Source organism: Schistocerca nitens, chromosome 2 (assembly GCF_023898315.1).
Source record: "Schistocerca nitens isolate TAMUIC-IGC-003100 chromosome 2, iqSchNite1.1, whole genome shotgun sequence".
Classification (NCBI taxonomy): domain Eukaryota; kingdom Metazoa; phylum Arthropoda; class Insecta; order Orthoptera; family Acrididae; genus Schistocerca; species Schistocerca nitens.
The window spans coordinates 924,071,070-924,215,248 of NC_064615.1; positions in this window are offsets into that span (position 1 = coordinate 924,071,070).

The following is a 144,179-nucleotide window of genomic DNA, read 5'->3' on the forward strand; positions in this document are numbered from 1 at the left end:
CCAGAAAGCTAAATCAGTCACGACTTCAGACATTCCTCAATTACATCCCATTGTACCTGTTAAATTGAGACATATGGCCGCAGTAGACATTTTTGGTCCGATTCCCAGAACTAATAGAGGTTTTTGCTACATCCTTGTCGCTGTTGAACTCACTTCAAAATTTGTTACCTTCACTCCGTTACGCAAAGTTACTGCTAAAACTGTTTCGAAAGCATTTGTAAAACATTTTCTATTTCATGTAGGGCATGTGTTGAAAGTAATTTCCGACAATGGACCACAGTTTCGATCTGCTATATGGACACGTATGTTACGAGCTAGAAACATTTCTCCGATCTATATATATCCAGGTACCATGCTTCTTCGAACCCTTGTGAACGATTAATGAAAGAAATTGGTAAGCTGTGTAGAATATACTGCCATAAAAAACATATTGATTGGGACACACACATACTCTCATTCCAGGATGTAATTAATTCCATACCAAATGAATCCACTATGCTATCTCCGTCTGTTATACTGAAAAATGTTGAACCACCTAACAAAATTAAAGAATTAGTAACCTTTCCTACATCTCGTCGACTACGACACCATAAAATAATTGACATTGCGCTGAACAACATCAAACGTGCCGCAGAGCGCCGGAGAAGACAGCAAAAACAGGTTTGTACACGCCGTGACTTTCACATTGGACAGAAGATATTGGTACGTACACACTATTTATCCAATAGAGGAAAAAGTAGGTGTAGTAAATTTGAACTTCTATACGCAGGTCCATATGGGATACGCAGCATTCCTAACCCCAATGTAGTACACGTCGAAACTTTGAGAACCAGAAAAACCAAAGGGAACCACCACATGTCGAACATCAAACCTTTTATTGAATGAACATACTTTATCATTTATCACACTGTAATGCCATTTCCTAATTTTTTATGACCACTTATGCAATTATATTCACATGAACACTTACTGATGATTGTCGTATTTTTTTCTTGGCAAGTGCCCGGCAAGGTAAGGTTAGCAGGTCGCTCTTCTTGTCGTTACACATCAGACCGTGCATATTTTCCATTTTTTATGTATGTATGATTGTTTTCCTGTTTCGTTTGTATGCACTATGAAATAGTTAAGATATAACAAACACCAGTTGACTTTGACATTTTTGCCTTATGATATCTCAACGTATTGACTATTTTACATTTTTTTTTTTTTTGCTGCTACATTGTGATACACTGTGTACATTTTTGCTTCTGAACACTGTCGATGTTTTTGACATATTACGTTTTCTGTCATGCTATGCTGTATGCTCAGTTATGTCACTATAAACCAGTTTTTATATAATGGGTAAATGAATTAAATGCAAGACATTAATCTTTGTTCATCATTTTCAGAAAGAAATAACGCGTAAAAGATATAAATTAAACAGAAATGGGAATTTCACCTTCGGAATGAACGAAAGAGGATGCAGTACATCGTGACGAAGAGTAAATGGAACAGAATTAACAAGCAGTAACAAGAATATACTATACACATCGCAGAATAGCAGTCTTAACTATTTTTTTCTTTCTGAATACGAGGCGATTAATGCAGGCTGTCAGACAGGGCTGCACATCTTAGTTTTAGTGATGAAATATGCTAGAAATAAGGAATAGTTGTATAATGAATAATGAAGTGACTTTTTTGCAGATGATAAAGAATGGTGATGAGTAATGATGACGAATATGATACTATGGATAATGAGGATTTTCTTTACAGGTGATGACAATAATGGAGTTATGGTAATATGAATAATGATGAAGAATATGCTACTATGGATAATGAAGTTTTTTCTTTGCAGATGAATATAATGATGAAGTTTATATATGTACTGTTAGTTAAGAGATGCTATGTAGTTACTTAAGTATTTGTTGCAGTTCGTTTTGACAGTATGTCTTATATCGCATGGTATGATGACTGAAGGTTTTGGAAAGGACAGCTAGAGAACATATATATTTTTTATACACATTTCACTACCTGTTAATTCGAAGTTCACTACTTTTCAGCATAATATGCGTTTCTTCTTTCAGTTTAATAATCCATTTTGTATATTTTGCAGGAGAAATAATTCATGAAATTAATGCTATAAGCAGTTGTTCATTAAACCTATGTCATTTATGAATGTGATCACATATACTCTACTTGTTTCATAACCTCGCTACAGCTGACTCATGACGAATGACGTTACACATCTTCATTTGCAGCAATAACTCAAAAGCAAATATTGTATCCCCCAGTAATTAATTATCGATCCCAGCGCAATGCATTGCTAGCAGAAAAAAAAAATGCTTTGTAACTGGCCAATGAATGCCACTGATTACTGTAATAAGATGACATATGATGCCCATGATTACTATAATTAGATTAATTATGTATAAATGCTATACCAATAATTAACTCATTTTGAATGATCACTTCTGAATAATGGATAAAAAATGCTTTGTAACTGGCCAATGAATGCCACTGATTACTGTAATAAGATGACCTATGATTCCAATGATTACTATAATTAAGTGAATTATGTTAATACTATGCCATTCATTAGCTCCTGTTTTGAATGATGACTTCTGATGGTTTGTAACTGGGCAAGGAGTGCTAATGTTCTCTGTAAACAGATGATTTATGAACATTATTCTGTAATACTACATACGAGGGCTATTCCGAAAGTAAGGTCCGATCGGTCACGAAATGGAAACGACTATGAAAATCCGATAAAGCTTTGCACTGATGTGTTGGGTAGTGTCTCTAGTATAACCCCAGTTAGCATCACGTCGCTCTTCTCATTTCTGAGCTCGCAGTGAGTGCGTAAAGATGTCTAGAAAATAGTGTCTGCCGCCAAGTACGGGGGCCTGGTGAGAAATTTCCCCTGAAGCTATGCAGCTAACATTACATAACTGTCGTGCTGTTTCGTCTTCAAGACAATTCTGCAGGGGCAATGAAGATGCTCCTGCATCGTTTTCAAATGGAAATGTGAGAGTACCCACAATACAGCCCGTAATTGTCTCCCTCTGAGTTTCAGCTCTGGTCACATGAACCGCTGGTTATGAAGACAACATTTCGGCACAAGACAACGAGCCGTAGGCCAGCGTAGAGAATTGGCGGAGAGCACTGGCGGCTGCCTTCTATAGCGAGGGTATGGGAAAGTTGGTACAACGCTACGATACAGGTCTAAGTCGGGTCGGCGACTATGGAGATAAGTAGCTGCAAGGTGTATCTAACTGTTGCAAATAAAACATTTTTGATTTTTACCGTGGTTTCCATTTCGCGATCTATCGGACCTTACTTTCGGAATAGCCCTCGTACATGGTACAGAAATGTTCAGTAACTGGGCGATGAGTGCCACCAATTACTCAAATCAGTTGTTAGACTAGTGTAATTCTCAATGAAAACTACTATGTGACTTAATGTCCTTCACCTTCTGACCTAATTACCAGAAATTACTGCAATATCCGTTTGTCCTGTCTATCCTCATGATCATGGAGCACTATATTTGGTTTTTGCACTAATTCTACGTTGATGTACTTTACAAGACCATGGTGTTGAAACGACATGCTGTCCACCACCTTGAGCGATGGAGATGTTATTATGGTCCCACTGTTTGGTGTACCTAATGTACTATCAAAATGATAACATGGAATATTACTACTACATTTCAGTGTCTTGGCTACACTGATTAATACTTCAAGGAAAAGAACTTCAGATTGTCTCACTTGGTGTTGTGCTTCTATAGAAAGATATGGACTTTCAGTGCAACTGCGTGCAACCTAAAGTACTACAACCATGACGCAATCCTTTCCTTTCCTATCCTAGTTCTTGCAAAATAGTAAAAAAAGTATATATAGTGCATGTGCACTTTCGTCATTTTGTTAACATGATTTGTATTCATTGCATATACATTTTGTGATTTGCTGATATGTTCTGAACTACAGTGCGGGTGCACTTTTCTCATTTTTGTCATTTGTTAATATGATTTGTACTCATTGCCTATACATTTTGTGATTTGCTGATATGTTCTGTACTACAGTGCGTGTGCACTCTCGTCATTTTGTTAACATGATTTGTATTCATTGCATATACATTTTTGTGATTTGGTGATATGTTCTGAACTACAGTGCGTGTGCACTTTTGTCATTTATCAATATGATTTGTACTCATTATGTTTATTTGTTGTAAAAATGTTAGAGAGTTTTACAGTGGGTGTGCACTTTATGATTTATACTCACTGCCTATACATTTGTGATTTCCCAGATATGTTCTGTTCGATTCCCGGCGGGGTCAGGGATTTTATCTGCCTCGTGATGGCTGGGTGTTGTGTGCTGTCCTTAGGTTAGTTAGGTTTAAGTAGTTCTAAGTTCTAGGGGACTGATGACCATAGATGTTAAGTCCCATAGTGCTCAGAGCCATATGTTCTGTACTACAGTGCGTGTGCACTTTCGTCATTTTGTTAACATGATTTGTATTCATTGCATATACATTTTTGTGATTTGCTGATATGTTCTGAACTACAGTGCGAGTGCACTTTTGTCATTTGTACTCATTATGTTTATTTGTTGTAAAAATGCTAAAGAGTGTTACAGTGCGTGTGCACGCTTGCCATTTGTTTTATACTCATTGTGTATACATTTTGTCATTGTCTGATATGTTCCGTACTCAGTGCATGTGCACTATATTCTATTTCATGTTCTGCACCTACCTATATGTATATATTCTGTGACTGTAAAGTTAGTTAATTAAGAAAAATTTGTTGCTCATGGCAAGTCCAATTGACTCACCATCGCTGCCAAATTTTTGCCCCCCCAGTGGGGGGCTATGTAAGACGTATGCTTTGCCAGCGATGGGCGAGGCATGACAGAATCTCTGACCAGAGAGTAGTTTATAGTTAGTTGTTGCTTCTCGCTAGTCTGTGCTTGAGTGCGCGAGTCGACAGTAGTAGTCTTTAGTAGCGAGTCGGTAGTAGTCTGGTGTAGTCGGCGTGAGTCGGCGGCAGTCGGCATGCGTCGGCTGTGTGCTCTGCTCGCGACTCTGGTCAGGACTCTGGAGGATGAGTATTGTTGTAGAAGGTAAAGAAGCAGCCTTGCGCATATTTAATAATGTATGTTAATTGTAATTTAATTTGTTCAAGAAATGACACAATAATAATTTTTATAATATAAAGCAACTCTTTTAAAGAAAAGCATTCATTTCAATTTAAAGAATTTCCACTGCATTATCATTGCTTCAAAGAATCAAAAAAAAAAAAAAATATACGCCATAATTGCACGAAGCTGTGTCGGAAAATTACTAATTAAGAGCAGATATAATTGCAGTTTTATTGAGGTAAGAATTTTTGCTTTTGTTATTCAGAATACAGGGCCGAAGGTCAGCGCTGCTGTCCTTATAAATTTATCAGGTTACTAAACTTTTTTATTATTTTTTGTGTTTAGGAATTTTTCTGTTTCGAACTTGACATTAAATGAGAAAAGAATTTTGTGGGAATATTAAATGTGAATGCATTTTTGCACACAGACTATAAATCGGAGCCAGTTTTCTTCAGAGGTTACAATATCAGAAAATTCATTTAATTATTATTCTTTGGGAGGTTACAATATATATAATGATCTGGTGTGCAAATCGTAATCTTCGTGATGTTGCTCATGGTTGATGCTTATGAAGTGAATCATGCTGCTGTTGATGTTGTTATATGTAGGGAAATCGAAACGTTAGAAGGTCATCATGCAGCAGATGAAGAGCTGCGAATAATCTACAAATGGTCAACTGGCTCACTGTTGACCATCAACATAAACAGATGTACCATATTTCACTCACTAAAGTCGTCAACAACACAAACAATAGTTCGAGCCATGCCTCGGAAACATTTTAAACCATATCGACCACATTATTTAGACCGACACATGACTGACATCCGTCGAAAGAATCCTAAGGAAATGATTCACCCATGAAATAGGTAGATTAAAAGACAGTCGATCAGTCGATTCATTAGTTTTGATCATCAGTGGGACTTCCACCGGGTAGGATTGCTAGAGTAGATGCAGCGGGAGAGAGATACTTTTCGTCGAGGGTTGATTTAGTAACTATGGGATTTTCTTTCATTCATTGCAGTCGACATTTGTGCCTGCAACTGTGTCATTCATGATTTTAATGATAGAAAACTGCGTTATTTACATTTTCTCAGGTACTGAAAGACGCGTTTCGAGAACTGATTCTCATTATCAAGTGCAGATATTTATATCGGTATTTTATTTAATGTATGCATCTGTGTTACTCTGAGTCTCTTTCCCTGTAGTTGTTTTTGCCTATTCCTCCGCCTTCGGCAAAAAACTATACATACGCAAATCGTTACTCGCACTGTTAGTTTGTTAATCAGTGTGATTGATAGTTGGCGTGGTGTTCTATTTATGCATTGTGAAGGAGGCACATACCTTAAAATTACAAAAAAAGTAAACAGAGAAGGAAAGGTGACAAAAAAAGGTTGAGAACATATTACTTCCTACCTTACCCACCTCGTGAAATGTCTGTGTCGGAGAAACTATAGACATTCAAGATCTGACGGAAGTTTACCAGCAGTCGATATTCCAGCACATCGGCAAAACACAATGGCAAACCACCTCGAGGGAAGTTTGAACAAAAATCCGGAGATCGAACAAAGTCTCGTATATTTATTCGAGTATGGGACGACTCACATCTTCGTGTATATTCCTTTATATTGAAGACCCTTACAGCTGTTGTTATTCATGGCACATTGGAACGCATACTGCAGCGCCCTCATTTAAGATAGTTTAAACAACGATGGGACAAAGCACAATTTAAATTCTTTTAAAAGGCAACTAACCTTAACCACAAAATCAAAGTACCACACACGCATATGTACGTGAGTTTAGCAAATCGGACTGGTTCACTAAAGCTATTACGCACCCATTATCATCTTAGAAATATGTCCGTGTACGTGCTTCCTGAAGCCACACATGCAACCGAAAATGGTTGAGGGAAAATAAATTGTTCGTTCAGTGATAGTGTAACTAGGTAAAGTTATTTCATCATTATGTTTCTGGGCTGCACGGGCTGGCCAAGAAATCATGGACAAACTAGTAACAAGGACCTCCCACTTTAAGCTGAAGTTTGTACACAGAGCTTAATTTTGCACTTTCAAATGCAGCTTTTACTTGTCTGCAATGTAATGCAGTGATTAAGAACTACTGTAGTAACAAAAAACATTTGAGTTCAAATACAACACTGAAACAGTTTCAAAAACGTCTACTAGATAGTTGTTACGTGTTCGAAAAAAGCACTTCACTGATTTTCATTGTAATTTTTCCGCTGTTTTAGGAGTTTTGTGGTATTATAGGGATCACTATGCCCAACTGGATTCCCTAGACTTCTAAAATCTTTCCAGTCGATGTGGATCCTTCACATTTCTAACGACTCGTGGCAAATACTGTACGAGGGACGTTATGAATCAGAAAAGAATTGTGAGAGCACCAAGAAAACAAAATATCTTTTTTAAATAACAACATCCTATACACAATAAATAATCTGACCTCACCACAGGAAACCAAATGTAACGTAACAAGTAACAGTGTATGGCACTCTGGCCACAAAAATTATGACACTAACAAATCCTTATATTGGAAAATACTCAACTTCTGTAGGATGGATACTAAGTAACAACGTCAGTAACTACTTGCTCTCTAACAAACACCAAGACAACTACTATCATCACTGCCTAGCTACCTTTACTCATGTCTCAATGATCAGTAATCCAGTTATACATATGATATATCAGTCACTTAGGACAACATAGCAACTTTGAATTCACTTAAACGAATCACTATATGTTAACAATAAGGTCAGATCACAATTTAAAATTTCTGTTAATAGAAACAGTTGCAACTCTCATTCAGTCATTATTATCAAATGTCCAAGTTATTGTTTATTGACATATCATTCATTATCAGGTGCCCCTCCAGGACTCCCGGGTTAGATTCCCGGCCAGGTTGGGGATATTCTCTGCCCCACGACTGGGTGTTTGTTCTGTTCTCATCATTTCATCATCATCCTCACATTCATCATCATCATCAATCGCTAGAGTAGCTAGACTGGACTGTGAAAAAAGTTGGACTGTGTACAAATTGTGACTGTACGGGCACTGATGACGGCGCAGTTGAGCGCCCCACAAAGCAAACATCATTATCATGATCATCATTGACCTCTAGCAGTCCACAAATAATCCACCGCAGACAAATTTCTGCAGGCATCATGAACTGCATGTGTCAGCAATTGGCGCAGCTTCAGGCATTTGTACATAACACTGTGCCTTAATTTGAACCCAAGGTCGTCATGAAATGAACATTATCTCAAAAAGCACTCTGATTGCCCTCCTTGCAATTTCTGTAGCAAATTCTCCCCTTCGCTGGAGTGTTGTCTGCCTATCTGAAGAAGACAGCGGGAGCACCCACTTCCTCAGACTGGTGTCCACATGTCAGCCGTTCTCACAGGGTGTCCCCCGCACACCTCACCAGTCCCCTGAGGCCCCTTCCATTTAACTCCTCATAGACCAGACTTGTTCATATCTCTCCAGGAACTGACTGCTCCCGCAGTGACTCTTTGGACCAGGCACACCAACGCCCTACAAGTGTGGCTCGTGGTCAGACAACGCGCTTGTGCTGGTCCACAATTTGTACGTGCCATCTCAAGTAGAAGTTGCTACTTTCTCACTGTACTGCAGGCAGATGACCATCGTCGATGCCCTCTCCTGGCAGTGCGACAGTGGCGCTACTGGAAGACAAGTGCCCTACAGCAACAATACCCACGAGGCATCAGTCCCATCTACCCAAGAGCACTACCGCTGGAGCTCAGGAAAATATCCAAGGCATTCGACTCAGCACCATCTGCCATCCTGAAAATCTTGCCTCCTCCCCTGCCAACAGAAAGGAAACAATTTTAATCTGTAAGACAAAAAGAAAAGATACGTAAGTGGTGCAACCATGCAACACGTAAAGAGCAACAATTTTTGATCATTATGTGGTCTGATCTGAGATATTTGTGTCCTGTGTTCTTTGCTGGTTGATAGAAGTTTAATTAACATCGACACAAGGGTAAACAATTGTTCAATATCGAAAAGCTCTTCAAAAATCGGCTCACCCATCAACTTGGCCTTCACCCTATTTGGCTATCTGAAGTTCCAGATACATACATGATCTTCTGTTTCATACTGATTCAGGCCCCTCCTTTGTCATCTACTGTATTCACTAGAGGTTTCTCTTCTGTACCTTGATCTACATATTACAGTGAGGCATGTTCTACGTTCTGTTACCTTAGCACACCGCCTTTAGATCCCACTTCGATCTATATATCCACGTTTGGGGATTTGGTGCAAAGATTTCAGTCCACCTATCTTCATAAGCTTCTTGAAGCCTATCGTCTTTAGTATGTGTTTGTAGATACTGGTTCAACCAACGAGAAGCACTGTTAAGGAACGCCAACTGAATACTCACCAAACAATGCGCACATCATTCAAGCTTAGAGACAGCCTCTGCAAGTTTGTAAGAAACCTGTCAGGCATTTAGGATTCTCATAACTTGTGTAAAAGGCTTAAAGTTCAGTTAATTAGGAATTATTTCCTCTCAAACCAGTTGTAAATTCCTGTATATCCGCTTTTTCTGCTGAAGATTGTTAATATTGTGAAGATGTTTACAGTTTTTCTACACACCCGTAGCATGCAGTATTCGTTCCATAAGCAAGTAAGAAAGAAGCTATTTCTTTGGAGTCTTGCACTTCAAAAGTCCCAGATTTCAAAACTGATGTTTCTTGTAATAAGCCACAGCGAGATATAAAAAATCAGGTGAATGATTACATTAGCAATTTGAATGATGCAAAAAATAGAGTTGAATTTCTAGAATCCGTTGCACAAGAATGGGATGATCTACCACAAATATCCTACAATAATTGTAGATCCATGAACTGATTAGAATACGGAAAAAAATATTCAACCATTTTTACAAAGCGAGGCATTACTTATAATCCTGAAGAGTGGTGCTTGTTCCTTGATTCATCGTCATACAGTTTGAAACGTGAAATTCTCTGTATTGGTAATGACAGCCTTTCAGTTCAAACTGTGTTTGATTTTCATATAGAACAGTCATTATGTAAATATGGAATTACCCGTGGTCTAGGGGCAGCCGGCACTGTAACTCAGTGTGTTCGGTCAGAGGGTTACGTGCTCTCTGTAATAAAAAAACTGAGTTACTCGATTAACAACGAACTTCAATGGATGTTTTACGACGTCCGCCCTGAGCAGATGCAACGATCAAAAGCGAACAAAATGAGATAAAAAAAAGGGGGGGTAGCGTCTTTGATTCATAATCAAAACGTCTTCGGTCCCGGGTTCGATCCCCGCCACTGCCTAAATTTTGATAAATAATCAGCATTGGCGGCCGAAGACTTCCGGCTTATGAAGTCAGCCTCATTCTGCCAACGGCCTTGTCAAAGAGGGCGGAGGAGCGGATAGAGGTTCAGGGCACTCTCTTGTCCTAGGGGTGGCAAATTGCCCCTAAAGGCGGAAGAATCAGCATTGATCAACGACATGAGGATGCAGAAGGCAATGGAAACCACTGCATTAAAAACACGTAACGTATATCCACAGGACATGTGGCCTGTAATTGCACAAGTGTCATGATGATCTCTCCATTGGCAAAAGATTCGGATCCCCGGGAGGGGACTGCCAAGGGGGAGGTTACCATGAGAAAAAGATTTAATAATCAACGAAAGGATAACGTTCTACGAGTCGGGGCGTGGATTGTCAGAAGCTTGAACGTGGTAGGGAAACTAGAAAATCTGAAAAGGGAAATGCAAAGGCTCAATCTAGATATAATAGGGGTCAGTGAAGTGAAGTGGAAGGAAGACAAGGATTTCTGGTCAGATGAGTATCGTGTAATATCAGCAGCAGCAGAAAATGTTATAACAGATGTAGGATTCGTTATGAATAGGAAGGTAGGGCAGAGGGTGTGTTACTGTGAACAGTTCAGTGACCGGGTTGTTCTAATCAGAATCGACAGCAGACCAACACCGAAAACGATAGTTCAGGTATACATGCCGACGTCGCAAGCTGAAGATGAACAGATAGAGAAGGTGTATGAGGATATTGAAAGGGTAATGCAGTATGTAAATGGGGACGAAAATCTAATAGTCATGGGCGACTGGAATGCAGTTGTAGGGGAAGGAGTAGAAGAAAAGGTTACAGGAGAATATGGGCTTGGGACAAGGAATGAAAGAGGAGAAAGACTAATTGAGTTCTGTAACAAGTTTCAGCTGGTAATAGCGAATACCCTGTTGAAGAATCACAAGAGGAGGAGGTATACTTGGAGAAGGCCGGGAGATTCGGGAAGATTTCAATTAGGTTACATCATGGTCAGACAGAGATTCCGAAATCAGATACTGGACTGTAAGGCGTACCCAGGAGCAGATATAGACTCAGATCACAATATAGTAGTGATGAAGAGTAGGCCGAAGTTCAAGACATTAGTCAGGAACAATCAATACGCAAAGGAGTGGGATACGGAAGTACTAAGGAATGACGAGATACGTTTGAAGTTCTCTAACGCTGTAGATACGGCAATAAGGAATAGCGCAGTAGGCAGTACAGTTGAAGAGGAATGGACATCTCTAAAAAGGGCCATCACAGAAGTTGGGAAGGAAAACATAGGTACAAAGAAGGTAGCTGCGAAGAAACTATGGGTAACAGAAGAAATACTTCAGTTGATTGATGAAAGGAGGAAGTACAAACACGTTTCGGGAAAATCAGGAATACAGAAATACAAGTCGCTGAGGAATGAAATAAATACGAAGTGCAGGGAAGCTAAGACGAAATGGCTGCAGGAAAAATGTGAAGACATCGAAAAGGATATGATTGTCGCAAGGACAGACTCAGCATACAGGAAAGTCAAAACAACCTTTGGTGACATTAAAAGCAACGGTGGTAAGATTATGAATGCAACGGGAATTCCACTGTTAAATGCAGAGGAGAGAGCAGATAGGTGGAAAGAATACATTGAAAGCCTCTATGAGGGTGAAGATTTGTCTGATGTAATAGAAGAAGAAACAGGAGTCGATTTAGAAGAGATAGGGGATCCAGTATTAGAATCGGAATTTAAAAGAGCTTTGGGGGACTTACGGTCAAATAAGGCAGAAGGGATAGATAACATTCCATCAGAATTTCTAAAATCATTGGGGGAAGTGGCAAAAAAACGACTATTCACGTTGATGTGTAGAATATATGAGTCTGGCGACATACCATCTGACTTTCGGAAAAGTATAATCCACACAATTCCGAAGACGGCAAGAGCTGACAAGTGCGAGAATTATCGCACAATCAGCTTAACAGCTGATGCATCGAGGCTGCTTGCAAGAATAATATACAGAAGAATGGAAAAGAAAATTGAGAATGCGCTAGGTGAAGATCAGTTTGGCTTTAGAAAAAGTAAAGGGACGAGAGAGGCAATTCTGACGTTACGGCTAATAATGGAAGCAAGGCTAAAGAAAAATCAAGACACTTTCATAGGATTTGTCGACCTGGAAAAAGCGTTCGACAATATAAAATGGTGCAAGCTGTTCGAGATTCTGAAAAAAGTAGGCGTAAGCTATAGGGAGATACGGGTCATATACAATATGTACAACAACCAAGAGGGAACAATAAGAGTGGACGATCAAGAACGAAGTGCTTGTATTAAGAAGGGCGTAAGACAAGGCTGTAGCCTTTCGCCCCTACTCTTCAATCTGTACATCGAATAAGCAATGATGAAAATAAAAGAAAGGTTCAAGAGTGGAATTAAAATACAAGGTGAAAGGATATCAATGATATGATTCGCTGATGACATTGCTATCCTGAGTGAAAGTGAAGAAGAATTATGATCTGCTGAACGGAATGAACAGTCTAATGAGTACACAGTATGGTTTGAGAGTAAATCGGAGAAAGACGAAGGTAATGAGAAGTAGTAGAAATGACAACAGCGAGAAACTTAACATCAGGATTGACGGTCAGGAAGTCAATGAAGTTAAGGAATTCTGCTACCTAGGCAGTAAAATAACCAATGACGGACGGAGCAAGGAGGACATCAAAAGCAGACTCGCTATGGCAAAAAAGGCATTTCTGTCCAAGAGAAGTCTACTAATATCAAATACCGGCCTTAATTTGAGGAAGAAATTTCTGAGGATGTACGTCTGGAGTACAGCATTGTATGGTAGTGAAACATGGACTTTGGGAAAACCGGAACAGAAGAGAATTGAAGCATTTGAAATGTGGTGCTATAGACGAATGTTGAAAATTAGGTGGACTGATAAGGTAAGGAATGGGGAGGTTCTATGCAGAATCGGAGAGGAAAGGAATATATGGAAAACACTGATAAGGAGAAGGGACAGGATGATAGGACATCTGCTAAGACATGAGGGAATGACTTCCATGGTACTGGAGGGAGCTGTAGAGGGCAAAAACTGTAGAGGAAGACAGAGATTGGAATACGTCAAGCAACTAATTGAGGACGTAGGTTGCAAGTGCTACTCTGAGATGAAGAGGTTAGCACAGGAAATGAATTCGTGGCGGGCCGCATCAAACCAGTCAGTAGACTGGTGACAAAAAAAAAAAAAAAAAAAAAAAAAAAAAAAATGTAAATATGAAATCTTTATTTTAAGTCATCAAGTATACTGAAAGTCGGTTTTAGATTTGAAGTGACTATGAGGCTAATCCACTTTTACTAGGCATGAAATTAGGAATAAGGTTACACTAAATACGGAATTGTTCGCAACTACCACCAAGAGGACCCCTGCGCGAGAATTGTAAGACGTCTAGAAAATAGACACCTATTTCTTGGTGCACATATCCAAGTTTCAGATTCATATTACAAGTGTTCAATATGGCCACTGCTTGTGACGTGGCAAGCGTCAATACGATAGACTGTTACTATACACGTTCAAATACATCGTGGTCGATGTCAGCGATCACAATGATTATCCTTTTTGCAACTCTTCCACATTAACTGGCAGTGAATGCAGGAGCACACGATCATTGACGTAACCACATCAGAAGCAAACACTTGAGGGTACTTCAAGTGAGTGTGAGCGCTACTGCAGAAGAGGAGTGAGGTTATGGCAACTGTGTCCAGTCCAACGCTGAAGCGGTTCGGCACCGAGGTAATCACGATCGTTCGAAGAAACAGTGTGGTGAAGCACCGTGTTGTTGGAAAATGAAGTCTCCACTGTCTTGCTGTAATTGTGAAATAAGTCAGTGCTGCAGCATTCCCAGGTTCACACAACTAACCACAGTTTTTCTCTGGAAAGAAAGACAGTCCACAAGCTTTTGAAGGGAACAGAGGGTGAAACACTCCAGCATTAGATTTTAAATAAATCACGAATTTATTCTTAACAGCATGTGGGTGTTATTTGACCCAAACATGTACGTTACGACGATTTAGTTTTCCCGACGCATGATGCGTGGCTTCGGCACTGGAAACCAACTTCTGCGAAAAAAAAACATCTCCCAGCAGTAGCCACTGTAGGTGATTCCAAAAGAAAAACGAAACTCGTTGTCTCGAGTAATTAGCAAACGCAACCACTGCAGCTAGTATGGCTATGCAAACAGACATTCGCTTAACACGCGCCAGACAGCAGATTGTTGCATATGCAGGTATCCACAATGGGCTCCTGGCGGAAAGTTTCCACTCAGACTCCACCTTCTCCGGTGACGGACCCAGCCAGTCTGTTTTCTTCAAACCACGTAAGCAGCCAGTCTCACCCAATGATTGTTTTGTGTGTTAGAGTTTTTACCGTAGAAAATTGTCACTCAATCTCCACAAATGACTCACATTTAACGAATGCAGGGAGAAAAACGCACACATGTCCCAATTATACGCCACATTCTGCCATGCCTGGGCCATAGTGGTGCACTTTGCAACTACAGGGTAGCACGTACTACAAATCTAACCATGGAGGGGTGCTCTATCCACTGATATGTCATTTTTCTGCATGTTTTGTAATTTTTCGCAGTCGTCTTCTGAAACCTGAGAGGTACTTATGAATAATGCCGTACTGTTGCTTCATTTTCGGATGCGACAGTACTGCTTGTGCATTTCACTCTGCTGACTGGGGTGAGAAGACTGTCTTACAAAGCTGTTAATTGCACCCTTACACAAGAAGTTAGGTCATATGAAAATTGTTGCAAAGAAAAAGAATTAGTTAGGCGAGTGCTATAACCACTTGAGGAAACATTCACACGATTCAAAAGTCAAAAAAGGTATTTTCCTCGGGTTAACGAATACAGAACTTTTCTGAGACAAGCAAAGTGACGAAATGGTACATGAGTAGGAACGATTAGGAAAGGTGTGTTTCTGTTTCTTTGGAAATACGAGAGTACAAAATCGTAAGACCTTGGGTGTGAACTGCTGCCACGTTATGAAAAGCTTGGCTTTAATATACCTTGAAAGTTCACTTCCTTCATGATCAACACTTCTTCCTAGAAATTTGCGAAGCAGTTATTAATGAACATGGACAGCGATTTCCTCAAAATATTGCAGTCATGCAGAAGAGGTATGCGGAAAATGGTCAAATGCTGTTTTGGAGAATACTATTGGACTGTTACAAGGGATGCTTCAGATGTATCTTATAAGCGACATGCCAAGAAGAATCGAAAGGCCGATTTATATTGTGATAAAGAATTCCTTATGTCAGGTCAGCACACTGACAGGTACTCATAGTACTGAATACTATGTAATCTAGCGGTACCTACTGCTATTTTCTTTATTCTTTATAAATTTATGGGTTGTATGTGTGCGCTTAATAATTTCTGTAAGAAACTGTGAAATACGTAGAAAATTATTCAGTTTATTTTGATTTAATTTAGCCATTTTGTGAGTTCACCGAATGTTATGAGCTCAAGTGATTTAATATCATTCGATTGATTTTTCAGTTCACGAAATCGCCAGGTTGAGCTACGAGTCACGAAAGAGTTATAACTATGAAGAGTTATTTTATTTATTCTTTTCTGCCCTCTTTTGTTTCGAATTCTGACTGAGGAAGGACGGAAGATTTACCCCAGAGAAATTCAGCGCCGTTCAACGAACCAAAATTGTGGAACTTTATTTTGAAAACAGCTATAAACCCTACGTGATATTTGGCCTAACATTTCTAAATGTTTCTAGGGTATGTTGTTACTTATATAAATATACGTGTAGACCATAAATATACATGTCCATGGAACTAAATAGGAAAAGTAAATCTGAAGTTGGAATCAAATATTTCTTTTAATTCCTCTAACTAATATTGGGAGCACGTCATTTTTAATAAAAACGGGCTTCTTTTTGTATATAAAAGATGAACACAAGTCCTTGAGTCGCAGTGATAGTGAAATCAAAGGGTATTAATCATACTCTTTGCTTTCACTATCATTGCGACTCAAGAACATGTGTTCATTTTTTATACAACAAAGTAAACCTGTTATTATTGAATATGACGTCCTCCCACCATTGTTTATTGATCTTTTTACAAGATGATGATTTTACATCTGGCGTTTCGTGGGGCGCGAACATTTTTCTTAGTTTATGGCCAATTTTGAGCCTCATATCCTCCAGCTTACGTTAATGTCATACAGTCAATCAGTTGCAATTGGCATAAAAGGCCGAAACCTGAGTCATAATTAAATAAACAACAATACAGTCAAATGGCGGTATGTTCATTTAAAAATTATTATATGACTGTTGCTGAGCAACATAAGAAACTATTCACAACAATAAGCTATGGCTCTGCATAAATTTCACAATTTCGTCAAACAGTCAAGGAAACACCGTTATATCCTACCATCCCAAATCTCCTATTGTGTTTCAACAAATTTACAATACTAGTTCTCGTACAGTACGTACGGATATGTAAACATTTATACTGATTTGGAAGTGGGGGCAACAACCAAGACAAAAATTTTGTCCTGCAGAAGATGTTGCTCGACAGCACCCAGTATAATATTTTAGTTAATAATAAGAGGCGTTAATAATTTACTAAGTAGGTTGCAATGAGAAATTAAATCCCTGTTCACAAAGTTGAATAACAGTTTAAAAATTAACAGGGTTTAATTAATCTGAAAACAAGACAATATTCATAGGAAACAATCAAGACAACTAATCAATAATTAAATGCCGAACCAATGAAATGTATCGTAATAAAATGACTAATTTTCATCGCCAGAATAAATTTCAGCGGAGTAACACGTCTTGGAGAGAGTACCGTCAATCGTCACGAGATCGCGGGAGGAGCGAAAGCTCAATAACTACGCATAATCATGATTGCAATCTTATATTTATTACTTGGCGTTGTTACGCGTGACCTCCACCCTAGAAGATATTTCAGGCTATGACTAACAGTTATTTTATTTGTTACAATCCATTGTGTATTAAAAACTGCAAAATAGGTCGTAGTGGTACTACCAACAAAAGCCACTAGATCGCAGGCCGATCGCAAGATCGAACAAAACATGAGATTGGACCAAACTGTGATGAAAGCTGTTCGAACAGTTCGAGTCGTAATCAAAGAAGGCCGTATCTATTCCCTTTGGTTTCCGAGAAGTCGCGATTCCCTGAAGTCGACGGAACTATCGATAGCTAATAGGGCGGGCTGCTGAGCGGCTTAGCTAACGAGATCGCCCACGAGAGGCGCTGCGTGTCACGCACCGTGACGCGGCCGACTGCTGCCGCCCTGCCATGGCCGCTGCCGCGTCCTTTGTGGCGTGTCCGCTAATGCCCGCACTCCGCGGCTTTCCTGCGGGCCGGCCTTCGACTAGGCGAAACAAAGGGGCCCGCACTCTGCCTCCAGAAAGCATCTTTGTTTTCTGACGTCTCCCATCACAAAGGGTGCATTAGAGGCTCTTAAAAATTTAAAATACATTGAAAGCACGAGCGCCGAATGTAAAGCTGATTCCCCCCAAAATGTGAAATTTCGTTAGGCGACAGCAGCGTTCTCCAGTAAAAGCTCCAGCCGCACACACAGGGAGCTGCTGCTTCCTTCTCAGCAGGCGCCGCTCGTGAATAAGTTGTGGCGAGTCGCCACGTTTGTGGCGTTAAAAGCAAATTACAGGGAACAGCGTTATAAGGACATTTTTCCTGTTTATACGGCTGTATTACACGAGCACTTAGTTGTTTAAACAAAACGGAAGCTACGTCCTTAAGAACTTCCAGCAGACGGCTGTGTGTAGGTGTTAAATAAATGCACCCGCTTCTAGCGTTTAAGAGCGTTTCTACGTCCAACTAGATTCTAGACGATTCAGAAATCCGTTATAAAGTCCATTGTTCTGCTAAATATCTTGATTTCGGATTAAGAAGGCGTCATTTAGATTATTATCGGATCACATCTGAACGCAAGTTACATCCGATTTCATGTTTTTACATTCATCTAACGTACTAATATGTTGTAGTTCCGCTTCTCATACTGGTATATGTTCTAGACTACTCATAGAACTCGGAATTATAATTCACAATATTAGTACGTGAAGATAAAAACTGAAGTATCGATTTTTAATACTAATTACACCACGAGGCCAATGAAACTTACGTAATAGGAAAGGTACTTCACCACAGATGTGCATAAAGAAAAAAATCGTGTGTGCAGAGCTATTAAGAGTTGTACAAGGAAGAAGGTGCTTTCACATTTATAACTATGATGATCCCTTCTCTAGGGCACATTAAAGTCTTCAATACGTGAACATCGAAAATTGAAGTGCTACCAACTTCTGCCCTGCGTACCGATCAGATGCTATGGTAGAAACGACACCCGAAATTGTAATTGTAAAACCGCATTCTAGGGACGTTCATGTACACAATGTTCATTTGCAGTAACACACACATAGGGGCAGCTACAATGTGACAACTGCCAGGTCGATGTTGTCAACGTTGAAAATCAAAACATTGTAGTAACGATGTCTATCAATAGCTTTGTATATTTGCGTTGATATTTCGCTTACTTTTCCGTAAGAGAAACGTACGTTACCAGAAAATTTGAAGTAAGTTCCTAATTATTTTCTTCATTTTCAATAATTACATCTGACTTCCCTTATTATATGGAAACTACATTTGTTTGAAGCTATGCTTAGAAGGAGATCCCTAAAGTGTGTGACTGTAAGACAAAGAGCTAGAGAGAGAATATTTGCATAGATGAAATAATAGGAATAATGTAGGCACTAATAAGGATATTCTGTTGTTGTTTTGAAAGGTACATTTAAATGTTCACTGAACTTAGTTACAGTTAATTAGCAATGAGGCTTGATGAATTTACAGTGCAGGTTTTTGTAGTGCAAAGCAATTCACATCTGAGGTTACTCTACGTGATGCAACAGCATTCCTATTGTGTGTCATATGGGAAAAGTTAATTTTCTGCTGTTGATACAGCGATGCAGTGTATCAAAGACAGACTTGAAATTAAAGAAAAAATAAAAAATTATTTGAATAATACTTGGAGCAGCAATGCAATAGTTTCTGTGGTCAGTACCGAGGATAAAATAACAGACACAGTTTTACGTGGAATACATATCACTTTGAGATACTCTTTTTATCATACATCAGGTTCAACGACTTCTACGGATGGTCGTTCACCGTGTTATGGGCAGTTATACTCTTATGACACTAACACTGCTTCCTCTTCGCCCATCCTTCTTTTTTCCTCATAGCGTTGAGAAAAATCTGCAAGTGGTCAGGTAATAAATTAGAGTCTACAGTCGCAATGGACAATGATTCCTTGGGGAATTAAAGTTAGTTAGAACTAATAATCTTCATACGGATAAATTACAGTTAGTTAAAGAAGGAAATTTTACTTTTGATATTTTATAAACACAACTGGTCGAATTTCGACTACAGGTGACATTAATTATTATTATTATGATAATTATCTTTTTCAAGATATCACCAATTTTAACTATATAGAAATCATGTCAGTTTGTAGCTCATTTCCTTTCTAGGTTAATAATAGTTATCTGTTTTACATACTTCTACCATGTTTCCAGTTCATCCTCTTTCCGTCCTTGCCCATTGAAACACATAAAATTCTATGTCAAATTTCTTCATGTACAGTACCTTTTCGGTCAAATGTTTGAGTATAACAACGACATAACTCCGTATAAACTACCCAGTGGGCATTTGTCCGTAATTTCATTGTCAAACGAAGAGTGAAGAATGGAAAAATTGGATATCAAATTAAGCAGTGTGAGGTGTAGTTTTCCAAAAGTATTTAATTGGTTGAAACTAATACGGGTAATCAAGTAATCCTTTGAAGAAAAGTTATGCTATAGGCTCTTGTCTGAATTTTCAAAGCCAAACTAAGAGTGGGAAATAAACCACTGAAGTATTAGACAAGTCAGAGGGAGGTGCTTTTCTGGAAAAAAAAATACATACGAGTTATTAAGAAAAACTTCATTAGTGATTTGATAGAAAACTGAAACATTTCACGAACAGCTGCTGCCACCTACGTAAATGACGCGTGGAAAAGTTCATCTCTTTAAAGCCTAGCCATTTTGCAAAACATTTTTTTGAAGCAAAAAAACGGTCAAATATTTTGTGAAATCATCTGTCTGTAAGTAACAAATAAAATAGATAAGAGTAACATTTAACGCAACTGTGAAAGATGCCGGAAATCTAAAGCAAATGAGATTGAGAGTTTGAAGTTAAACAGTTAACTCATAATCTTAGAAAGTCTACGCCAAATTTTTTGTTCTTTATTATATTTTGTCTTGAAGTTACCTATTTTAGGACAGATATCTTTATTACTTGAAACCACTGATTCCCTCTTTTCTTACTTTTCAAAGCGTATTTCACAACTGTTGGTGTGTCTGCTGCTACTTATTCTCACTACAGGATCAAAGCACGTAACTTACTTTTCTGTTATATTAGCTGCTGTGTATCAGTTTTTATCATTCTTACTGTTTTCACTTTCCTTGTGTGTAAAGTTGTTTTTCATTCTTGGTCAACTCTTGTTCGTCATATGTCTTTCCTTCTTCCTTTCCACCTACTGCTGTTGAGTGCATTGGTCCCAAGACATGGATGTTTCACTGTTTAACTGTGTGGACCGAGTTCATTTTTGTACGGCATTTTCGCTGTTACCACTATACATTTCCTGCATTCCTTGTCTATTACAGCGATTTCCGCAATGTCATAGTATTTAAATTTATCACTTTCGTCAACTTTTCCACATATTAAATGAGGTCCATACAGTGATCAATAACTGGTTGGCCTTGGAAAATAATGCTGCCATAACCACTAAAAATAATTTTTCACTTTAGTTTGATATCACAGTACAGCCATTTTCTACGAGATTCTGTTAACAAACTCATTACTTTCTTCAAAGGACACAAAAAAGGCATTTATGCGTTTTTTTGTTCTCTCCTGCGTTAAAAACAGAACTAAGAGCAAGTTTTCAGAAGTTTGGAACGTAGGAGGCAGATACTGACAGAAGTAAAACTCTGAGGACCGGTTGTGAGCCACACCTATATTTTCCACCGGTAAGAGACCTGGTTGTGAGTTCAAGTCCCGGACCAGCAAGTAAGCTTTTAGTTAAAGGGACTTAAAAATATGTATAAAATGCATATTTGAATCACCAGCTATTTTTATTTTACACCAAAACATATACGTGATTCGGTCTTAAGCCATCTTCACGGATGTAGTTTGAAATTATTTGAGCCGCCATATTGCATATGCCGCCATCATCCGTGAAGATCGAACCCGGTAGATTTTTTGATGTAAATTAAAAACAGCTGATGATTCAAATATATATTCTGTACATTACGTATGGCTGTTGACAGTATCTTTCCAAAAATGTGTAAAAATTAGTTTATAGCATCAATAAAATGCCTTTGCTACTAATCTCCGGATAAGGTTAATGCCAGTACAAACATAGGCTCCTTGAAGACAATACGCTAACATGAGAACACTAATCACGACGCGCCATGTTAGAACACTGGACTCGCATTCTGGAGGATGGTGGGTTGAATACCTGCCTAGACGTCCAGAGTTTGGTTTTTTATTTGATTTTCCTTCATCGCTGAAGGCGAATTCTGAGATGGTTCCTTTGAAGGGGCACGGCCGACTGCCTGTCTCTTCCTTACACAACCCGAGCTTATGTTCCGTCTCTGACATCGTCATCGACGGGACCTAAAACTCTAATCATCTGGAAGAGGGCAGTCCTCTTTCGACTGAAGAATCCGTACTTGTCTCACGTTACAACTCCTGTTCTGCATTTTTTCAGAAGCGAAACCTCTCGGAGAGTTCAAATGTCTCTGAGCACTATGGGACTTAACTTCTGAGGTCATCAGTCCCCTAGAACTTAGAACTACTTAAACCTAACTAACCTAAGAACATCACACACATCCATGACCGAGGCAGGATTCGAACCTGCGACCGTATCGGTCGCGCGGTTCCAGACTGTAGCGCCTATAACCACTCGGCCACTCCGGCTGGCTACTCGGAGAGTCTCGGATTACAGAATTTCAGGTGTAAACCTGCAAAATTAGGTGTTTAGGTCAAGCCTTGGCCTGGCACATGAACTTCAGCTCGTGGCAGATATTCAAAACATCATATTCCACACAAAAGATAAGGAAATTTACATTAATGTAAATGGGTATTCTCACCCACTGGAGACATGTACATGTGATTTGCCGGTGGCGTAGGAGTAAGAGAAAATCAGTTCTAAACTACGAAGAGCTAACCAGAGTTCCAAGCCGTCGAGCTAATGAGGTTTATTGAGATTCACTATCTAAGCTCGGTATACCTCTGAACCCGCTGGTAATTAACCTAAAAGCAGTTGAGGACTTCCACGGCATGTTCGCACCGTGACCGCAGTCAGATTTCAGCATCGAAGAGGATTCCTTTGCTAAGTTAACACTGAACATTACTGAAAGAATTAGTGACCACGGTCATGGTGGACGTCGTGCATGGTAATTAGGGTTTGTGAGAATTTGTAAGTATGGAGAACATGCTTGAAAGACGACAGGTTAGAGATATCGTGATTCGACAAAGGTGTTAGTAGGGCGTAACGAAAACATTCTCATAGATTGAAGAATGCGTGCCTGATGAGGAGGTTGGTAGGGATAGCTACTTCAAAACCATAAATTACGTAGAGGACTCAGGCCCCAATTATGGTGTCATAAATTCGTGTGTGCGCTTATTTGTGCCGTAAAACTGAAATAAATTTAAGGCATTGCAGCGTGTGTGTTGCCTGTGCGCTTATAGTATTGGACGTGGAATGACTGGGCGAGTGGAGGACTGAACATCGTTCTCTACAGTCTACAAGTCTGAACAGCATTTATTAACAACAGAAGCCAAGTTTAAAACAAGCGCAGACAAGCAGTAAGGCAGTAATTTAAGATTACAGAAACAGTCAGTTAAACTTCAAATTGAGTACTGAGTACTTAAATACCAAGGAGCTAATTGCTTGTTTATGATTGATCAGTTAAATTTTAAATTTTAAACTGAACAGAGGTCACCTTGAAATCGACTGTGAAATGCTAAATGGGAAAATTGAACCTCAGTTACGAGGCTTATTACTAAAATAAGGTACTATCGGTAGCGAAATCAAAACCACAGTGAAAATTCGATGAAACTTTACATAGGTGTGTTTAATAGTGTGTCTATCATGGCCGTTTGCAAGCTTATTTGTCCGTCGCTTACACAGAAGATTGCAAACCTTCTTTCCTTCCAGTTTGGGCAAGCTGCGCAGTGACTAGGGTAAATGTTAAGCTTACTGGGACAGGTTAAATGCTAGCTACAACGAAGTCGATAATTCGATTGTAATACTGGCATTTAATTTTGATATTTGCCATAATTGACAAAAATTACTAAAATGTGAAGTTTTTTGACCATCCACACGTTTCTGAGAATGGCACATTAACTAATTTGCAATTACGCTCCGCAATTACCAGCAGCTACGCAAATGAATACTCGGCACCTTGCAAGGATAACTACAAGATCAAGGACACTAGGTAAGTTGTTGGAAGTGGTTAAGCCTTGGTAAAAATCTCACTTCTGAGCACACAAAGAGCTCTAAGCGCAGAACTCTCCATGGAACACACTTTGGTGCAATGGTTCGATACAGACCTTTTATCTCCCACGCCGAACCTCGTCTTGTAAACCTAAATAAATGGCCAATCCTACACCTATAGTGAAGAGAATCACTCAAACTGGCCCTATGTTGAAGATACTGATAATTCGGATGGCTCTGCCGTCTCTGAATCACAGCACTCCCAGTCTGACGTAATTTGAATTGAAAATTGCTTGTCAAACTTCCATCCCACAGGACAGCACCAATCCTATCAAATGCCAACTGTATTTTGAGAAAACCCGCAACTCGAATACGAGAAAAATCCTTCTCTGCGCTATTCTGCACAGAGGAACAATTCGCGTCTTAGATCTCGCGGGATGCGTCCTAACTCGCCGACGTCCAAGTCGGAAGTCCGCTCCCTTCGAAGACGATAGCCAAGACGCCGTCTCCAGGTCCGTACAGCACTTCTCCATAATTCTCCCGTCTTCCACGCGTACGAAAACGCGGCGAAAGAATACTCAGTTTCGGCCAATGTCGAACGCTCTAACATCGCCGAAATTCCTCCAACGCCATTTTTGAGATTCTACCCAATGAACGTGTCGGTCATACCGCCCGTTGTCAAACGAAATCCCCTTCTTCACCACGTGTTGGCCAGCAGAGGTCGCTCCGGAGGCCGGCCTACCCCCAAATGCACCGTATTGTCCCGCGTTTCCGGTGTGCCGGTCACGGCGGCCCGGCTATCTACGACCAGCTGCAGACTTTGTATTCTACAATTCTCAGCTTCGACACTTTCCACCAACTCTTTAAGTTAGTAACTTAATCATGTAGACATACCGGGAATACTACCAGAGAGTCAGTAAAGTCATGACTTGATGCCCTTGCCAGACCCCTTATTATTAATACTAATGTTGAAAAGCTAACGTGTAAGTGCCCAAATCCTGGCACCTTACGCGTTGATTGCGTTGTAACACCGTAATTAATTCTGTAAATATTTCTTACTCATTAATTCTGTTTAATGTCAAGTACGTATTTTTTTTACTATGTTATGTCTTGGACCTATTGCAATGAAGGAAAAGTTGTGTAAAATGTTTTCTCTTTAGTATTTAAATTCTTTCTATTAATATAAGGAAAATGTTACATAAATACGTGGCTTTTGTGTTGACATGTTAATGTATTTAAATATTAAGATTTTTTAAAAGATGTTTGTTTAAAACTATGTACTAGCTGGTTAATACCTAGGGACTTGCATTGTATAAAACGAAAAGCAACAGTACTTCCCATTTGCAACGGAGATGAGGTGGCCCGCACCAAAAAGTAATTGGCCCAGGGTAAAAGGTGAATGTGGTGCTCAGTCTGGGCGCCAAGTGAGAGAGCGCAGTCAGTCGTCAGCTAGCTACTGGACAGTCTGCTCTCAGCAGCAAGTGAGTGAACAGCGTAAGTGCCGAGGGTGACATCTAGTACCTGGATTAATATGGAAAGGCCTCGGATGTGTGTATGGCTCTAAAATGGTGCTCTGTTATTGGAAAAGGCTCTAAAGTTGGTAATTTCGTCGTTAAAAAGAAAGTAATTGAGCAAATTATATCCAGAGGAAAGACCAGTAGCCGTTATGTACTCGCCCCCGGTATTGGGCAATCACTTCGGCAGTTATAAGAGGTCAGAATTTTGTCAAAGTATGAACCAGTACATTGAAGTGTTGTTTAATTTGCAATAATCAGCCAAATTGTGTGAAACTTGTATCCGATCCTTGATTTGGTTCCTCTCATGATACCTCTTAGGATCCACTCCACATAAATACTGACATCCGAGTATCCTGTGTGTTAAAATCTGTTGATTATTCGCACAATTCTGAATGCAACAAGAGGTATAGAAATACGTCATGTTTCATTGAAATCAAGGGAGGTACATAATATTGCATTTAAGAGCCTCCACAATGTTTGATTTGTTTCTTAATTCAAAGTATTTGTGCTTCAAAGATTAACTGCATTTAAGTCTGTCAGTAGAAATTACTGGTTGTGCTAATAACAAAAGGAAGCACGTTATTTTGAGGTTAGTTAGAGTAAAATTCATTTGAAGTCATACTTAATAACCTGTATGAAAAATCACTGGCTTTGACTGGTTTAAAAGTCCTGCAAGGTGTGTGAGTAAAAGAGTAATACCAAAATTTACACCCTACAAATTGTCTCGGAAAATGTGTTTAGTTTGCTTTATGGTAATGAACAGTTTAAGAGTCCCAAATTTAGAGTTCCTTAAAATGAATAAACCTACTTCAATAATGAATATATTAATTGCAGTTGAAGTAAATTTTGAGTTTTTTGTGCCTTGTGTAGTAAAAATTGGAAAGACAGTCTTCGCCTATAAAAGATAAAGTTACAGTCATCGCATTTATTCATAAAAATAGAGTTAAGAATCCTGTTGCCAGTGACTTTTAACTATATTTGTACCATATGAAAAGTAACTAAAGTTACAGTCATCGCATTTATTCATAAAAATAGAGATAAGAATCCTGTTGCCAGTGACTTTTAACTATATTTGTACCATATGAAAAGTAACTATCGAAACAGGATAATGTCCATGTCCATTTTTGGTTTAGTAGTGTATTTCACAACATTTTACATTGAGATAATTTACGTACGAGAAAGTATTACTGTTGAGAAGAGATAAAGTGTCCATTGTTCCTGTGAGAGCTTGCACATACTATTTATGGCTGCTAGTATTCACTGTATCAAAAAATGGTTCAAATGGCTCTGAGCACTATGGGACTTAACATCTGAGGTCATCAGTCCTTTAGAACTTAGAACTACTTAAACCTAACTAACCTAAGGACATCACACACATCCATGCCCGAGGCAGGATTCGAACCTGCGACCGTAGCGGTCGCACGGTTCCGGATTGAAGTGCCTAGAACCACTCGTCCACAGTGGGCGGCCACTGTATCACGTATCTTACTATAGTAGCGTTTCATTGCACTTCACTGGGAAAGAAGCAATTGTAGCTTTCTTTTACCAAAATTCAATACAGATTCTTTAAAAGTAATGTTTCATATTACTATGCCTAATTAGAATGGCAACCGTATTTTATTTCGTTTAAGTAAACGTGGTTACTTAAAACATTTTCCAGATTTCAATCTTTACCTTTCTGGTTTCTACTGTTACATTAAATTCAGGTTCGATAATCCAAATCCATTTGGTAACTCACGGTCAATTTTACTTAAATCCTCCCAGAGGGTAACATTTACTGCATCGTAACACCATATTTGGTAATACACATTGTATTCTGATATAAAATGCAATGGAGTATAATGTTATATTTGGCTCCCTTGTGACAGGACAAAAATCTTATCGTCACTAGGTAAACTACATAAAGATATAACAAACGTTGCAGTAAGTGTTAGCGTCACGTCTGTCTTTTCAGTTCTGAACTCACAGAGCGCACTTAAAGATGCCTAAAAACCAGTGTCTCCCGCCAAGTGTGAATGCCCATGAGACATTTCGTCAGATTTGATGCAGCTCACACAACATAACTGTCATACACTTCCTTCTTCATGACAGTTCTCAGCCACACTCTTATCTCATATCGACTTTCAAACAGAAATTCATGCAGTCAATTTCAGTAGAGCAGAAAATACTTAAAATAACCTGAATTAGAGTATAAACATCAAAAACACATTAATAAATCATAACAGATTTCGCAGAATCAAGTAATAAAACCTCGGATCCACTCTGGAGCCGCGAAGCGTAAACAGGATTGGCCCTGACGCCACTGGCGAGCGGCACGCCTCACAATAGTCTGGCCGAGACACACAAATTAATTGCTTCTAAAGTACACAAGGTACACGTTTGAAAACGAAGAGCAGATACATACAATTATACAGCCGCAATACGCCGACTTCAGTGTCCCGGAGTCCAAGCGAACAATGTATTGTTTTCCCTCGACAGTTCAGACAGAAAAGCTAGTGTGTGTACTAAACCACAAAGACCACACTTGAATCAACACTCCTAGTCTCAAGTAAGAATTCAGAAACCGTGAGAGTACCCAAAACAAACGACAGAAAGTGCAGTTACTGGTAGATGACGAACAGAACGCTTCTTATATACCAAGCAAACAAAAGCTTATTTAACAGTAGTAAACAATTCCTTCATGAGCGCTACGGAGAAAACAGTTAAATTTCAGCGCTAGGTGCTACGACATTGAATAAGAAACATTCAAAAAAGCAGAAAAACGTTAATACACATATACATAAGGGGGAAAACAGTAAATGAATAACCAATACAGAGACTAGAAGGATTTTCCCCACGGGAGACTGGGCTCAGGCAAACATGACGAAAGGTTCCAGTTGCAAATAATAATGGCTTGCCGTCATAAAATCTCACTTCCCAAATACCATACGCTAGCTAACTCGCACTTAGACAAACAGAGCGGCGGAGACGCACAAGGAGGATTGTGTGACATGAAAACCAGGCTAGGAAGTACGTCACATGAGAAGTGAATTCTAGCGTAACGTTTGAGAAGCTGCCCACGCAGTCTCTTAAAGGAAGGCTATCGCGAAGGCTGCTGCCAGCTGCAAGTTGTTGACCGCTATCGTCCCTGGAGCTGGAAAGCAACGGCAAAATGCGCTCTTTGGCCTGCAACGGCCCACCAGCTATCACCTATCGTCTTCCGGCTCCCTACGCTCGCACTGTTCTGGTCCTCTAACACTTCACTTTCCAATTTCCACCAAGACACGCTCCGCGTGTCCGACGTCCCAGCAGAGTGACAAAAAATGGACTCCCCAGGATGGCCCACACGACACAGGCTACATATCAGAAACCGGAGCCACTCAACCACTTACTTGCCACGCCACTTCCTTGCTGCTCACCGGTTCAACTCCAAAGAGAGCGAGAGCACGAGTTCGGCTGCCAGACACTCAGCAGCTCACCTGCGACCCTCTGCCCAAAGGTCAGCCCACGGAAAAGCTGTACGTGACCTGTCGACTCGCGCCACGGCCCAAGGATATCTGAGTGTTCACCAGCAGCCGGTCTGTCCTGGAACTAGCTGTTTCAGTTACGTATCTGTAAAGAAAACTACCCTCCCTCCCCCCTCGCAAAGCGGACTCCTGCTCTCCTAGGTCCCCGTTCTACTGCATTCTAGTGAAACTAAGTGTAAATAGTAGTTTACGCTTCTACCACTCTGTGAGGGTGCACAGGTCATTGGTTGATTGGTTGATTCGGGGGAGGGAACGAAACAGCGAGGTCATCGGTCCCATCAGTTTACGGAAGGATGGGGAAGGAAGTCGGCCGCGGCCTTTCATAGGAACCATCTCAGCATTAACCTGAAGCCGTTTAGGGAAATCACGGAAAACCAAAATATGGATGGCCGGAAACGGATTTGAACCATCGTCCTCCCGAATGTGATGCACAACTCGTTCGCTTCATTTGTTACTTATCAGTTCGCCATTACATTTGCAATGAGATAATTAATTTAGAGGTCCGCTTCAGTAGTACATCTGAAGTTGATCTCTCTAAATTAATTATCAAGCCTATCAGTTGTGGGTGCGCTACGTACCAAGTCGTTTGCAATGTAATATGTTTCTCGCCTTCATATTTGTAGGAAAGTGATTCAACGTATATGCGCTCTTGAACAGTATGGCTTAAGGTTGATCTTTATGAGAAAATCATTCGATTTAGATATTGCGATAAAAACTTACCTCGTTAAAAGAATGTCGGCTGTAGTTGCGTAAACTGAACACCCTTCAATTGCCTAAACCGGACGCTTACTTTTTGACATGTAAACTCTGCTCGCATCACTGTACATTCTTATTCTCTTCGGTAAATGTTATCAAAAGTCTTTCAATAATAGTCCTTCTTATAAAGATAACTTTTGACAGTCATTCATCTGAATTTAAAGTTTTTACTAATTTCTCCTATCCATAGTCATTACGATTATCGAAAAGGAAATCAGTTGTTTTTCATACATAACACTGCACTAGGCCGTGCCAGAAAAATTTCTTACAGGAGCAGATATATACGCATTATCCGGCGACATCATTGAGGTAAGAATGTTCAGTTTATTCAGAATGATTTTTTAGGGACATGACACAGCGCTACTGACGTCCAGATTTACCAGTTTAGATTCACAGTCAGTTAGGTTTCAGAGTGCGACTTGCAAAGGCGATGTTTCTAATTACCGTAGTACCGTCTTCTTCAATTTCCTGAAGAATGTGTACCCCTAGAACAGTGTTAGAACTGTCGGTGGCAATGGAAAAATTTCTGGTAGGATCTGGGCGTGATGAAAGTGGTGCGTTCAACAAGGTTCACAAACTCAGACTGTGCTTGGCTATCCCAGGACCAAATAGCGTTTTCACCCGTCAACTGGCATAATCTAGGGGTGTATAAAGCAGAGTAATGAATAAATTTACGGAAAAAGTTAATTTATCCCAGAAAGCTGCGTAGTCGTTTCTTGGTCGTTGGAACAGTAATGTCACGTAAAGCTTGAAGTTTTTCCAGGTCAGACACAATGATTTCTGCTGAAATTACATGTCCAAGAAATTTTATGGAAGTTTTGCCAAAGTGCAATTTGCTAATATTAACTCGTGCACGAAAAGTTTGCAACTGTTTTTCAAGAGTCAAATTATGTTCAGACCAAATAGCTTCTGCGCTAAGGATGTCGTCTACATACGTTGTGATTCTGTCTTTAACTTCTGTCGGAAGTATAGTATTCAAACCGCGAATAAATGCTCTGAAGAAATTGTTAGACCGAACGGTAATTTGCAAAATCGATAACAACCACCAAAACAGAGAAATGCTGTGCACTTTCTGCAGTTCGGATGAAGCTGAATTTGCCAAAATCCCGATTTTAAATCTAATGTGGAATAAATAGCAACACCACGAAATTTCTGTAGAAGTTCTTTTAGTGTCTGCGGGCGATCTGTTTCATTAATAAGAATGTCGTTGACATGACACGAATCAAGTACGAGGCGAAGTGAGCCGTCCCTTTTCTTATCAATATGGACTAACTGCCGGTTCAATAATACCTTGATCAAGCATAGCTTGCAATTCTTCCTTGACTTGTTCTCTGTGGATATGTGGAATGAGTTAATGTTTCGCTTTAAATGTGTCACGCTGTTTAACTTCAAATGCATACATAAAACCGGACATAGTACCAGGGATGTTGCCAAAAACTTGAGCCTCCTATAAAAGAATATTGCGTAGTTGAGTACGTTCGTCATCTGTATTTGCACTGCTCGGTTTTACTTTCTCAGAAATCATATACATAACGTCATAGTCGGCTTCGTTTGGTGTATTGTAGATGTGAACAAACGTATATGTGAACAATGTGGAATGACAGTCTGTGTTATGCGATGTAGAAATTACCTCTGTCCGATTAATTGACTATTCTCCTGCTGATAAAGCCTGCTGAAATTCTAATGCCAGTTGTAATTTTTCATCCTTTAACATTACATTGGAACTTCGAAAGTCAATAATTGCGTCGTGTTGTACCAAAAAATTCGTACCTAAAATAATGTTGTTGTCAATAAGGGAACAATCCAAAAATTTTTGTAGAACGTATGACCTGCAATACAAAATGATACGTGTGTCTGTAGTTTTACATCTAGTCCTTTACCAGATACTGCTCCTTTTACTTTAGTTTTGCCTAATGGTAACGTAGGATAGGTGTCCCCTTTGTTACATTCGTTGAGAGTTTCTTCATTTCTAACTGATATAGGTGACCCAAAATCGATTACTGCTGAAAATGTGGATGACCCAATCATTGCTTCAATAACAGGGTGGGATATGGTTTTTTGAATAACTGGTTTTTCATGTAAAAGTGTGTCTCGGATGTCGTCAAAAGTAATAACATTTTCGTGAACGAGATTCTGTGTATCAAAAGTATTGCTTACGTTGCTGGAAGATGCAATCTGTGCTGTATCTAGTCAAAATCTTTCTGACGTGCTGTTATTTGCAGGAGGATGCTGTGGCGTTTCAATTATCTGTACTATTCTGTTACTTCGTCCTGGCGTATTAGGTTGGGGATGATATCGACAGTCTGGTTCACTCATGATAATCTATGGTTGTGGATGATTCTGCTGCTGGCAAAACCTGCTGCTATTAAATTTGCGCTGAAAACTGTGCTCTTTACTTTTACGTTTGCCATGATAGTCAATACTATACGGCTCGTTGCGATAGGAGTTGAAATGAATTATCTTCTGTTCGTAGTGATTTCCTTGTTGCTGTACGTTACTATTTGGCGGAGCTGACGCTAAACGCGTAGGCGGCGAAACATTAAAGCTTGGTTGACCTTGCACATGATATTTTTGTTTAGGAATGCTAACCGGCTGGTTTTGTTGTGGTGGGGAAAAGCCTCTATTGATGCCAAAATGTGGTTGCTGTTGTTGGTAATTTTGACGATACTGATAATTAAAATTTTGTCAGGTATTAAAGTTCTGGCGGGTGTCATTCCTGGAGCGTCTATCACATCTACATCTACATCTACATCCATATTCCGCAAGCCACCTGACGGTGTGTGGCGGAGGGTACTTTGAGTACCTCTATCGGTTCTCCCTTCTATTCCAGTCTCGTATTGTTCCTGGAAAGAAAGTTTGTCTGTACGCCTTTGTGTGGTCTCTAATCTCTCTGAGTTTATCCTCATGGTCTCTTCGCGAGATATATGTGGGAGGGAGCAATATACTGCTTCACTCCTCGGTGAAGGAAACTTCAACAAAAGCCCGTACCGAGCTACTGAGCGTCTCTCCTGCAGATTCTTCCACTGGAGTTTATCTATCATCTCCATAACGCTTTCGCGATTACTAAATGATCCTGTAACGAAGCGCGCTGCCCTCCGTTGGATCTTCTCTATCTCTGCTATCAACCTTACCTGGTACGGATCCCACTCCTGGGTTCGATTCCCGGCGGGGTCAGGGATTTTCTCTGCCTCGTGATGGCTGGGTGCTGTGTGCTGTCCTTAGGTTGGTTAGGTTTAAGTAGTTCTAAGTTCTAGGGGACTGATGACCATAGATGTTAAGTCCCATAGTGCTCAGAGCCATTTGAACCATTTTTGAACGGATCCCACACCGGTGAGCAGTATTCAAGCAGTGGGCGAACAAGTGTCCTCTAACCTACTACCTTTGTTTTCGGACTGCATTTCCTTAGGATTCTTCCAATGAATCTCAGTCTGGTATCTGCTTTACCGACGATTAATTTTATATGGTCGTTCCATTTTAGATCACTCCTAATGCCTACTCCCAGATAATTTATGGAATTAACTGCTTCCAGTTGCTGACCTGCTATATTGTAGTTAAATGATAAAGGATCTTTCTTTCTGTGTATTTGCACCACATTACACTTGTCTACATTGAGATTCAATTGCCATTACCTGCAACATGCTTCTATTTCGCTGCAGATCCTCCTGCATTGCAGTACAATTTTCCATTGTTACAACATCTCGTTATACTACATCATCATCCGCAAAGAGCCTCAGTGAACTTCCGATGTTATCCACAATGTCATTTATATATATTGTGAATAGCAACGGTCCTACGACACTCCCCTGCGGCACACCTGAAATCACTCTTCCTTAGGAACACATCTCTCCATTGAGAATGACATTCTGCGTTCTGTTATCTAGGAACTCTTCAATCCAATCACACAATTGGTCTGATAGTCCATATGCTCCTACTCTGTTCATTAAACGACTGTGGGGAACTGTATCGAACGCCTTGCGGAAGTCAAGAAACACGGCACATACCTGGGAACTCGTGTCTATGGCCCTCTGAGTCTCGTGGACGAATAGCGCGAGCTGGGTTTCACACGATCGTCTTTTTCGAAACCCATGCTGATTCCTGCAGAGTAGATGTCTAGTCTCCAGGAAAGTCATTATACTCGAACATAATACGTGTTCCAAAATTCTACAACTGATCGACGTTAGAGATATAGGTCTATAGTTCTGCACATCTGTTCGACGTCCCTTCTTGAAAACGGGGATGACCTGTGCCCTTTTCCCATCCTTTGGAACGCTACACTCTTCTAGAGACCTACTGTACACCGCTACAAGAAAGGGGGGAGGCAAGTTCCTTCGCATACTCTGTGTGAAATCGAACTGGTATCCCATTAGGTCCTCCGGCCTTTCCTCTTTTGAGCGATTTTTATTGTTTTTCTATCCCTCTGTCATCTATTTCGCTATCTACCATTTTGTCATCTGTGCTACAATCTAGAGAAGGGACTACAGTGCAGTCTTCCTCTGTGAAACAGCTTTGGAGAAAGACATTTAGTATTTCGGCCTTTAGTCTGTCATCCTCTATTTCAGTACCATTTTGGTCACAGAGTGTCTGGACATTTTGTTTTGATCCACCTACCGCTTTGACATAAGACCAAAATTTCTTAGGATTTTCTGCCAAGTCAGTATATAGAACTTTACTTTCGAATTCATTGAACGCCTCTCGCATAGCCCTCCTCACACTACATTTCGCTTCGCGAAATTTTTGTTTGTCTGCAAGGCTTTGGCTACGTTTATATTTGTGGTGAAGTTCCCTTTGCTTCCGTAGCAGTTTTCAAACTCGGTTGTTGTACCACGGTGGCTCTTTTCCATCTCTTACGATCTTGCTTGGCACATACTCATCTAATGTCTTAGCCATTAAGATAGCGTGGCTGATCGTAATTACTGTATGCTTGTTGGCCTTGGTTATGCTGTGAAAAATTTTTGTTTATGAAGGAATAATCTGATTGCTGAAATTCCAAAAGCTGTAGCAGATCTCTAAATGCCGAAATATTTTCTTTCTGCTGTCCTGTTAAAAGTGACACTCTTAACGATCGTGGTGATTTTGAAATACATAATTGAATTAGTGCTGACTCACTGTATGGCTCACATAAATATTGGTTTTGCTGTACCATGTGTTCAAAAAACTGCATAACAGTGGAAAATTTTGAGTTCTCATAATTCGGTAAGCTAATTAACTGATCCTTGATTCTGTGCTGTATCGTCTTCGAGCAATACGCTGACAGAAAAGCATTCTGAAATTCTTCTACAGAGTAATATTGTCACGCGATCGGTCTCATACGAGTTGCCGTTTCACCTTCCAAAAACCTGCAAATAAATTCAAGTTTGTGTGTTACGGGCCAAGCTGGTGGAAAAACAAAACTATATTGTTGTATATCCAATCCAAGGGGTGAATCTGTGTTCTATCATTTTTAAATACCTTAAATTTCCTAACGGATAGAAAGTGCCTGTAATCGAAATTATCGTCTCTGAATGTCCGAGCAGGTTCAGGATTGTATGAGAATATGTTTGCCTGTGTCTGTTCGGAATCTAAGCCACGTACTCTCTGTAAATTACCTAAGCTATACTGACTGTGTGAGTGTGACAAATGTTCAAAATGTGGCGTATGCTGTGACGTGTTAGAGGCTGAAACATTTTTCATTTCTGTCACTTATTGTTGTAAAGATGACAATTTTCAGCGTAATGTATTTTTGGACGTACCTATCTCACTTACTGTCTGCTATATATTTTGGAATTCGGGTGTTTGATTGAACGAAACTGGGGACGTATTGTCTAATTTGGTGTCATTGTTGCTTTCGATAACGTCAATATGACTGGCCAATTAATCATATTTTCTAATCAGTGCTTTTACCTCATCGTCATGTTTAGTGTCACAGGCATCAGTTTGTTTTTGCATTTTACGTGTGATTTTGCTTAATTTCTTAACCTCTGCTTTAATGACATAGGGATCCTGTATTAATTCCAATTGTTCAAGTCTGCTGGTCACAGTCTGGAAGTCTACTGTGTATTTATTTTCCAAAGTCTGAATATTAGTGTCTGTTTTTGTTTTTCGATCTGAGATTTCACCATGCAATTCAGTGTTCAACTATTTGATAGTACTGATTTCGTCTGATACTGTAGCAATGTTGATGTCTACGTATGTTTTTGCTTTCGTAAACAACTTACGCTTGTCTTCCTGTCTCTGTGTGGTAATTGTTTCCATGACTTGCTTCTTTACTTTGTTCTTTTCCTGTATGAATTGACGGTAAGGCGTTTCACTGTTTTCTAGGTGGTGACTAAAATGTTTGTCAATTTGGCTGTCATGTTGTTCCAATTTCTTGTCGACTTTCGCATCCAGAGGGCGTGAAAGTTCTGCTGACATTAATTTAAACTCGTTGCTTAACTGTGTTGCGTTTTCTGGACATTGTTTAGCAACTGCACTGATTTCATCTCTGAGTAATTTTGTTGTGGCTACATGTGTATTACGTATTTCTTGTGCAACGGATCTAATTTCTCCACTGCTATTCCTAGCACAAGCCTTAATTTCGTCACGTAACTGTTCATTGGTATCTTGACATTGCACAGCAACGGCTGTAATCTGTTCACTAAGTTGTTTGTAGTTGTTGCCGTGTTTGTCATTAAGTTGTAGCAATAATGCCACAACTTGATCCACGAAAAATTAGCGTTTCAATTCTCTGTGTTGTGTGATGGTGTATTTGCATTTGTCACGTTTTTTGTAACCATTTGGTCATTGTCTGATGCATGAAAAGGTTTGCTAAGTGGATGTGCACTGTTGGTCACTAAATCGGAATCAAAAAAATCTGACGTATTTTGAGAACATTGTTCATCTTTGTTTGAGACATTTGTCTGTTCACTGTGTAAATTTTGCAAATCAGGTGTGTCAAACTGGGCAGCGTTCATTGTTGCGGAACATGCCGCACCATCAATTGTCAATAAATTACTGTGGACTTAATTGAATTTGTTTGCTCATCATTTAGATTAGAATCATTACTGGTGGTTGACACGCACTGATTATCTGTAATTGGAGGACTATCATTATGACACTGTCACTAGTATTATCAGTCAAATTATTCAAGTCACCTTATTCACTCATTATCCATCGCGATGTACTGTTAGCAGTTTTTCACGGCATTTTCACAAGTAAAAGTTAGGCACAAAATCAAATGAAGACAAAGAAGAAATGGAAAAAATACAATAACAACAAAGAGCAATAAATTCCTTAGTCATGGAACCCTTACAATCTCTAAATTAATTATCAAGCCTCTAAGTTGTGTATGCCCAACGTACTAAATCATTTGCAGCGTGGTATGTTTTTTGACTACATATTTGCAGGAAAGTTATTCAACGTTATGCGCTCTTGAACAGTATGGTTTAAGGCTGATCTTTATGAGTAAACCATTCCTTTTAGATATTTCGATAAAAAATTATCTCGTTAAAAGAATGTGGGCTGTAGTTGCGTCTTGGATTTGTGTTGCAGATTCGAAGAGGATGGACGGGTGATCAAAGAAAGTGGTCCTTCTAAAATGACTAAAGCTACTGACGCAGTTCGTAAAAAGAAGATGCGTTGGAAAAAGACCAGTAAATAATTTAATGTTCCAAGAACAACACTTAAGAGATTGTCCAACATAAAGTTAGGCAGACCTGAGAAAGGAGTACAAACATAGAGAAGCATACCTGGGTAAAGACCTTGAAGCTGTGGTGGTTTAGTATTGTCGTGCTATCAAAGTTTCTGTCTTTGGGTGTACTCGTAATGACTTGTGAAGAATTGCTGCACAATTAGCAGAGACAAGTGACACTCAACACCGTTAAAAAGGCGAAATTTCAGGAAGAAAAGTCGGTTAGTTGTTTTCTTGAACGCTACAAAACCAAACATCAGGAAACAAACCCTATAGGAACATCCTGTAATAGGATTCTTCGGTTCAGCGATGAAAATTTAGAGAAATTCTATAACATTTTCAAAGATGTCACTTCATGCCTGCTTTGTAACTACTTTGAGTTTCGTCCGATTTCATACCATTTTCTACTCTTGATTAGTGCTGCATTGATCATTTTTAGAAAAGGTCGGAATTTGGTAATTATTTTTCAGACTAGCAAAGTATAAGGCTTTTAAAAATAACATTTTTCCATAATAGATTTAACTATATTTTGTAAGTTGTAAATGGTGCAGGAAATATTATATGCTTTTAAAACATAATTATTTATTGGTTTCTATATTTTCTTAAAAAATCACTTGTCCCTACAAATAGGTTTAATAAACTGTATATTTCTGCAGATACAATAAACAAGAATGTACACTATGTGATCAAAAGTATCCGGACACCTGGCTGAAAATGACTTACAAGTTCGTGACGCTCTCCATCGGTAATGCTGGAATTCAATATAGTGTTGACCCAACCTTAGCCTTGATGACAGCTTCCACTCTCGCAGGCATACGTTCATCGTTTTTTGAGGAATGACAGCCTATTCTTCACCGAATACTGCACTGAGAAAAGGAATCGATGTTGTCGGTGAGGCCTGGCACGAAGTCGGCGTTCCAAAACATTACAAAGGTGTTCTATAGGATTCAGGTTAGTACACAGTGCACGCCAGTCCACTACAGGATTGTTATCGTGGTGTAACCACTCCACGACAGGCCGTGCATTATTAACAGGTGCTCGATCGTGTTGAAAGATGCACTCGCCATACCCGAATTGCTCTTCAACAGTGGGAAGCAAGAAGGTGCTTAAAACATCAACGTAGGCTGTGATAGTACCACGCAAAAGAACAAGGGGTGCAAGCCCCCTCCATGAAAACACGACCACACCATAACACCACCGCCTCCGAATTTTACTGTTGGCACTACACACGTTGGCAGATGACGTTCACCGGGCATTCGCCATACCCACACCCTGCTATCGGATCGCCACATTGTGTACCGTGATACATCACTACACACAACATTTTTCCGCTGTTCAATCGTCCAATGTTTACTCTCCTTACAGCAAGCGAGGCATCGTTTGGCATTTATCAGCATGATGTGTGGCTTATGAGCAGCAGCTCACCTACCGCCTAGCTGTCATAGTACTTGCAGTGGATCCTGATGCAGTTTGGAATTCCTGTGTGACGGTCTGGATAGATGTCTGCCTGTTAAACATTATGCTCCACTTCAACAGTCGGAGGTCTCTGTCAGCCAGCAGGCGAGGTCGGCCTGTACGCTTTTGTACTGTACGTGCCCCTTCACGTTTCTACTTCATCATGACATCGGAAACAATGGACCCAGGGATGTTTAGGAGTGTGGAAATCTCGTGTACAGACGCATGACACAAGTGACACCTAGTCACCTGACCAAACGCGAAGTCCGTGAGTTCAATGGAGCGCCCCATTCTGCCCTCTCACGATGTCTAATAACGACTGAGGTCGCTGATATGGAGTACCTGGCAGTAGGTGGCAGCATAATGCATCTAATATGAAAAAGGTATCTACCATGATCCCATAGTGTAGGTTAGGCGTAAATATAAATACTTCATCTCATCACTGTAAAGAGAAATGGTTCTAATGTTCTTTCCATTCTTTCCAATAAATATTCGAACAGCGTATTGTTCATAGCTTATTTGCTGTGCTTGGTTCTCTGGCTGCGAAGAAACTAGAGGACTGTCAATCGAAGAGAAGACGTACAGAATAAGACACATAATTAATTCCCCTCAATTACTTTCCATTATAGTCGCGACTTTCCTATCTTCATGTGAATTAGAGAAACTCAAAAGAAGTTTTCCCTACATGTTGTAGCATTATCAAAGTACTGTTCCGACACGGAAATTAATAATTCCCTCAGTATAGTAATTTCAATCCTGCAACACTTGTAGGATACGCTAACTTCATAAAAGCGGGATTCCGTATGTGAAAATTTGTATGTGTAGGTGACGGAACTGATTATGTGTTATTTAGAGTGATTTTCTATTAACGCTTACCTTAAATTAATACCTTTACTGCTTTTGCGTACTTTCCAGAGGTATTTATAACTTGCAGAAATAAATTTTTCTTGAGTATTGAACTAAAACGATAAAATTTTAGTCTTCGCTCTAAAGTCTGTTTTGAGCTCCGTATTACATTGGTGGGAATTTTTTTAATGAATGACGTGAACATCCAACACAGGTTGTTATAGGAGTCCCTACTGGTCAACACGAATTAAAGTAAAACCCAGCATTTCTCAAAATCTAGAAGTATTGCCAAAAATGAAAGCATATTTAAGAGATAGACAAGAATATCCTAGAACCGACCACGAATCATTCGGAACCCTTTGTCTGACACTTACCCACTAAGACGTATCATGAGCAACATGACTTGTATCCAATAAATAAATTTCAGTTTATTCGGAATCTCCGTTCTTAAAACTCTTTTTTATTTACCGAAGTACTTCAGGTCAGTTTTACTCCTCTGTTATTCACACAGTCCGTTTCTTAAATAGAAATAGTTCTGCCAGATCCTTTTGTATTACATATTCTTCCATTTTAAAACATTATCTACATTCAGGTAGTAGTAGATGCAGAAGGTAGTATTTATATTTATTCCGTATGGATTCACTCCCAATTCTACATATTTTCACATCTTCTGCATGTAAATATGGTTAATTGTGCACGTTTTCACGTCTGATTATAGGTAATGGGTACATCCCGAAATCTGAACTTAAATAAATATTCTTTCAGTTATGTGGAATTTGCGAAAACAATGTCATTCAAAACCCACCTAGCACTCGAACAGCGATAAAATGATACAAAGCAATTGGGGAGATTACACTGGAACTCGTCGCACGGCTTACGACCTATAAACTTTACAAACGCCGCGGGTAACGACTAATTACTCCCAGAAAAGGTCAAGTCAAAGGCGCCTGTAGGTAAGCAAATATAAATTACTGGTTTCACACACATTCTCGAAATAAATCTATTTCTCGCAATTTAAGGATTACGATTACGCATTAATTTTAATCATTACATTGTTTTGCCTAAATTTATCGGTGTTGTATGGAAGTAGTTGAGGTCTGCGACTGTAATGTAAGTTTATGAATTAATGTTTACTGTTTCAGTCACTTTTACTAATATTTACTATCAAGACGCGATTCAACAGCATGCAGCCATCATAAGGTGTATTACAGGTTCATTTTCCTATGAAGTCTGATGAGGACTTAATGGAAAGATTGATTGATTTCAGTGTATACTTCAAGTGATTCATATCTTTAAATCATTTCATAAATGTCTTCGTTTACATATTTTCTCGAAATTTACTTGACTGGTACGCAGAGTACAGTAATAAATATATCAATAACGCTTAGTACTTACGTTAACGTCTGACTGTCAAATTCGTAATTGATGACGAAAATTTTAGTACTGCGCTCCTTATGTATGTCATACTAATAAATTTGCAGTAATAATGTAAGAAAAAATCTGTGTAATTCTTTAAACATACAACTCACTTTTGGTATATACAAAAACAAATGAAACTTTGATTACAATGCTACATTTCGGTACATAACCTCAATCGCACCCCCAGAAAAAAGCCCATCGTATTTCAGATTAATGCAATGTTCATCTAACTGTGATGGACCTCATTATGACAGCATGCCGTCGAAATTCTTCGTGCTAATAAATATTAGTAACAAGAGACTGGATCAGTAAAAATTATTTCATAAACACTCAGTCTTTTACGTTTTTATGAGACTCGATATGTTCCAATTCTATACCTTCTCTTTTAGTCACTAGACGCTATTAGAAGCATAGCATTACTTAATGAGTCATCTCCAATCAAATACTGCTACCTGATATCCAATGAGTACTAGAAGAAAGTTAAGAAATAATAAATTTGTTTGTGTGTCTAGATAAACTCGTCGAATTTTTAAAGGGAGATACGCTACTTTAATCCACATCTACAAAAAGATGTTAGTTACCACTTTCGAGACTGTGACCACTATCAGTTACAAATAGTTACTGTATACTAAGCTGAGCGAAAAATATTGAAAATTAATATTACTGCTAGTAAACCACTCAAGATGTGGACTTCGCTGGCGCTGCTAAGTTGTTTGCATTCACTGTCAAGAAACTATCAAAGAAATTTTCATGTTTAGCTAAGTTTTGAGGGAATGTTGACGACTCCTCACATCTCACTGCTGTATGGAGACCTGTGGCGAAGTACTGAAACAGGAATCATTTGCACTAAACATACCAATTTTACATGTTAGTTTCATTTGTAATATCATGACAGAATCTTCTTATTTGTAAATGTGGATTTTCCAGAGGCAGTAGCCTGAAGGCGAACATTTTATCCAGCGCCTGAATTCAAATGCCTGCACTGTTTCCTATACATGAATCATTGCTTTTTCATTGAAAGCTACTGAAAAGAATGCGTGACTTCTAACCATACAAAGTAACACGCATGTGAGAACTTGTGTTTGAAACAAATGATTTCTGATTCGGGTGTGTGCAACAGGCAACAAAATACGGGAATTTGGTGACCAGGAGTACGAATGTACACAGATCGTTCGAAATTGAGAGGAATTACTAGCATTGAGTAAACAGAAATATGAAACATTAGTACACCAGAAGCGCAAAATCTTAGCAGTATCACAGAGCATAAAACTCTGCAGGAACAGTAGTTTTATTTAGATTCTGTTATTTTCTTTTCATTATGTCAACAGCAAATCCTGTAATGCAGCATATACGTAGCGCCAAGTTGTTATATAAAGAAAGGTCGTCATCATCGCTGAAGTTTGTATCAACACCGTAGTTCCACGATGCTACTACATGGAAGAATCCTGGAGATACTAAAAGGTATCAGATAGATTATATAATGGTAAGACAGAGATTTAGGAACCAGGTTTTAAATTGTAAGACATTTCCAGGGGCAGATGTGGACTCTGACCACAATCTATTGGTTATGACCTGTAGATTAAAACTGAAGAACTGCAAATAGGTGGGAATTTAAGGAGATGGGACCTGGATAAACTGAAAGAACCAGAGGTTGTACAGAGTTTCAGGGAGAGCATAAGGGAACAATTGACAGGAATTGGGGAAAGAACTACAGTAGAAGAAGAATGGGTAGCTCTGAGGGATAAAGTAGCGAAAGCATCAGAGGATCAAGTAGGTAAAAAGACGAGGGCTAATAGAAATCCTTGGGTAACAGAAGAAATATTGAATTTAATTGATGAAAGGAGAAAATATAAAAATGCAGTAAATGAAGCAGGCAAAAAGGAATACAAACGTCTCAAAAATGAGATCGACAGGAAGTGCAAAATGGCTAACCAGGGATGGCTAGAGGACAAATGTAAGGATGTAGAGGCTTGTCTCACTAGGCGTAAGATAGATACTGCCTACAGGAAAATTAAAGAGACCTTTGGAGATAAGAGAACGACTTGTATGAATATCAAGAGCTCAGATGGAAACCCAGTTCTAAGCAAAGAAGGGAAAGCAGTAAGGTGGAAGGAGTATATAGAGGGTCTATACAAGGGCGATGTACTTGAGGACAATATTATGGAAATGGAAGAGGATGTAGATGAAGATGAAATGGGAGATACGATACTGCGTGAAGAGTTTGACAGAGCACTGAAAGACCTGAGTCGAAACAAGGCCCCCGGAGTAGACAACATTCCATTGGAACTACTGACGGCCTTGGGAGAGCCAGTCCTGACAAAACTCTACCGTCTGGTGAGCAAGATGTATGAAACAGGCGAAGTACCCTCAGACTACAAGAAGAATATAATAATCCCAATCCCAAAGAAAGCAGGTGTTGACAGATGTGAAAATTACCGAACTATCAGTTTAATAAGTCACAGCTGCAAAATACTAACACGAATTCTTTACAGACGAATGGAAAAACTAGTAGAAGCCAACCTCGGGGAAGTTCAGTTTGGATTCCGTAGTAACCTGGAACACGTGAGGCAATACTGACCTTACGACTTATCTTAGAAGAAAGATTAAGGAAAGGCAAACCTACGTTTCTAGCATTTGTAGACTTAGAGAAAGCTTTTGACAATGTTGACTGGAATACTCTCTTTCAAATACTAAAGGTGGCAGGGGTAAAATACAGGGAGCGAAAGGCTATTTACAATTTGTACAGAAACCAGATGGCAGTTATAAGAGTCGAGGGGCATGAAAGGGAAGCAGTGGTTGGGAAGGGAGTAAGACAGGGTTGTAGCCTCTCCCCGATGTTGTTCAATCTGTATATTGAGCAAGCAGTAAAGGAAACAAAAGAAAAATTCGGAGTAGGTATTAAAATCCATGGAGAAGAAATAAAAAATTGAGGTTCGCCGATGACATTGTAATTCTGTCAGAGACAGCAAAGGACTTGGAAGAGCAGTTGAATGGAATGGAGAGTGTCTTGAAAGGAGGATATAAGATGAACATCAACAACAGCACAACGAGGATAATGGAATGTAGTCTAATTAAGTCGGGTGATGCTGAGGGAATTAGATTAGGAAATGAGACACTTAAAGTAGTAAAGGAGTTTTGCTATTTGGGGAGCAAAATAACTGATGATGGTCGAAGTAGAGAGGATATAAAATGTAGACTGGCAATGGCAAGGAAAGCGTTTCTGAAGAGGAGAACTTTGTTAACATCGAGTATAGATTTAAGTGTCAGGAAGTCATTTCTGAAAGTATTTGTATGGAGTGTAGCCATGTATGGAAGTGAAACATGGACGATAACCAGTTTGGACAAGAAGAGAATAGAAGCTTTTGAACTGTGGTGCTACAGAAGAATGCTGAAGATTAGATGGGTAGATCATATAACTAATGAGGAAGTATTGAATAGGATTGGGGATAAGAGAAGTTTGTGGCACAACTTGACCAGAAGACGGGATCGGTTGGTAGGACATGTTCTGAGGCATCAAGGGATCACCAGTTTGGTATTGGAGGGCAGCGTGGAGGGTAAAAATCGTAGAGGGAGACCAAGAGATGAATACACTATGCAGATTCAGAGGGATGTAGGTTGCAGTAGGTACTGGGAGATGAAGAAGCTTGCACAGGATAGAGTAGCATGGAGAGCTGCATCAAACCAGTCTCAGGACTGAAGACCACAACAACAACACTCCAGGCGGGTATAAAATGAATATGCGCAATGGAAAATACGAACTCTAAAATCAAGATTTGGCCCTGTCTGACTGCCCCCTGAAGCATATCTTAGGATCTCTTAATTGAGATATTATTTCCTCCTTCTTACTCTTTAACATATAAATTACCACATAAACATAAATGAATGGTTAATGGAACTAGTAACTACACAATGATAAATGTAGATTCTGCTTTTAAATTTGTTGTAGAGTAAAAACACTTTTATATATTATAAATGTTTATAGATCAATGTCCAATGGACACAAAGAGATACAAATTAATTTCCTAACTAATATGAGTGATCAAATTCCCCAAATCTGCCCCCTTCTATGGCTACGCGATCTAACATAAGTAACGCGAGATGACTGACATCATCTACGTGCCAAACCCTAGAAGATAGTACTTTCAAAGATGATCCACAGTTGTGTGCAACCTCAGTAGAAATACGACTTACGCGATCATGGCTGTTTAGCTGTATAGCCCTAATACGCCGAAGCAATTAGCAACATCACCGTGTGTACTGCGTCCGGTGCGTCGGAAAGATGATTCTCGTACACGTCTGCGACGATGGAAGAACTCCAGCCAAAAAATAAGAAGTCTTTCAGACACTAGGACGGCATTAGACGGTCCTCCCCTCTCTGTGTTCTACTGACAAGAAAGTGAACACCCAGCCACATGGGCTGAATTCAGATACGTCTCTACATGAGTATAGACAGAAGAAGTGCTCTCAATCCCACTGAAAGTGAGTACTCAGCGACGACTCCCTACCTGGAGGTGAAGTCCAGAATCGTACAAGTTCGCAACAGTACAGTGTCTAGCCGTCTAACTATAAAATCTCCTGAGAGGAAAGACAGCAAGCCCGTCTGTACCAACAAAGCTGATACTGAGCGACCGTCACACACGAACGCTCAAAACGGAAGACCACATTTTCTGCACCACTGGCTTCCCAGAAAAGCTCGGCTCCCCTCCCTCGTAACAGCAGAAAGCGAATCACAATCTCGAAACCATATTCTCCCTCTCTACAGATTCTTCCGGACGCCGACCACCCATACTTTAGTCGTTTATCGTCCAGCGCATAAAGTTTGCGAGGAAATACCTATCGCCGTTATTTAGGAATTCATACAATGGTACGCTCTCAGAGTAAAAATCCCTGGAAATAAATCATCCTGCGTGATTTCCTAGGTAACAATTCCTTGTTTCTCCCTGTAGCGTCCAGGATTTTCAGAATTTCTGGTTATCCTTCCAGCCTAGCTACAATACCGGCCAGCCGCCGCTCAGTTGTGATTCAGTGCTCAGGTTCCCTGACCGTTCGCCTTGGCTACTTCCTGTGTTAAGCAGGACCAACACACCTGTGCGGGCTTTTCCACCCAGGGCTTGAGTTACGCCTGCTGTTCCACTACCAATGATTTTCCAACCTCTACTAGAATAGGCAGTCATTCGTTTAGCCATTTTGATAATAAAGGCACTCCATCACCTTTCATACAATAAGCATTAACAACTATTTACAGGGTCTACATGACAATGTCAGTCTTCTTCAAATATTCATATCTATGACGTACAACCTATCAAATGATACGTAATTCCAGTTGTAAATGACAGCAAAGCATGTAGATGAGTGCTTGTAAGGTGCGAAAATATAGCCACCTTACAATACCCCCCCCCCCCCCCCTCCCAATGAACTACACTCCTGGAAATGGAAAAAAGAACACATTGACACCGGTGTGTCAGACCCACCATACTTGCTCCGGACACTGCGAGAGGGCTGTACACGCAATGATGACACGCACGGCACAGCGGACACACCAGGAACCGCGGTGTTGGCCGTCAAATGGCGCTAGCTGCGCAGCATTTGTGCACCGCCGCCGTCAGTGTCAGCCAGTTTGCCGTGGCATACGGAGCTCCATCGCAGTCTTTAACACTGGTAGCATGCCGCGACAGCGTGGACGTGAACCGTATGTGCAGTTGACGGACTTTGAGCGAGGGCGTATGGTGGGCATGCTGGAGGCCGGGTGGACGTACCGCCGAATTGCTCAACACGTGGGGCGTGAGGTCTCCACAGTACATCGATGATGTCGCCAGTGGTCGGCGGAAGGTGCACCTGCCCGTCGACCTGGGACCAGACCGCAGCGACGCACGGATGCACGCCAAGACCGTAGGATCCTACGCAGTGCCGTAGGGGACCGCACCGCCACTTCCCAGCAAATTAGGGACACTGTTGCTCCTGGGGTATCGGCGAGGACCATTCGCAACCGTCTCCATGAAGCTGGGCTACGGTCCCGCACACCGTTAGGCCGTCTTCCGCTCACGCCCCAACATCGTGCAGCCCGCCTCCAGTGGTGTCGCGACAGGCGTGAATGGAGGGACGAATGGAGACGTGTCGTCTTCAGCGATGAGAGTCGCTTCTGCCTTGGTGCCAATGATGGTCGTATGCGTGTTTGGCGCCGTGCAGGTGAGCGCCACAATCAGGACTGCATACGACCGAGGCACACAGGGCCAACACCCGACATCATGGTGTGGGGAGCGATCTCCTACACTGGCCGTACACCACTGGTGATCGTCGAGGGGACACTGAATAGTGCACGGTACATCCAAACCGTCATCGAACCCATCGTTCTACCATTCCTAGACCGGCAAGGGAACTTGCTGTTCCAACAGGACAATGCACGTCCGCATGTATCCCGTGCCACCCAACGTGCTCTAGAAGGTGTAAGTCAACTACCCTGGCCAGCAAGATCTCCGGATCTGTCCCCCATTGAGCATGTTTGGGACTGGATGAAGCGTCGTCTCACGCGGTCTGCACGTCCAGCACGAACGCTGGTCCAACTGAGGCGCCAGGTGGAAATGGCATGGCAAGCCGTTCCACAGGACTACATCCAGCATCTCTACGATCGTCTCCATGGGAGAATAGCAGCCTGCATTGCTGCGAAAGGTGGATATACACTGTACTAGTGCCGACATTGTGCATGCTCTGTTGCCTGTGTCTATGTGCCTGTGGTTCTGTCAGTGTGATCATGTGATGTATCTGACCCCAGGAATGTGTCAATAAAGTTTCCCCTTCCTGGGACAATGAATTCACGGTGTTCTTATTTCAATTTCCAGGAGTGTATTTTGTACTAGGATGGGTAATTCTTATAGTATTATCTCATTTAGTACAAAATAATCTAACCATCAAATCTATGTACAAGCAAATACTAGTGCAGAGGAACACCTGAATCATGATATGTTCTTCTACAGTCATTCTGTCTTCATTCATGGGCTTACTGCCAGAAATTTATTTACAAGATGTTTATTATTTAATCTGTCTGCTCCTTCTGTTTGGAACAATTTTTCGAGACATGATAGTTGGAATATACAATAACACGCAAAATAAAGCAAGTTATCAAAAGAAATTTAACTAACATTACAAAAATTTTTTATTATGCTCTGTCAAAAATGGCTGTTAGCATTTTTCTTTAGACTTAAGGCCCATGCTGTCTGTCATTCATCCATCTCTAAGACATAGGCTGCGGCAAGAAATATTAAAGTGTCCTAATCTTTTCAAGGTGGTAGTCCAGTAAATTACATGTGCTTCTGCTAGTCATTAATATGCAAAACAAGTAGTTATGTCAATTATTCTAGAGGTTATGTATTGGTTATACAATTATATGAAATTCTGTGAAACATCCTACATAAATTTTGTGTGGTCATATTTATGCTCTTGGCTTGCATTTACAAAATATTAAAGTATCCTAATATTTTCAAGGTGGAGGTCCAATAAATTACATGTGCTTCTTTTAGTCATTAATATGCAAAACAAGTAGTTACAGCAATTACTCTTCTGGTTATCTATTGGTCATTATACAATTATACAAAATCTGTGAAACAACCTGCGTAAATCTTACATGGTCATATTTACGCTCTTGGCATGCATTAAAAAAAAAAAAAATCACCAACTGATTCTTCAAGTCTAGTGTTTCCCTAATGTGTATACCCTTTAAACATTTAAAAAAATCTTATGTATAAAGTGTTATTTGACAAACTGCATTTAGATTTACTGTGACAACTAATATTTGTAATAAGAGTTCGGAGTGACCACCAATTTCAACTAAAGTTCTTGTTCACAGTGTATAAAAAATGTAATACATTAAAACGTTAAAACCCAAAGCATCATTATCAAAGAAAATTACAAACAATAATTTTACATAAATAAATACACAAAGTTGAAGCATATAGCATAATTATCAAAGAGAATGACAAACAATAATTTTACATGAATAAATAGACAAGTATTTTCTTAAGACTACCCTGAAAAATAGGTACAAGATGTTTACAAAAATTATAAGCTCTTTGTTTGTGGGTATAGTTGTTCACTATTCATGAAATTATACACATTGTTTTATCACGAGTCACACACTGATTCGGATTTCACAACACACTTCATTTGTGTACGGCGGTGGAAGCTACAGTTTTTTGTGAAGTTTAGGGAGTGGAGATTGATTCAACAACTTGTTTGAGATTGATCATGGTGGCTTTGAAAATCCGTCTTTGGACCCTCAGCCCATTGTTGATCCCATCAGGTTACAAGTCCCTTGCAGAGTTGATGATGTGGAAGATCCTCAGAATATACAGCAAGGTAAGTGGGTGTATGTTTTGAAATACCCAAGTTTTCATCGAATTTGCATACAGTATGAGAGATGCACAGTCAGGTAGGATCTTTATATGATGATGAGTCCCATACTTCTTTACAGAGCGTAGGGGAGCGACGCAGGGAGAACCGCGCCGCCTTGCTAGGCAAGGTCCTCGTGGAGGTGGTTTGCCATTGCCTTCCTCCGACCGTAATGGGGATGAATGTTGATGATGAAGACGACACAATAACACCCAGTCATCTCGAGGGAGGAAAAATTCCTGACCTCGCCGGGAATCGAACCCGGGACCCCGTGCTCGGGAAGCGAGAACACTACCGCGAGACCACGAGCCCGAGCACGGGGTCCCGGGTTCGATTTCCGGCGAGGTCAGGAATTTTTCCTCCCTCGAGATGACTGGGTGTTATTGTGTCGTCTTCATCATCAACATTCATCCCCATTACGGTCGGAGGAAGGCAATGGCAAACCACCTCCACTAGGACCTTGCCTTGTAAGGCGGCGCGGTTCTCCCTGCGTCGCTCCCCTACGCTCTGTAAAGAAGTATGGGACTCATCATCATATAAAGATCCTACCTGACTGTGCATCTCTCATACTATAGGGCACGTAAAATTCTTCTGCGTCAACTAAGAGAACTGTAATGGTATCTAGTTTCAGTTCTACATGTTTCTTCTTTTCACTATGTTTGTGTTCCTACTCTTCTGTTCTTCATGTCGCATCTTTCTCTTGATATAAATATTATATTTTGGATTCGGATATTGGTAATTGTGGACAAGTACATTATCTTTTTGGTGACATTGTACATGGAACTTGAGTCATTGTGTGTGACTTGCTAGGTGACTGACTGCTACAGATTATGATGTGTATCAGTCTCTGTCCGGCAGAGAACAGCAGAAGGAAAAGCAAATAGAGTTCACAGTACCATACAGCTATTAGCAGTTGTGCTGTAGGATTAAGTGACTGTTTCATGTGTGCAATTTGCTTATATCTTGAATAGTCGGTTTGTTGGCCCTTCCCTCAATGGTGTTAAATAACATAAAAACAAGATAATTCCATATGAGGTTTGTGTACCGCATCAGGAAAACACCCAGAGCTCTTATGGATGCGAGAAACCGAAGATAGCAACTTGCTGAGGAGCAAAAAAGATAGTATACGGTTACATGAAATCGTACTCAAATATACAACAGCTCCGACGTCATCAGAGGTGAAATTCTCTGCTAATGCTTCCAGTTTTAATGTCAGTAGATACTCTTGATACGTTTCGACCCTTTTTTTCCTCAAAGAAAGAAAAGTTACGGAAAGAGGTAAAATGATGTCGTATTATGAACTTCTGGTGAGCTGTTTACTTGCGGTATCCCACGTCGCAGCGTTCTATACACGAGTACTGCTGTGAGGTACAACGTTCTTGTCTTAGGGTAGGAACGTCGACGAGAGGTCGGCCTGTTGTGTGCAAATCCACCCGCCGGCAGATGCGGGGAATTCTCGGGATCAGCTAGCTGCTGCTGGTGGTGCTGTTGCTGTCGGCGGCAGGTGAACAAGGAACGGCCATCAGCCAACAGGTGCTCTCCGGGCGCAAGCATCCGCCGCCCGCAACCACGCGCATCCACCTCGCTGAGATATTCACCTCCCCTGGCTGCCATTCACCCGTAAATAACAAGCAACGGCGTGAGCGCGCACCACAGGGTCGTGTCGCTTCTCCTACTGTTGTCCGGACAGATTACTGGTGGAATCCAGGCAGCAGAGCAGCAGAGAATACGCTCAGGTCTCGTGGTTTCTAAGGCGTGCAGTAGCTCAGACTAGTTTACTTACATACTAGTGGTGAGAAAAGGAATAATCAAATTAATGACGTCTTTTAACCCTTGGATGCATAAGGCGGGTCTTTTAGAGCCGGCAAACATCCATTTTATCAACAAACTTCTGTGAAGTCCCTGGAAATGCAACCGACTTTCTTTCGAGGAAAAACCAGTGTTTGATGCAAGTCAAACTAATAATTTCTTTTTTGTTATTTTTGTAGTCCTACAGGTCTATAGCATTGCAGGGGTCTTTTACACCCCTTGGCGTACAGGCCACCTTTCGAATAGTTTGTCTTTGATCTGAATGGCACATTAAGCTGACCGATTATTGACAACAATTAACAGTTCGACACACCGACAATCATTGTTCAAAAGTTAGAAAAGATGCAAAGGCTACAAATCAATATTGTTTTAAAAATGTAAGTTTATTTATTTGTGCTAAAATTGTTTCAGGTGAGCAAAAATCTACTTTCATGCCTAGAATAAGTATGCACAATACTTCAGTCCATTACTTCCAGCACGGCTTTCATATTATCTGTTACAAACAAAAGACCATCATCTTAAGTCACTATAAGTCTCGGAATTTTTATCAAACAGTTCTTCAATGGCTTCTAGATGAATAGAAAGATGAAAGTAATTTAAATGTTGATGGTCCCCAGGATAATAGAGCCACGTCTTCTAGTGAAGATAGACCACAGGAGTGCTTATTTTTTTATCGGTCATGATGGAATTCAGTGGAGTAAAACACCACCATCAAGCAACATTTTTTACAGTACACAATATCACGAAAGCTCCACATGATCCAGTAACAGATAGTGAAGCTCTAACTCTAAGAGCGCATATGACTACTTTATCTCGTAAGTTATGTCGGCAGAAATGGCTCTGAGCACTATTGGACTCAACGTCTGTGGTCATCAGTCCCCTAGAACTTAGAACTACTTAAACCTAACTAACCTAAGGACATCACACACATCCATGCCCGAGGCAGGATTCGAACCTGCGACCGTAGTGGTCACGCGGTTCCAGACTGAAGCGCCTAGAACGGCTCGTATGTCGGCAGAGGGTTGCATAGCACTAATTTAGAAGATAGGTGCATTACTGATATCAAGGCAAAACTGGCGGCATATTTCGTCTGAGGAAGTAAATACATTTTTTGGACCTATATCAGAAAAAACACATCATTCTGTCTTCTACTACAGTAAAGAAACTAATTTAGTCACTGAGAGTAACCTTAACAAATATTGCAATCGATAATTTTTTGTCACAAGTTTTCAATTACTTAGAGAACTATTGCAGGGAAAGGCTACAGCAGAGTGAACTTTGACATAGAACAAGGAAATTCTACCAGAAATGAAGGCTTACAAGTGCAGAAATTGTCTTCGTCAACTGTTTTTCAAGACAGTTAGGTATCTGGAGATCAGCTGCTCAAAAAGGGCAAACACGTCATACTGCTGCACCAAGGTGTCATATCAGATGAAGGACGAACAAAGAAGCCAGACATATTTTGAAGTGCCATATCAGATGAAGGACGAACAAAGAAGCCAGACATAATTTTATAAAATAACAAAACTAAATTAGGTGACGATTCTCTTAACCAGAAGGTAAATACATACAAGTGCAACACAAAGTCGAGAAAATATCCTTTTGACTTGTGCACAAACCTTATGTACGTTGCATCCACATATACTTTCACAGGAAAAGCCAACTACTAGGAATGCAGATCTGATAAAAAGAGAAATTCTCCAGAAGGAACTGGGGCAAGAAGGAATGCAGATCTGATGAAAAGAGAATTTTTCCTGGAGGAGCTGAGGCAAGAAACTATACGTCCTCATATGAAGAAGAGAGTCAAAATGTCACAGTTCCGAAAGAATGTTCCACAAACCATGGCACGTTGTGGAGTTACTCACCCACAGTCGAGGTTTGTGGAAACTGGAAAAGTAACAAGAAAGATGTTTTAAGTGCACACAACGATGTCAAACGTGCAGCGAATCCACAAAAAATTTTGCAAAAACGTGGTGTACCTATTTGTGTACAGTGCTTTATTATTATTATTATTATTATTATTATTATTACCATGAGTTGGACAGAAGTTCAACTCATAATTAGAAGAATCAGTGATCCCAGTAAAACTGAACATTTCTTTCTTAATCTGAGAAAAAGAACAACATAACTCATGATATACTAAAACGATGATCGCAATGCCATAATAAATACTTTCTCATTCATTCAGTGTCACCAAACTCATCATAATTTGGTAATATTGTTTTAATTAATAGCTTTTCGTCTTTGTTGTGAAGTAGTCTCATACACCCTTCTCAAGAATTTTAGCTAGTCCAGCTACTCATGCATCTAATGGTTAGTGTAGTCTTTCGTTGCACTTAGTTTTATAATGATTAGTGGTTCCGTTGTTTACTGTATGCCTTTGCATCTGGCGGTCTATGAATTTAATAGATCGCATCTTAAGATCGCAACGTACCAAACTGTGATAGTTAATACATTCATATGCTTTGTACTTATATTTAGCATTTGTTTACTACGAAACCAGGTGCACCTAAACACCGTAGGTCTGTGTGCGAGTGTATATATATATATATATATATATATATATATATATATATATATATATATATATATGTGTGTGTGTGTGTGTGTGTGTGTGTGTGTGTGTGTGTGTCAGCTGCCAAAACGTACTCTATCGGAATTAATTTATACTGTATACCATGAGGCGGTTCAATATTAGTATTCTAAAAGATAACAATCGATCCGTTTCGTAATCATCTTGCTAACTAAATTTCCACTATCTGCGCCAGCACCATGACCCTAGCGTCTAGCTACACACGGCCGATAATGCGTAGATCAGCGAAAGTTTTGCATCACCACTTTATTTCAAAACTCGGGACAGGAAAACAAACAATGACTCTAAGGCGTCCGTATGTATTCATTTGCAATGTGTCCATACCACAAAATAGTTTAAGGTAAAAATTATCTATTTTACATGGGGGGAGGGGTGGGGGTGGGGTTACAGAGCTCCTGCACAAAGACAGTCCTGTCGCTCTCACGCAAGCCTCAATCCGTCTTGGCGTACCACTGGTGAGATCACCAAGACTGTCCTGGTCATTGTAATATCCACGCCTATGTTTGTGTGGAATGTGAATGAACATTATCGTATTCTCGCGATATTAATAAAAAGGACATCATCGTTATTGAAATAATAAATAATTATTGTCAATGACATAGCTTAATACTTAGAAAAAAATATATCTCAGACAATACCCGTGGAAAAAGATAATGAAAATCTCTTCTAGAAAAATGCTTCTTCTTGTTCGAACTGTTAGACTGATAGGATATGACTGATGACTCGTAACACAGAGGTCTGTAAAAATCTCTGTTGTGTTGCTAATTTAATATTTGAAAAACAAAGTTTGTGTAATTGAAATGAATCTTCTTTGTTAGGAGTCTTATTTCATTATAATTTTCGTCCTATATAAATGTTAAGTTTTCTACTCAGCTACAAAAGAGCGCAGCCATCAGCGCTATTTTTTTGGTGTACAGCGCGGTTTATTGGTAAATGCTGAATAATTAGCGATTAACATTGAGAAATATTTTCAAATATTAATGCATATAGTGAGGGTACAAAATGGCTTAATATATACTATTTGTTAGTAGTAAAAAATGGCCTGAAGCAGAATCGATGAGTGATTGTCTTACGTTAACCGCCATCTTAGTGAAATATGGCAGCGGCAGTTTTAAATTGATTTTCTATACAGGCATAAATGTTGTTGGTCATAATTATGATAGTAATTGTGTATTGGTGGCCCAGAACTCACTCTGAGGTAATAAATTCCAGTCATACTGTGAATACAGTGAACTTCTATGAATGGAAACAGCATCTTACGTGATATAAATTCTAATCTGCTGTTGTATGAAGCCTGGTTATTTCGTAACAAGTCTTATGAAATATTTTGACAGGATAAAAGAAATGGTTCAAATGGCCCTGAGCACTATGGGACTTAACATCTAAGGTCATCAGTCCCCTAGAACTTAGAACTACGTAAACCTAACTAACCTAAGGACATCACACACAATCATGCCAGAGGCAGGATTCGAACCTGCCACCGTAGCAATCTCGTGGTTCCGGACTGAAGCGCCTAGAACCGCTCGGTCACCGGGGCCAGCTAGGATGAAATACATTTGTGTTGTGTGCATGTGGTATTGTGTGACAAAAATGTTCATTTTGTTTAATGAAAAGTGTTGGCACCTCGAATAACAGAGCCATTAAATTTGATAAACGATCTGCAGCTAGTAAAGAGACTATTATACAACAGCACTGAAAATTACTAAAAATTATTACTCTTGTTTAGTTCAGATTCCTTTCATACATTTAGCTTCTTTGCTGGTTATGTGTGATTACATTTGTGCATGAAGTTAGTGCCATTTACAATGCTTCACAGACAACATCGCTACACGTTCCTAGATGATTTGTTTAACAAAATTACGATCTCTAGCCGGGAAAAGCAGTGATTAAATAAAACATCATCTTACATTAATAATAAGTACTAGTTTTATTGTAATCTCGCTGAAATTGAACAACACTCAATCAAACCAAAACGCTACATCATACACTTCAAAGGCAACTCTATGAAAGTCACTGAAAGTAGGTTGTCATAGACAACATAAAAAAGAATTTCATTTCAGTCGTTACCACACATGCATACAAATGAACATGTCGGGAGAACAGGCAGTCCACTCCACTCCGGTGAAGGGTCGTGTCCACGAGAACGGAACGTTGAGGACGCGAGTTATCACCCTTGAAAATTAAATTGTCACCAAAATCCTGGTCATACGGTCCCACTATTTGTAGTAGAATATCATCCCTGTACCGTAGAGCAGCAAGATTTCCATCAGCATCCACGTCAGACGTATGATAACTCCACACAAAACCACACCAGAACATAACTCCAAAATCAACTTGTTGCACAATAGTTACACGGTTGTGGAGGTGTTCAGTATTGTTAGGTGTTCCCCAAACGCGTTATCTGTGATTATCAAGGTACAAACAAATCCCATTTTAGTCCGTAAGCAATACGTGACTCCATCCGTGAGGCGTCAATTTATCATGCTTTCTTTGCGATCTGTAATGGAGTTTATCGTGCTGTAGTATACGACTTGGAGCGTGCCCTGGTCTTCTTATAGTTTGATGCGGTACGTGATGTTCTGTAGCCTCTTCGAACGCCGAATTCAGTTCTGGAGCGATCAGCCTACAGTTCCTTTGACTCAAAAGTCGCACATGTTCATCATCCTATGGATCTGTCGAACGTGGACAGCCTTTGTTTTGTAGATCCTCACCTCTTCCTGTCACTTAGAAGAGATACCAAGTCCGCATCACATCACATGACTCCCGTGCATACGTCGAACAACTTCCCTGTTTGAAAGGCGTTCTGCAAGTGAAATGATGATGCAGACCCAATAACTGGTACCTGTCATTCGTGGCATGATGGATATTCACTCCACTGTTCCGCACACGTCTCTGTTTTGTCCCTAATGGTTCTTTACTTTAAGCTGAAATGCTGCAACCCATTCGAGGACGGCATTCTATTTGTAGGAGCGCTCATGATAAATCTTATGTTTACAAACAATATCAGAGGTGACCTTCCAATCGGTACAGCAGTGGTCGCAATAGCAAGACATCTGCGTGGCTTACCGAGATGATGGAAAACTTTCGTTGATGTGTGTATAATATTCCAGCAATAACTCGATCTGACTATGGGTTTCCAGTGGCTCCAAAACTGTTTAATTTGTGCGATGCAGGCTGTGTCGGCGACTCCAAGGAAATACGAAACACGTTGTTCAATTACGGCCCCGAGGGCAAGCGCCTTACGACAGCTGTCCCAAAAAGCCACCCACGCATCATGTCAACGTGTGGTAAGTGGCTCGTAACGACTCATCGATACAGCACTGTGCCATTCTGCCAATCGGCAGAGCATTCTCTCGCCGCCAGACAGCCAAGCAAATAATCACTAGGTCGTTATTTGTATATGGTAATCGAACCACCATTCACGAGGAACCACCTGAGTGGAAGGTCACAAATTCAGTCTTTTTAAGACTTATTTGGAAGTGTTGTGTTAACAATTACGAGAGGAAAAATATTTTTTGCTTATAACTCACTATGTTAATCAACAGGGCGACAGAAAACGAGTGTTCGGGAGGTGCAAAGGTCACTCTTCTATGGAACATATGTGTCAAACTTCACAAAATGGACATCATCGACATTCAAGACATGTTGAAAACGAACCATTAACTTGAACCATGAATACTGAATGAAAATTGACGCGCCACAGCGATCATAGAGTTTCGCACCATCTACACGAAGGAAAACTCCTTCTTGGGTGTTATAAACTTTGCAGAAAGTTCAGTTAAGTAACCACTCTTAAAGGAAAGGTACAGAATTTTCTTTGTGTAACGGAGTGATGAGAAATGATGGAATGCGAATCCATGAAATCGAATGCGAAAGAGTCTATCATGGAGCTTATGAAACTAGCTATCATTTAAGGCGTAGCTGCAGATAGCGCGGTAATATCTTTTACAGATACGGAAAAAGCAAACATCAAGAGGCTTAATTTCCCCAGTGGTGCCAGGTGCTATGAACTGAAATGTCACACAGTTTTCAGGAAGGATAGTTGTCCCTACAACAGTATCATTTTTATACGCAGACCAGGAATTTAGCAAAAGCAAGTTATTGTGACCAGCTATTGGCCAAACGCAGTGCTCGTACCATGACTGTAGTTCTCTTACTACAATTTTGCCACTGTTATTTGCTGTGACGTAAATATTCCCTACTTCCCTAGCAAGGCCACACACGAGAAAGAATCTTAGGGGGCAAAGCATTTTACAGGCTCATCTGCCTGGCATAATTCTGCCGATAATGATATATCGTTCTCAGTACGTTGGGGCCAAGCAGCACATGTAGGGACGTCCACCACCGCTGCACCAATATAAAGGCACGTGGATCAGCGACATGTTTCAGATGAGGGCACATTCTGTATCTGTCCCAACTTTCAGATGGACATAAGCGAAAGTTAAAAAAATGTCTTGTCAAATAAGTTCAATTTTAAGAGTTCTTCTGCGGTGTTGTTTCGAACACATCTAGTCTGACGTCCACAAAGTACCTGATTTGTCTGCGAAGTTTTTCTCCATGTTTCAGTATCTTCGCTGCACTCCTGCTTCTGTTGGTGTATCTATTCTGTACTTTCGTATTATATTTAAAAAGCAACTGACTACATATTATACCAGCATAGACTGCTAGTTTTATTCACAACTGCAGTTCCACATCCATATGATGTAATCAGTTCAGCCTCATTAAACAAATGAAAAACGTGCTATATTTGATCTTACCCAAGAAATGCCAAACACACATATGACAAAGAAAACAGTGTGTGCAGTACTCACAGTAGTGTCAAAACAACCATTCGGTTTTAATGTATTTTACTCAGCATTCGTAAATTACCAATGTACATAGAATATAATCGTAGCATTCATAAAAGAAAGAAAGATGAAAATTTGTGGCTATTGACCTTTGTATCTGGTACACCAAGATCATAAAAATATTATGTTCAAAATAAAACCGCTACAAAAGGAGATATATGGACACCATAAAAAATTAAGTTATAAGACATTATAAGTTAGTTATTTACAACAGTTAGTTATTCACAACAGATAAAATATACAGTAAACGTTATAATGTAGAATTTTTCAACAGAATTACATAGAACACTTATACACAACCAAAAAAATTTTAAAACCGATAGTTTGCTTTTTAAAAAGATTAATTGTCCCTAATAGATATGGTATAAAAGTAGTTGTTATGGAAAAACATGTTAAACCTATTTTTCAAACATTTCTGCTATTTGTCAGACAGTTTATTGCCATAGATAGATTGCCAATGAGATTTTTAGCAGCATGTTTCCCCCCTTCCTGTGCAAGAGTTAGATTCACAGAAGGGGAAAGCGTATCATTTTTCCTTCTAGTGCTGTGAATATCTCTATTATTTTCAAACTTAGATGAACTGTTTATATCAAATCCCTTCAAGAAATTTACATTAAAGCCTCCGAAAATTAATTATCACTTCCTTCTGTCTGACAGAGAGCACAAAAACTTCTGAATATTTTTATGAGAATTTCCAAGGTACCCAGTAGAGGTGCCTATGCTTTAACAATCACAAATATTACATTTCAGAATAGTATTTCACAAGTACATGCTCCTATATTCTGATCTACACAGGATTAACTTACCTCTATATTTGTCTATTTGTATCCTTTTTTATGAACGTGACAACTTCTCCCCTCTCCATAATAAATCTACTTGAATATAAGATAACTTGTAAACACTTACGTTGAGATTTTCTAGGCTTGTGTTTATATGGTTTTCAAACAGACAAATAACATCAATGTCTTCCGAAATAATAAGATCTTGTGAACAAATTAACAATTCGTTCACTTGACTTAATATTCTGATGAAGTAAGCTGGTTTCACATTTCCCTTTACTATTATAGTGCCAAGTGGGAGTCTCTGTCATCATAATTTACTTTAGTGCTGTGTGTCTGAATTCTGAATTGGACCCAATGTCGATATCTCACCTTACTTCCAACAACCAAAAGGATTTGTTTTTGTATGCTGGTGGTCCTCCTCACGTTTTCTGTTAATAGGTCTGCTATCTTGTCCTTACCCCTCCTGTTCAGATGTGAACCATGAGAACTATATCCTTACCTCCCTATAATAACTACTAGGACAGCACCAATACGAGTCTTAACGTCTGTGCAAAGGAGGCCTCTCAGATGCGTGTATATTCACATTGCAGCAGAGTTACCCAACCACAGCGCCGCAGAACCTCCACTACACCCACTTTTGTGCGTACAGTAAATGCTTGTAAGTTTTCGAGGACATATCAAATACCGTATTTTTCGTTTTAAGCCAGACTGATTCCAGCTCCCCCTACTGTCAACACCTGATCTTCTTTGTTAACATCCTTCGACATTTGACCTCAGTTCTCTGTTACATAACTGAGACTAGTATTTGATTTAACAAAACTTGTGCCCTGATACTCTGCACCAAATTTTTCCCATAGATGTTGGCCTACACCCCTCCCAAGACTGCTACCGAAAAGCTGAAATTTTATTTTGCTCCTCTTCTTTTCGTCTAATTTATCTTTAATTTTATTAACATTGTTGTTTCGCATCCAATATTTATCTACATCTGCATAGGTCTCTTCTTCCCTAATCTGATAAGAAGTGACACCTAATATTTAATTGACTTTCGAATTTGTTAATATAATTTTCCCCTGTTCACCCTTTGCTTGCTTTCTTATCCCAGCGTTCCTTCTTTTTTTCATCTTTAGCTGTCGTAATTTTAATTTCGAGTTTTCTAACTCTGCCTGAAGGGCGCAAATATTCACATTCCTTGTCCGACCCACTAGCTGAACGGTCAGCGCTTTGGATTGTCACGCACGGGAGCCCGGGTTCGATTTCCAGGGCAGGGAGATTTTCTCTCCTCAGGTGCTGTCCTCATCACCATTTCATCTGCTAATCTTGCACTTGGCGGCCGAACTTCCCGTCTGGGAACTCCCGGCCACTGACGCCATACGCTCATTTCCATTTTTTTTTTTTTTTTTACATCCTCTGCCTGGATTTTTCGGTGTTTCTGGCGTAGCTTACAGCTCCAATGGAGAGGCCCACTGATGAGCCCATTCTCTTCCCCAGTGCAATTACCCCATTATAATTCAACTGTTGCGCATTGTCTCTGGTTGACAGTATGTCAAGCTTTGTTGAATGATGAAGGCTGAAGGCTAGAAACTCCTTTAGACCAATGTTTTGAGTTACAAAACTAAGCGAAATATTATTTCCCATTATTTACGCAATTATTTATAATATGATTGTACAACACATGGATATCTACAGCCACATCTACATTATTATCTTTGAATTCACAATTAAGTGCCTCGCAGAGGGTTCATCGAACTATCTTTAAGCTACTTCTCTACCGTTCCAGTCTCGAACAGCACCCAGGAAAAACGAACGCTTCAAACTTTCCACGTGAGCTCTGATTTCTCATATTTTATCATGACAATCATTTCTTCCAATGTAGGAGAGGCCAACGAAATGTTTTCACACTCTGACCACAAATTTGGTGATTGAGATTTCCTGAGAAGGTCCTAATGAATAATAATAATAATAATTGCCACGCCAGTTCGTTAATCATACCCATGGCACTCTCTCCCGTATTCCGCAATAATACAAAACCTGTTGCATTTGTCTGAATTTTTAGATGTCCTCTGCGAATTCTATCTCATGCGGATCCCACACCGCACAGTAGCACTGTAGAAGAGAGCCTCTTACATTTTCTGTGTTTTCTACCAGTAAATGGCAGTCTTTGGTTTGCTTTTTCCACAACATTTTCTATGCGATTGTTCCAATTTATGTTATTCGTAGTTACAATCCGTAAGCATTTCGCCTGCCGGAGTGGCCTGGCGGTTCTAGGCACTGCAGTCTGGAACCGAGTGACCGCTCCGGTGGCAGGTTCAAATCCTGCCTCGGGCATGGATGTGTGTGATGTCCTTAGTTTAGTTAGGTTTAATTAGTTCTAAGTTCTAGGCGACTGATGACCACAGACGTTAAGTCGCATAGTGCTCAGAGCCATTTCTGAACCTAAGTATTTCGTTGAGTCTACTGCCTTGACATCTGTGTCATTTATCGTGTAGCTGACATTTAGCTGCTTCTTTTTAGTGCTCATTTGGTTCAAATGGTTCAAATGGCTCTGAGTACTATGGGACTTAACATCTGTGGTCATCAGTCCCCTAGAACTTAGAACTACTTAAACCTTACTAACCTAAGGACATCACACAAATCCATACCCGAGGCAGGATTCGAACCGGCGACCGTAGCGAGCACGCGATTCCAGAGTGTGCTCATGTAGATGTCTTCACACTTTTCATGTTTTGGGATCAATTGCTACTTTTTGCACCATACAGATGCCGTGTGTAACCCGTTTTGCAATTAGCTTTACTTGACGGTAAATGACAGAATCATCTGCAAACAATATAAGAGGACTGCTCAGATTGTCTCTTAAATTGTTGATATGAATCAGTTACAACAGAGGGCTTACGGCACGTCCTTGGGGAACAGCAGGTATTATTTCCTTTTTATTCAACGACTTTCCTTCAGTTATTACAAACTGTGACCTTTCTGGCATGAAAATACGAGCCCAGTCACACACGTGAGACGATATTGCATAGACACGCAAAACTGATACTCCATCGTTTTTAAAGATCGCACCTGTTCAACGAAGCAAAGGTTATACTTTTTTTGTATACAGGATAGTCTGAAGCAATTCGAAAAACTTGTAAGGATGTTGCTGGATAGGCTGTGCCGGAAAATAATCGCGAAGGAAAAAAATTCGATACGTTGCACCATTTCTGAATTAATTAGCATTGAAATTAGTCAATAAAGTCGTTGTAAGTCCATATTTAAGCAGCCCACCAGAAACAATTTACTAGTGTAGCATAGATGATTGCGCAGGAGATTACTGAACTTTTAGCTATGGCTCGATCGTTACTATCGCCCCATGTGCCACTTTTATACCGCTCTGTCTTCCGATTTGAAGCACTCCGTCTTCAGGCCACGAGTGGCCTACCGGGACCATCCGACCGTCGTTTCAGCCTCAGTGGAGGATGAAGATAAGAGTGGCGTGAGGTCAGCACACCGCTCTCCCGGTCGTTATGATGGTATTCTTCACCGAAGCCGCTACCATTCGGTCGAGTAGCTCCTCAATTGGCATCACAAGGCTGAGTGCATCCCGAAAAATGGCAACAGCGCATGGCGGCTGGATGGTCACCCATCCAAGTGCCGACCACGCCAGACAGCGCTTAACTTTGGTGATCTCACGGGAACCGGTGAATCCACTGCGGCAAGGACGTTGCCATTCTGTTTTCCGATTTAGGAAGCAAAATGAAGGGCACGCTTTTGAGACACTATGTCTGGCGGACCCATTGAAGTCACGCACTCAACAGCCAGATTCACTAACTTCTGTGCCAATTAACCCAGAAACGACGCAACACATCTAATTTCTTGATTAACAATTATTTCTCGGCACAACCTACTCAGCAAGACCCCTATCAACATTCCAGACTGTTTCTGAACACTGTGTACATTTAATCTAATTCTGTCTTTTCCAATAATTTAGAAAAAAACCATTATATTTTAATCAAACAGAAGGTTTTGAAGCAAAAGAAGTTGCGAAATCAATCCGGTTTCGAGAAATGACAATAGTTGACACAAATATTACAGTAGACTATATATTTTAATAGAATGATGACATACATTGTCATATCATTCTTACAGAAATCAATCATGTATTTAAAAATCTGCATTAAATAGTATGTACTTTTGCGATATACATTCTAAATACAAATTTTTTCAACGATAACGTTGTCCTAAAGATAAATATCCCTTTCAGCACCTTTAACGACGTTTCAACATAATGCGCTATTAGACATTGGACTGAAGAAGAGATTTGTAGTTATTTGATAATAAGCGATTCTGTGAAGGCATACGCCAAAATTAATCCACATACCACTGCCTCTCTCTTAGTTGAAGACATCCTAGTGCATCTATTTAATATATACATTAAAAATTATTCTTTATTAAGCGGAAGTAGATGACAATCCAGATTAATGAAAAATTTTTAAATTACTAATTAAGGAAAATGCATAACCTCAGACGAATTAAAAATGGGATATTAAGCTTGCATAACATTCAAAATAAAGCGTTTCAAGTAAGTACTGTAGCAGAATTGTATGAACGTAGGGGAATATGTGCAGGGTCTACAAATAGGAGAGCTTCCAAACTTGCATCCGGTTTATTCTGACAGCAATAGTAGATGCCTAGTCAAGTCAAAGCATGCCGCTTTATGAACTACCAACAGCAAAAGGGAAGCAAATGTGTCGTATAAAGTCGTTAAATTTCAGTTCTTGTAATTCTGCTACAATTACTGTGTCAGCCGAAGGGACCGGGAAGAACGCAAACCGAAGTGTGCACCATGAAACATAACGTCAGAACAGAATGAAAGGCACCTCATATGGCTGCCGTGATGGACCAAGAGCACTGTATAGTGCCGGAGGTATTTCACTATAGACCTATACTTAAATTACTGAGGGCGCCTCGTTATATATTTCTTTAATTGCATCTGAGTTAACAAGGCAGAGATACTGGTTCTTGCGTATTGTTGGGTACTATGTCTAGCCTTTCCAACCCGCTTAGAGGGTGGATGTGGTAGATGGAAGAAACAAAGCTGCACACAGTACCTAGACTGCCAGGGGGGATAGCGTGGTGTCGGGGCGACAAGAGCTTCGTAACTCGCGTGCAAAGCATCGGTATGCAGTAATGAAAGCTTAAATGTTCCGTAAGGGTGCCTAATTGACACGTTTGTTTTTAATAAAGGTACTTGCTTCTACGAATTCCGCATGTTCTCAGAAGCCGCAATCGTAACTGTCACAGGCTTGCGCCACATCTTCTATATAAATAAAAGAAAGGTGTGTTAGTTACACTATTTATAACTCAAGAACGTCTGGACCGATCTGGCTGAAAATTGGTGGAAAGGTAGCTTAGAACCAGGAGACGGACATAAGATACATTTTATCCAGTTCGACCACTATAAAACGTGGTATAACAAAAACGCATCTGGAATGGAATAACGAAACGCAAATGTCATCTAAACGTCACTATAAAACGTGGTAGAACAAAAACGCATCTGGCATGGAATAACAAAACGCAAATGACAGCTGAACGTCTATGGTTAAGTATCAGTGTATATCATTAATTAAAAATTTAAAGAAATAGTTTTAATTTTCTTTGAATCATCATTAACAATGCCGCGACCAAGACGATCGAATATTTCTCGACAAAGCCGTAATGCAAGATGGATACAAAACATTGCGAATGAAAGGACTGAAGAAGAACAACAAACTGCCCGCGAAGAGCGCCGCGTTAGTATGACGCGACTTCCGACGCACAAGAAGAGATTTATCACGTGATGATCTGAATCGAGCAGCGTTTAGATACGATTGCCATTAACAAATCACAAGGCCAATCCTTGAAAGTTTGTTGTTTAAATCTGGAATATCCATGGTCAATTATATGTGGCATGTTCACGGGTCGGAAGACCATGTGCGTTGTTTGTTCTTGCGCCTGATAATAAAACAAAAAAGTCGTGTATCACAAGGTACTTAATTGAAGAGTGGAAGCTATACACCAAAAAACATAAAGAATAAAGAATCATTAAAATACTTGATTTTTTTACTTGCGTTTCCTAATAAAAACTGAACTTAACATCCAAAATCTGGTTGTTTATTGGCTTTAAGGCGGAACAGAGTACGCCGGGTCAGCTAGTACTTCATATTTTACCGCACATTCCAACTATCTTCAGAAGAATATGGTAGGTAGCTCCCACGGTTGCCCAGCAAAAAAAAAAAAAAAAAAAAAAAAAAAAAGGCCGGACAGTGCAACGCGACATTCGCCACCTGCTGCAGCCGCTCCTGTAATGCTGCGGTACTTAACACGGTAATCCTTTGATAAATGTATAACTGATAGTCGTCAGTCAGAGTGTTGGAGTGTTGGTTTCCAGTATTATTGACTCTCACTAATTCAGAACAATCAGCACTTTTTCGGTCAGTAAGTGGGAGCACATTTTACATATTGATGCGTTTGTCTGAGGTGAATACTGTAAAAAGAAAAAAAAATGTGGGATCTGCCTAGGTAGATATAAGTTTACTTAACATGGATGCGTACACCTAATGATCCTAACACATGGAAAAGTGTGTAAGAGATTTTAACCAAGCAGTGTCTGCCAAATGATTGGTGATGTCACAGGCACAAAGCTGGTTAACGTGAAAATGAATGAGATGTCTGTACAGGGTGAACATTAATAAAACCGACAAACTGCAGGGACGGACTCCTGATTGGAAATGGAGGGAAAAAGATTCTAGGACATGTGTCTGGAAACGCACAGTTACCGTAGTAACTGGTGCTAAAGAAACAAAGTTCCTCTGACCATGTACCGTGTGTTCCTAGTATGTTGCAAGCTGAGTGACTGACGCAGCGTATTGTATGATGATGATGCTTGGGTTTTGGGGCGCTCAACTGCGCGGTTATCAGAATCCGTACAAATTCCCAACCTTTGCTCAGTCCAATCTCGCCACTTTCATGAATGATGAGGACAACACAAACACCCAGTCATCTCGAGGCAGGTGGAAATCCCTGACCCCGCCGGGAATCAAACCCGGGACCCCGTGCTAGGGAAGCGAGAACGCGACCGCGAGACCACGAGCCGCCGACCGGCGTACTGTAAACAGCAGAATGGTCGGTACTCATGCAACAAGACGAGATAGTGTTTGTGTACGTCCAAGCACATGGAAACAGTCGAGGCAGCGCGGGTATACGAAAACAAGTACGCTCACAGACACAAACCACAGCATACAACATTTCAAGCCCTTTTCTGGGCGTTTGTGTGGTCATAGGTTCTTTCAGACGACGAACGTACAGGTAGGCGGAGGACCGTGAGTACCCCAAATTTGGAGGACAGTGTTCTACAGGATACTGAGGCGAACCCTAGGACAAGCTCCAGGCAACTGGCTTTCCAACATGGTGTAAGCGAAAGAGTGCGACAGTCCAAGATGCGACGTGTGAACGCCTGCACAGCACCCCATAGAGGCTACAGTGAACATCTGTTGTGACGTGGATGCGATGCAGCTTCGTACTCATTTCCGGGACGACTGTCGTTGCACGCACACCGTCCATTTCCGGACACGTGTTTATACGACCTTGTTTCGTCCGTTACCGATCAGTAATCCGTCCCTGCAGTTTGTTGGTTTTATTAATCTTCATCCTGGGTGATTTGAAAGGCCGATAAAACGAATTAGTACAAGTATGTCACAATAATTTCCAGTTTAACAGTGTGACTGCCGTACTGATAATAAAGTACAGATATTTCACTAATACTTCCCGCATTCTGCTGTAGAAGTTTTCAGTCTTAGGACGTAGCGTAGTGTGTTTTCTCACAATTGAGTGACATGCACTTGTTAATTACGTCCTGTGGCCCTTCTGCTACGTCCTTGTCTCTTTGTCAACTACTAACAAAGTACTTGTTTAACATTAAACATATGTTGCAACTTTATCAGTGTACCAGTCGCTATGCTGTTTACCAAAAGCATTAATGTCCCGATTATTTCTGTAGACGAATGCATCATCTACCAAACTTAGTCGATGATAATTTATTCTGTGTATTTCGTTTGTCGTCCATAATACGGATTTTATTGTGCATTATAAAAAGCATAAGACAGCTGCATTCAAGAAATTCTAGATAAGTTTTTAAAACATACAACGAATTTTCCAACAACCTCGGCATATAGTTATTAAGTAAAGTAGCTTTCCAGGTTACAGCTTTCGAATAAAATGCCTTTGCGATTAAATATGAAGTAAATAGCCTGAGACGCAACTGAGCCATGTAACAGGAGCAATCCGCTAACAGAGTGGCGGCAGACCGTCTGATTGGCGACCAAATTTAGGAAATGGAAGGTCCAAGCGGCAGATCTCTCGAGAAAATAGATTGGCAGGTCCTGAGGCCATTACTCGGGTTTTAGACCTTCGCTTTTCTCACATTGTGTGCCTCCGCAAGCGTCTGTGTGTGGGGGGCGCGGGGGGGGGGGGGGGGGGTACAATTCTGGGGAAAATCTGGAGACATGTGAAATATAAAAGAACGGTGGGCGAGCGACGAACAAAAAAGAGATGGGGAGACATTGACGAAGACGAATGACGGGAAATTAATTAACGGGTTTATGACATTGCTAATATTACGGTATATTGATATATCGTTTTTCAAACTAGACACAAATTTAGAGGCATTAGAAAGAAAGCGATGTAAGATGTAATTTTTTCCACTAACCTAATCTTTATAAACGTTCAACTTTTACAATAATTTCGACGCTTTGTTGCCAACATTATTTTCAACATGGATAACGTTATTGTGTAAGTCATAGCAACAGTTATTATTTATGCTGTAGAACGAATGGTCTGTAGTCTAGATACTACAACGAACCGTAGATTCCATTAATGACTCAACTACGAATCATCGCTACAGCAATATAATCGTGTGAAATTAAAGCTCTGGCAAACTAGACCCTTTGCCTGCGTGACAGGACTTTCGATACTAATAAACATTATGCAACATTACAATTATTGGAGTAGCATAACTCTATGTTTTACCTACTCAAGATATGGGAACAGGACTTCTCGATTAGACAGCAGAATTAGATGCGTTGTGGGTACCAGATAAAGAAGTTCATGTTGCACGACAATACAACATATGGCTTCGAACAAGATATTATTTGAAGCGTTCTCGCGGGCAGCTGACTGCGAGAAAGCTGCATTATGGCTGATGCTCTCTCTGTTGCTTGAACTAAGGGAGCTTTGGTTCTGTGGTAACTACTGTGAAAAGATATAGTCTAGCTTCTGATCTTAATGAGTATGGACGAATGTATTACGGCTTAAGAGAGAAGGCATTGTTGCGAGACCGACATCTTTAATTGAAAGGCATTTTCTGAGTTTCTGCGAGAATAATAAGCCAATAAACCAATTTTTTGGCAGCATAAACAAGGTATGTATTGCATAAATTATTCTACATCTTATGGTATCACATTTTCAAACATTTGTGCATGCGTACGAGACATTTCTTTGGACTGTGGAAACTCGAACCTGAAAACTCTATTCGGTCATTAATTTAAAGACTTTCAAACATTCCACTTCGATGGACAGGCGTCCATAGAAAGGAGAATTGGACCGTAGTTAACGTACAGTAAGATTCCTATAGATTCAGCAGGCAGTTCGACGACCGGCAGAGACATCGAGTACAGCTTACAGTCAGCGTGCAGCAGCAGATCTCTAGTCTACCATGTACAATCCCCTGAAAATAAACATCATTTAGAGATCTGTTTGGTTATTTATTCATTTCAAAGACCTAAATTCTTTTCTTAGAGAGACTGAATACTAAAGAACTAAATACCTGAATCATTAATAATATTAATAATTAAATCAAGGCAGTAATTAAATGAATAATAATAATAATAATAATAATAATAATAATAAAAGAAGGAATTCAGGAACATCATCAAAAAACATAAATTTGACACCACAACACAGAAGAGACCAGGATGCAAATGGACAGCGGAGCGAAAGAAACAACACAGTGAACACATGAAGAAAATTTGGGCTCAGAAAAAACATAAACAATCATCATAAAGGAATTCAAGTTCAAACGCTCTCTTAAATGGGAATAACCGAAATTAATAAATAATAATAATAATAAAAGCAGTACATCGAGGCGTTTGTCTCTGGAGAGAAATTTCACCACAGATCTTCAAAGAGTAACTGGGTTCAGGGTGAAATAATGACTCCTCTCATGAATCATTACTTCTCGGTAAAAATATAACAATTTACCTTTCACATGAGAGAAAGTTACACTAACAACGGATCTGTAAATAGCACAATTTAACAGTCTGGAGTCTCCTCTTGACTCGCGATCACTATTGGATCTTACTCCCATGTTTTGTACTCATGACACCCTAAGACGCTCTCGACGACCACTTACTTGGTATTATACTAGCAGCCTGTAGGAGGTGTTGTCCGTTAGATCGTTAATTATTTTCGGACTCTCTTAATGCTCACTTACAGTCATACAGTGTTCTAATGTATGCGGAATGTTCTGCATATTGGTATCAAATAATGCGCTGGAGCAGACACCGCATTCTGGAGTTCCTTCATTGTAGGATTCGTCTTACGAGTCGTTCAAAATGAGTGGGATAAGGAGCGTGTCCTGTCAAGATGTTCACCATGCCTCGACAATGGTTGCCGTGGAGCAGTTGCAACCTTTTGCGGAATCTGGGAAGAGCGCTTAAACTCGTCGGTTCTTCTAAATTATTTTCTGTTGACTCCAAATATTTATCTGGTGTTTGTCAGTGACCCTAAGATCAGTTTTCTTCTGAATAAAGTTCCCTTTTTAAATTCGTTAAGCACTGAGCAGCAGAAATTTCCTAATAGTGAAATCGGATATATTCCGAGAATGACATAAAAATGGAGCCGTTGAGAGAGCCCTCGGCAGGTTAACAAGCAAACAACCTCCTACTTTAAGTTTAATGTACAGACAAGTTGACATACTGTTTCCATGACGCACAAGTCGCTTCTCCAACCAGCTTAAATACCAAAAAATAAATGTATACATTTGTTTCAAATGTTTTGTTACGAATTTCCGGTTGGCGCACAACCACAGCGTTGCCCACGTCAGCGACACCCCTGTTGCCGCTAGAAGTGCATTTACATGTGAGAGATATTTTACTCTCAGGAGTAAAACTCGCTCTAGTTCAAAGGCCTGTAAGAGTTCATGCAGCAGGCAGAGGGGAATTTCTCGGGGAGGTGTACTGTTGCGTTATTCGCGTTGGTGTAAACGTTTTCCCCACGGTATCGGCGAGTACTCTGACGATTTCAAGGAAGTTTGAATTTGCCGAGAGTAGAATATCGCCCCGTCCAATAAAAAATGGACCCACGAGAATGTGTGCAAACTCACTGAAGCATACGAATTGAATCCAATGTTCTGTGACATCCAAAAAACAGATTTTAAAAATACAGCTAAAAAAAGTCTAGTGGTGGAGAAATGAGCAACAGACTTCACTTTGAAGCCTCTGAAATTAGAAGGAAACTACACCATTTAAGAAATCAGCTAAGTTTATTCCACAAATAGTTTCACATTATTTATCAACTATACAACATTATCAGTTCACCGGTACCTACCTACATACATGATCAACCATTTGATAAAGATATTTTAATTTTAATTACAGTTTTCTGAACAACTTCAAAAAATGCAAAATAAAAGGAGCGGAATTGGAACGGAATATGTCAAAAGATGGCCATATTCTTCGGCATTAAGATTTATTGTGCCTTTTCTACAAGCTGCTGGTGCACAATCAAATCCGGTATGCTTTTCGTCGGATTATTGTCAGAAAAGTATGTTTAGCTGTTCAGTGTCAGTTGACTTGTTATACCGTGATATTCCGGAGGTAAAATAGTCCCCCACGCGGATCTCCTGGTGGGGACGACTCAGGAGACGTTGTTATCAGGAGAAAGAAAACTGGCGTTCTACGGATCGGAGTGAGGAATGTCAGATCCCTTAATCGGGCAGGTAGGTTAGAAAATTTAAAAAGGGAAATGGACAGGTTAAAGTTAGATATAGTGGGAATTAGTGAAGTTCGGTGGCAGGAGGAAAAAGACTTCTGGTCAGGTGAATACAGGGTTATAAATAAAAAATCAAATAGGGGTAATGCACGAGCAGGTTTAATAATGAATAGGAAATTAGGAATGCGCGTAATCTACTACAAACAGCATAGTGAACGCATTATTGTGGCCAAGATAGATACGAAGCCCACGCCTACCACAGTAGTACAAGTTTATATGCGAACTAGCTCCGCAGATGACGAAGAGATTGATGAAATGTATGATGAGATAAAAGAAATTATTCAGATAGTGAAGGGAGACGAAAATTTAATAGTCATGGGTGACTGAAATTCGATAGTAGGAAAAGGGACAGACGGAAACGTAGCAGATGAATATGGAATAGGGGTATGGAATGAAAGAGCAAGCCGCCTCGTAGAATTTTGCACAGAGCATAACTTAATCATAGCTAACACTTGGTTCAAGAATCATGAAAGAAGGTTGTATACATGGAAGAAGCTCGGAGATACTAGAAAGTCTCAAATAGATTATATAATGGTAAGACAGAGATTTAGGAACCAGGTTTTAAATTGTAAGACATTTCTAGGTCCAGATGTGGGCTCTGACCACAATCTATTGGTTATGAACTGTAGATTAAAACTGAAGAAACTGCAAAAAGGTGGGAATTTAAGGAGATGGGACCTGGATAAACTGAAAGAACGAGAGATTGTAGAGAGCTTCAGGGAGAGCATTAGGGAACGATTGACAAGAATGGAGGAAAGAAATACAGTAGGAGAAGAATGGGTAGCTTTGCGAGACGAAATAGTGCAGGTAGCAGAGGATCAAGTAGGTAAAAAGACGAGGGCAAATAGAAATCCTTGGGTAACACAAGAGATATTGAATTTAATTGATGAAAGGAGAAAACATAAAACAGCAGTATATGAAGCAGCAAAAAGGAATAAAAACGTCTCAAAAATGAGATCGACAGGAAGTGCAAATCTTCTAAGCAGGGATGGCTAGAGGACAAATGTAAGGATGTAGAGGCACGTATCAGTGGGGGTAGGATACATACTGCCTACAGGAAAATTAAAGGGACCTTTGGAGAAAACAGAACCACTTGCATGAATATTAAAAGCTCAGATGGAAACCCAGATCTAAGCAAAGAAGGCAAAACAGAAAGGTGGAAGGAGTATATAGAGAGATTATACAAGGGTGATGTTCTTGAGGACAATATTATAGAAATGGAACAGAATGTAGATGAAGATGAAATAGAAATTATGATACTGCGTGAAGAGTTTGGCAGATCACTGAAAGGCCTAAGTCGAAACAAGGGCCCGGGAGTAGACAACATTCCATTAGAACTACTGACAGCTTTGGGAGAGCCAGGGCTAACAAAACTCTACCATCTGGTCAGCACTATGCATGAAACAGGCGAAATACCCTCAGACTTCAAGAAGAATATAATAATTGTAATCCCAAAGAAAGCAGGTGTTGACAGATGTGAAAATTATCAAACTATCAGTTTAATAAGCCACGGCTGTAAAATACTAACACGAATTCTTTACAGACGAATGGTTAAACTGGTAGAAGCCGACTAGGGGGAAGATCAGTTTGGATTCTGTAGAAATGTTGGAACACGTGAGGCAATACTGACCTTACGACTTCTCTTAGAAAACAGATCAAGGCAAGGTAAACCTACATTTCTAGACTTAGAGAAATCTTTTAACAATGTTGACTGGAATACTCTCTTTCAAATTCTGAAGGTGGCAGGGGTAAAATGCAGGGAGCGAAAGGCTATTTACAAATTGTACAGAAACCAGATGGCAGTTATAAGAGTCGAGGGACATGAAAGGGAAGCAGTGGTTCGGAAGGGAGTGAGACAGGATTGTAGCCTCTCCCCGATGTTATTCAATCTCTATATTGAGCAAGCAGTAAAGGAAACAAAAGAAAAAATCGGAGTTGGAATTACAATCCATGGAGAAGAAATAAAAACTTTGAGGTTCGCCGATGACATTGTAATTTTGCAAGAGACAGCAAAGGACCTGGAAGATCATCTGAACGGAATGGACGGTGTCTTGAAAGGAAGATATAAGACGAACATCAACAAAAGCAAAACGAGGATAGTGGAATGTAGTCGAATTAAATCGGGCGATGCTGCGAAAATTAAATTACGAAATGAGACGCTGAAAGTAGTAAATGGGTTTTGCTATTTGGGGCGCAAAATAACTGATTATGGTCGAGGTAGAGAGAATATAAAATGTAGACTGGGAATGGCAGGGAAAGTGTTCCTGGTGAAGAGAAATTTGTTAACATCGAGTATATATTCAAGTGTCAGGAAGTCGTTTCTGAAAGTATTTGTATGGAAGTGAAACGTAGACGATAAATAGTTCAGACAAGAAGAGAGTAGAAGCTTTCGAAATGTGGTGCTACAGAAGAATGCTGAAGATTAGATGGGTAGATCACATAACTAATGAGGAGGTATTGAATAGAATTGGAGAGAAGAGAAGAATGGATCGGTTGGTTGGACGTATTCTGAGGCATCAAAGGATCACCAATTTAGTATTGGAGGGCAGTGTGCAGGGTAAAAATCGTAGAGGGAGAAAAAAGAGATGAATACACTAAACAGATTCAGAAGGATGTAGGCTGCAGTAGGTACTGGGAGATGAAGAACCTTACACAGGATAGAGTAGCATGGATAGCTTGTGGCGCGTGCTCCCGAACTCCAACCCCGTGCTGATGTAGTCGACACCGTAGAGCTACTACTGCCACAGCTCTCACGGCAAAATAGAGACACGATGCGGTATAACTTCAGTCTCCGTAGATTAACGGGAGAAAAAAAACTGAAAAACTTCCGAAAAGGCGTTCCTCGCGTAGTCGTCGTATCTCAATTACAAATGTTCAAATGTGTTTGATATCTTACGGGACTTAACAGCTGACGTCATCAGTCCCTAAGCTTACACATTACTTAACAGAAATTATTCTAAGGACAAAAACACACACCCATGCCCGATGGAGAACTCGAACCTCCGCAGGGATCGGCAGCACAGTCGATGAATATCTCAATTACAAGTCCACAGCGTTCCCACTTATGCGAACTCGTATAATTGATGCTTTTTATTATTAATATTGTATTGTTAATTGCACGGATTTGCAGTAGTTATTAATTCTTCTCTCGTTCGCATAGCACACACCACTGATTGCGAGGAAATATTTTAGTTAACAGTTTTTTCTTACGCTGTTGTCTCGTTACTATGGATTTGTTGTGCTGGTATGCAACGAGATCCAGAGTTACTCTTTGATTCAGTCTTTGTAAGATTGCGTCGTAATACGAAAATATTTTAAAGTCCACTCTCAACTAATGACGTGAATATTTGCACTTCAATGAAATAGTCCTTCATGAGTAGTCGTTGATTTAGTCATTTATCAAACTATTTAATGATGTAGTCCACACCGGGTATTTAACTGGAAACGAACAGTTTATTGTTATTTAATCACTAAATACTTATAACTCCCGGACCACACGCACACGGAATAGTTTAGTTAATTCAGTCCGATTGAGTTATAGTTTCTTGGCAATAACCACAACTCAACACTTTAGCGTAATTGTTTTATCTTCATGATGTCGTGTACTTGGGTCCTATTCAAGACTAATTGCGTGTATTCTTTCATAGAATGTTCACTTCTCCTTAAGTTCCAACTAATTTAAATTCAAGTCCTATGTTCACTAATTCCGTTATTAGATTTCAATTAACCCGTAGTGCACGGTTAACTGAGTCTATCTGTTCCTGTCTCAGTTCATAAAATCAGTTTCTTAAGGCGTGAATCCCGTCACGCAACAAACAATTCTAAACTCGAAAACAATCTCGTCACGATTCGCAATCTCAATAATTCAGATCAGAACTGCTCTCGTACGTCTGCACTGAATGAGTTCTAGCAAGCGACTTCTTCTGTGGAAGAGCTTTAGTCAAGTGCTATGTACACTAATTCCGTTATTAGATTTCAATTAACCCGTAGTGCACTGTTAAATGAGTCTATCTGTTCCTGTCTCAGTTCATAAAATCAGTTTCTGAAGGCGTGAATCCCGTCACGCAACAAACACTTCTAAACTCGAAAACAATCTCGTCACGATTCGCAGTCCCAATAATTCAGATCAGAACTGCTCTCGTACGTCTGCACTGAATGAGTTCTAGCAAGCGACCTCTTCTGTGGAAGAGCATTGTAGGCGCATTGAATTTCTTCGTTGCGCTTACAACTCTCTTCCACATAAAAGTTATCTCTGATGACATTACTTTGGACTTAACTTTTGAGATATTAATTTCACATTTTTCACATGGATATTTGTCCATTGCTGAAATACGATGTTTTTTTTCTTTCTCTTTCGTTAACAAATATGCTCAGTGGTGTACAATGTAGTCGTTGACAAAACTCTTTCGTGTTAGCTCATCGGCAAAGACGTCGTAACTGCCAAGATAACTTTCCGTACTTCATGTTCTTTCTTAATTGACTTGAGGTGGTCGTCGGGGCGTTACAAGCTGCATCAAACCAGTCTCTGGACTGAAGACCAGAACAACAACATGAGCACATTTACAGATCAATCCAGCCAACTGATAAAGAAAGAAAAGTGTTGTTTACTTGTTCATTACTCCACTGCGCAGGTATTCCAATGGGTGCACATAAATCTTCTGCATCCATCAACCCATAGCCTAAATAGCCATGGTCATTTTAATCCACTAAAAAATTATGAAGAAAAAATTATGAAGTGCACATACCGCCAGTACAACGTCATTTGTGGTTTCCATTTTCAAAAGCGTCGATTTGCGAAGATACCATATTTGTTTTCAACAGTTCGACGTGCCCCTGATAAGCTGTAATTAAATATTTTACTGGTCACAGAATGGGTATGGCTTTAATATATATTTTACAGGAAATAAATCACTAACAATGCAATAAGGAACTGGCATGACTCTGCCTGGTAGAGACTGCGGTAATGATAGAGGCAATTTCTTTTTATTACAGCTAGTTACACAAACTGCAAATGGAAAATACGCTATCATCTGAGATTCGCAAGTTAAGAACCAACGTCTATGTTGCATCTGCTTCTACGACTCCTAATAAAACGATAATATGTGTCCCTTTATATTTACAAAATCTGCTACCACTGTTATGAGGGGCTTGGATAACCGCACACTTTCCATCGATGGTTCCGGTGCAATGAGGAAAATTCCACCACTTCTCGAAACTTGTTTCTGTGTAAACCTACTCTTCTCAGGTTTGAAACGATATTTGCAGCATAATAATAAACATCACTGTTGTTTAAAAGGTACTAATTTTGTACATCAAATTTTCAGATGTCAGCAATTCCCAATTGCGTTAATGAGGTGAACGGATTACCAGACGGTAATAGAGAAGGTGATAAACAACTCAGACTGAAGAAATGAAACAAAAATTTCACGTAAAAGGAAGAGAAAAGAAACCGAAAATTACAAACGGAAGACCATGACAGAGCAATAAAAGCATCACTAGAAATACTCGATAAAACCTCTGAAGAACACGACACGATTGGAGAGCACGTTGGTTGTGAATTCCGATATCTCAAACTGGAGTATGTTAGAAGAGATTGCCGGCCAGGGTGGCCGAGCGGTTCTCGGCGCTATAGTCTGGAACCGCGCGACCGTTACGGTCGCAGGTTCGAATCCTGTCTCGGGCATGGATGTGTGTGATGTCCTTAGGTTGGTTAGGTTTACGTAGTTCTAAGTTCTAGGGGGACTGATGACCTCAGAAGTCAAGTCCCATACTGCTCAGAGCCATTTGAACCATTCTTAGAAGGAGATTGAAAACAGGAGGAAACCATACTGAGTGCAGTTGAAGGAGAAGATGCATGTTTCTTGTGTAGCTCATCTGCTAACAACTAATGTGCTCCAGCCCCACTCCCGCTGACGCATCTTACTTTGCCGGAAACTCCGAAAGCCAATACTTGTCATCAGCCAAGGAATTTGTCGAGTCGTTTGACTACGCTGTATTTCATTTACCGTACTCTGGCATATTTTCATTTGATTTCTACTGTATTTACTTCGTCATACATTTGCAATTATTTGTGATCTTTGCCTCATATAAAGTAAATTAAAAAGTATATGGAAAACTATTATCTCCATGTATGTGTCTCTGAGAAATGAAAATTACAGGAGTCGTTTTCTTTACAGTTCTGGTTATTGTACATACGGGTATGAGGAGAAGATACTTTAGACTGCCAGAATCACCTTTAGTAACACATGTTTTACTGTGTAATTTAAATTAATGCATATCAGTTAATAATTTGCAAAATAAATACAAACATCAAAAAAGTTTTGCACCACCCCGGTTCCCAGAACTCCTGAAGACAGACGTTGACTGCGGAAATTGAATCACATACACAATCCCTTTGACTGTTCAGAGATGCCACTAAACCCGCCCAAAGATGCAAACAACCATGCATGAGCAGCGCCTATTAGACGGAGGGGTTCCGACAGCCAATCAGTTCCAGCCATTCCACCAGGAAAGAGCTACACGGCTGGTGTTGTCTGTAGTTGAACTGTGCGTAGATGGTCTATACAGCGGTTCGATCGCGTCAGCATTGTTACTTTGTGCCAGGAAGGGCTCTCAACAAAGGAAGTGTCGAAGCTTCTCGGAGTGAACCAGAGCGATGTTGTTCGGACATGGAGGGGATACAGAGAGACAGGACCTGTTGATGACATGCCTCACCCAGGCTACTACTGCAGTGGATGACCGCTACCTACGGATTATGGCTCGGTGGAACCCTGACAGCAACGCCACCATGTTGTATACAGCTTTTCGTGCAGCCACATGCGTAATAGGCTGCGTGCTGTGCAACTTCACTCCCGACGTCCATGGCGACGTCCATCTTTGCAACCTCGAGACTATGCAGCGCGGTACAGATGGGCCCAATAACACGGCGAGTGGACTGCTCAGAATTGGCATCACGTTCTCTGCACCAATGAGTGTCGCATATGCCTTCAACCAATCGTCGGAGACGTATTTGGAGGAAACCCGGTTAGCCTGAACGCCTTAGATACACTGTCCAGCGAGTGCAGGAAGGTGGACGTTTCCTGCTGTTTTCGGGGTGGCATTATATGGGGCCGACGTAAGCCGCTGGTGGTCATGGAAGGCGCCGTAACGGGCTGTACGATACGTGAATGCCATCCTTGACCGATAGTGCAACCATATTGGCAGCATATTGGCGAGGCATTCGTCTTCATGGAAGACAATTCGCGACCCCATCGTGCACATCTTGTGAATGACTTCCCTGCACATAACGACATAGGTCAACTAGAGTGGCCAGCATGTTCTTCAGGCATGAACGCCTGGGATAGATTGAAAAAGGCTATTTGTGGACGACCTGATCCACCAACCACTCTGAGGGATCTACGCCGAATCGCCGTTGAGTGGTGGGACAATCTGGACCAACAGAGTTTTAATAAATTTGTGGGTAGTATGCCACGACCAAAACAGGCGTGCAGGAGCGCAAGAGGATTTCCTACTGGGTATTAGAGGTACCGTTGTGTACAGCAATCTGGACCAGTACCTCTGGAGGTCTCGCTGAATGGTGGTACAACATGCAATGTGTGGTTTTCATGAGCAATGAAATGGCGAAAATAATGTTTATGTTGATATCTATTCCAATTTTTTTTACAGGTCCCGAAACTCTCGGAACTGAGAAATTGATGTATTTCAATATTTCAGTACTTACTTGTTGCGAAAAATCGTAAGAAAATGCATGTGTTATAAGGGAAATTTATTAAATTTCAGATATTTATCTGTTGCAAAAAATGTAAGGCAACTACCAGACGCTCACGAACCGATGTTGCTGCTCTCATTGCACTGTCTTTCTTTCTTTTTTTTTTTTTTTAATGGCCCTCTCTAATCGCTGGTAGTAGTTCAAATTCAGTGCTTCAAAACTACAAAAATTCCTAAACTGCTGGGTGCTTTCAAGTTCCTGTTCGTGTGATAAATCGTGGTACGCGTGTATGTGATTCTTCCTTTGTTTCCATGACTTGACCCACTTCTTTTGTTTTCAAGTCCCTGTTGGCCATGCAGTAGGCATTCTGTTCGCCGATGGCAAGATGGACTGCGGGGAATTTTTCGGGGAGCAAGTTCTTCCTTTTAGGCTTTTCCGCAGAGCTGTTGTTCTGTTTGAAACTTACATACTGCTTTTCCTTCGGAAGCGTTTCTCAGTCTGTACACCTGAGCACCCTACGGTTCCGTGGAGGTTCCTCAAGCATCTGACGAAAATTACTTGCCCTTTTTATCGCAAGATTCAAGAAAGTACCTTAAAAACAATAAAAATTAACCTCTCTACGAAATTAAAAGAAAATAGAGTGACTATGAGCTTTCATTTCCGTTGTAATTAGGATACCCGCTACGAAAGCGACACCGATAACGGATATGGCTTTGTTATCAAGAGACAAGACGCAAATTCAATAATGAGAGGCCTACTGTACAACGTGTGATTATAGAAGGGCAATCAATGGGCCAATGTATTCTGTCTCCCAATGCACACACATTCAGAACAGTTTGTCTCTCTGTCGTTTCATTAGAGAAGTAAGGCACTTTGTGCTTTGTAAAGAGGAGTGTTTGTTATACAAATAGACAGTTTTATTCGTAGCTTGATAAAATTTTGTACACTTGACGGGCCAGGGAAGAAAAGGAATGTCATTGCATACATAAAATTGCAACTTTTCTAACAAAACATTTCTTTGAAGAATGAGCCATTAAAACATACTATAGAAACGAACTAGAGGTTTCACGATAAAAGCAAGCAACAAAACCTGTTCCATGTACCGAAATGCTGACGAACGCTGTCGTCCTAAACTGTCGCCCGCGCCAGCAATTTAGTTTTTAATAAACATTTATATGTGTCACGAACCTGGGTGTGAATGTTTCTTTGGTAATACTATTTGATCAAATCCGTAGACGTAGTCTTTATATAAAATCACGCAAATTATTTGTTTAAAAGGTTTTATAATAATGTCACACATTTTATGGTTCCACAAACGAACAAAATTTATTTTTTTCTTAATAGTGACTGTTGTTGTTGTTGCTGTTGTGGTCTTCAGTCCTGAGACTGGTTTGATGCAGCTCGCCATGCTACTCTATCCTGTGCAAGCTTCTTCATCTCCCAGTACCTACTGCAACCTACATCCTTCTGAATCTGCTTAGTGTATTCATCTCTTGGTCTCCCTCTACGATTTTTACCCTCCACGCTACCCTCCAATGCTAAATTTATGATCCCTTGATGCCTCAAAACATGTCCTACCAACCGATCCCTTCTTCTAGTCAAGTTGTGCCACAAACTTCTCTTCTCCCCAATCCTATTCAATACCTCCTCATTAGTTACGTGATCTACCCACCATATCTTCAGCATTCTTCTGTAGCACCACATTTCGAAAGCTTCTATTCTCTTCTTGTCCAAACTGGTTATCGTCCATGTTTCACTTCCATACATGGCTACACTCCATACAAATACTTTCAGAAACGACTTCCTGACACTTAAATCTATACTCGATGTTAACAAATTTCTCTTCTTCAGAAACGATTTCCTTGCCATTGCCAGTCTACATTTTATATCCTCTCTACTTCGACCATCATCAGTTATTTTACTCTCTAAATAGCAAAACTCCTTTACTACTTTAAGTGTCTCATTTCCTAATCTAATCCCCTCAGCATCACACGATTTAATTTGACTACATTACATTATCCTCGTTTTGCTTTTGTTGTTCATCTTATATCCTCCTTTCAAGACACTGTCCATTCCGTTCAACTGCTCTTCCAAGTCCTTTGCTGTCTCTGACAGAATTACAATGTCATCGGCGAACCTCAAAGTTCTTACTTCTTCTCCATGAATTTTAATACCTACTCCGAATTTTTCTTTTGTTTGCTTTACTGCTTGCTCAATATACAGATTGAATAACATCGGGTGAGAGGCTACAACCCTGTCTCACTCCTTTCCCAACCACTGCTTCCCTTTCATGCCCCTCGACTCTTATAACTGCCATCTGGTTTCTGTACAAATTGTAAATAGCCTTACGCTCCCTGTATTTTACCCCTGTCACCTTCAGAATTTGAAAGAGAGTATTCCAGTTAACGTTGTCAAAAGTTTTCTCTAAGTCTACAAATGCTAGAAACGTAGGTTTGCCTTTTCTTAATCTTTCTTCTAAGATAAGTCGTAAGGTTAGTATTGCCTCACGTGTTCCAACATTTCTACAGAATCCAAACTGATCATCCCCCTAGTCGGCTTCTACCAGTTTAACCATTCGTCTGTAAAGAATTCGCGTTAGTATTTTGCAGCTGTGACTTATTAAACTGATAGTTCGGTAATTTTCACATCTGTCAACACCTGCGTTCTTTGGTATTGGAATTATTATATTCTTCTTGAAGTCTGTGGGTATTTCGCCTATCTCATACATCTTGCTCACCAGATGGTAGAGTTTTGTCATGACTGGCTCTCCCAAGGCCATCAGTAGTTCTAATGGAATGTTGTCTACTCCCGGGGCCTTGTTTCGACTCAGGTCTTTCAGTGCTCTGTCAAACTCTTCACGCAGTATCTTATCTCCCATTTCATCTTCATCTACATCCTCTTCCATTTCCATAATACTGTCCTCAAGTACATCGCCCTTGTATAAACCCTCTATATACTCCTTCCACCTTTCTGCTTTCCCTTCTTTGCTTAGAACTGGGTTGCCATCTGAGCTCTTGATATTCATACAAGTGGTTCTCTTCTCTCCAAAGGTCTCTTTAATTTTCCTGTAAGCAGTATCTGTCTTACCCCTAGTGAGGCAAGCCTCTACATCCTTACACTTGTCCTCTAGCCATCCCTGGTTAGCCATTTTGCACTTCCTGTCGATCTCATTTTTGAGACGTTTGTATTCCCTTTTGCCTGCTTCATTTACTGCATTTTTATATTTTCTCCTTTCATCAATTAAATTCAATATTTCTTCTGTTACCCAAGGATTTCTATTAGCCCTCGTCTTTTTACCTACTTGATCCTCTGCTGCCTTCACTACTTCATCCCTCAGAGCTACCCATTCTTCTTCTACTGTATTTCTTTCCCCCATTCCTGTCAATTGTTCCCTTATGCTCTCCCTGAAACTCTCTACAACCTCTGGTTCTTTCAGTTTATCCAGGTCCCATCTCCTTAAATTCCCACCTTTTTGCATTTTCTTCAGTTTCAATCTGCAGTTCATAACCAATAGATTGTGGTCAGAATCCACATCTGCCCCTGGAAATGTCTTACAATTTAAAACCTGGTTCCTAAATCTCTGTCTTACCATTATATAATCTATCTGATACCTATTAGTATCTCCAGGATTCTTCCAGGTATACAACCTTCTTTTATGATTCTTGAACCAAGTGTTAGCTATGATTAAGTTATGCTCTGTGCAAAATTCTACAAGGTGGCTTCCTCTTTCATTTCTTCCATATTCACCTACTATGTTTCCTTCTCTCCCTTTTCCTACTGACGAATTCCAGTCACCCATGACTATTAAATTTTCGTCTCCCTTCACTACCTGAATAATTTCTTTTATCTCGTCATACATTTCATCAATTTCTTCATCATCTGCAGAGCTAGTTGGCATATAAACTTGTACTACTGTAGTAGGCATGGGCTTTGTGTCTATCTTGGCCACAATAATGCGTTCACTATGCTGTTTGTAGTAGCTAACCCGCACTCCTATTTTTTTTATTCATTATTAAACCTACACCTGCATTACCCCTATTTGATTTTGTATTTATAACCCTGTAATCACCTGACCAAAAGTCTTGTTCCTCCTGCCACCGAACTTCTCTAATTCCCACTATATCTAACTTTAACCTATCCATTTCCCTTTTTAAATTTTCTAACCTACCTGCCCGATTAAGGGATCTGACATTCCACACTCCGATCCGTAGAATGCCAGTTTTCTTTCTCCTGATAACGACGTCCTCTTGAGTAGTCCCCGCCCGGAGATCCGAATGGGGGACTATTTTACCTCCGGAATATTTTACCCAAGAGGACGCCATCATCATTTAATCATACAGTAAATCTGCATGTCCTCGGGAAAAATTACGGCTGTAGTTTCCCCTTGCTTTCAGCCGTTCGCAGTACCAGCACAGCAAGGCCGTTTTGGTTAATGTTACAAGGCCAGATCAGTCAATCATCCAGACTGTTGCCCCTGCAACTACTGAAAAGGCTGCTGCCCCTCTTCAGGAACCACATGTTTGTCTGGCCTCTCAACAGATACCCCTCCGTTGTGGTTGCACCTACGGTACGGCCATTTGTATCGCTGAGGCACGCAAGCCTCCCCACCAGCGGCAAGGTCCATGGTTTATGGGGGAAGAATAGTGACTATTGTGTCCGCAGCTCGTGGTTTTGCGGTAGCGTTCTCGCTTCCTGCGCACGGGGTCCCGGGTTCGATTCCCGGCGGGGTCAGGGATTTTTCTCTGCCTCGTGATGACTGGGTGTTGTGTGTTCATCATCATTTCATCATCATTGACTCGCAAGTCGCCGAAGTGGCGTCAACTAAAAAGGACTTGCGATACGGCGGCCGAACTTCCCCGCATGGGGCCTCCCGGCCAACAATGCCATAGGATCATTTCATTTTCAGTGACTATTGTTACAATTTTTCATATTTGTGAGATCACTAAGTGGTCTTCATTTTGTTTCTACGCCAGCCACCCACTCTTTTGTTATTTACAAACAAAATTCCTTCAGTTTCACAATGAATTCAATAAGAATATGATTATCGTGGTGAACGTTTCGAGTCTTCTACCAGATAGCAAAGCTGAAGATTAAAGATTTCACACAAAGTGGAGTTATTTTTGTAACGACAAAAAGTGAAACTGGCCGACTTACTATGCTGTTGCGTGCTTCCCATCATACCGTTGGATATCTATATTTGAAAATGAACTTTACTCTTTAGATAATTGTTATGAGGATCAATATTGTCATCTCCAGCAGTCTTTTGGAGCGATAAAGGACCTAAGAAGTGTCACAAAAAGACATGCGACCAATTCGTAGATCGGGAGATCGGCTATGTTCAGATGTATTAGTTCTTCCACAGTACATGTGTTCGATTCAGAGTTGGATGCTGTGTAGCGGTATTTAGAGAAAAAGTAGTCCCTGCAGACGATTATTTACCCTTTTCTCCTTGCTATGTATTTCATACCCTGGTACACGATAATCTCAGTAGGTGACGTTATCCTCGCTCATTAACTGCCTGTTTTTCGATTTTAATTAATTGTAAGGGCTTTTACATTTTGCCTTTTTGGATTTCTAACCCATTTATTTATACTATTTTGTTTTTAATTTGGTTGTAATACAAAATTTCGGCTCTGTTGTTAAAAAAAAGTTTTAAAATGATTATCACTCACCTCCATACCACTTCCCGTTACATCACAATTACAAAATAAAACTAATTTTTAAGTAAAGTTTTGTCAGAACTCGCTGTAATGAGAAACATTTCACTATCAGTGTGAACGGTGGAAACAGGTGTTCTCACCCACGAAATTATAGTGAGTAATTTCGAATTACAATAATAATTAGGCTATGTTTCATCCAAACTGACAACAGTGAATTGTTAGTCTGTATGATCCTGTAATGAATTAAGTACATTCGAGTAGTGGGCAGATTAACCCTTTTGGTCACGAATTATTTTTTTTCTGAAAAAAAGTTATCCAGTTCTCCGAATTAAATCATGATTTTTTAGATGTATAAAATATTACAAGTGCCCCCCCTTCCCCGCCCCAAGGGGGGATACAACGCGTCCCCACATGAGGACATTGTGTTTAACTAGGTGCAGTATAAGTCGAAAGTCGAAAAGTCAAAGTATTTTATTTGATTTTGTTTCACCAACATACATAAATTACACAAAGCTTACTTAATGATTATATACATAACTATGGTTTTCCACTTGTGAAGAACGTTAGTCAAAGAAACAATTTTTCTTCTGTACAGCCATAAGTAAATGTTACATTTTACATAATAAAATTTGGTTTCGCCTTTGCAACCCAGTGTCTTCCACCTGTCAAATGATTTTTTGTCACTGACCACTGGAAGATGCCCAAAGTTGTCCAAACGAACTTCAGCTTCTGGGTGAACTCCCGCATTGGCTCGTTTTGAAGTACTTGGACTCTCACTAGTGGGACGCTCCCTTTTCCTGGTGGTTGGCTTATCTACTTTTGTCAGTACTTTGGACACACTTGCCCTAAAGTGAAACAAATCAAGGATCTTCGTTTAGGAGCACCTAATTCTGATGCGTTTTTCTTGTACTCAATACATGCATTTACGCATGAAATATCAACTGCATGAGCAAACATGCGTCCACTTCCAGGTTGCAAAACTGGCTGTAAACCCTGATAATGGCTGTCGAAAATCGTGTTCGGTTTCAAAAGCAGCTAACTGCATGTTATCTTCGGGTGCAAAGCCTGCTAAATGCCCAATTGGTGTGGCTGTCGCCCTGCCATGTCCGGATACAAAGCGCGTGAACAGACATCTGACTTTCCAATTTGGACATTCAAAGCCATCTTTCAGTCTGTTACGATTAGAATTGATATTTTTCTTATTCAGCTTTAGGTTGGTTGCGCTGTAACAAATTCTTACACAACAATAACATTCGTGATGCCACTACATTGTCGTTTGGATGGGAAGAGTGTTTCGTGATTATCTCAGTGTCACTTATCATGCAGTTAACGGGCTTTGCGTCTAGGATACTCAGCTTACAATATACTGTATGATACAAAACGTCTAACATTACCTCCGTCATTGTCCTCTTGTTCAATATTATCATTAGGATCATCGGATAGACTCTCTATTTCAGATGAATTAAGGAGCTCTGTAACTTTTTCTGTAAGTGTCCTCCGTCTATCTTGGACACGGGCATTGTGAAACCACCGTAAGATGACTAAAAATACAGCGAAATAATGTCCTAAATTTCTATGCTATTACAACCTTTCAATCACAATGTCCTCATTTGGAGAAAATATGTCACTTTCCTTTCGTTCTGAAAGACACCTTTAGTTTTCACCTTCAAGAATGCACCTTTCTACGCACAAACTTTTTTTTTTTTACCTAGACTCAGAAGATATTAACCGGCTGATGGGATGTACAAGAATTACTGGCAAGCGACCATGTGACTGTAACGTTCAGTTTTGTTTTGTGGTACTACAGATTGACCGGAGATTTAGACACTTCTCTCAAATAAATTCTCTGCTTGTGACAATATGAGAACAAAAATTACAAATGGTAAAATTTAACGAATTTTAATATACTAAGCATTTATTTAGTATGTCCTTATATGAGAACGCCATGACCGAAAGGGTTAAATGAAGATCAGCAAAGGTAAATGGAAAGTCGTTAATTACAGAATCAGCAGTATTTAAACGCATGACTTTAATCACACAAGAAACCACTCTTCAGTTTGATCAGTCAGAAATTAATATGTAATATGTGCCTACCGGAAGTTGCTTTTCACACCAGTCTGCTGTTAAGACTGGCAGCGTTCCACCTCGTAGTTGCATTCCAGCATTCTGCAACGTCAACGCATGGTACCTAAGTTTTTTCCACGATTTTTAATTATCAACTGATCAGTTCATATTATTCGTTCCGTTTGTTACATGTTTTGTAAAGCTGTTGAAATTTAAATATCGTAGCAGCGCCACATACATTCACTCGCAGACTTCGCATATTTGACATTAAGGTTCAAATGGTTCAAATGGCTCTGAGCACTATGGGACTCAACTGCTGAGGTCATAAGTCCCCTAGAACTTAGAACTACTTAAACCTAACTAACCTAAGGACATCACACACATCCATGCCCGAGGCAGGATTCGAACCTGCGACCGTAGCAGTCGCGCGGCTCCGGACTGAGCGCCTAGAACCGCTAGACCACCGCGGCCGGCTGACATTAAGGAAGCTCACTCACTGTTTCAAATGAAAAGAATCGCTTAATGCCGACAGCACTCGAGAAATTGTCTTTGAATATTACTTCAAAAGTTACCGTTCGCCGAATCAGCACTATCGTCTATTTCGGCTCTCTACAAGCTCTCCTTATAATGGTTACATACTCGTATTCGTAAATTGAAAGTCTATGGTGGTTAAACAAACCTGTGAAAATGATAACAAACTGTCGTCTACAACTTAAACATGTTAAATTACAATAAAGAAAAGGAAATAACTATTTTCACACTGGCTCCCACCCATAGCTGTAACGTTGCAAATCATCCAACCTGATCCTAACTCCAAGCGACTTAGGTACAGTACGGAAATCTTTATCTCGATGGCCGCAGCCGCTTTCCTCTCGAATGCCAGTCCAGTCTCTAAGCACTGAGCTGAGCCTCTCTACAGTCGTCCCCATTAAACTTCTCATGATTGAATGATAGCTGTCATCATATATCTTACGTGATTTTGTAGAGGTAACCTTACTTGATCAGTTGCGAAAAATTAATTATAGCCTGATATCTGCTTTCTAAATAAACATTGGCTCATGTATGGTGTTATGACAAATAATTTTTTGATTTTCTAGTACATATTACACAGTAACGTAAACTAATGGTTACTTTGGTTTGTGGAAGAGCTCGTTTAAATGGCCTCTTAAGGTACTTTTGTCGTGTGTGTGGTGGAGGGGGTGGGGGGGAGGGGAGGGGAGGGGAGGACAGAGTATAATTTGAATAACTGGATCGTTTTTATAAAATTATTTGCTTTTGATGGAAGTTCGACATCAGTTTATTTTAGTTCATTTATTTTCAACGATTAATGAGCGGTGGGAAGTAAACGTGTGAGTACTTGTCAGGAAGGACGTCCGGAAACTGTAACCACTGGTGAAATGATAGAGGATGTGCATAACATAGTATTCGTAGTTAAAGTCGTTTAACACAGTTAAAATCGCAGATATGTCAGAACAAACGGTACACTAGATTTCACAGGAATAACTGACTGAGAGAAAGTTTCGCGTAACATCGTGCGGGGCCTAGGCCCTGTGCATCCGCCGTCACAACTGGGTGAGCCGACGACGCTGGGGGACTCCAGCCCATTCCGCCCGTCCACCGCAGATGAGGCACCAGGAGGAGCAGGGAAGAAGACTGGGTGGGATAGAGTACACCCCGCACTACGAGAACGCCTCTCGTGCCGACAGCGCCGGGACTCCAACCCAGAGCCTGATATGTGCAGCGGCTTGCTGTCTGCAACCGAGCCGGCCGGCCAGCCAGGCGCCACCAGCCACGCGCGGCCGAAGTACGAAGTAAGGACATTCCTTCGCTACGTCACAGCACGCGGCACTGCGCGAGCATGACTGTGCGGCCCGGAGCTGGCGTCATCGCTACAAGTCAGCGAGGACTCGGGAAGGTCGTTGATATCACCAAGCCACATTGTACTCGGCAGGAATAAAGGTGTTATGAATTAATAATGTTTCTTTGGCATTTATGACGCGTCCAGAGTCATTTCCTAGCATCCTGATAACTGGAGAGGTCACCACTCGGCCATCCAGTCCACCGTAGGCGACCAGGACCACCGGAGAGCCTACAGAGGTTATGGTTAGTGTTGGCTAGATTAAACTTACCGATTTCTTTGAGAAAGGTTGAATAATAACTGTCACCCGTCACGTTTTATGTTGGCCTTCTGAACAGTCTGCATGATAAATGCGTTATATCTGTGTTATATCATCTGCCCACGGAGACATCTTGGCACTATGAAAAAAGAAAAAAAAATCTTGAAGATTTGAAGTAAGTTTCGCCACAACATCCACTACATATCCAACGTCTGTCACCTTTTGCACCCATTTCCACGCCTGAATACATTAGTTCATAATAATAACATCCGAAAAGAACACCTTAGGGGTACAATCGGTCACTGTGCTATAACAACTACAGGGTGGTCCAAAAGTCCGGAAACACCCTGATAAACTCCAAATGGAGTAGCAAACAAGGAAACAGTGTCCCTACACACGAGGAACAGGAAGGGGGAAACTTTATATGCTATGCCACCAACATGGCGGCCATCTTGAAAGCCGCCATATTGGATTCAACTCCAAAATTTTTCAAATGGGAATGTGGTCATGAGACATATCAAACAGATAGAGAATTTCACCAGAAAAAAAGTGCCGTTGTTATTTTAAACATATCTTTATTCATTCTCGGGTTATAGCCAGTTACATGTGGCAGTGGTGGGACGCTCGGCAGCATGTATGTTATGTGCCGAAGAGACATTACGCCGACGTTAAACAGTCCCGAGAGACCTACCAACAGTCATAGGAATGGCTTGATATGTTGTCCATTATGTTGGATTGTTAATGCTATCCTCCGAACCCAGTCCTGATGAACTTTGACCAACACATCTGGCTGAATTTGACCACACACATCAACAATGCGCTGCTTTAGATGATGCAACTCCCGTATTTTCACAGATATAAATCCAAAGGAGTCAAATCTGGTGAACGTGGTGGCCACTCCACAGCACCCCTACGACCAATCCACTTCTGACGGAACTGCACATCTAGGTATGCTCGCACATTGTGCCCATAATGTGGTGGGGCGCCATCATGCTGGAAGAATTCTGGAAATGTCCCGTCCTCCATTAACAACGAGGGAAACACTTCTTCATCCAATAATCTCAGATAACCGTTAGCTGTTACGTACCATCAATAAAAAAAAGGTCCAACGACTTTGATACCCCCACACGCCACACCAGACCATCACTCTTGCTAAATGATGCCATCATGCCCACTGTTGTTGCTTCATCGGTGGCGGATTTTGGTCTTCCAGCCTTAGGTTTATCTGCGACAGAACCTGTTGCTCGGAATTTGGCCAAAAGATTGGCAACTGCGCTATGAGCGCTGGGCTGTCTGGTTGGGTGACGACTGTTGAAATCCTCAGCAATGACCCGTGTGCTTCTTTCTCCTGATATCGAGATGATTTCAGTGCGTTATTCATGTGTTAAGGACATTTTCTAACCTGTAAATAAGGAAACAATGATTAAAATGTTAGCATGAGTAAATGATACCAAACAGTTAAGCACATGTAACATATCAGGCATGGGATAGTCACTTTCTACCGTTTCAGACTCCATTTTATGACTTCTCAGTACGTAATACTCACGCTGTCGAGCGTCCCACTGCTGCCGCAAGTAATTGGCTATAACGCGAGAATGAATAAAGCTATGTTTAAAATAACAACGGCATTGTTTTTCTGGTGAAATTCTCTATCTGTCTGATATGTCACATGACCACATTCCCATTTGAAATTTTGGAGTTGTATTCAAGATGGTGGCTTTCAAGATGGCTGCCATGTTGGTGGCATAGCCTATAAAGTTTTCTACTTCCCGTTCCTCGTGTGTAGGGACTTTGTTTCCTTGTTTGTTACTCCATTTGGAGTTTATCAGGGTGTTTCCGGACTTTTGGACCACCCTGTACATACATAGATGTCTTGGCAATCTGAAAAGAAACATACTTGAACCGATCACTGTGTTTATAACAACTACCCACAGAGATGTCTTGGCAATCTGAAAAAAAAACTGACTTGAAGATTTGAAGTTAGAATAGCTAGAGCATCCTCTATGTGCAAGTAGCCATTTTACATGTTTATGTGTTGGCAACTCGATAGACTGCGTTAATAACTCTGACAACGCTGTGCGCCCTCTGTAGGGGACTCTGTGGCTGGTCAGACTCGCTGTTAGACGTGAATGGCCAGCAGTGATGGCAGTTACGAGGTGTATAGTCAGCAGTGATGGTGGTTGGAAGTTAATAGTTAGCAGTGATGGAGGTTAGAGGTTTGAAGTGTTAGCGCCAGCGGACGGTCTGGACGTGTGTCTGTCGTGGATATGTAAGATTGTTGATGATTATATAATTTTTTTGGAACTGGATGTCACGGACTATTATATAATTCTTTTGAATTGGATGTCACATTATTAAGGTAAAATTTGCTAAATACATTGTTTTCTCTGCAGCAAAATCTTTCCTTCGCTAACCACATGCCTAATAGAAGTTAGAGCCTACAGTAGTTAGAATCTTTTATTTAGCTGGCTGTATTGCTGCATGCTGTATCGCTGTAGTTCGTGAAATGAAGATTTTTTTGTGAGGTAAGTTTTTTATGAAATGTGTAGGTTATTGTTAAGATTTCTTCTAACTCACAGCCATTCTTTAGTGTTAATTATTTGAGCAGTCAGATTGCGTTTGAGTTGTATTTGTCTGGAATAATTCTGTAGGTCAGATATGAAATGATAAACACAAGCAAAGTGACAGTACGTTCAGTTTCACTCAGCAGTTTAAGCAGGTCCAATTGCATTCTTTTTCAGTCTGCAGTTTCAGAACTAATTAAAAAGTTTCACCTTCCCAGTTATTTCAGTTTAAGTAAAAATTTAATAAAAATGTTTCACCATGTCTGTCACTCTTTGCACTCATTTCTACATCTGATGTTATTTGTTCCTGATAACGACAGGGGTGCAGTGGAGACATTAGGGAAACCTGAAGGACACTTTAGGGATATAATCGGTAACTGGAAAACATAGACCATCATGCACTTACCCAAAAGGGAAACTCGTTGAGTAAGTTGAATAACAATGGCATTGGGTTTTGACAGACTAGCCATTTCGAATCCTCCAACTTACAATGATTATGTTAATAGTGGATACCCAGCGTGTTATGACTTGAGATTACGCAATGTTGAGCAGTTTGTTGCCAGTGGATTGTGAGAAGGAGGGTAAATAAACTGGGCGACGTAAAGCGTCGTGCGTAGCATCCCTGGTGACATGGCATTATAATAACAAAATAAGTAGACTGCCACTGATCGACCCCCAGAAGGGACCATAAATATAGGCGACAAAAAGGAGGTCTCTGATTGGCCCAAAACACACGGAAGCACATTCCTACACTCTGTTAAGATTACAAATCGGCACTCTGGAAGGGACGGCAGAGATGTGCGGCTGCGTGTCGGGCGTAGATCCCGCTGATAACGGTAGAATATGCCTTATCAGTTATACTGTGACAATGTTTAGAGTTTGTTAATCGTAACTGTCATTGTCCTGACTCAATGACGCGGGTGTAAGACCGTCTTAAATTAGGTATTGCGCAGGTCGCGAATAAATGATTGTGTAAACGTGTTTTGTGAACCACTGCAAAGGAAATTATTAGAACTGAAAACGGCATCCCTTCAAGAAACATGGGCACTACTATTTCACTACAAATTCGTGACACACTCCACATCCTTCTGCAGCGTTACAGCCATTGCTCCAGATCCTGAGTCTGGCGAATCCAATGTATTTCAGGTGTCCATAGCGAGATAATGGGGAGGTTCGTGTCTCAACCGGAAATCTGTCCGAGCTCAGACGATCATCACCAATACACTCTCTGATCAGTCTTGCTAACGCAAGACGAGTGCTGTATACTCTCTTATGGTCTATGACTCTGTTAAGTAAGTGTTGACTATTGCAGTAATTGGTCAGGCAGTTGTAAATCAGATCTGTCGCTCAGCTGAACATAAGCGATAACAGTTCGATGGTGGGCCATATTTAACGTTGTAAACTTTGCAGTGTTTAAAAATGACATAACTAGGTTAATGACTTAGAGGAAAAGGGGAGAATACGTAATCAAATACAACATAAAAGTCATCGAGCATACCCAGGTGTGTTTAGTGCGTAGATGACCATTGTCTCGCTGCCCCGCTAACTGCTTCATTACGAGCGAAGCAGTAGCAGGCGAGTGGAGAGCAGGCGGAGAAATGTCGCCTGCATTGTTAAAAAAACACTGGTAGTCCCTTCGCAAATAATGCACGTATATATCCTCCCGCCCCCGCGCGGAACTCCTTGGCGACGGCTGCCCGGTACATCTGCGGGCAGGCTCTCAGGATCCCGCAAATGACGGAGTGAGGGAAGCTCACAGACGCGGAAACAAAAGCTTGGCAGGCCTGCACGCCATTTCCTCGAGGATACGCGCTTTGTGCGCGCGCGCCCGCTGTTGTTCCGTAGGGCCTTTGTGCAACCGTGGTTTACACAGAGGGCGGTTGCTCGTTAGCAGCAGCCTCTACTCACAAGCACGTCCGACGGATACGGCTGCAGTTATTGAAACCGATACTGCGTCAGAAAGACACTCCGGTCGGAGAGCCGGTACTTGTAATTAATTTACACTGCCGTTTATGAAAACTGTATGAACCTATACGCTTATGTTCCATGAAAATGTACTTTATACCCTTGATTAACGGTGCAGTGGTCCGAGGACTGGTTGTCTATTCTGATCTCCAAGTCACAACTGCAACCTACATCCATTTGAACCTGGTTACTGTATTCAGGCTTTGGTTCCCCTCCAAAGTTTTTAGCCTCCAAATTTCATCCATGCCAGACTGATTATGCCTTGATATCTCATATGTCCTATCAGTCGATACCTTCTTTTAGTTAAGTTGTGCTATACTTCCTTTTTTGACCAATATTTTTTCAGTACCTACTCTTTACTTATTCGAACAGTCCATCTACACTTCACTATTCTTCTATAGTACCAAATTGCGAAAATTTCTGTTATTTTCTTGCCTGGCCTGTTTGTCATCGTACAATGCTACACTCCAACAAATACCTTCAGAGAAGACTACCTATTACGCTTAATTTACGGTGGACTTTCTGAATACCTGGTATGTATTTATTCCAATCATCTATTAGTCCATCTCCTCTTCTCCCCCTCCCTGTCCATCTCACCCCCCGCTGTCTGTCCATCTCTTCCTCCCCCCCTCCCTCAATCCCTCATCCTGTCTCTTCCTCTTTCCTTTCCCTACCCATCTCCTCTGCTCCCCTCTCTTGGCCATCTTCCCCTCCCTCTCTCTCCGTCCTCCTCCTAGCCCATATCTGTGCCCCTCTCGTCCTTCCCCGTCGCTGTTTGTCCATCTCCTCTTACAGCTTCTCTCTCTACATTGAGGGGGGTAGGACATCAAACGGGCCGACTTGGAGCAGGAGAGGCACCACAGGACATTTTAGTTTCTACTGTCTATACTTTTACAAATAAATTCAGAAAACTTTGTCAGCATGACTTGGAAGGATTCAGGATTCACACTCATAGCAGTGGAAGTACAAAATCATAACAAAATAATTTATTTTTAATACGAAATTTCATCATTTTTTTCACTTATTGTTGGCTGCATTTGTTGTTATAGGTACATTTTTCTTCACAAGTAAGAGAGATGCTTTGATGAATTTTGCACAGCATACAAACCATACTTACAGGTGTATGAAACTCTAGAATTTTCCAAAGCTATTAAAAACTGTCGTAAAAATTGAGATAATTAACTACAAAATTTGATTTTTTTCTAAACATAAAGTTTAAAACGTAACAGCTCATTCATTTTTTTCATAAATAGATTCTAGAGTTTCAGATACCTGTGAGTATAGTTTGCATGCTGTGCAAAATTCGTCGAACAGTCTCTCTTACTTATGAAGAAAAGTGTACCTATAGCAACAAATGCAGCCAATAGTAAGTGAAAAAATGATGAAATTTCACATTTAAAAAAAATTATTTTGTTATGTTTTTGAAGTTCCGCTGCTACGAGTGTGAATCCTGAAACCTTCCTGGTCATGCTGACAAAGTTTTATGAATTTACTTGTAAAAGTATAGACAGTGGAAATTAAAATGTCCTGTGGTGCCTCCCCTGCTCCAAGTCGGCCCGTTTGACGTCCTACCCCTCTTAACACACTAAGCCCTATAACAGGCTGGTGGCTCTTACCCTCAAATAATTTCTTACAAAATTTGGTTGAAATCCTCCGGTGACTTAGGGTGAGGTTCTTATGTGTGGTTTTGTCCGTGTATGCACATTTAAGATATATTTAATACATATTTAAAATATTTCACGTGTCTGTACACATATTTCACCTGTACTGTACTGTACCTGTACTGTACACCGTATGGTTTGAGAGTAAATCGGAGAAAGACTAAGGTAATGAGAAGTAGTAGAAATGAGAACAGCGAGAAACTTAACATCAGGATTGATGGTCACGAAGTCAATGAAGTTAAGGAATTCTGCTACCTAGGCAGTAAAATAACCAATGACGGACGGAGCAAGGAGGACATCAAAAGCAGACTCGCTATGGTAAAAAAGGCATTTCTGGCCAAGAGAAGTCTACTAATATCAAATACCGGCCTTAATTTGAGGAAGAAATTTCTGAGGATGTACGTCTGGAGTACAGCATTGTATGGTAGTGAAACAGGGACTGTGGGAAAACCGGAACAGAAGAGAATCGAAGCATTTGAAATGTGTTGCTATAGACTAATGTTGAAAATTAGGTGGACTGATAAGGTAAGGATTGAGGAGGTTCTACGCAGAATCGGAGAGGAAAGGAATATATGGAAATCACTGACAAGGAGAAGGGACAGGATGATAGGACATCTGCTAAGACATGAGGGAATGACTTCCATGGTACTAGAGGGAGCTGTAGAGGGCAAAAACTGTAGAGGAAGACAGAGATTGGAATACGTCAAGCAAATAATTCAGGACGTAGGTTGCAAGTGTTACTCTGAGATGAAGGGGTTAGCACAGGAAAGGAATTCGTGGCGGGCCGCATCAAACCAGTCAGTAGACTGATGACCAAAAAAAAAAAAATCTCTAGTGAAATTTGCCCTGCAGTTTGATTTTAGCATGGCTCAATATTACGACGTCGTATCTTGTGAACTATGTGCTGTAGGCCTACACTGGTATAACGTTCCAGGTACATCCAGTGGTATATGTGGCTACTGCATGCGAAATGCGTACTAAATGAAGTTAGTAGCAAATGTGTAATAAATTAAAACGTTATTCATGATGCAGCACCTTTTCACATCTCCAGAGCTGTGTCGTACAACGATATATTTTTAGGTAAATTCAGCGGCATATCTAGATACAGCCTGCGAAATGTGTTTCGAATAGAGGTATTAGCAAAAAAGCAATAAATTTAAATTTCATACACGACGCCGCATTTTTACGCATCTCAGAAACTCCGTCATATATTCTAAACTATGTGTCGTACGATGATATATTATTGTATGTACATTCTGATGTGTTGGCAGAAGAGCCAACACCGTGTTGCTAGAGGAGGCCAAAATGCACGCGTTTAAGCTCACGCAGACTGGCGTGAGGTCTGGAACAAGGTAACGTAATTATAGTAGCCAAAAATAGTACATAGCTTCTGGAATACTTAACTTTAATCCACAATTGGAGAACATCGCTCTTGTTGATACGTGAATTATAATCTCAATATAAACTGGTAATGGCGCCTTGCTAGGTCGTAGCAAATGACGTAGCTGAAGGCTATGCTAACTATCGTCTCGGCAATGAGAGCGTATTTGTCAGTATATCATCGCTAGCAAAGTCTGCTGTACAACTGGGGCGAGTGCTAGGACGGCTCTCTAGACCTGCCGTGTGGCGGCGCTCGGTCTGCAATCACTGACAGTGGCGACACGCGGGTCCGACGTATACTAATGGACCACGGCCGATTTAAAGGCTACCACCTAGCAATTGTGGTGTCTGGCGGTGACACCACATTCCTCCCCGGCAAATCGGCATACGGTTGTGTTATAAGCCATCCGCCCGCCGTGGGGAGGACCCCATGTTGACGTATGCGACGAGGTGGGGAGCCTAACAACAGGCGAGGCTGTGCCACCCCCACCCTGCCATTCGGTCCGAGGGGAGCTGGGAAACGCCTGAAAACCTAGTCCAGGATACACGCCAACAGGCGGTGTAGGCCCGTAGAGAGACAGGAGGGGCCGAAGATTCGATCTCCATCGGGGCGGGGCAGCCGACGGGCGAAGACGACACCTGGTCCAGAGCGGGCAAGAGTTCCATATCGGAGGACAGCTGGTCACGGGAAGCGATCGGCGGCGCGTGACCCAGGGAGGCGCCCGGCGGTTGCAGCGACGCGTCCACTGCGGGCGGCGCCGGCGGGAGAACAGGCGGCGGCGGCGGCGGCGCGTCGCCATGGGGCAAAATGGAAGGCAGCGTCGGTAACACCTGGGGATGAGGCGAGCCAGTAGATGGGTCCCCAGGGCGCTGACCGGACGGCACCGCCGCTGAAAGCAGACGGGGAGCGGCAGAAACCGTGCGACGAAAGAGGCGCAGCTGATTGAGATGCCGACGCACCTCACCAGAGGCCCGCAAAACCAGATACATAGCGCGGCCGAGGCAGCGAAGAATGCGCCCTGCGAGCCAACGCCGTGAACCTCGATAGTTGCGATAGTATACAACGTCGCCTGGAGCAAAAGCAAGCGTCTGACGCTGCACAGGAACCTGATGCGGCGGATGCAGCAAAGTCATCAAGGTTCGATGAGGACGACCGTGGAGCAACTCAGCCGGCGAGCGACCATCTCGGGGCTGAGAGCGATACGAAGACAAAAAGAGCAACGACGTGTCCTCCCATCTCCTCACATCTGTGACTTGAAAGTCCGGACCAATCGTTCAGCGGCACCGTTTGACGGAGGCGAAAACGGCGCGGATGTCAGATATTGACTACCATTGGCCTTGCAGAATGACTGAAATGCTGCGGACATGAATTGTGGGCCATTGTCGGAAACAATAGTCTGTGGAAAACCTTCTATGCAAAAGAGAGCGGATAACGCTTGGGTGGTGGCAGAAGACGTCGTGGAAGACATCCGGACAACAAAAGGAAAATTACTGAATGAATTACCACAACCAACCATCGAGGATTCCAGAATGGACCAGCAAAATCGATGTGGAAGCGTTACCAAGGGGAAGTGGCTTTCGGCCATGCAAAGAATTTCCGCGGTGGGGCGGATTGTTGTTCGGCACACGCCATGCAAGAAAAGCACATATTCGTAATCGCAGCATCGATTCCGAACCAAGTACAGTGCTGACGAGCAAGTTGTTTCGTTCTCACTATACCCCAATGTCCTTGGTGGAGAAGCCGTAAGACAGAGGACTGCAACGAACGTGGGACCACGACCCTGGACTGATCATTATCAGAACGCAACAGCAAAACACCACGTTGAACAAAAAGTCTCTCCTTGTGAGCAAAAAATCGGCGAACCAACGGATCCTCGATCCGTGACTTTGACAAGGGCCATTGCATGGCAACAAAACGCAGAACGGTAGCAAGGACAGGGTCGGCAGCTGTGGCTGTAGCTACACGACGAAAATCAATCGGAAACGAGTCGACCACGTCATCAGTTTCCGCATCAATGAACGTGCAAGCAAGTTCGGAAGAATCGAATGCTCTATCCTCAGCAACAGGCAAACACATCGGCGTTTCCGTGCTTAGCAGTGGACCAATACAAGATATCGTAGCGGTACTGCGAGAGGAAAATAGACCAGCGAATGAATTTCTGCGCTGTACGTGGAAGTACAGGCTTGTTCGGATGAAAAAGCGAATTCAAGGGTTTATGGTCCGTGATGATGTTAAAGTGACGACCATACAAGAAATCATGAAACATTGTAACACCAAATACGAGAGCCTAAGCTTCTTTCTCTATCTGTGAATAATTTCTTTGCGCAGACGAGAGCAATTTGGACGCAAAGGCAATAGGGCGATCATGCGATCCATCTTTGAGCGCAAGCACAGCACCGATCCCGAAATCCGATGCATCTACCATCAACAACAGGGGTTTCTGGGGATCAAGTGGCGTAAGGCAAGTATTGGAAAGCAACGCCGATTTCAACTGGCGAAAGGCGCGTTCGCATTCCGTCGTCCAGACGAACGGAACACCTTTACGGCGTAAGCGATGAAGCGTAGCTGAAATGGAAGGGGCGTGGCACACATATTTATGGTAGTAATTCATTTTTTCCAGCACACTCTGTAGCTGCTTCAAATTCTGCGGCGAAGGCAAGTCTTGTATGGCACGGAGGTGCTCGGGACTGGGATGTATGCCTTGGGCATTGAGTACATGTCCCAAATAGGGTAAGTCACGAGCAAAAAACACACATTTGTCCTTCCGCAAGCGAAGACCATTTTGTCGCAAGACCTGAAATAATGTTCTGAGATTGGCTAAATGTTCTTCTTTCGTCTTTCCGGAGATCACAATATCGTCCAGATAGTTTGCTGCAGTAGGGACCGAGGCACAAACAGTTTGCAGATATTGCTGAAACAATGCAGGGGCGGATGCACACCCGAATGGCAGTCTTTTGAATCGATACAAACCAAGATGCGTGTTAACCACCAAAACGCGCTGGGTGTCTTCGTCCACCGGTATTTGCAAGTACGCATCTGCGAGGTCCAACTTCGAAAAATATTTACCCGGGCACAGTTTGTCAAAAAGATCTTCCGGGCGGAGTAAAGGAAAAGTTGCAATCACTAGTTGTGGATTCACTGTAGCTTTGAAGTCCACACAAAGTCTCAATTTTCCGGAAGGTTTTGGCAAAATTACTAAGGGTGATGCCCAGAGAGAAGCCTGCACATGTTCAATCACACCTTGTGATTCCAAATCGAGTAATGTTCTTGCGACCTCATCACGCAATGCGTGGGGAACGTTGCGTGCTCAGAAAAATTTCGGTTGCGCGTTTACTTTCAGTTCCAAATGTGCTTGATAGTTCTTAGCGCAACCAAGGCCCGGTGCAAAAATGCCTGCAAATTCTTCACATAGACGAGAAACACTGGCTGAAGGCACAGTCTGGTTCACTGAGAGGACCTGATTTACTATAGACAAGTTAAATAACTGAAATAAATCTAAACCAACTTGTTGCAAGAAGGCTGCACTGTCCTAACACAGGGATAGCTTGTCCAGAATAACTATTTAACTTAACATTTGCGGCATGCAACGGAGGTGTGCCCAGTTGTTTGTACGTGTCTTTATTGATCAATGAAACTGCAGCTCCGGTATCGAGCTGGAATGATATGACCTTGCCATTAATATCCAAATCTACAAAAAGTTTATTGTCCTGCTGACGACAAGAGCAACTGTCTCGTGCAACGTGAACAGACACTGGTACAGAAGCACTTGCGACTTGACGCAATTTCCGGCGATGTCGACGCACACGATTTGTGGGACGAACACAGTCACAGTTAGAGAAAGAGGCACTGGGCGGAGTGGAATGAACTACATGAATGTCCACGGGTGAAGGTTCACAAGCCTGAGTATTCTTGGTTCGATTCGGCGCGAAGCAAAAGGCCTGGAATGGTTGTGAGTGTCCGATCTGAGCTTTTTCTGGCAAACACTTTGAACATGGCCTTTTTTATTACAGAAAAAGCAAATAGCTTGGCGTGACGGGCAATTCTCACGCGAATGTCTAGTTGCACACCGCGGACATGATTTTAGCACTGCATTTGCTTGCTTGCGCGGCACACGTAGCACAGAGCGTGGCGGCAGCTGCGCGGACGGGTGCAAGGGCTGTTTACTATTCCGTGCAGCTCGCCCGGCGGGCCGGTTAATGTGACACACACCTGGAGAAGTTTCAAATGATTCCTGAGCAAAGTCAAGTGTGTCCTGCCTATCCAATATGTCCATCACTTGTTGAAGGGAGGGATTGACTAGTTTCAAAATCTGTTCCCTTATACGAACATCAGAAACGTTCTGTGCAATTGCATCACGTACCATAGTATCTGAATAAGGGAGTCCACATTCACACACAAAAGCACAATCCTGAGTAAGGCCTTGCAAAGTTGCAACCCACTCGCTATTAGTTTGACCAGCCGTACGTTTTGTACGAAAGAAAGTATACCTTTTTGCAACTAAATTGACTGATTCTTTGAAATATGCATCTAATGCAGACAAAATTTCGTCGTAGGACAGAGTTGCTACATCGCGTCGGGGAAATAATTTCACTATCACACGGTAGGTGGACCCTCCTACACAAGAAAGCAAAAAAGGCTGCCGCTCAATACCTAGAATTCTGTAGGCGGCGAGATGGTATCCAAATTGGCGTGACCACTCCGTGCAGCTTTCCAGTGCCGCATCAAAAGGACGAAAAGGTGGTGCAACAGCATGTTGTGGCTGCGGTAGCGGTGGAGCGGCGGCTGCTGCATCGTTTTGCATTGCACGTTGACCATGGTCAAGCTGTCCAAGGTCATCCAATAAGGCCTGCGTCTGCTGATTCTGCAAACGATAAAATTCGGACAGTACATCTGGAGATTGTGGCGAAGCCATGACACAAGTAAAGTACGGTAATATAGTTAGGAACGCAGAATCCTCGGTGCCATTTGATGTGTTGGCAGAAGAGCCAACACCGTGTTGCTAGAGGAGGCCAAAATGCACGCGTTTAAGCTCACGCAGACTGGCGTGAGGTCTGGAACAAGGTAACGTAATTATAGTAGCCAAAAATAGTACATAGCTTCTGGAATACTTAACTTTAATCCACAATTGGAGAACATCGCTCTTGTTGATACGTGAATTATAATCTCAATATAAACTGGTAATGGCGCCTTGCTAGGTCGTAGCAAATGACGTAGCTGAAGGCTATGCTAACTATCGTCTCGGCAATTGAGAGCGTATTTGTCAGTATATCATCGCTAGCAAAGTCTGCTGTACAACTGGGGCGTTTCTCTAGACCTGCCGTGTGGCGGCGCTCGGTCTGCAATCACTGACAGTGGCGACACGCGGGTCCGACGTATACTACTGGACCGCAGCCGATTTAAAGGCTACCACCTAGAAAGTGTGGTGTCTGGTGGTGACACCTCACATTCAGTGGTGGATTGCAAGTAGAATTAGTAGCAACGAGGGAATAAACTTAAGCATCTTCCATAATGCGGCAGTTTCTCACACAGTGTTTATGATGTCACATCTCCCTAACTATGTGTTGTACACCAATATAATCTTTCTGGTACATTCAGTAGTAGATAGTAATACTATCGGCGAAACATGTGGCAAATGAAATTAAAATTAAAACGTCATGCTTCATATGGCAGACGTACTGCATGAACAGCGAAAGTACAGAAAGCGATAAGCTCCCTTCGTTTCATCATTTTTTTTGGGGGGTGGGGGGGAGGGGTCTCCGACGAGAAGAAGATTCGTAGTTTTTTGACATTATGTGTAAAGTTTGTTGCAGGTCTCTACGTGCTCTCATTCCCAAGTACTGGATGAACAAAGTCTGGGTATTTGCCCATAGTATTGGGCCACACTACTTTTCCACCCTCACCCCTTTTAATAGGTAGGCTGTTCTTACCTCTGCTGTGATGATTTCCAGACACTAAATGTGTAAGTAGGCTGTTTAGGTTTTTATATTGGTAACGCCATGTAGCGCTCTGCATGAAAATCACTGACTGTGCTGTGTGCAGTCTGTGGCTGGGTGGCATTGTTGGAATAGTCGCTATTGTAGTGTTGGGCAGCTGGGTGTTAACAGCATAGCGTTGCACAGTTGGAGGTGGGCCGCCAGCAGTGGTGAATGTGGGGAGAGAAAGGCGGAGTTTTGAGAACGGATGATCTGGACGTGTGTCCATCAGAGACAGTAAATTTGCACGACTGGATGCCATGAACTGCTATATATATTATGACTTTTGAACACTATTAAGGTAAATACATTGTTTGTTCTCTATCAAAATCTTTCATTTGCTAACTATGCCTCTCAGTAGTTAGTGCCTTCAGTAGTTAGAATCTTTTATTTAGCTGGCAGTATTGGCGCTCGCTGTATTGCAGTAGTTCGAGTAACGAAGAGTTTTGTGAGGTAAGTGATTCATATAAGGTGTAGGTTATTGTTACTCAGGGCCATTCTTTTGTAGAGATTATTGAAAGTCAGATTGCGTTGCGCTAAAAATATTGTGTGTCAGTTTAGTGATGATCAGAATAGGTAAAGAGAGAAATGTCTGAGTACGTTCAGTTCTGCTCAGCTGTTTGAAAATAAAATAATGTAAGAGGTTTATCAGCACAGTCATTCATAAATCTTTCTAAGGGGATGTTTCAAATGAGATGTATACCTAGTTTGGTTGAAACAGGTCAAGTGATTTTGAAGCAGATGTGGAACAATACACGCATTTGTACCTACCTCCACTTTTGTTATATGTATGACTGTTAATAAATTCCTCTTTTTCAGATATGTTTTCTTTGCTGTACCCAGCCTCCTCTTATATCCTCTCTACTTCGGTCGCTATTATTTATTTTGATGAGCAAACAGCAAAACTCATTTAATACCACTACATTTCATTACTCTCGTTTTTCTTTCGTTTATGTTCACCTCGCAACATTTTTTTTTTCTTTTGAGGTGCTCGTGTTAGTGCAGATTGGCTTTATAGGTTTATGATGAGATAGCGATCAAAGACTTACCAAAAAGTAGCTGACATCTTTCTTCACATCTTTAGCGACATTTCGACTCTTTGCACTATCTGTGCTTTAGTAGGTTGCTTTTTTGGCTCCATGGTTCAGGTTGCTCATCCTACAATGAAGGACATCTACTTTCAGCGAAACACATTGTGGTGCGTTACCGTACACGCTAATTTCGTAGTCGGCGCCAAAATTATCGTGAGGTCCGCTCCCAGTCAGTCACTAGATAGTGTCATTGATGTTCTCATACAGTTTTTACAAATTTTCAGTGAGGTAGAGGTGTGTATTGTGCCTTTGACACTTTCCAGACTTTCGCGTCTACCCAGCACTGTCATAAAAGTTTAACAAACTCCGTTATCCGTTCTGAAATGATAGAATTCACTTTGCGTGTGCTTCCCATTGTTTCTGAAATTAAAAATATTACCCAAGAAAAGTAACGTTCTTCCAAACGTGAAAACTATTCCAAGGCACAACATGGCCATGTACCTAGGAACAAATAACCGATTGAAATTTAAAAGACACAGGATGTACAAATAACAAAACCTTAAGTTTACAGTTTTTTCGTGTTTAATTGAATCACACGATGTGGGAAGATTAGACGCTACGTTTTACATTTAGCGAATCAAATGACAGATAATATGATAGGAAACAGTTAAGGCACATACTGCTTTACACTGTTGCTCATAATACTTTCCGTCATTTGATTCGTGAAATACAAAATCTCACACCGTAGCAAGAACTTATAGTTCCATTGCCTTAATCAGGAGCAGAAGTAAATCATGTATTCAGACAATTTTCATCTGGCGATTGACCCACAGGATCGGAAAGGCATCGTGTGAATCAATAAAGCACGAGAAAATTGTGATTAAAAGCGTTACTTTTCATACTTCCTGTTTACTGAATACGGTCATGGATAACATTAAATAAAAAATTTATAAGAGTTGCAGTGAAGAAAACCTTGTTAAAACTCGAACAGTGCCCAGCGCTATAAGCGTTGAGCCGTTCACTCGCTGAGGTTTCAACGAGGTCCGAAGAAGGTAACCAACCAGTAATAAGTGAGTGGAATGAAATTTAGAAGAAATGCAGTTGCAAATTAAAAACATTTTTAAACGGAACCTACTTACAACCATCACAGATGGCTACATTGGGAACAGGGAAAACTTCTTAAGACATTAAAGAAACTCTGTTGACTTGCCAATATCACGTGCCACATGGTAGAAGACAAGCGTTTACTATGAGATGGTGCACAACTGACGAAGAATGGATGAGCTACCCGGTGGTCATGTAACTAAATTTCACTCACCCTGTAACTGAAGAATTAACAATATCGTTAAAATAGCGGTAGTATATTATACAACATTTAAATACGTAGAACTCGTAACATTTAGAAACGCTGCAGAAAGCATACCTTCAAGTCCAAAAACAGCAGAAAATGCCGGAAACTGCTTATGGCGGTCTCTACTGGACGTTCCTTCTATGATTCTAAGATCGGTCACTAGATAGAAACACTGACCGGGAAACATTATGTATTCCTAGGTACACTATCCATCAGATGTAACACTTTCCCCTACTCCACAAGGTGACACCATGCCCGTTTGTTGTTGAAGTAGAATCCAAGTAACTTAGCATGCGATTGTGCAGGAAATAGTAGGGTTCAGACCGCATTTCTGTTGATTAATGATTAAGCCTTTTCCTCGTGGATTTATCACTGCAGACTTTTTGAGTAAGTCCATTTTCCAACTCTCCTTTGTTAAGAATTTCACACGTATGGTTTAGCTGTAATTTTGCCGTCCAAAACCACAGTGAATGGGCGTATAAACAAAAGTTGTTCGCATACTGAAGGGCATTCCTGGTGGGACGAAATACAGTCTCTGCATCTTCGGCATATAGGTCTCAATATAAGGGACTTAATACCGCGCTCTACGGCAAGTTATTCTTCACTGCGCGAGAGTCGGGTAACCTATGTATACCACACTACAACCGAACGAATCACATATAATGCGTAAAATTTCTTCCTAGATATGTGGCAGTTGCAAAATTTTTATTTATTTCCGGGACCATGACATAAGCCCGTTAGTTAGAAAAGTTATCTCACTGTCCAATGCCAGGGATGTGTGTTGCCTTAAGAAATCCACATTCCGTTCGAGGTAACAGCTCCTGATATTTCAGCCACGATTTTAAGTGGAGCTTCATGAGATGACATTGAACTAGTGCGATAGGTCTGTATGATTTTTCTAGATTTGGACGAATCCCGTGTTTTAAGACGAATGCTAAGAATAAGAACCTTCTAGAACGATGCCCTAACACGGTACCACTGTTGTAGGTTTATACGGGATCTTTGCTGATAGTAAGTGGCTATAACGGTTGCCTCACGAATTGGAGATGATAGCTTTACCGTTGCCTTAATGTTCGATATTCTAGTGGTTTAACATTGTTGAAATATATTTCTGTATGTTTTAGTTAAAATGGTTACGCCTTCTTTGACATCGTCTCTATTATTTCGGTAAATCGGATCTCTTCAAAGTTGTATACTGTTATCTGGTTTCACCAACGTCTCGCACATGGCACTAGTTCACGTTGCAGCATATGTATGTAACAGTATGTATGGTATTTTGCCTTACGGCGGGTCTTGTCATGTGTTAAGCCTGTTTCACTTTTGTCCGTCCACAGCCAGTCTTTTCATTTCTGAATATTTGCCTCCTTTGATGTCGTCCAGCATCTGATATCTTCTTTTTCCTCTTTCTCTTTTACCCTTCACCATTCCTTCAATTCCTTCCTTCAATAAACAGTCTCTCCTCAAACAATGTCCAATCCATTTCCGTTTTCTCTTTCTGATGGCTTTCAACATGCTTCTTTCTTCCCCAACTCTTCTTAATACTTCTTCATTCCTTACCCAGTCTTCCCATTTCACTTTTTCCGTTCTCACCCATATCCACATCTCTAGTGCCTCCAATATTCTTTCATCTTCCTTCCTCAATGTCCAGGTCTCCGCACCATATAGTGCAATGCTCCAGACGTAACATTTGGCAAGTGTTTTCCTCAGATCTTTGTTTTGTGGTCCACAAAGTAATTTCTGTTTCCTCTTGAGTCCTTCTTTTGCCATTGCAATTCTTTTCCTAATTTCTGTCGTGCAATACATTTCATCCATTATTACGCTTCCCAAGTAATTGAAGTTATTCACTTGCTCTATTTCCTCTCCCCCTTTCTTCATACGGCATTTTCTCCAATTTCCTCCAATTACCATGCTTTTCGTTTTCTTCTTGATAATCTTCCTTCCATATTCTTCTAATTTTGTGTTTAGATCATCTAACATTTGTTCCATCTCTCTTGCACTCTCTGCCATCACAACCATGTTGTCTGTAAATCTTATACACTAAACTCTCCGACCCCGTATACAAACTCCTCTCTTTCCACCAAAACTTTAACTAATAATTTCCGCCAAATATATATTGAACAGTGTTGGCGATAAAACAACCTGGTCTTACACCTCTTCCCAGTTCAATTTCTTCACCCATCACACCTCCTATTCTTAGTCTTGCTCTCTGGTTCAAATATAAATTTCTAATTAGAAGTCTATCCCTCCAGTCAACTCCATGTTTCCTTAGGATTTCCATCAGTTTGTCCCATCTGACACAGTCAATAGCCTGCTCAAGATCAATGAACACAACATACACCTTCCTTTCCTTCTCCATGTACCTCTGCCCTATCACTCTCAGTAAGCCAATGGCATCTCTAGTTCCCACTCCTCGCCTGAAACATAATTGTTCATCTCTTACTACGCAATTCATCTATCCATATAGACTTCTGTTGAGCGTCCTCAGCAAGAATTTGGCTGCATGCCATATCGGGCTCACTATTCTATGTTCTTCACAATTTTTGGTGTCCTTTTTTCTTTTCTATAGATATTAAGATACTTTCTGCAAAATCATTTGGCCGTTTTCCTGTCATGTATATTTGATTACACAATTCAATCAACTCCATTTTCCATTCTTTCTCCAAAGACTTAAACAGTTCCGCAGGAATCTCACAGTTCCCTTTGGCTTTCCGTTTTTCATCTCCTTCATAGATTCTTCAATCTCACTAGTTAGTATTGCATTTCCTTTGTCATCATCTGCAACTTTATGTTCTTCTTCTATCCCAAGGTCTTCTTCACTTGGTCAGCTGTCTGCAGCATATAGCCATCCTATATATTCTTCCCATCTTCTCATTATTTCTTGGGGTTCACTCACCATTTTACTGTCTGCTGCCTCTACTTCCTTTTGTCCATTGTTGTTTCTCTTTTTCCTGAATTTCAAATCCATTGCTCCTTTGTACATCAAATCATATTTTCCTTCTCTCTCTAATTTCTCTATCTCATCACACTTTTCAGTCAGCCATTTCTCTTTTGCTTTTTCTGTCTCCCTTCTTAATTCATTATTTCACCTCCTGTAGTTGCTCTTCCCTTCTTCTGTAGTTACAGTTTTCCATTTCCTGCGATCATCCATCTTGGTTATCATATTTGGTGTTACCCATTCTTTCTGTACCTTTTCCTCTCCTTGACTCCAAGCGTTTCCTTAGCTGCCTCTTTGATCCCATTTTTAAAACGATCCCATCTTCCATCTGTGCATTTCACAATATGCATTTCTAGTTTTTCACAATTGACTTTTTTTACAGTTTCTCAAAGTTAATGTGCTCTCTCTTCTGTCCTTTCCAGGTTCTTTTCAATTTAACTGGAACCTCAGCTATTACTAATATATGATCAGAATAAATATCCGCCCCTGGATAACTTTTGACACTCTTTAGGCTATTTCGGTATCTTTGTTGTATCATTATGTAATCAATTTGATATCTTTTGTTGTCAAATTGAGATATCCAAGTATACCGTCAACTTTTGTGGTTATCAAATAGATTATTTCCCACTATCATGAAATTTTCATTGTATTATTCCAACAATCTTTGCCCTCTCTCATTTCTTTCTCCCAGTCCAAATTTTTGCAGAGCTTTTCCTTCTGGTCCTTCGTCCACTACGGCGTTCCAATCACCCATTATAACAATATATGCATTTCTTTTCTCCCCCTCTGCTAAGTTTTCTATCGTCTCATAACATTCTTCTACCTCTTCATCTGAACGATTACTTGTTGGCATGTAGACCTGGATGATAACTCTTTCTTTTTCCCTTACAGTCTCATCTTAATTGTTCTTCCACTAATATATTCAACCTCGATAACCTTGTCCTTCAGTCTTTTACCTATCAAAATTCCAACCATATAGAATCCATTTTTATCTTCACCTGAGTAGTACAATCGGAAGTCGTCACTTTCTAGTTCTCCACAACCACCCCATCTCACCTCACACATTACGAGTACATCCAATTTCTTTGTCATTTCATTTTTGGTGTATTCTAATTTCTCTTCGTGGAGAAGGGTTAAAACATTCCCAGTTCCAATCCTCAATAAGTATTTCTTCTTCTTCTCCTTCCTTCGTTTTCCATTTGCCCTAAACTCTGGAGTCCTCGTTGTATTCCCCTCCAGGAGATCCGATATAGGGGAAGCTTTACCTTCGGAGTATTGTACAAAGAGGTACATCCCATGAACGTCTAGGAAAGTAATTCCATTGGTGGTTTCCCGTTGCCTTCCACTGTCCTCCACATCCTGACCCAGTTTCCCGCTGGGGTTGGTTCAAATGGCTCTGAGCACTATGGGACCTAACTGCTAAGGTCGTCAGTCCCCTAGAACTTAGAATTACTTAAACCTAACTAACCTAAGGACATCACACACATCCGTGCCCGAGGCAGGATTCAAACCTGCAACCGTAGCGGTCGCGCAGTTCCACACTGTAGCGCCTAGAACTGCTCGGACACCTCGGCCGGCGCTGGGGTTTGTTACCCAACCTTCCATTGGTTTGCTCAGCTTAACGGGGGCACCTCATGTAGGTAGGATTATGGAGAATTAAGGTGAAAGAGGCTCTGAGAATTCTCTTGTTGAGTTCTTGTATTCGCATCTCATCCCCATTTTTATCCAGAGTCGCAAGGTTATAGCAGCGACTCCCCCAGGTAATCTCCCAGGCAGTAGAAAGGGGTGGACAAAAATACGGGAACAGCGCGAGAAATGCATGCAGGCCTTAACATAAATACAGATGCTAGACAAGTGTGCAGGTTGCGCTGATGTATTTGACCACAAAAGGCACCGAGCGATGTGGCGCATTGGTTAGCACACTGGACTCGCTTTCGGGAGGACGACGGTTCATGCCCGTGTCCGGCCATCCTGATTTAGGTCTTCCGTGATTTCCCTAAATCACTCCATGAATATTCCGGGATGGTTCCTTTAAAAGGGCACGGCCGACCTCCTTCGCCATCCTTCCCTAATCCGATGAGACCGATAACCTCGCTGTTTAGTCTCTTCCCCCAAACAACCCAACCAAACCCAACCACTTAAGGCAACTGTCCAATGTTCTCATTACTTTCCAAGTATCAGTTATGGTCAGAACAGTCTTTTGGGTAGCTATGAGTGGATTAAATCCGAGTCAAGTGAATTCGAACGTCGGCAAACTCCTGGTGCCAGTGGTGCCTGCTTTCTTAACCAACGTCGCCGGATTGTTTGGTGTTTCACGAGGCACAGTATCGAAGATTTATACCGCGTACAGGTAAAGCGGAAAACATTATTCGCCAAGGTACAACGTGAACGATAGTTCCTGTGATCTTGACGGACCGTGATTTAAGAGAACTGTTGAAACCTTCCCGTCTCCTCTATATGTCTTTTGTTACGCAACCTCCCCTTCTACAATAACATATCAAATATTCGCTTAGGATTTCCATCTCTTGCTTAATAATAACAAATGAAATATTCCTTTTGAAATTAATTCTCTTTCTCAATCTTCGCATACAAATTTAAATGCTGCTTATTAAAAGGGATTTTCTGATTATTTCGACGAAACATAGAATATGTCGTCGTCATGGCCTTCAGTCGTTACCTGCAATAACCCAAAACTGTTCCTTACCTTTTTTACTGTTACTGGATCGCCATCTGACTGCTACATCGAACTGCGACATGAATATACATAATCTGTTTTACTATACTCTATTAGCTGCTGGTGAGCTGTCATAATAAGTGGCTGTATTTATTAGCAAAGCTGATGTTATTCTTTAATAGCAAAGCTGACGTTATTCTTTACTTAATTTGGCTGATTTTACATAATTCATAGTTAAACTTTTTCTTGACAACAATAGAATTTTGCAACCTTTTTACGTTGATGGTTTTTGGGATAGATTATAATCAGTAATGCAATATTGCTGGCAAAAATTAATTATATTCAAAATGAAATGATTTTACAAACGTTCAAATGGGACTTACTTTTTACATTAATCTTACAACTAGCATTTCGCAAACATACCTTAGTAGTCTTGAGTTTCTCAAAAAAATAATTCAATTATATTAGTTCCTCTTATGATAATAGTTTGCTGATGTCTCTGTACATCCGTTTATAATCTCTTGTAAATCAAAGCTGGTGGCTGACAGGCACACCGCTCCTCTCAACCTCTCGCTTCAGACCTGCTACCGACTCGCTTCACTTCTCGCTTACTACTGACTTCCGACGAACGCTAAAGTGCGGTCTCTCCCGCCAACAATGCTTTCTGGTGCAAACAATCCCTGCTACAATTACCAAATGTATCAAAGCGCGGTCTTTCCCAATCTTTTCATAAAATGTACCCATACTCGGTCCCTCCCGCCCTTTTTAAAATTATATCACTGTGCTGTCTCTCCTGCCAACAATACTTTGGTGCAGATATTCCCTGCTACCATAATTATTTCCAACAAGACAAATATTAATTCCTACTTAATCCTATTAATAAAATATAAACATCTTTCATAAATTGTGGTTGGACAATAAACAACAGAAATATGCACGTCTTACACTGTGACGGAAAATAAGAGGACGACAGCTGAAAATTTACTGCAGAACTGAATGTCACACTCGCGAATCCTGTCAACACCAAAACATCACGAAGGGAGCTCTTCTATAAGCATAGAAATTTAGAGCGAGCCGGAATTGCCAAACCACTCGTCTTTTATTTATATTTCCTTAACAGGAAAACGACGTGCCGTAGCCGTGAAGCCTTGACTGTGGACCATTGTAAGAATGTCATTTGGTCCGATGAGTCTTCTTTCACACTGTTTCCAACTTTTGGCAAAGTTTACGTCTCAACATTGAGATATGGCGGGCCGTCAGTTATGATTTGGGCAGCTGTATCGTGGTATTCCATGGAGCCCATGCTTACTCTGCATTGTCGCGTTACTGACAAGGATTATGTGAACATTTTAGCTGATCATATCCATCCCATGATACAACAATAATTCGCTAATGGAGATGTTGGGTTCCGTGACGACACGGGCTTCTGTTCACACAGTTCGCATCGTCCACGACTGGTTTTGTGAACATGAAGATGAACTGTCAAATCACCATATCTCATTATCATTGAGACTTTGTGGTCTACTTGGGAGAAAAGGGTCTGTGACTGCCATCCACCTCCATCACCGTTACCAGAACTGTATAAGATACCCTTGAAAACCATACAGGACCCGTATTTATCCATTCCGCAACGGATGGAAGCTTTTGGGGACGCTAACGGTTTTCCTGTACCGTATTTGATATGATAATGTGTTGTGTCTGAGACGTTTAATCATTTTAGTTCGTGCCCTCTATCATTATTTGCTGTCGCATAGCCGCACGGTATGAGCCGAGCGTGGTAAGTCGCTGCAGTCATGGACTGTGCGGCTGGTCCCGGCGGAGGTTCGAGTTCTCCCTCCGGCATGGGTGTGTGTGTTTGTCCTTGGGATAATTTAGGTTAAGTAGTGTGTAAGCTTAGGGACTCAAGACCTTAGCAGTTATGTCCCGTAAGATTTCACACACATTTGAACATTTTTTTTGCTGTCGCATATCGTGCATTTTACTGAAGTAACCAAAATTTTTGTACTGCTGCTAAAAGTTAAATAGTGCTTGTGAAGAGTCCCGAGTGGTTTTATTTTCGCGTATTCGATTACGATTACAATTCACCAAATAATTTCATCCAAGAATTTCTCGAGAGGCAATTCCGAGTTGTCAGAATACTAGCCAGAATAAGGGTTATATGATATTGGTGCTTGATGAAAGTGATGAGGGACTGAATATTCTTCATTGTTTTATGCGAAACCCTGTCAGAAAGCTCGAGTCTGTGACTGCGATGGATCTCTTGGGTGGTGTACTACTCCTCTTCTCCCTGGTGACAGAAATGTGTTCTGATGACACAAGAGTCTCCGAGGCTGAGAGTTCATTTGGTGTTGCAACAGTGGTGATACTGCTTGCGTTTGGAGCCATTGGATTAATAAGGGCTTTGTGGTAAAGGCGAAAATTTCCCACGACTCAGGTGTTAAGGCAGATGGGTAAGTGTGCTGAGAACTTCCGGATATCTTTCAAGATCTAGCGTAATCTCGTGCACCTTGTAGCTCCTGTAACTTAACTGGAGAAAACACGTTGCTTTTCTTGGTTCAGTTTTATAGCGGGGCCTGAGAACGGCCGTTGAGATTAATTTTTTGAAGCTATCTTAGAGCGCTAGCCTCGCTGGGCATCTGTCTGTCCCGACATTCTTAATGAACGGGCTCCCGATTGGTTCCCTCAGACCTACACGCTAGGCAAGCGCTTGTTCAAATTCTAGACGATGAACAGATAGAAAATTTTGAGCGAAGGACCCAGACGTTGTGTCTCCTATCATCTGAATGGAGAAGACACATGGTACCACTGAAATGTTCGTCTTGTCGATTGGTCAGTTCGCCTCCTCTAAGTTTCTTCCACGGAGTCGAGGCAGGCTGGATTTTGTATGAGTGACAGTCGCCACACTGTTTTCTGGTGAACGAAATGGGCCACTTTTGTGCGCAGTTGTAAAGTGATTTCGGATAGGAATTAGTTCAGATTTTCGTGTTCGAAACTTGGTGAAATCTTAATAGTCATTTATTTGAAGCATTATTGGGTTCTTGTTATTGTTTAACTAGACTGACATAGAGCCGTCTTTGCTCTTGATCCGGTCACTATTGATCTCATTAATCCGATAAGTTTCGTGATTGTTTTCACTTTGAGCCAAAAGTCACTCTTGAAGGCAAAATTTACTAGAAAAGGGTGACTTCTACTTTTGGGTATTCCTCTAGTGTTTGATCTTTCTACGTGAGTACATGAGCGTCCATATTCGTGCCTTAGTTAACCTACTCGCTGCTGAATATTGATGAGTTACGTAACGACAAACAGTTCCCAGATAGGTAAGCACAGCGTTATTGTTTAATACGTCATAAATATTATTTAAGCTGACAAGTACGTTCCATTTTCAGAGTAAATGCCCATTTGGAATCAACTTAGTTCCTTAAAATTTTTCCCGCGTCCGGCCGTCCTGATTTAGGTTTTCCGTGATTTCCCTAAATCGCTCCAGGCAAATGCCGGGATGGTTCCTTTCAAAGGGCACGGCCGACTTCCTTCCCCGTCCTTCCCTAATCCGATGAGACCGATGACCTCGCTGTCTGGTCTCCTTCCCCGAAACAACCAACCAACCTTAAAATTTTCTCAATATGCATACTCTAAGGTAGCAGTATTTTGCACCTTACTGTAATATAATAATTGTTGCAAAGACGAGTCAGATATCGGTTACTGTGTTAGTTATCAGGCATTCATCCTATTGAAATTAATATAGGGAGTATCAGACGGCATAAGACGCGTATTAAAGAAATTCGCATGTTGCATGAAGTCGGGGTTCAGGTGATATTTTCACGGAGTCTGGCTGGAGCAGACGAGTAGCACTGCTCTAAGGCAGGGCAGAGGGATGCGGAAGTTTACAACCGACCATTACGAGTCGGCATGCGAAAGCGTCCCAGTGGAGGAGACGCGCCGCCGGAGCAGGTAGGCACACATTGCGCGCACAACAGAGGCAGGCCTTCGAGCGACGGCGCCTCGTTGGCGTTGGGCGTTACGCCGACACCACTATGTCGAGATGAGCTGGCGCCTAAGGGAGCCTTCCCAAGAATTTTAACGTTTTCTGGGGCTTTCTAAGAAACGCGGTTAAGCTAGTGCAATGACCTTTTCCCGCGCGAGGGCTAACAGAGAGACACGATTGGTGGGTTCAATTTTGAACGGAGTTTCAGTTTGTTCCAGAACATTCTAGGCGCAGTAAGGAGCAGAATGTTTTAATTGGCGGGAAGAAGCCAGGGAATAATAGTGGGAGCGAACTGTGCTGGTGTAGGAGCACGGGATTGGCCAGCTCGAAAAATAGCATGGGGGTGCTAACTTTTGCAGAGGGAAGCTTTTGTAGCTGTTATCGAAGAGAAGCGTCTTAGCTCCTGTAGCGAGTGGACGTCGTGCTTTCAGCTCTGTTGTAGGAGAGTAAATTCTTTTCAGTGTGCTGTGCAGAACTTTGAATAAGTCTGCCAACTGCAACTAAAACTAGTATTCATTTAGGGGTACTGTCGTGTTTTACTGTTAGAGGCAGGCTGATTCCGCAAATTACGGTTGGGAATAGTGTCTCACAGGAAGAAGACAGGAGCAGAGCAATTTCCTTGAGCGACACTTTATTAAAGACGTTACTGGATTCCGTCTATGGGCTGGTGAGTCCCGTTTTAACGAGTGCGAGACGATTGGAAAGAAAGCAGAATTAGTTTTGAATAGGAGATTACGAACAGGAAGCCTGTTCGCGAAAATAAATTCATTTTGTTGCAATTGGGGTCCTCGACGACGCAGACGCTATCGGCAGCTTGCTGACCTGTCCTCGATGCTGCATTTGGTAACGTGATGCTCAGTTTCGGCAACTATTGCGATATTACGCACGCCTGTGATTACCAGAGCTCAGTTTTCCAGCCACGCTCTTATTGAGAATTTGTTAATTGCTGTAGGTTTGTCTGACATATTTTATGCCGTCTGACGAGGGGAGCGAGTAGAAAATAACAAGTACAGATGCGTTATCCGACCTTAAGAGTTATTTTTGGAATTTAAGGGCCATTGCCATTACTAGCTTAATTTTATCACTTATGCCATTGTTCAGTTTGATGTTAGGAACATTGGTGTTCAATAAATGTGTTCAATGCTATCCTTGTTTGTTTAGTAGTGATCAGTTCCCTGAACACTATTTAGTTATTAAATATTAATCAGAATTAGTGAAGAGGCATTTTTAATTAACAGGTTGGATATCATAACAGGCCTTCAGCCAGAGCCAACGACCCGATCCAGTAGGCAAAGTGAACAAGTAAAAGCATTCTTGTTAAAACCTCCCGACATTTGGCTGACCCGCCTAGGGTCCCTAATCATCATTTTATTGAAAGGAACCCCTTCCAATACCACTACACCATTCCACCTGCGGTGGTGTTTGACCTCATATACAGTGTAACAGAAGTATACTCGGAAGTTTTAATAGAAGTTCATTCCCCGATCATTCGATCTGAATTTCTGAAGTTAAATTTCTGTAGCGCGGTTTCTTTATAAGAGAACGTAAGGCCACACTGATTTAAAGTTATGTGACTTCATACGATCCGGCATTCAGTGGAAGTCAGGGAATGATGAGCGCTGTTTTGTTCAATAGGAAACCCGCGGCTACGGGATGTCCGTGTTATGTGGCGAAAGGACGTCAAACTGAAGATCCAGTTATCAGCACTAAAGACTTTATCAATGTTTTATAAACAATGAGTGATTTTTAACTCCGTTATTTTCCATTTCTCATCAGAGGTAACAGCAAACAAATTGGCACCCCACACTATCACTCCTGGTTGTCGAGCCGTATGGCGGATGGGAGTCAGGCTGGCATCTCACCACTCTAAGGGGCGTCTCCTGAGGCGTCGTCAACCTGGAATCTCATTGACTAGAGCAGAGTTTTCTTCAGTGACAAGTCCCACTGCGAAATGGGCCGCAATGAACAGCGAAGAAGTGTCTGGAGACCTCCTGGAAACTGGTGGGATACCAAGCTGACTGTCGCCCCCCATAGTACCTGAAAACCATGAGGGATCGTCTGGGATGACTTTTCTTTCCATTGCAGGATCCCTTTGGTTGTCGTCTGTGGAACCCTTATAGCACAGCGGTACGTCGAAGGTAGACTACGCCCCGTTTTGTTGGCCTTCACGGCAACCCACCATCGGCTTGCGTTTCAGCAAGCTAACGCCCGCCTGACACGGAGAGAGTGTCTGTTGCTTTCGTGGTTGTGTAACCTTACCTTGGCCAGCAAGTTCCTCTGATCTCCCCAACTGAGAACGTTCTGAGCATTGTGAGGAATATTCTCCAGCCGTCTCGGGGTTTAGACGTTCTAACGTAATTTGGTACGATGTAGCTCAAGAAGACGTCCAACACATCTCTCAGTCAGTGCCAAGCCGAACCACTACTCGCAAAATGACCAGAGGTGAAACAGAGCGTACTGCCTAGTTGAATTTGGTAGCTCTTTCTTCTGAATAAATCATCCAATTTTTCTGAAAATATAATCATTTGTTTAACTTTACATTTACATCACATTTACCGATTTTTTTCGTCTCATTCGCATTATCCTTCGGGTGTAGTGATCTTTTATTACTAATTACACAAAAACGTACAGTTCAGCTAAAATAAAAATTGCAGGATCTTACCCCACAAAATGGAGTGAAGCCCTGCAGTGCTGGTCTTTGCTCTGTTTGGAATAAACATGGGCAAAACTGAATAGCTGCCTAATAAGAATTCCTGAAAGAAGCCAAGCTACCCAACACAATATTCAACTGAAATGCCTAGTAAATTTGGATACAACACTTCAAAATACTTGTGCGGAAATAATACTTTCTTCTCCATGAAAGGAGTATTATTATGACCACCTGAAAGAGTTCAATTACTGAGGCTAAGCTGGCTAGATACCTAGTAAATAGTATACTGTGTCAGGTCCTATGATTATTCCTTGAAGTGCCAGGTACCTGACCAACAGTGTCGACAGCGAGTATAGTGTGCACAGAACGCCGTGGCCAATAGATGTGCAGACAGCAGGGCACACATGGGGAGAGAAGTATTGGTGGGGGCGACGAGCAGGTGCTGTTGGGGAAATGCCGAGCGCTGCAGGCTACGTGCCGTTCTAAACTGAAGCCTACGCTCACATTTTCTGTAAGTAATAAGTGGAGGCCCTCCACACCCACACTTGCATATAGGCGATTCAAAATTATCTACTATCAACTCTGCTTTGGTTAGTATCTAAAAAGAATTTCGTCGAAAATGCAGCTATTTATTTTTGCCTGTTTTGTTAATCATTTATAACTTTCAGAAAAGCATCATGAGTGGCGAATTTTGAGTAAAACCTAAACATTTCACTGATTGCCTCGTTAAAATTTGCTGCTTTTGCCCAAACACAGCAGATGTTACATAGTCTCACCTCAGTAACAAGTAGTGCAGACACAGCTGCAAAAGAATTCTGACAAAAGGTAGTTCATTAAGGTTATTAAGTGATCAACTGAGGAAAAGTTAGGTAAACAGCTAATGAAACAGCACATTCTCAGTACAAAATAAACGTGTAATGTCTTCACTTATGGCGCTCCAAACCCCATAACAGTTCTCGTTTCACCACTATCGATGGCTCTTAAAAACTGCATTCTTCAATTGAAAATGTCTGTGGTTAGTGGAATAACATGGTACAGTCGTACTCAAAAGTATCCGAACGACCTGATTTGCATTTCGCCTGATTCGCATGCAACCCACAGAACGCAGCTGTCTAGCAGATCCTCTAATCGCTCCTTGGTACATCGTTTGACAATTGAAAGTGGTTCCAACAAGTCACCACTAGAAATCACTACTCTGTATCGCAATAACTCTAGATGTAAAGTAATACTACAATACTACAAATATCAGGGAACACCTTATCACAGGTAAGACTGTCCTTAAGGCTCGTAAGCTCGCATTTATTACAATAAATGACATACCTGAAATGTTACCACTCTCATTATTACGTCAGATAGGTAATGCACACAGTAAGTTCGTCGTATTCATGATTTCCTCTTCAAAGTAACATACCGTACGTATTATTTAACACAAAATGACATTAAAAATTTAAGTTATTCACGAGCAGCTAGTTGAGAATATGTATGAACTTCAAATGACACGACGAACCGCCACGTTCTGCATATGGATTCAAACCCAGGTCATGCAGACTAAGCAAAGATTTCGTGACTGACGGAAACTAACAGTCGTTCCTGATTAGGCCTACAGAGAGTGATATACCTCGATTTTAGACAGTATCAATTAGCAAATACCAACTTTAAATTACATAGCGCAAACATTTTCAACGGACTACCCAGCACCTATTGTCCCTGTTAACGAACTACGAGAGAAGTTAAATATTGCTTCTTAACAATTAACTTACTTGAAATGCCGCGAGGTAAAAGTTTGTGTTGGACAGGGATTCGAACCCAGAACCTAATAAGATAGATATCGAAGCACAATCAACTGTGACATATCGCATTTTCTCGGCAGTAGCTAGATGTTTTAACTGAAATGACGAGACGAAACCTTAATTTTTTTCCTTCCCAAGACTCCAACCCGGCACCTATGGCTATTATATTCTAGAGAAAAAGAACGTTAAGTATGGGTCTGTTGCACCAGCAGCGACATGTGAGCATGTTTGAACTAGAAATAATATGACGAAGAGTTCAGTGCTGACTGGGAATAGAGCCCCACAGATATCGTTGTTGACTACACGCAAAGAGACGTCAGCTACCGAATTTTTCTCCACCGGAATAACATTTTGAACTTACAGTGATCTCGAAAATAGTTCTGTGTCTCACTGGGAGTCAAAAACGCCAAATATCGTTATTATTGACAACGAATGAAAATACATTAAAAATCGAAATTATTATCCACCAGCAGATAGGTGTTCTCAGGCTAGATCTTGATAATACAGAATGAAATCTTTAGTGCCGGGCCAGGATTCGAACCCATTCACGCGCAATATGTGGAGATGTTGAGAAATCTGCAGTTTTGAATAAATTGTAGCCGAGCTGTATTATGACTAAGGGAACAAATTCCGCGTTAAAGCCGGTCTGAGTTGCATTCCCAGTTCAGAATCAATTTCATTGACATACAGAAGCTCAGATAAAAGATGGAATAAGTGTCCTGTGAGCTTACTTAGCGTTTGTTTCGCCACTAGAAATAATTAACTAGTATAAGAAAGATTACTGGTGATAGAGTTTCTACATGTCGCCACTTCAGACTTTAGTGTGGCTCTATCTAACGTCTACTTGGTAGAGAACGATTATCATTTTTAATGTGAGTTTAAGACCACAATGCCATTATATCTTCTTCACTTGGTGTAGCCAGAAGAGACTTGAAGCTGTCTCTCCCTATCTAAAATCACTGACCGAAGTTGGAATCAAACCCAGACCATAGATTTATGAACCCCTCATCAGCCCAACAGACCACCTAATACTCTTCGCAGTGGCTCATTTTTCTAACGCCGATGTGCCACACTGTCTGAGAATTCTGACACACAGGCTCCCTGTATCAATCTGGAGCATGTGCAGTAATTTCATTTACTTGGTTGACCGAATCACCATGAACTAGCTCCCTCGGATACCCAGTGCATACATTCAACTTTATTTTGTAATCACCAAAATAAAATCACGTAAGTGCCACCAACACAGAACTGCCAACAGTGTAGGATGCAGAAATTTAAATAGGAAGTGTTCCTTTCCACTTGAGCTACTCTATTGCGCTATCTGTTTGTTGAAAACGTCGCGCAGTGCAAAAGAAAAGGTATAACTGTTTGTCTCTCGTAAGTAGTGACCTGGCCATACGCCTTATCCCACAGCGCTGTGGAATGCAGAAGTTCTGGAGGACTTGTTGTTGACTTCTGGAGGTGTTCTAGCTACGTGTCAGCTTGTAGCGTAATGGTGAATATCGTGCACGGTAGACAAGATGTCGCGAGTTGGAGTACATTCACTGCTATTATTTTTAAAACGCAATTCTACTGTTACTACTAAAGTTATCAATCTAATGAAACTTTTAACATAATTCCCTTCACTTCTCAACCCAAAATATTCTTATGTGGAAAAAGGGCTAACTTCTGCGACATTTTGTTCATTTCAGGTTTAACAAACAGTCAGACAGCAAATGCATTCGAAACTTTGGTATTATGTATGGGTAGAGTGCATCGTGCCAAAATACATCGCAAAAGTATTTTCTACATTAGCTGTCGTCTGGTAGTGGCATTTTATTCTTCTTCAAACCTTGTTTGAGAGCTTTAACTCAGAACAAGTTTTCTACATACATGTAACAAATAAACAGCATGGGCCTTTTCGGACTGTTAGAGGTAACATCAGAGAATTCGCATATATCGTTGATGATTAATTTCTCTTTCATGTTTACTATTGTTTTAACAACATTAAAGGAAACCTTACGAAAATTGTGAACTGTATTATAAAAAATGAAATAAAACTACCCACGATAACCTTACGACGAAAGTCTGTTTTCATAAAGCTTGGTATTTGTACACAAGCGTGCCTCTATCGTCACGAATTGGTAAAATACTAGTCACATTTTGATTGTCATACTCAAGATGTATGCAAATGTGTCATTTCATGAATAAAGTTATGTATTCCTAGAAACCCAGAATTTGTTTGTCAGCAGCGGAAAGAGGCGTTACCTGTTATGCAACATTGTAAGTTTTTCACCATTGAACTACGAGCCGAAAGTATTTTCTTGCGATTTCCTCATCGATGTTTGATCTGACTGTTTGTAGCTCTTTCACAGAAGAGATAAAAACGCTGCACTCAGTGAGACTGGAACTACGATCCATAAGAGATGCTTTTTCAGAAGTCAGCAAGTTACCACAGAGTTGGCGAAGAAGTATGAATACTAGCTTCCTCTTACGAGACCAATAGTGGCTAGAACTCGTAAATCGCTATTTGAAGGACGAGATTAGTTGCGATTGCCACGTGCAACGACTTTCCTGGGCTGAAAACCGTAAATTTACAATCTTTTGTTACACTTCAAGCGATAATAACTCAGATTATTCAATGGAAATGACAGGTAAAATCAAGTGAACTTTGAGGCTTAATTCCGTGCACACCAGGTAGTAACTCGTCGATCACAGAGTTGCCAAACATACATTGCCTTGTTGCCAAATCTCAGTTACAATACCAGCAGGAAGAAGACGAACCGATGTGATCTTACAGCGGGCTGGGAAGTGACCATAGCTGGTGTCTCCAAGTCGCGGCCGCTACTGCCTGGAATACGTAATGCGTCTGGTTCGCATTTCTGTAACTAGGTTTAGGGACTGGAGCGTAGTTACTAATAATGCTCAGAACTGACTGCAAACCAAACACCATAAATCAGTAACTCTCATAGTTGTTTTTATATTTCTTTCGTAAGTGTACTCAAAACTAAGAAACTCATTCACAGACGTTTTCGTGCCTCACCGTTAGTCGATCACTACAAACAAATAAAAATAAAAAATTAATGTGTGTGTGTGTGTGTGTGTGTGTGTGTGTGTGTGTGTGTGTGTGTGTGTGTATGACAGAGAGAGAGAGAGTGAGAGGGAGAGAAAAATCAAAAAGAAAGAGAGAGAGTAAAAAATTGTAAAGAAATAGAATCATGGTATGTAAAGAATTCATTCATGAAAATGACACGTTCCACATCATTACGAAATATCGTATTCATGATCTATGAAACAAGAATTAATCTAATCTAATCATATCATATCGATTACTACCCATGAAGAGCCACGAATTAGCGAAATTTTTGCTAATACCAGTAACCAAATCCAAACTTGAAAATAAAAGACGACAGTTTTTGTAATAAACGGGGACTTCTATCAAGACCCTTTCGTCCCTGTTAACTAACCACGAAAGATATCTGATATACCTCTATTCTGAGGTAACAAAGTGTGCATGCATTTAAAGATGAAGTGCATGATGTGAAGTTCTGTGACGGAGATACGAACCCAACACAGTTCCTTCCCTGTCTAGGGAATCCTTTTCATGTTAATATCAAACATCAGCAATTACTCGTAGATTACATTAAAACTAAAGTAGTTGATGAGGACGTAACTTGATAAGAAAAACGCGCTGCCTTTCTTCATTTACTTGCGCCTAGAAATGGCTATCGAGTACTGCCAAACCAAAATGCAAGAGAACTTACTGCCATCCGATATACTTCGCTGTCAGTTCTTCCATATGATTTGGTCGACATGACCTGTTTCAAGTTGCGTATGACTGTCAATGTTCTGGAAAATCAATTATTTTTCTTTACAATAAAGAGAAAGACTTTCACTCTAAGTATCCAAGTACAAAATTCTCGCAATATTAGTTCAAATTTAATATTCGCTTCTATAATGTAGGAAAGTATTTCACAGTTTCAAAACTCGCGTCCGACTCATTGACCTTACACTTAGTCGCTGACCATAAATTCAAGAGCAGAGTGACACCAGATTAAGTAACCTAATGTAGCGAGAACTGTTTGCCAGTGCTCTTTCTCACCGGAAAATACGCACTTCACTCATTGGGCTCCATAAGTACACTGTAACAGTAATTTCTGTGTGTATGCAATGCATACGGATTAGAATTTAGTGGTGCTCTCTCTCTTCCACTTCTGTATACAATATGACTGACCTAAATGGGCCCTTCATCATTACAGGCCCTTGGCAGTGCAACATCATACTGACAACAGTAATTTGCTTATACTGACAACCTGACTGTTTGTTTTACCTGATTTTGTAATCATTTAAATAAAACAACATGACCTTCCAGTGGGGGACATTTCGTCCCTCCTTCCCTTCTGTGAAATTTTTCAGTATGTTTTTTGCCTTCCAGCCAGTGAAATGCGGCAGAGTACGGCCGGTAAACGATTCACAAACCACGATTTAGTGCCTTTAAGACGATTTATTTAAACATTGTCGTAGCTGAAGGAATTTAGTTTCGTCTTCAATCGACTCAATCAGCAATATTCACAGACATCTCAAATAGGAAAAAGCTCATTATCCAGGTACGAAGGTTCTAAAATAAACTTCCCACAGTGTGTGTCAGGTTGATCTTTTCGTCTGATAGCATTGCGTAAGTATTTTGTCCATGAGATATCGCAAATAGTGTTCCTGTATCTTTGGGAATCATTGGTTGAAAACGAGTTTAACACCAATGGGTACAGTACTGCTAAATATTGTAAATGATTATTAACCTAAGTCTGAGTTCATCCGCAAACTGAGGCGAATTTATAATATTGAAGCTAGACTGTGTATCCTTGTCTTCCTTGAGTGGGCATTGGAAGGCGTTTACACACACGTATTCAATACTATGAATACTTCGAACGATATAGTTAACGTTGCTCTCATAAACTACTTTTGTTTTTTAATTCTTCTGGGTCTTCAGCGTGAAATATGTGTTGTAGATACAGTCTTAGAGCAAAACATTGACCACCGAGTCGTTCACGTAAGGTGGGCAATACAGTCGTGCTCCCCTCAGAATCGTTATGTCCGGCAATATGCTCGATCTGGAAACATTGTAGACTGCGGAACTTCCCAGAGGAAGTCTTGACTTCAGTCTTAGTACTTTATTCTTGACTACGACCGTAGTCTTGAGGTTAAACGCGAGACTAGCTAATACGACGTCTGGTAACTAAAAGCACACGTCGACAAAGTTTTTATCGCCCCTTTCCTCTCGGTGCTGATGCTATGAGTGTAATTCAAGCGAATCTGCAATAGATTTCGCTTTCTGTCACACTGGTAATAACAGTTTGGTCCAACAACGTTTTAGCGAAAGATTTCTTTGCCGACCATCTGCCCCTGAACACCGCATGCGTCTCAGTTCTCTGGGACCTGTTTACTGCCTACCGTACGCCTCCGGTAGCTGAGTGGTCAGTGTGACGGAATGTCAATCCAAACGGCCCGGGTTCGATTCCTGGCTGGGTCGGAGATTTTCTCCGCTCAGGGACTGGGTGTTGTGTTGTCCCAATCATCATCATTTCATCCCCATCGACGCGCAAGTCGCCGAAGTGGCGTCAAATCGAAAGACTTGCACCAGTACGGTCTACGGTCTACGGTCTACGGTCTACTGTCTACCCGACGGCAGGCCCTCGTCACACTTCAGTCTTAGTACTTTATTCTTGACTACGACCGTAGTCTTGAGGTAAACCGCGAGACTAGCTAATACGACGTCTGGTAACTAAAAGCACACGTCGACAAAGTTTTTATCGCCCCTTTCCTCTCGGTGCTGATGCTATGAGTGTAATTCAAGCGAATCTGCAATAGATTTCGCTTTCTGTCACACTGGTAATAACAGTTTGGTCCAACAACGTTTTAGCGAAAGATTTCTTTGCCGACCATCTGCCCCTGAACACCGCATGCGTCTCAGTTCTCTGGGACCTGTTTACTGCCTACCGTACGCCTCCGGTAGCTGAGTGGTCAGTGTGACGGAATGTCAATCCAAACGGCCCGGGTTCGATTCCTGGCTGGGTCGGAGATTTTCTCCGCTCAGGGACTGGGTGTTGTGTTGTCCCAATCATCATCATTTCATCCCCATCGACGCGCAAGTCGCCGAAGTGGCGTCAAATCGAAAGACTTGCACCAGTACGGTCTACGGTCTACGGTCTACGGTCTACTGTCTACCCGACGGCAGGCCCTCGTCACACTTCAGTCTTAGTACTTTATTCTTGACTACGACCGTAGTCTTGAGGTAAACCGCGAGACTAGCTAATACGACGTCTGGTAACTAAAAGCACACGTCGACAAAGTTTTTATCGCCCCTTTCCTCTCGGTGCTGATGCTATGAGTGTAATTCAAGCGAATCTGCAATAGATTTCGCTTTCTGTCACACTGGTAATAACAGTTTGGTCCAACAACGTTTTAGCGAAAGATTTCTTTGCCGACCATCTGCCCCTGAACACCGCATGCGTCTCAGTTCTCTGGGACCTGTTTACTGCCTACCGTCCGCCTCCGGTAGCTGAGTGGTCAGTGTGACGGAATGTCAATCCAAACGGCCCAGGTTCGATTCCTGGCTGGGTCGGAGATTTTCTCCGCTCAGGGACTGGGTGTTGTGTTGTCCCAATCATCATCATTTCATCCCCATCGACGCGCAAGTCGCCGAAGTGGCGTCAAATCGAAAGACTTGCACCAGTACGGTCTACGGTCTACGGTCTACGGTCTACTGTCTACCCGACGGCAGGCCCTCGTCACACGACATTTCCATTTCACTGCCTACCGGCGGGAGCTGAGGCACTGCATTGTCTCGATCATCTAAAATGCTTTAATGTTGTTGAGTGGTGACCCATAAAATCTGTCTACTATTTGTTCAAATTGCTCTGAGTAGTATGCGACTTAACATCTGTGGTCATCAGTCCCCTAGAACTTAGAACTACTTAAACCTAACTAACCTAAGGACATCACACACATCCACGCCCAAGGCAGGATTCGAACCTGCGACGGTAGCGGTCACGCGGTTCCAGACTGAAGGGCCTATGATTTGTGTTTCACTCTTGATAGCAAAGGAGGCACAAAACCGTCTTTATTTGATGATTATTTTATTACACTATAATGCAATATATATCAATGGAGCACAGAATTAATTTCGTTGTTTCTGATCCAGTGCACCACAATTAAAGCGCCACATTCTGTTCTTTTTCTTTCACGGGAGGTTCCTTAAATAATTTATTATTCTCATGGATTCATATGTATTAGTCAAGGCACAGAGAGTAAATGCAATGTAATGTGTTTGATTTCTTTCTTTGATTCTCTATGGTAAATGAATGCAAAAGATTGTGTCAATACATATCAGAACCTGCTCTATAGCTACTTAGGCAAATTGCTTGTTTTGAGGTCTATACCTTAATTAATGGAGAAGTGAACGCTGTTCACAAGTCATATTTAAAATATTCAATTGGATTTAAGGCGACAAAATTGCCCATATTTGAAGCTACCCAGAGAAAAAGTAATTTGCTAGAGCCGCTGTTAGCAAATGTCTGCAGGGAGTTCCTAGTTGCTACTGTGGAAATTTAGCATAGAGGCCTTATAGTAATCAAGAGGTTCATTTCCTTCATACTTATCACCCTGGCATGTGAGTCTTAAGTGAAGAACAATATTGAAATTCGTATCGCTGATGGTCGATTCGAATTTCTTCAGAGACGCTGGTATCGCGAAGCAGCTTGGCAGTCAGAAAAAAAAAAAGATAGCATACGCTGGCCCCTACCACGGTTAGAACTGACGACTGATTGAGCCGTTCTGACGTAAGACATGGGCGGTACCACCTGGCTACGGACACACTGCTGCCTGTACGTCACTCTCATGATGGTATTTATCGCTCATCCTCATAACGCATCGTGATAGATAATAAAAGTTGTCACTTATGTGAAGAATAGCATTTCTTTAGGCAAAAGATTGAGTTCTCTGTCTCAGTGTCTTAGTTTACGTGAGGATTATATACCACGAGTCATTCAAATGGAAAGGGAATGTCAAGTGAATTTAGCGAGTCAATGTAGTACCATACGCGGAAGTGATTGCACTGTCACAGTGTTGCCTAATGTTTGTGACGATGTTGCCAATTCTCAGCTGGGCTAGGAACAGCTCTGTAGCGTTATAGGAGGAGAATCCCGTGCTTGTGTCATAGGAGGATATGGAGAGGAGGCGAGGGGTCTGGTTAATATGCAGCGTTTTCTCCTAACAGTTGTGTCAAACATTCAGGTGTATAATCCTCCATCACGATTAGAGTTTCCTACAAAATATATACGGATAAAACACTTACCTTGTTACTTTGTGACAAAATATTATTTCAGTACAATAAAAAGTCTTTGGAAATCACTTATGCCCACCTGTCATACAAGTAAGATAACAAACGCTTTGATCCTCGAAATCGATTTCACCTATGTGCAGTCTTTTGACGTTTAAATAAATCGTCTTAGCGGCACGATATTGTGGTTTGTGAATCATTTACCGGTCGAACTCTGCCGCATTTCACTGGCTGGAAGGCAAAAAGCTTACTGACAAATTTCACAGAAGGAAAATGGGGACGAAATGTCTCCCACTGGAAGGTCATGTTGTTTCATTTAAATGATTACAAAATCAGTGAGGTTGTCAGTATAAGCACATTACTGTTGTCAGTATGATGTTGCGCTGGCCAGGGCCTGTAATGATAAAGGGCCCGTTTAGGTCAGGCATATTTTATACAGAAGTGGAAGAGAGAGAGCACCACTAAATTCTAATCCGTTTGCATTGCATACACATAGAAATTACTGTTACAGTGTACTTATGGAGCCCAATGAGTGAATGGCGTATTTTCCGGCGAGAAAGAGCACTGGCAAACAGTCTTCGCTATATTAGGTTACTTAATCTGATGTCACTCTGAGCTAGAATTTGTGGTCAGCGACTAAGTGTAAGGTCAATGAGTCGAATGCGAGTTTTGCAACTGTGAAATACTTCCCTACATTATAGAAACGAATATTAAATTTGAACTAATATTGCGAAAATTTTCTACTTGGATAGCTTGGAATGAAAATGTTTATGTTTATTGCAAAGGAAAACAATTGATTTTATAAAACATTGTCTGTCATACACAACTTGAAACTGGTCATGTCGACGAAGTCATATGGAAAAACTGACAGCGACGTATATCGGAAGGCAATAAGATCTCTTACCTTTTGGTTTGGCAGTACTCGATAGCCATCTCTAGGCGCAAGTAAATGAAAAAAGCCAGCGTGTTTTTGTTATCAGGTAACGTCTTCATCAATTACTTTAGTTTTAATGTGATCTACGAGTAATTTACTGATGTTTGATATTAACATGAAAAGGATTCCGTAGACAGGGAAAGAACCTGTTCTTGGGAAACTACTTCAGTAGTGACCAAAAGGCATCACATTATCTTCAAATACAGTGTTCCAGCAGCGGTATGAGGAAAATGATATTAATAAAGACGGTAATAATCGAATTGTCCGGTAACTTCACACTTCCAAGTGGATTTTCTCGAACTAAGAAATTTGCTGAATTTGTGAAAATTTCAAAATGGCTTCACATCGGGCCTATGATGCCTAGAAGAGTCTTTACATCCTGATGACATGAGAATAGCATAATCTCCGCTTCAGAAGCTTGCTTCTACTTAACCATTTAATAGACTCACGTTTTTTCAACCGTGACTAATTTTGTAAGCTAAGCACATCATCTGTTACAGCACACTCCTGCGGCTGGGAAATGTGGCAACAATGGTCTGGCGGAACGAACTGTCACAGGTGCAATGCCTGGTTTCAGGCATTTACTTTTACCCCTGGTAACATCAAGAGAAAGACGTTATAATCCAGAATCCGCATTAAACATGACTTTCCTTCATTACCATCTCGGCAGAGCCGGTTTACGTTGGGAAATAACATAGCGGAAGTCATGGTAAACAGAAATATAGTCGCCAGTAAACCTACTTATATTTAAAAATTTTATTTTATTTGATGAACCGATAGCCGTTTAAAGGAACAGTGCTGTTCTTTTACTTGTACTTGATTGAAATAGAGACGTTGAAAAATTTGGTGCTGGACTGTGATTCGAATTAGTATCTCCTCTTTCGAGGATCTGAATCTCTCGGAACAGTATAGTTCAATCACTTCGTTCCATTTCTCAAGGCTGAAATCTTCTCTAGGTCTCCTCCAAAGGCAAGTATGTAAGTCCGAATCCTGATTCAGTACAAAAATATTCATAATTTCTTTTCAAACCCTATCACGTGCACACAGGCCTGTTAGTGAAAATTAACGTACATTTTTAATGTCTGTTCATGTGTTGCCAACAATCGCAATAGGTGCCGTTATTTCTGGCCCAACACGCACACATTTTACATTGGTGCGTAAGCAACTGATACTAAAGCTATATTCGTGGATGCACGGTAGGCGTGCAGTTCGATTTTCGCTTAGGCACAAAAGTTTGTATCTTCATTTTAGATTCAAACACCTAGCAGCTAGTAAGCAAAACCTATACGAAACATTTGATTTTACTTAGTTAACAATCCGATTACGTGTTGGGTTCCTATCTCCGTCACAGAACTTTACATCCTGCGCTTCATCTTTAAATGCATGCACACTTTTTCCTCAGAATAGAGGTATATCAGACATCTTTCGTGGTTAGTTAAACAGGGACGAAAGGGTCTTGATAGAAGTCCCCGTTTATTACAAAAATTGTCGTCTTTTAATTTCAAGTTTAGATTTGGTTACTGATATTAGCAAAAATTTTCGTAATTCATGGCTAGTAATCAATATGATATGATTAGATCAGATTACATTAGTTAAATTCTTGTTTCATAGATCATGAATACATTATTTCGTAATGATGTGGAACGTGTCATTTTCATGAATGACTTCTTTACATGCCATGATTCAATTTCTATACAATTTTTTACTCTCTCTCTTTCTCTTTGATTTTTTTCTCTCTCTCACTCTCTCTCTCTGTCACACACACATACACAGACACACACACACACACATTCTTTTTTTTATTTTTAATTGTTTGTTGTGCTCGACTATCAATGAGGCACGAAAACGTCTGTGAATGAGTTTCTTAGTTTTGAGTACACTTACGAAAGAAATATAAAAACAACTCTGAAAGTTACTGATTTATGGTGCTTGGTTTGCAGTCAGTTCTGAATATTATAAGTAACTACGCTCCAGTCCCTAAACCTAGTTACAGAAATGCGAACCAGACGCATTACGTATTCCAGGCAGTAGCGGCAGCGACTTGGAGACACCAGCTATGGTCACTTCCCAGCCCGCTGTAAGATCACATCGGTTCGTCTACTTCCTGCTGGTATTGTAACTGAGATTTGGCAACAAGGCAATGTATGTTTGGCAACTCTGTGATCGACGAGTTACTACCTGGTGTGCACGGAATTAAGCCTCAAAGTTCACTTGATTTTACCTGTCATTTCCATTGAATAATCTGAGTTATTATCGCTTGAAGTGTAACAAAAGATTGTAAATTTACGGTTTTCAGCCCAGGAAAGTCGTTGCACGTGGCAATCGCAACTAATCTCGTCCTTCAAATAGCGATTTACGAGTTCTAGCCACTATTGGTCTCGTAAGAGGAAGCTAGTATTCATACTTCTTCGCCAGCTCTGTGGTAACTTGCTGACCTCTGAAAAAGCGTCTCTTATGGATCGTAGTTCCAGTCTCACTGAGTGCAGCGTTTTTATCTCTTCTGTGAAAGAGCTGCAAACAGTCAGATCAAACATCGATAAGGAAATCGCAAGAAAATACTTAAGCCTCATAATGCATTGGTGAGAAACTTACAATGCTGCACAACAGGTAACGCCTCTTTCCGCTGCTGACAAGCAAATTCTGGGTTTCTAGGAATACATAACTTTATTTATGAAATGCCACATTTGCATACATCTTGAGTATGACACAGCATACCAATTAAACACAGACCCAATCAAAATGTGACTAGTATTTTACCAATTCGTAACGATAGAGGCACGCTTGTGTACTGATACTCAGCTTCATTAAAACAGATTTTCGTCGTAACGTTATCGTGGGAAGTTTTATTTCATTTTTTATAATACAGTTCACAATTTTCGTAAGGTTTCCTTTAATGTCGTTAAAACAATAGCAAATATGAGACAGGATTTAATCATCAACGATGTATGTGAATTCTCTGATGTTATCTATAATAGTCTGAAATGCACATGCATTTTATTGATTACATGCATGTAGAAAACTTGTTCTGAGTTAAAGCTGTCAAACAGGGTTTGAAGAAGAATAAAATGCCACTACCAGACGATAGCTAATGTAGAAAATACTTTTCCGACGTATTTTGGCACGATGCACTCTACCCATACATAATACAAAAGTTTCGAGATGCATCTACTGTCTGGCGGTCTGTTAAACCTGAAATGAACAAAATGTCGCAGAAGTTAGCCCTTTTTCCACATACGACTATTTTGGGTTGAGAAGTGAAGGGAATTATGTTACAAGTTCCATTAGATTGATAACTTTAGTAGACAGCAGAATTGCGTTTTAAAAATTATAGCAGTGAATGTACTCCAACTCGCGACATCGTGTCTACCGTGCACGATATTCACCATTACGCTACAAGCTGACACGTAGCTAGAACACCTCCAGAAGTCAACAACAAGTCCTCCAGAACTTCTGCATTCCACAGCGCTGTGGGATAATGCGTAAGGCCAGGTCACTACTTACGAGAGACAAACAGTTATACCTTTTCTTTTGCACTGCGCGACGTTTTCAACAAACAGATAGCGCAATAGAGTAGCTCAAGTGGAAAGGAACACTTCCTATTTAAATTTCTGCATCCTACACTGTTGGCAGTTCTGTGTTGGTGGCACTTACGTGATTTTATTTTGGTGATTACAAAATAAAGTTGAATGTATGCACTGGGTATCCGAGGGAGCTAGTTCATGGTGATTCGGTCAACCAAGTAAATGAAATTACTGCACATGCTCCAGATTGATACAGGGAGCCTGTGTGTCAGAATTCTCAGACAGTGTGGCACATCGGCGTTAGAAAAATGAGCCACTGCGAAGAGTATTAGGTGGTCTGTTGGGCTGATGAGGGGTTCATAAATCTATGGTCTGGGTTTGATTCCAACTTCGGTCAGTGATTTTAGATAGGGAGAGACAGCTTCAAGTCTCTTCTGGCTACACCAAGTGAAGAAGATATAATGGCATTGTGGTCTTAAACTCACATTAAAAATGATAATCGTTCTCTACCAAGTAGACGTTAGATAGAGCCACACTAAAGTCTGAAGTGGCGACATGTAGAAACTCTATCACCAGTAACCTTTCTTATACTAGTTAATTATTTCTAGTGACGAAAGAAACGCTATGTAGGCTCACAGGACACTTATTCCATCTTTTATCTGAGCTTCTGTATGTCAATGAAATTGATTCTGAACTGGGAATGCAACTCAGACTGGCCTTAACGTGGAATTTTCTCCCTTCGTCACAATACAGTTCGGCTACAATTTGTTCAAAACTGCAGATTTCTCAACATCTCCACATATTGCGCGTGAATGGGTTCGAATCCTGGCCCGGCACTAAAGATTTCATTCTGTATTATCAAGATCTAGCCTGAGAACACCTATCTGCTGGTGGATAATAATTTCGATTTTTAATGTATTTTCATTCGTTGTCAACAATAACGATATTTGACGTTTTTGACTCCTAGTGAGACACAGAACTCTTTTCGAGATTACTGTTAGTTCAAGATGTTATTCCGGTGGAGAAAAATTCGGTAGCTGACGTCTCTTCGCGTGTAGTCAACAACGATATCTATTGGGCTCTATTCCCAGTCAGCACTGAACTCTTCGTCATATTATTTCTAGTTCAAACATGCTCACTTGTCGCTGCTGGTGCAACAAACCCATATTTAACGTTCGTGTTCTCTAGAATATAACAGCCATAGTTGCCTGGCGGAGTCTTGGGAAGGAAAAAATTTTAGGTTTCGTCTCGTCATTTCAGTTAAAACATCTTGCTACTGCCGAGGAAATGCGATATGTCACAGTTGATTGTGCTTCGATATCTATCTTATTAGGTTCTGGGTTCGAATCCCTGTCCAACACAAAGCTTCACCTCACGGCATTTCAAGTAAGTTACTTGTTAAGAAGCAATATTTATCATCTCTCGTAGTTCGTTAACAGGGACAATAGGTGCTGGGTAGTCCGTTAAAAATGTTTGCGCTATGTAATTTAAAGTTGGTATTTGCTAATTGATACTGTCTAAAATCGAGGTATATCACTCTCTGTAGGCCTAATCAGGAATGACTGTTAGTTTCCGTCAGTCACGAAATCTTTGCTTCGTCTGCATGACCTGGGTTTGAATCCATATGCAGAACGAGGCGGTTCGTCGTGTCATTTGAAGTTCATACATATTCTCAACTAGCTGCTCGTGAATAACTTAAATTTTTAATGTCATTTTGTGTTAAATAATACGTACGGTATGTTACTTTGAAGAGGAAATCATGAATACGACGAACTTACTGCGTGCATTACCTATCTGACGTAATAATGAGAGTGGTAACATTTCAGGTATGTCATTTATTGTAACAAATGTGAGCTTACAAGCCTTAAGGACAGTCTTACCTGTGATAAGGTGTTTCCTGATATTTGTAGTATTGTAGTATTACTTTACATCGAGAGTTATTGCGATACAGAGTAGTGTTTTCTAGTGGTGACTTGTTGGAACCACTTTCAATTGTCAAACGATGTACCAAGGAGCGATTAGAGGATCTGCTAGACAGCTGCGTTCTGTGGGTTGCATGCGAATCAGGCGAAATGCAATTCAGGTCGTTCGGATACTTTTGAGCATGACTGTACATATTGAAGTCATTCATAATAGCCATTTCACAAAATACTCTTCTGTTTACTTGCTGTTATTTTACAAAATCAAATTTCGATATCTCAAACCGTTTATGAAATATAAGGGATGTTATATATATTTCACATATATATACACTCCTGGAAATGGAAAAAAGAACACATTGACACCGGTGTGTCAGACCCACCATACTGGCTCCGGACACTGCGAGAGGGCTGTACAAGCAATGATCACACGCACGGCACAGCGGACACACCAGGAACCGCGGTGTTGGCCGTCGAATGGCGCTAGCTGCGCAGCATTTGTGCACCGCCGCCGTCAGTGTCAGCCAGTTTGCCGTGGCATACGGAGCTCCATCGCAGACTTTAACACTGGTAGCATGCGGCGACAGCGTGGACGTGAACCGTATGTGCAGTTAACGACTTTGAGCGAGGGCGTATAGTGGGCATGCAGGAGGCCGGGTGGACGTACCGCCGAATTGCTCAACACGTGGGGCGTGAGGTCTCCACAGTACATCGATGTTGTCGCCAGTGGTCGGCGGAAGGTGCACGTGCCCGTCGACCTGGGACCGGACCGCAGCGACGCACGGATGCACGCCAAGACCGTAGGATCCTACGCAGTGCCGTAGGGGAACGCACCGCCACTTCCCAGCAAATTAGGGACACTGTTGCTCCTGGGGTATCGGCGAGGACCATTCGCAACCGTCTCCATGAAGCTGGCCTACGGTCCCGCACACCGTTAGGCCGTCTTCCGCTCACGCCCCAACATCGTGCAGCCCGCCTCCAGTGGTGTCGCGACAGGCGTGAATGGAGGGACGAATGGAGACGTCTTCAGCGATGAGAGTCGCTTCTGCCTTGGTGCCAATGATGGTCGTAAGCGTGTTTGGCGCCGTGCAGGTGAGCGCCACAATCAGGACTGCATATGACCGAGGCACACAGGGCCAACACCCGGCATCATGGTGTTGGGAGCGATCTCCTACACTGGCCGTACACCACTGGTGATCGTCGAGGGGACACTGAATAGTGCACGGTACATCCAAACCGTCATCGAACCCATCGTTCTACCATTCCTAGACCGGCAAGGGAACTTGCTGTTCCAACAGGACAATGCACGTCCGCATGTATCCCGTGCCACCCAACGTGCTCTAGAAGGTGTAAGTCAACTACCCTGGCCAGCAAGATCTCCGGATCTGTCCCCCATTGAGCATGTTTGGGACTGGATGAAGCGTCGTCTCATGCGGTATGCACGTCCAGCACGAACGCTGGTCCAACTGAGGCGCCAGGTGGAAGTGGCATGGCAAGCCGTTCCACAGGACTACATCCAGCATCTCTACGATCGTCTCCATGGAAGAATAGCAGCCTGCATTGCTGCGAAAGGTGGATATACACTGTACTAGTGCCGACATTGTGCATGCTCTGTTGCCTGTGTCTATGTGCCTGTGGTTCTGTCAGTGTGATCATGTGATGTATCTGACCCCAGGAAAGTGTCAATAAAGTTTCCCCTTCCTGGGACAATGAATTCACGGTGTTCTTATTTCAATTTCCAGGAGTGTATATTGTATATATGGCTTTATAGCTGGTGCGGCGCGATCGCACATGAGTGTGCTACGTCAGTGAATGTTCTCGAGATTGGTGACAGATAGAGACTTCCTGCTAAGTCTGAAGAAAAATTTAGAATATTAGCTAAATTTCATAGGCTGGAACATATTATGTAATATGCACCAAACGCAGACTCATAACGACCGCTATTTGTCATCACAAACTTATTTCCACGTAAATTTCACAACAACTACGGCCATTAACGAAATTATAGGCGCCCCATCATAAACGTGACATATAAAGCTATAATTAAAAGAAAAACGATTTTTTTACCGAGTAGTTTCTGCAAAATCGTTTGAGAAACTTGCGCCGCGATTCTGTCATCGCCGACCGGCCGAAAGGTTTCAGACACTGACTGCGTCTCCTTCCAAACAGCTGAATGAACTCGACCAGCACTTTGGACGAAAATTGTCACTGCGTATCACTCATCGTATCCTGCGCGGCCTATAGCCATAGAACAAGTGGACAAACACGACTGAGCAACATACGACGCAGGCGGCACGGCAGATAAAGTCCAAACGGCAAAGCAAGATAGAAAACTAAAACGTAGCGAATTCAGAAGCAAGACAACGATGAGCAGTAAGATCTATATGGTAACGCGGAGAATTCACAACTGAAGGAGTGTGCCACCCTGCTGATGGCTTGAAACATCGGCCGCGAGCTTCGAGCCCTGATTGGCTGGCAGGCCATGAGCGGCTTGCGGTGATGCTCGTATCTGCGGTCGCAACTCCCGCAAATGCATTCGTGCCAGCCAGCGGACGTCATCCATTTCCATACCGTCTGGCCGGGCTTCAAACGTGCCAGACCAGGATACTAGACACGCCACACAGTCAGTTCATAATCCAGGGAAAGGGGAATAAGTTACTGGTTCTCATTTCAGGAGAATATGGGGGTAAATAGAAATATAGCTGAAAGAAGCAACATCTGTGAATTGTCCTGTGCAGAATGAATTGGGGTGTTTTTGTGGAACAAGGACCACCCTCTTGGACAGCTACCAAGAATGCTTCATACTGGCAGCCTCCCACAACCTCTTCAGAAGTATTACGGAATATGCTCCTCTTACCGTCTTCTCCTTATGAGCACTATCTGTTAACTCCACGCCATTGCAGTCTCAAAAAACGTAACTACCTTGCCCGATGTTGGCTGGGTCTTCACCTTCTTTTGCGGTGGTGAACCCACATATTTTTACTGCATGCTAGTCTCCTACGCGTCAAGGCCATAATGGTACACCCATCTCTCGTTCACAGTGAACAGGCAACTAGAGAAGTCATCTAGAGTAACCTGCCGTAGCTGCAACATTTCAGATGCTCAGTATGGACATCATGGCACACCAGTCGTCCAAATGTATGACTGATTTAATTTAAAGAGACAACGTGTTTCTGGAAATTCAGATCCCACTATCAGGGACTGTGAAGTTTCCTCGTAGTCTCCTGTCATAGTTAAATACGCGAAGATATAAAGAGAAAGTGATAGGGGTCATTTCTTTCCAAAACATGTGTTTTTAAATTAAATAACTCACAGATTTGGACAACGGTGCCTCTTAATCTCCATAATGGTAGTGTGGCTTCAGGACAACTAGAGATTTGCAGAACCTGGCACAGGCCATGCGTGGAAGTATTACATCCAACAAGGGGATACGTGAAGACGCATACAGAACTCCATGTATTTAGGAAGTTAAAGGAGTTACATGCATAACTTGTGCGTCATAATCTGTCTACTGGTATCGTAATATAATTATTATACTACTTCACAACTTATTTTAGGGGCTTCCTCGGTTCGGCGGGCCATTTCAACGGGTGTCAGCAACTGTGGATCCCACTGCGTGGCCACTTCTATCATTTCAGACTCTAGTGCAAGACAGTAAAAATTGACCCATAACTGATTTGAAATATTTCGGCAATCTTCTCGATTGTGACCCTTCGATATTCGAGCACCAGGGTTTCATTTGTCTTGTGATTCCCGGATCTTTACAGAGAGATAGTCTGCCTCCTCGTTCATCATCATACAGACTTGTCTGACCACAATTGAAGCGCTTGCTTCACTTGGCCGCTGTGCCATACGACGCATTTTTGCCGTACACCTTCATCACGTCAACGTAATTCCTCTTCAAACGCAAAACATAAACGAGGAATGTTATCAAGCAGGTCATCTCAGACGTCACTTGAAGACTTCATTTCGAGCGATTTGATGATATGACCCATAAGACACAGTCCCTAAATGGGCTGAGCGGTTTTTTCTTTCTTTTTCTTTAGCAAAGAAATAAAAGCAAATTACGTAACTTAATAATAGCAAGTTGATAATTATATCTTAATGATTACCTTCCGTATACGTGAACTAACAATTCCTGTTAAAGGTGAGGTACACAAACATTTTTGCCGGCTGGGTGGCCGAGCGGTTCGAGGCGTTACAGTCTGGAACCGCGAAACCGCTACGGTCGCAGGTTTGTATCCTGCCTCGGGCGTGGATGTGTGTCATGTCCTTAGGTTAGTTAGGTTTAAGTAGTTCGAAGTTCTAGGGGACTGATGACCTCAGCAGTTAAGTCCCATAGCGCTCAGAGCTATTTTTGAACAAACAGTTTGCTACATTAAAGGACTAGGACAAGTACAAATAGGACTCGCTCTCCGAGGGTTCCATGCAAAGTTAATTATGTATATAGGAAGTTCAACAATCCTCTCTATGATTTTTCCCAGTAGTGACATCAGTACTGGCAAGATATCGAGCCCAGGAATTCCAAGATTTTGGAGAAAGTTGTAACGTATTACTATGTTTACTACGTTGCTCATCTAGCCATATACGTTATCTCGCATTCTAGCTCCTTCTCTCACACAAATAATGATAAAAATTCAGAAATTCAGGGTCGCCACCAGCCCAAACCCTTCCTAACCATTTAGAAAAAACGGAGCTGGAAAATTGTTAGTTTGATTACTTTAATAATTTAATTACAAGTACGCAAATTTCTTAAGCAGCCAGATAAATAGCACTCCATGTCGTGCATGAAGCAACTTGATTAATTCAGGAATGGAAATCAGAGCAAGGGGGTAAGATCGATACCAAAGGATTTATCTTTCACGTAAATTATTTATTGTAACTAAATATTTCGTTGCACATCCTAACTACACCTAACTGGTGCCTGACTCGAAATATTTAAGTACACCTAACTGGTGCCTGACTCGAAATATTTAAGTAAGAATTACGTGAGAGTGAAACAGAGCACAATTTAACTACAGCAAGAAGAAACACAGAAGACGGGGGTGGGAGACAATTATACTATCATCTCCTTTGCGTTAATACCATAAAAATATCTAAGTGAGATTTGCATTACGATTCTACGCATGCTCTATTATGGACAGAAGTTTAACCAATACACAAGGCTGTGTGGTAGTTATTTAACATACTAACTGCGTCTGCTGCTTGCAAACGGCCGAACTAGAGCACGTGGTGCATTCTGACTCAAACAGTTGTGCTGTTTGTAGAAAGCGCACGAAAGAACAGATATTCTTGCAGAAATTGTAGCTCATTAAAGAAGCAGACTGTTAAAATAAAGCCTACTGCGGTGTCGTGATGAACCAGAAGGGTCATTGATTACCAAACACGTGGCACAAAATCAACACGCAAAGACAAAAGCAATTTCCACAAAATCTAAGATTAAAAACCATTAAAAAAATAACTCGGTTCACACGCTTCAGATAAGCTAAAGTTCTTAAGTATTTCACCAGTTAAACATAACGAAGTACTAACTCAACCTGATTCCTATCGCCTGAAACCCCCCTTTAGAACTACGATCCGTACTCACCAAGCGTTCACCGAAGAGTGCCCCTTTCTCTTTCCAGATTACCTAGCTCCTCGTGCAGCGGAAGCTACCAGAGGGGAAGCCCTCCGTCACCAAACTTACACACAAAAGCAGCCTTCGACACAGCCCTCGACTAAGATGGGCAAACCTCTCTGTTCAGTTACTGGAAACCTAAGTTGGTCATCCTGTGCTCTCCTTTGAACGAGAAGCAACATCGTCTGCTCCCAGCAGTCGATGACCAATTCAGCGATTCCCACAAAACAAAACCGAAACCCACATTAAAACACACACATAATAGCCTATAGGCCTTATTTGAGTGCTCAGTCTTTCTGGAAGAGTTCATGAGTTGAGCTAAAATCAGACAGTAAAATGAAAAGGTTGTACCGAATTCGACAAGCGTCCTATGAAACGACTTCACAGAGACCTTTCAAAGTTTTAATTTTTATTTTTAATGTTTTGTGTGATCTCGCATTCGCTATTGTAATTTTTCATTTATGTTATTAATTTTCGAGTTAGGCGATAATTGCAAAAAATTGTTCAAATGGCTCTGAGCACTATGGGACTTAACAGCTATGATCATCAGTCTCCTAGAACTTAGAACTACTTAAACCTAACTAACCTAAGGACATCACACAACACCCAGCCATCACGAGGCGGAGAAAATCCCTGATCCCGCCGGGAATCGAACCCGGGAACCCGGGCGTGGGAAGCGAGAACGCTACCGCACGACCACGAGATGCGGGCTCGATAATTGCAGATGCACTGATTTCTTCTCCTGTCCTCCCCATTACGCTTACGTATAAGATTTGACGGAAAATTCCAGAGAACGAAACTGTACAGCCGGCCATAGGGCTATTGTTGTTACGCAATCGTCAAATTGTTCTGTTGAATGCTCTAATGGAAATTTTATGGAATATCGGAACCTCATCCCAAACAGTGGAAGTTCTGTCTCACATCAGTTACCAGTATTGTTTTGGAACATTACAGACACTGTACATGTTTTAAGCAAATCCTGTCAGGCAATGTAAAATGAACTGTTCGCAAAGAACTTACGATGCTAGCGCCAGCGCGACGCCGTAGTCGTGCGGCCGTGTGCCTATCACCGGCAGATGGCAGGGGCACACTGTGGCAACGGCCTTCATTTCATCGTAGCTCAGCCAATTATCACGAAATATTTGTAAATTGTACGCACAAATCTACTTCGTGTAACACTGTACCTGTTACAGAAAACTAGTTCAATATCCTTGCAGTAGTTCCTGAGATTTTTGACGGATTACGAATGCAATGAAAGTCTGTAATGCCGAAAAGATATTTCTTTATGTGATATCATTATAAAGTAAATATTTTCTGATTTTTTCGTTTATTTTTACTGTGAATCCTTGCTTAATGCACGATTATGGGTCTATGGAAAGTATTCTATATCTGTTGATCAGTCAGCTTTTGGGTATCAAAATATGTCCATATCTGATGATTGCAGTGGCTTAGAAACTTAAATTCCTAACACCGCCAAGGGACCGCAGACTTTAGTATGCGGCATAAATTTCAACTTCATACCTTTACCCGTTCCTGCGTAAAAAGATTCTTCAGAGTCGGTCAGATAGACCGCCAGCAAAGTGATTCCTTAGAAATCCGCTATTAGCGATTGAGATAAGGAGGCGTAAAAACGACCTTCTTGAAACTAAATTCCTAGCCAAGATATTCTGGGCTTCAACTGGCATTTCCCATATCGTTTTTAGGTATCCTGTGGTTTCGATAAAGCACACGAGACGGTATGTTTCGTTCACCAAGAGCACGTTCGAATTTCCCACCTACATCTTCTTCTTCCAGTCTTGCTTCGTACCTAACCCACTACACCTAGTACATACCTTCAGTTTATGCTCTTTTTCCTGAAAGACAATCAATATTTATACAATACGATGTTGCAGTACCTGTATTATTCCGAAGTACGACGCAGTGTTTCTTAGGACATGTAGTTATGTCCGAAAGGACAGGCACTGCGGCGACTACAACCGTTATGAAGAAAGTGACATGTATTGGCAGGTGCAAATATGAACCACCGCAGCTGTATAATGGAATGATGACAATGAAAATTTGTGCTGGACCTGGACGCGAAAGCGGATTTCCCGCTTACCACGACCAGTCGCCGTACCATTAGGCTGTCTGAGCCAGCTCACAGCCAGATCCAAACTTCCATTTGTCGTGAACAATGCTTCAGAACCTATTGCTTTGCACATGCATGCATGACCGAAGGAACTTTGCGTCGTTATTTGGAATAACACAAGCACTGCAATACCGTATTTATCCGCTGACACAGAGTAAGCGACTTTCAAGTAAGATGTCTCCCCTGTAACGGAATATACGAAATGAATGCACGAGTACAGGTTTCGGACACATGGTTGACGACATGTGGAAGTTTTGGTGTAGCTGCGAGTCATGGTCGGAGAGCCAACTGGTAGGCGATCGCTGCGCATATTTTCAATGTCGCCATTTAATTATACGGCTTACGGTTTTCCGTATTCGCAACTTCGTTTCATTTACATCAATTTTTGTAGTTCACGCTTTGGTGGAGCGGGTAAAAGTTAATCATTTGTTTGTTCGCCGTTTTTCTCACGCGAGCCTGGCTACTAATTCAGTGGTCAGCCAGAAAGCGAAGGGAAACATACTGTCCTCAGTTTCCAGTGTGCACGGCCACATTCTGGTCCAGCCCTCTGAAAGAAAAGTTTCTATCGTCCTACTTCTCTGTGGGATCAGGACTTTGATTTTAAATAAAAGTACAGGGCTATTACAAATGATTGAAGCGATTTCATAAATTCACTGTAGCTCCATTCATTGACATATGGTCACGACACACTACAGATACGTAGAAAAACTCATAAAGTTTTGTTCGGCTGAAGCCGCACTTCAGGTTTCTGCCGCCAGAGTGCTCGAGAGCGCAGTGAGACAAAATGGCGACAGGAGCCGAGAAAGCGTATGTCGTGCTTGAAATGCACTCACATCAGTCAGTCATAACAGTGCAACGACACTTCAGGACGAAGTTCAACAGAGATCCACCAGCTGCTAACTCCATTCGGCGATGGTATGCGCAGTTTAAAGCTTCTGGATGCCTCTGTAAGGGGAAATCAACGTGTCGGCCTGCAGTGAGCGAAGAAACGGTTGAGCGCGTGCGGGTAAGTTTCACGCGTAGCCCGCAGAAGTCGACGAATAAAGCAAGCAGGGAGCTAAACGTACCACAGCCGACGGTTTGGAAAATCTTACAGAAAAGGCTAAAGCAGAAGCCTTACCGTTTACAATTGCTACAAGCCCTGACACTTGATGACAAAGTCAAACGCTTTGAATTTTCGGCGCGGTTGCAACAGCTCATGGAAGAGGATGCGTTCAGTGCGAAACTTGTTTTCAGTGATGAAGCAACATTTTTTCTTAATGGTGAAGTGAACAGACTCAATGTGCGAATCTGGGCGGTAGAGAATCCTCACGCATTCGTGCAGCAAATTCGCAATTCACCAAAAGTTAACGTGTTTTGTGCAATCTCACGGTTTAAAGTTTACGGCCCCTTTTTCTTCTATGATAAAAACGTTACAGGACACGTGTATCTGGACATGCTGGAAAATTGGCTCATGCCACAACTGGAGACAGATAGCGCTGACTTCATCTTTCAACAGGATGGTGCTCCACCGCACTTCCATCATGATGTTCGGCATTTCTTAAACAGGAGATTGGAAAACCGATGGATCGGTCGTGGTGGAGATCATGATCAGCAATTCATGTCATGGCCTCCACGCTCTCCCGACTTAACCCCATGCGATTTCTTTCTGTGGGGTTATGTGAAAGATTCAATGTTTAAACCTCCTCTACCAAGAAACGTGCCAGAACTGCGAGCTCGCATCAACGATGCTTTGGAACTCATTGATGGGGACATGCTGCGCCGAGTGTGGGAGGAACTTGATTATCGGCTTGATGTCTGCCGAATCACTAAAGGGTCACATATAGAACATTTGTGAATGCCTAAAAAAACTTTTTGAGTTTTTGTATGTGTGTGCAAAGCATTGTGAAAATATCTCAAATAATAAAGTTATTGTAGAGCTGTGAAATCGCTTCAATCATTTGTAATAACCCTGTATATAGTTCCAATCAAAATTATATTGCATAAAGTTTCTCCCATACAACACTTGGAAATTCTCTATTTTCAATTGAAAGCAAGTCTTTCTATTCTAACAGCACATTTAGCAGCAGAGGCGACCTCTACGGTACGTTCCTACCAGATTGTCTTTCGCCCTGACTAAAATTACTCAATGAAAATTTGCAATTATTGTTCAAAATTAATGTTCGTCATAAAAGTGGAAATAAAGTCACCACTTGCCACGCGGAATTGTAATTCACACCGACGGCACACTAACAGTTAATCTCGCGAATTCTATGCGATCCAGGACGGTGTACAGTCCTCGCGAGTTCACTACCCGTTTTTACCGCAAATACGCGATTTGACACAGTCCGGCTCTGACGTCATCCGAGGCAGGGCGCTATCCGACGTTTAACAGGCGTGGATCTTACAGTGTCAGATTGCGAAGTGAATCTTGCTACTGCCTCTCGGGCTGCATTTATGTACGTAGGTGCTGGAGCGGACGGCCGAGGGAACATCTGTTGTCTACAGCTATCTGCATACTGCAGCAGCCTCCGAACGACCGCTTTCTCGGGCACATAAACTTTAATAATATGGTTACAAATAACTTGAGAAACCTCTTAATTTTTACTTGTATACAGTTAAGC